Here is a 122,299-nt window from a genome sequence, read left to right on the forward strand (position 1 = left end):
GAAATATCTCAACAGCTATTAGATGAATCTCAATCAAAATGTTGGGACATTTTGAGGAACTTTTTCATTGTTAAGCTGACATCTGTGGTTTTGAAAGAAAAGCCTCAACAAACTGTGGAACGGATTGTAATGAAATGGTGTGTCTCACATTCATGTTCCCCTCAGGATGAATTGGAATAAACTTCCAATAAACTTCCCCTTCGACCCCATTCATTAGGTCAAAAAGCTAACCACCATACAGACATGAGAGTGGTATAAATCGTGTTGTATAACTCATCATTAGAAAGCTAATAAGCATATTTCCTAAAAATGGGGGGCTTTTGCAGGAAGATGTGTACATTGTAGTGTCAACACTGAACCACTTCAGGGTTGCGGTTATGTGTTTGAACCTCACCAGTAAGGCTCAGCATATTTTAAACATGTAGCAGTCTTTTAGTAGTGTCTTATTTTCATAGTTTTTGTCATCTATTTACTTCATTCCTATATTCTAAACATGTACAGTATACATGTAATATATACATGACCACTGTCATGGTGACTGTCACACAAAGGATTGATTCTCGTTTGGCTCATCCACACCACAGATGTACAACATGGATAAGAATGGCCACAAGGTGATAAATAGTTTGTGTTCTCCTTGTCTAAAGATTTAGCTGAGCTTTTTACACTGCATAATGTCAGCCTTGAGTGTCTTCTTTCTCTCTTCAAAGAGCTAACTCAACCTTTTTAGCTCTGCCATTAAAGAGTTTGGAGAGGCAGGGGAGAAATGGCGAAGGGGAAAGAGGAAGGATATTATAGCTATTTCACAAACTACTCCCTTTAAACGACAGCCTCCAGTGGCACTGTTGTTTTTCTCTGCTTAGACTTTCATATAGCCTCAAGGGATGAATTATACACCTAACAACACCCCTGTCTTTGCTGTCTCTCTCTCTTTTTATGCTGCACCCCTTGCTCGCTATGTTTATGTTTCTGTATGTTTGTCCCAAACTCTCTTCTGATGTCTATTTTTATCTCTCACACAATTATATTTTCTCTCTGTCTCTCTGGGACTTTTATCTTTTTCTCTATCTGTTGTTTGCATCAATCACATCTTTTCCATATCATCTACATGTCAACAGCCTCAGTTGTAACAACAAATTGAAGACTTGATGCCCATAATACATCAGACATATTTGGTAAGGAACTGTATTGCCTTTGTCATTTATAATTTTTTTTAATCAACTCTGTGAATAAGAGTTTGACACTTTGTGATGGATAAGCCAACACAAAGAACATATCCTATTACACACTCTCAACAGGTCAAACAGGTGGAGCAGGGGAAGGCACATACACACACATAAACTTGCAGACACTAACACACACACACACACTTGCGTGTACTAACACGCACACATCTCTTTGTTCTCGGATCGCAAAGACAGACAGGTGACGACCAATCACCTTGTCCTATGATGCCAGTGAGCCAATTAAACAGCTCGTTCACAAGGTTTAAATGGGTTTGAACAGAAACAACTAGACTGCAAAGAACCACACAGCAATACATGCAACACACACCTGTCAGAAAAGAGAGTGAGAGGTGGAAAAAGATGCAATGAGATGTGTAATAAAACATTTAAAAAATCAAAGAATCACTGTCAAATTAACTGTTACCGTAGACTTTTTAACATACATTAATTGTTTAAGAAATAAGAAGATACTCATACCGACTGTATTGTTTGTCCTGTGGACATTACTAGCATTTGCACTTTGAATGTCTTCTAAGGTCCCCTTGAATCACTAAACTTCTATTATATTTGTTGTATGCAAATGTTCTTACATTAATATATAATAAAAAGCATACAGTATGTGCACTATATGAAACCATACATTGTCAGAAATCTGTTCAGATCTATAAATTCCAGCAGCTTCAATCCAAAGTTGAATTTAAACATAAGGAATAATGCAAGTCCCATCTCCACATCTCTGTCTGTCTGTGTGTGCTTATACTGCACAGCTATAACCTGTCCAGGCATAAGTGAATCTACAGCGCTCCCTAGTGAACACAGTCATATTAAACTCAAGTACTCATCCAGGTTTAAGAATAACACATTACTGTAAGTCCCTGCTACTCATTCAGGGTTAAAACCATGATAATTATGCGTTTAGTTTGCTTCTGTGTTTGTTTTTCTGTTCCCTTCCCCTCATTTCTCCTAGGAGAAGTCAAAGGTCCAGTCCAGCCACAGCAATGGTCGCCAGAATACCCCAAGGAACGAGTGAATGTATTCAAACGTTTATCTGAAACTAATTTTCAGCTCAAGATCCACCAGTGTGTATTCCATGGAGAGAAACCAGTGTGGGAAAAGTTTCCATCTGTCAGGTATTTTCAAAACGCACACGGGCAGGAATAAAGGAGAAAATACATATTGGTGTGTGACGTGTAAGAAAAGTTATGTTCAATAAAAGCAAAAGTGTAAAACTACCAAGTTCAGCCAGCCCAATCACAACCAACTCCTCATATATTGGTTTGAAGACAAATGTAAGCAGAGGTGAAAAAGGAATAAAAAAGAAGCAGACTAAGACTGGAGGAGAAACTGCTTTTGTTTAGACAGAAAATAAGAAATAGCTGTAGCTGTTTCGTAGCAATGTGACTGCTGTCAAGTGGTAGAGCAGAGGACATTTTGACATGTCACAGCAGGAAAGGCACAGGTATAAATAACCAAATTAATGATTCAGCTGTTTCACTTTCATAGTCCTGATATTCTGTATACTGGCTCATTGTCACAATGTTATGGTTTACTTGAATAGAGCACAGCCATCGTTAATTGTATTAGTGACACCTGGGCTTTTTCTACCATGACCAGTCAAAGTGCCTGCTGTGAATAAAGCCTATAATGACATGTTTGTAGTATTTACAGGAGGTACGATTATGAGATTATGATTTTATTTTATTTTTTGCAACAATCTAAACATCTTAAATAATGTGTTGCTATTTACTCAGTGGGGATACTGTGGCATCTAAACATGAGTTAATTAAGTTGTACCTTAACTTTTCAGAGTAAAACAAATAATGGAAAGTCACATATAATTGAAAATGATTTTGTCCTGCAGCACTGTGATGTAGTAGATGGTAAAAGGTCTACATATCTGAAAGCTAAAACATTTTTTATTAAGTTTTGATTAAAATATAATTCAATAAAATGGTTCACAGCAAAGATGTTGGATGCAGTAGCACAGGTTAAAACGGTGGCAGGGATTCGCTCCAGTCCATAACTTGGTCCCACAGTGTCTTCCCCCCTCACTGTGAGTTATTCCTTAATGTATTTATTTATTTTTAATATAATAATACTGGGCGACGGAAACAAACATAGCGGCTTGAAATGTACAAACTGCGCACTTTCAGATTAATCTTGTATCCGGAACCTTCGAAGGCGGACGAGTTTATCAGGAGGACTCTCGCGGTCAAAGATGGCAGACGTACCAGATAATGCTCCTGAACGTGAGTTTTTAAACTTACTATTGGACATTTACGCCCTGCATAATTTACTGTAGCTGCTTCACAATGTGGCTTTTTATAATGTTGTCTTTACTGTGAGGAAATGGCGTGCTTTTGACGTGTCAAATGCTAATAGTAACGTTATCTCTGTCACTGCGACTATGAAACTCTCTTATTGTTGGTAATAATAAACTTGTATTTTCCTGTTAGTTTTCCAGTTTTTTCATATACCAGCAGGATATCAGTTACAATATACCCACCGTGATGTGTAATGCTGGACCCTGTTGGTTAAAACCGATCAGAAATAGCTTGTTGACTCAGTAATTATTCCAATACAGTCATTTATAATGTCAGCGGATTCATGTCATTGCATAAATTGGTTTTTCGTAAATAAAACAATATTAGACGAGGCTATTTAAACATTACTGAATATATTTGTGTCATGAACTTCCACATGATAGTCCCAGCAATTTAGCTGAGTCATAGTGACGCAATCGTCTCATGTTGTTTTGTTATGGTAATAAACGAGTCTGTGAACCTCACCTAAACCCCTAAACTACCATTTTACTTTAATTATCCCCTTTAAACAGCTTTATCGTTTTCAAAATCAACCCATGCATCTCTATATTGAACACATATAGAGATTAAAATATTCAAACTCAAGACTCCATGTTTTGTAATGCTGCACAACTTCATCACATGGAAATATTGTGGCATCTCCACTAAAATCTAATTTAATGTCAAAGTTATGTTGCACAGTAGGACTTGGAAATATATCGATATTATATCAATATTGTGATATGAGATTAGTTACTGTCTTAGATTTTGGATATCGTAGTATTGTGATAAGTGTTGTCTTTTCCATGTTTTAAAGGCTGTATTACAGTGAAGTGAAGTGCCAAACTGCTCTGGCTTACCCACTTAGTCATATCCACATTACTGATGATTATGTATCAAAAATCTTGAGTGAATATTTTGTGAAAGAACTAATAGTGGCAATATCGATATTGAGGTATTTGATAAAAAATGTTGCGATATTTCAGTAGTGTTAAAGCCCAAGCACAGAAAGTGTATTGGGTTCTGATCTATTTATGATACTCCGATAAAGCCAACACACATTGATTGTTGGATTCATGTCCCTGATAAACAGTGTGTTGACACCCATGTTCAATCCTTTCAGACTGCCCAGGAACGCAGAGTGAGCAAGCGGGGAAGACTTCGTCATGCCAGGGCTGTCCCAACCAGAAAATTTGTGCTTCTGGAGCCACCAAGGCCCCTGACCCAGGTAAGTCTGTTATCACATCATGACATCATGACATTATGATAATTTGATATATACTGTACCAAATTGGCTTGACAAAAACCCATTTCCCATTCACATCCTCTATCTGTCTCCTCTCCAGCCATAGCAGAGATAGGAGAGAAGCTGTCGATAGTCAAACACAAGATCCTCGTGTTGTCTGGAAAAGGGGGAGTGGGCAAGAGTACATTCAGCGCTCACCTGGCCCATGCCCTGGCAAGTGATGGCACAAAGGAGGTAATGTTTTGCAAACCACAGAGCCATCAGCTGGTTGTTCAACTAACAGAACAATTAAGGCTACTAAACCATTTGTTTTAACTCAGAATTACACATATTACTGCAGGAGTCATATTTTTATTTAATGTCAAAAAGAGAAGTACTGCATGACAGAAGCGGCAGTTTAAACCACTCGTGTTTTAATCTTGAGCCCCTTTCATACCTGTAGTCTATCCCTGAAATGTTCATAAACATTTCCTGCCTGGGTTCATGTGTGAATGGGAGAAGGAATCGCTGTTAAGGGAAATCTTTATTGCCAATTTCCCACCTCAAGATATCGTAACATTTTAGGGAAATGGCCGGTATGACTGTATTGTGAATGAAATCAGTAACATGCAGGAACAAGTATGTAAAGGGTTACATCCATCTGACAAAAGACATGTGGAACGTGTGATCACCTTATCATAACTAATAAGAAATACAAGTTTCTTTTGTTTACAAACAAGCTACTTTTTACATCAGTGGCTGGAAACTGGACATATTTAGAAATAAGAGTCCTCACAGAGTCCACACAGAGCAATTGGCAACCATAAGTGTTGCATGAACGCCATCTGCTGGACTCTCATCTGCCCTATCTACTCTGGCATTGCCATTGCATGTGTAAATTGTGAAAAGGCCCAAGATGGAAATGTAGCTGCATGTGTGAATAGTGAAAATCACTAGCGGTGCCTGAAAGGTTATCTCGGTAATTTAATAATAATAATAATAATAATAATAATACGTTTATTTATTTCTCCATAGGGACAATGTACATCATTAAACATTGAGATTTGACATGTGAGACTGCAGCAATGCAAAATCCTGTACACAGGTCTTATTGTGGTTGTGATTGATTATAGTGGATGACAGTGGTAGATATATGGACATTAGGGTTTAAAGTGCTGTAGTGCTGATTTCCAGGTGCTGTCAGTTACATAGTAAAGTGCATGATGAAAAAGGTACAGAAACAGAAAAGAACTATGTGTGAAAGAGGCTTAAACCTTTGCTTTGTCCCCTACAAATCACCTAAAGGCCACTAGAGGTCATCATATCTGAAGTTTCACTTCAACCTGCTATACTGCTGTCAGTCGCCTCAGGATATAAGTCACAGATTTTTTATTTTAGGGGCAAAATGTTTCACAATATATGATTTACATTTGATACAAATGTATTTTTTGTGATCTTCAATAGTGCAACTACACAATGCAAATTGGTAAAATATTCAATGTAGTCTATAATATTGTAACATACATGATTGCCAAACTGATGGTTTCTTCTGTATCCTCTATGTTTAGGTTGCCCTGCTGGATGTGGATATCTGCGGCCCGTCCATTCCTAGGATCATGGGCTTGGAAGGCGAACAAGTAAGAATGTTAAGAAATGTTAACAGAAATACACAAACATACTTTAATGTAGAGACCTCGTATCATTTGACCAGAAACACAGACGGCTGAGCAGGTTAGTAATCTGTTTTCTTGTGCCCAGGTTCACCAGAGTGGCTCTGGCTGGTCTCCTGTGGTGAGTTAGTTCAAACCATGCTGCTTTTTAAAAGAATGTTTATTTCTTTGAGGAAATCTCATATATTGTAAATTAAAAATCGTGTATGTATGTGTGTGTGTGTGTGTTCCAGTATGTGGAAGACAACCTTGCTGTCATGTCCATTGGCTTCCTGCTTGGTAGCCTTGATGATGCTGTGATCTGGAGGGGACCCAAGAAAAATGGTATGTTTGTGTGTGTGTGTGTGTGTGTGTGTGTGTGTGTGTGTGTGTGTGTGTGTGTGTGTGTGTGTGTGTGTGTGTGTGTGTGTGTGTGTGTGTGTGTGTGTGTGTGTGTGTGTGTGTGTGTGTGTGTGTGTAGGTAGGTATATACAGTATATAAAATTAACTTGTTTACTTGTGTGGATTTTTTGTCCAATCAGGAATGATCAAGCAGTTTTTGAGGGATGTTGACTGGGGGGAACTGGACTACCTCATCGTGGACACGCCCCCTGGCACGTCTGACGAGCACCTGTCAATTGTCCAGTACCTAAGCTCCACTCATGTCGATGGAGCTGTCATCCTCACCACACCACAGGTACACAGACGCACAAACATACATTCAACAGTTATATACTTAACATTAAAAACATTTACACCACCTTTACTGCTATACGTTTCAGCTCTACTGATGTGTGAACGGGAGAAGGAATCGATATTCAGGGAAATATTTACCGCCAATTTCCCACCTCAAGCCATAGTAACATATCAGGGAAAGGGCCAGTAAGGCTACGTTGTGAATGAAATCAGTAACAATGCGGGCAGTTGCTTTGACTCCTGGATGTTAACCAGGAACAAGGACGTGAAGAGGATGTATAAACTGAGAAATGAGAAGAGAGGAGAGAGAGAGAGAGAGAAGGAGAGAGAGAGAGAGAGTTTGAGAGAACCAGCAAGCAAGAGAGTGCAGCTGTGTTCAAGTGAGATCGAGAGTGAATGAACAGACGAGTGGTGGTAGTGAGAAAGCTGCTGATTCAGATTAATAAAACATTGTTTTCTGATTGTGTCACAGCAGTTGCATGATAACATACAAACCTCCAATTAACCCTGCAGCCTGAAAAATACGGCTGTGAAGGGAATTTCCAACCTTAGATACTGGTTATGTATCAGAAGTCTGTGTCTACTTTCACTTCAGCTATTTTGACCGTTCATACTTCAGTGAATTAAATCCTACATTTCTCAGAACCCTGGCACTAACCTGGGGTCGTTGGATTCAGCTGGTGATTTTCTATGTGACTAGTGACTAATAATCACAGTGAGAGTTGCAGCCACACAAGATATAAACTGACAGAAAATGAGAACACACCCTTTAGTCAAATTGTCACATTGTTGCAGCTGCATTTTATATAGGTCTGCTCGGTGCTGCTCTTCATGTGAGAATTGCTGTCTCTGCCTCTTTGTGACACAGTGGTAAATTGAGAGATGTCCTGCACTGCTATAATGGCACTTTTAAAGCCAAAAACATTTAGCGAATATCTAAAGAATTGCCAGTAAAAATCAGGTTTTGTTGTCAGTCACCAAGAATTAAGTAGAAAGAGCGATCACAAATGCAGTTGTGTCTTATGTGAGGTGGGATCTAATTTTATCGGAGGTGGAAACCCCCCCCCCTACACTACCAATGTGACTGTCACCATTCCTTCTGCACCCACGTTTCACCCACAGTTAACTGCAGTATGCCACCATCTGTTTGAGGGGGCTGGTGAAAAAGTAATTCATGGGAAGTACCAAGGCCTGTTGAGAGAAAGCGAGCCCATCAAATTAACACGCTGCATTTTCAACACTTTATCACTAAGTGCATATATCTCAGGATGCACTAAAGTATTTTTTAAATATCTTGACCAAAGGGTTTTATTAGCATTAACGTCACCACACCACCATTACCACACGTTGATCATGTAGCCACAAATTCAGTGAGTTTTGTGTGATACAAGAAGTTCATAATTCAGGTGAAATAATGACAATAAAGTAAATGTGAGCCATAATCATGGAGCTGGGGTTTCCCTCTCTCTTTTTTTGCCACACACACACACACACACACACACACACACACACACACACACACACACACACACACACACACACACACACACACACTAACTGTCCTACTATCGGGTGTTGGTTTTGTTTGTAGAAGCCAACATTATCAGTGGCTAGAAATCTTGTGTTTCTCTCTGGGTTCTCCAACTTCCTCACACATACAAACACCAAAAAACACACAGGTTAGCTTAACTTGACTATAAATTGTCTGTAGGTGTAGCTGTGAATGCCAATGGTTGTCTGTCTCTGTACTATTTGTTAGCCCTGTGATGACTTGTCCAACCTGTTACCCGCCTCTCGCCCACTGTCAGCTGTGATTGATTCCAGCTTCCCCACGACCCTGTAGAGAATAAGGTTGGATAAGAGCTTAAACTAAAGAAGTTTCCACAAAGGCTTTTTTTAATGAATATACTAATAGTGCATTATATTAGATTGTATTGTGTTGTCACTACACAGTGTCAAAATTTTGTTTACTGTACACGTACTAAGCGACAGAGCAACTTCCTGGTGCTTATTTTAGACCTGGACTTGTGAGGTCAGACAGCAGTAGATTCACTTCCTCATTTTCTCAGCTCTCACTTAACCAAAATTAACTACACAAAATGTGGAAATTACCTAGAACTTAGAAGCCAGTTGATTAATGTCAAATGCCAGGCTCTTGTTATTTTTGAGTTTTTCCACACACATACAGGGGCTGCTCAGTTTATCCATGCTACCTGCTTTGCTCAAGAGAAACATGATCGTAGTTGACGGGAAAGGGTTAACGATGTACACAAATCCTTTCTCTTTTACTCACTTCTTCTATGGCTCCTTCTGTCCACCCTTTTCTCTTGCTTTGCCTTTCTCTTTCCGTCTTTCTGTTTCTCACTCTCCCTCACTTTCTCTTTCTAGGAGGTGTCTTTGCAAGACGTGCGAAAAGAGATCCGATTCTGTCAGAAGGTCAAGCTGCCCATCATCGGAGTGGTGGAAAACATGAGTGGCTTCGTCTGTCCTAAATGCAAGGTTACTGGCATATACAACATACACAGTGATGCAAACTGTCTTCAGACTCTCACATACTGTACAAACACACTCAAACACAGTGCCCACTAGGCTGATTTTCAAACAGGTAAAAATGACAGCATAAATAAACTGAGAGTACACATTTCAGTTAGTTAGCTTCTCTTTTAAAAGCTGCAGGAAGCAAAAAAAGTAGAGTGCAGGTGCTGTAATACAAAATGAAAGTGTGTCTAACCTCAAAATCACACAAACCACACAAACATATACAAGTACAGCAAACAAACAGTGGTTTGAGTCAGCCGGCAACAGCGTAGACAGAAACGACAGACACACAAATGTCACAGCAGAACTAACACAGTTGTTAAGAAGCTCTGAAGCTGGCCTGCTCTCTACCATCACCTTTAATCTTAATCTTATATTTTTAATTTCTGGTGCTATAGAGATGTTTAAAAGTGTTTCCCTTGCGCTCTAAATTAGGCCAAGCCACACACCAAAATGAGGACCCATACAGCTCAATATATGTAAATACACATCAACCAAAATGCGTGTCTTCAATATTTTTGCCCCTTAAAGTTGTATCCTTGGTGGGAGGCATCTAGCTCAGCCTCCTTCATACATACAAATCAAATAGTAGATATTGGTGATTCAAATGTAAATAAATATCACTAAATTATAGTAGTTCACATTACAGGTCTGCACAGGTCTTATTTTCCAATCCAAAACTGTTCCTGAGGTGATTCTGATCACTCAGTACTCAGTAGTAAAAGTAATCAATCTCTCCTGTTCTAAGCCATATTCTCCTGTGTGTATGTACTTGTTTCCATGTAGAATGTATGCATGTAGCACCTCAGAATAACCTATATGTATGGTCAACCACATACCACTGAAAGTGCTACTAGCTTTAATGTGAAGTTACTGTATGTGTTGCGGAGTGTAGCAACCAAGAAAAGTAAACACAAAAATCATCATAGAAAACGAGGTTATATAAAAATTAAAGCACGGGGACGGAAACTGTAACGAAATGTATTGACACTTTCGTCAACGAATAAAAACGAGACGAAAGTGTTTGCCAGAGACTAGATCCAATCAGAAGGTAGAGGCGTGTTAGCAAAAAGGCGGGACAACTTCAATCAGAACTAATTGCTTTCACGGACAGGAGGTGAACCACACATTTATCTACCCCTGTGAATACGGTGCAACTGTCACTAGCAGCCATGCAATGGGTGCTTCTCAATTCTCCTAAATTGTATCTACGTTTCCCTCACTTGCAGAGAAAAGGAGATGAGGAGGTATGATTTTAGAGAAATTAGACAACCTTTCCTACAAAGAATCATGTGACGCGACGTTTCTGATGATGGATCATCTGATCAGCTGTCAGTCCACTTTGACAGCTGTAGCGACTTTTGACAAAAAATAAACTTTTGACAGAGTTTGTGTCTCCACACGTTCACTGTGCTGATACTAATAAAGTTAGTTATAACCGACAGAGCAGCAGTGTTTTCTCTCTGCAGCCTGTTATATTATATTATATCTGTTTAACAAACACTTACACATTGATAACAACCTGCATTGTGTACCATGTGCTGCTCAGAGACATATGAACCATTCCTGCTGGCGGAATGTGTTTGTTATTTATTCATTATTTGCATCTGTAGATGAAGAAGCAAATATAACAGTCCAATAATTCATTATTTAAAAAAGTTAAAGTTTCAAAAGGTCCAAACAGAAGAATCACCAACTGCTGAATGCAGTTAGAGTTTTATTCGTCGACAAACAAATCCTCGGAATCAAAACAACACAGACAGCGTGTATGCAGAAATGATACAAAGAAACATTTCAGTCATTTTATACTGATAATTGTCTGGCCATCGTGGGAAGTGAAATCCCCCTTGCCCTTGTAAATTTCAACCAATCGGATTCTTTCAAAACAACTTTTCTTGGCATTAATCTCATAATGGTCTTTTCATTCAAAACTCCAGTCGCAGGTGCATGGAGTTTTTTCAGAGCGTGGCCTTGAATCTTCAGAGTGTCATACAGGGGTTACTTCAGTTTAGTTTCTTCTATACAGGAGACACTCTCAATTACAATACTGTTTCATAACTTTTGTCACTGCATTCTTTTTCCTTTTTATAAAAAATAATAATAAAAGTGTAATACATTTATACACATATAATTCAGGGTATGTTTATCAAATCATTGAAGTGCTTATTCATTCAGTAAGTGCAGAATCACACACATCTCCTCTTGTACCATAAGGCCTTCATTCTTGATTATCCTTAGCAAATAGTAGCCAATAAAATACACAAATAACAAATGCATCAGTGTTCATTATCAATTATTGTTATCCAAATTTTACACCGCATAGGCTATTCATTGATATTCTGATGGTAAATGAATTATTTAATAACCCTGAATATGACCAGGGTGTTTTTGTTAAATAATAATAATACAAATAAGTATTTATTAGGTTGAATGTCACTTTAACTTTGATGACACATTATGTAAAACATGAATGTGTTTAAAATGTGTCTCTGACAGACAGACTCTTATTTTCATTTTATCCATAACAACATAGGCAAATATCCGTCCATAATAACAGCTAAATATAGGACTCATTTCATCTAGTAGTAATAATGACCTCAGAAATTCAAGACAAACTGTAAAAAAAAAATGCATTACCCATTACATTTTATTATATTTAAGTCGACTAAATTTATTGTAGATTTAGTCGACTATAACCCAATGATATTTAGTCGACTGATACTAGACTAAAACTAAAACAATGCAGATGACTAAATTATGACTAAAGCTAAGTGACATTTTAGTCACAAGACTATGACAATTTGCTGTCAAAATTAACACTGCTGTGCAAGATAATGTTGGCAGATAGTGTAGCTTCCTTAACTGTTTCATTACATTCATTACAGTGATGATAGAAATGAAAAATAAAAAGAACAGTTTGGTGTAATCGTTCATAAGATTGTGTCAATCAAATGCCAATGTTAGCTGTATTTCTCATTGTAGATGATTACATCATATCTATTGTTCCTCGTTGTACTTAAGTCACCTAAACAGAAAGGAAAGCCTGGTTATAACAGATCTGTCTAAAGGGTGTAGAGGTGTGTGTTTCAGGTGATTTAATGTATGAAATGAAAGGCTTTCATATGACATTGTAGGAGTGATACAAATTCAACAACGCTGACCATATGTTATTATTGATATTTGAAAATGCATGCATAATTCATTTAGCTTTGTCCCTCTCTCTTTCAGAACACGTCACAGATCTTCCCTCCCACCAGTGGGGGTGCTGAGCAAATGTGTGCCGATCTAAACCTCCCTCTGCTAGGCAAGGTCCCTCTAGACCCTAGGATAGCACGAAGCTGCGACGAGGGCAAATCTTTCCTCAACGAAGTACCAGATTCTCCTGCTGCTGAGGTTTACCAGAGAATTGTACAGAGTGAGTGTTCACAGGAACAACCCCTGTTTTCATCATTGTGCCAATCCTAGCATCATCTTCTGAAATTTGTTACGTGATTGAGTAAGGAAGTTAAACACATACGTAGACATATTCTGGCTTCCAGCGAATTTTATTATTTTTGATGACTAGATGACTTGCCCAATGGCCCAATTCCTGATTAAATACAATGAAAGAAGAAGTGATCATTTACAAACAGGAAGTAGTCGATTAAAGCGGAAGAAGAGTTGTATCGAAATTCAATAACTACCTACAGCTTAAGAATAAAGTTGATGAATCAAATGTGGTTTGGATCACATATAGTTCACTCAGTGCAGTTAGTGAATAAAAACACAACAAATACATATAACAGTCCGTAATAACAAACACATTTGTATCTGTTCTTGAAAACCTTAATCAAGATAATCAAAGCTACCACTCTCCCTGACACTGGTGAACATCCAGGAAATGGACCTGGGTGTTCACCTGAACAATAAACTGGACTAGACAGACAACACTACTGCACTTTTAAGAAAGGCCAGAGCATACTCTACCTACTGAGGAGACGGAGGTCTTTTGGAGTAAAAAGGAGGTGGGAGAAAGGAGAATGATAGCTAAGTTGTCAATGGAGAATGACTCCCACCCCATGCAGAACACTCTGACCGCACTGGAGAGCTACTTCAGTGACAGACTAGTTTACCCAAAGTGTGTGAAGGAGTGATATCGCGAGTCCTTTCCTTCCTGCAATTGTCAGCACTGCTCCCAGTAGACCACATATACCAACGAATTATCAATTGACAAACTGCACTGTTAACGTACACTACTGTGCAATATCAATATTTCAGGTGTATTTTTCACTTGAACTGTGCAATATCAATATCCCACTCGTAAATATTAACATTTTTATATATTACTCTTGTTCCCAATTTTTGAATTCCTCTGTTAAATTGTTCCTATTTTTAATAGTCATTATAGTCCCCTATTGTTTATATTGCTTGTTTACTCACGTATTGTTTTTATTGATGCTTCTTTCTATTTTTGCTATCCACTTTGCGGTTATAAGGCTGTAAATTTCCCTATCATAGGTCTAACAAAGGATTATCTTAGGTTGTCCTCACCCTCACATACCTCTCCTCTCTCCACCACCAGGTATCCAGGACTACTGTTCCAACCATGTGACAGAGGAGCAGAGCACCACCTGAGCACACTCTAATGATGGCCATATTGGACCAGAACACTGAGACAGATCACATGGGTGTGGTAGAAATGACTCATTTCTGATAAGAAATTACAGAGGAAATCCCAAAACATTAGTGGTACAATGGTAACCAAAGGCTGCCAGGACTATCTCAAAAACATTATATAATCCATGACTGGCAGCAGCTGGCATAACTTTTGATTAACTAGTCTTCTTACTGTCAACAAATCCCAAGACCAAAACCAAAAATGTTTTAGTAGATCTCTAAATACGTATTCTATTTTCTCTACTCTGTTTGTGGCAATCAGCCCAAATTCCACTGATTTCTACTGAAGATATACATTTTGAGTCGCAAATATACAGCATTCTTTATTTAAGTAAATGCTAAATAATGTTATACAACAGCTGGGCATTGTAATTTTTAGCAATCATTACTCAAACAGGAGTAAATAGTGCATTTGTAGGGTACTATTTTCCACTGCACATCTAACACACATTTATCACTTAACTGAGTATTTACAGCAGCAGTGCAAACTATGTGGAACTGAGTCAAAAAAACAACTCCCTGCTTGTTGTTATAAAGGGCCATGCATTCCAGTGCAACACTAATGGATTTCAATGGCACAGGAATAATCTGTATCAGATTTGAGTATTCTTTGTTTGTTAGATCAGTTCATTTTGTGGTTATCTCATGGGATTTGGTGACTATATAATATATAAATAGGCTTACACTTTAATAATAAAATAAACATAGGGACCTTGGCAGAATCAGACTCCAAATTAAATGAAGACATGTAGTTTATTTTCTCTTTCTTTCTTCAGAATAGAACTGTTCTAGACTTTCTGTTGCAATCCAACATAAAGTCCTACGTCCTAGATACAGGATACCATCTCACCTGCATGGCATGAAGTTTCAGATACTCATTTGATTTTCCTTTCTTGGTAATTGTAGTCATTCCATCCTTTAAATGAGGAAAATCCTGTCAGGGGACCTTCTCAGTCATCTAAAAGGTTTGCTTTGTCAGCATATGTTTAGTTTTGGAATGCAGATAACAGATCAGAGAAATGCACACTATGCATTTATAGGTCAAAGAGGTTGCTCATTTCATAACATCTGCAGTCACTGGTGATATTTTGCAAGGTTTTTTTTAAAAATGGCAGTTTTCACACACCAAAACAAAATGTACCAAATTTGGCTCATAGGTGGGTTTCATTTTCTTTAATGACCAAATGTAAAGTTCAGCTGTAGTTACACCTTGAGTGACACAGTTGTTCATGAATTGAAAACCTCAGTTAAAAGCTCTTTAACCTGTAGAGGTTGATTTCCTGCTGTCAATTATTCATTTCTATTATTGAACTACTGATTTGTTATAAATAAGTGTTTTGGACAGATCTTGTGTGTGATGTAATTTCAATGACTGATTTTTAAAATAAATTATCAAACATGAGGTAGTTGTCAAGTTTTTTTAGCCACTATAGCAGTGTGGCTCTATGAAGGAAAATGATGGTCAGTTAGTCCACTACTTTCGTCCAGACTGAAATATCTAGACATGTATGCCCAGGATGAATTCAACTTTGGCAATCCTTTGAAGGATATGGCATTAGTATGTTTTGATCCATCTCCAAAGGCTTATAACAGCGATCAGATTCTCAGTGTTCGGAGAGTTGCTCCTTTTACGACACAAAGCACTGTGGATGCACAGGAACGTGGTTCTGTTCATAGTGCTTTTCTAGTTACTGGCTACATATCACAACCTATTGACTTTTTTTCTCAAAGATGCAGTGGCGCCTGCCTTACATGGAACTACTCTGTGGAGACTGAAAAGGTGATCACTGTCTTTTCTAAACAAACTGTGATCTTTGGGGGTAACCAGTGCAACGGTATGGCTTATTGATGTGTTTTTAATATTTTTTGGGCAACTGAGGTCCACAGTAAAGAAAAATGCAATCTATCAGGCTTTGCATACTGACATTATACTTAGTAGTTAGTAGGATGAGCTAACTTTCGGTTTGGATCTGGACAAAAGATTTGTTGACAGTAAGAACAAAGCAGAAAATCATTAATGTTATCCTTTCACTTCATTCAAATACCTGCAACACAATTGACACTCCTATCAACCTCCATTGTGCTTTCTTTTTTGTGCTAAGTACCGAATGTTGGCATGCTAAACTAAGGTGACTAAACATTGACATATTTACGTAATTTTGAATATGTTAGCATAATGATGAAGTTAGCATTTAGTTCAAAGCACAGTTCAGCATCACAGAGCTGTTAACATGCCTTAATGGTCTGCTAAATAATCTTCAGATTCGTCTAGCCAACACCCACACCCAAAGTACAGTATGTTGCCAGCATTATTCATAGAAAATAATAAGGATTTCTATGTGGACAGTTTTTGAAAGTCTTGCCTTCAGTGTTTGTGTATACGTGTGTATGTCTGTGTCCTCATTTGAACTTGATGGTAAACATGGCTGTAGTTCCTCCAGTGTTCACTGAAAAAGACATGTGAAACTGAATATGCATCCTGCTAACAGACAAACAACCACATAGCCACATAGACATTAGGCATTCTCACAAGTTATACGGCAAGACCCACCTAGTTCTAAGGTTTTATTTTATGTTATTGTTGGTTGCAATCTGCTGGGTTTGAAAAAGTATGACTTCAAGCTCTAAAATGTTGGAAATATAATGGAAATTAAGTCTGTTCAAAACAATATAATTGCAAATATACAGCAAGGTAATTACTTAGAATGTAAGCCAATCATTTTGATGAATGAAAACGTGAAGATAAAAGTGACCATATATCTACCATATAGTTGTTGTAGTTAGGAAACCTTACACATTATACAATTTTCTTACCAAATACTAACTGCAGTACACTGTGTTTAGTGTCGGAAATTATTCAATTATTTCATTTAAGAGTTGAAAGTAGTTTTGTCCGTCGTCCATTAAAATAAAATTAAGACTATTGCTTCAGTTTGCCCTCCCATCATCATCTAACTTTAATAGATAACATGCACTGACTGTGTGGTGCAAAGGTTTGGCAAGAGTCATGGTTAATGGGAATGTCAGCAAGGCAAGCATGAAAAAAAAACATCTTAAACCATTGTTTGTTTGAAACCAGTTCCAGATCTGAAAATAGGCAGTAGACTAATGTGTCCCTTTCAGTGATGAAACTTGTAACAACTTGATTAAAGAGTGTACTGTACTTTATATCCTTGTTAATTTATATGTGAATAATTGTGTTTGTGATTGCAAACTAGTGAATTTTTTTTTTAAACCATAACTGACTCAACATGGAATGGGGAAGGGCATTTTTCTCGTTTAGGGAAATGAACAATTATTTTCAATGTGTTTTATAGCAAATGGAAAAGTCCCTAAAAGAGTGAGATAATGATTTGTCAAACTGGATTTTATGAGACAGCAGTGAGACTCTTAGTGATGACATTGCCTAGACAACTAACACAAGGCCTATTAGAAATGGAGTCATGGGAAATGTATAAATGTATACAGCTATATACACTATTTAATTGTTGTAAAAGTGTGTGGTGTGATTCTGCACTCAAGATACAAGACTCAAGACAAAAAGCAGTGATGAAATACCATTAGAAAATGTTATTGAGAATTACTAATGTAGTGATTTCTTTAGGAGGATCATACTGATTGCATTTTTGGGAACTTCACTTCCTAATAATATGTAATCTCTTCCTCACACCAAAAAGTTGAAACAACTCCTAGAACAGACCTCCCCTTCAACCACACAAACGCCTCCCTCCATGAGGAAGAACACATATTTATCTCTGTCCCTTTAAATATAATCAATATAGATGTATGTCTTGCCCTAAATCAATGTCCACGGAGCAGAAGTTGTCATCATGGCCCAGTTCGAGGAGGTTCTTGGCGGAGTGCGGCTGGCTCTGACCTGGGCCTCTCTTGCTGAGATCAAGGCTATGCTGGAGGGTTTAGTGGAGGAGCAGATCATCTCAGAGGCCTACAGAAAAAGCTTAAGTCTTCACCGATTTATTGAGGGGATTGCACCTGAGACCATTCACAGCCAATCAACATGTAAAGCTGGATCTGACAAGCTGGAAATTCATTCTCAAGAATCCACCGCTCACTGGCAACAAGATCAATGGGGTCAGGTGAGGAAATACGGGTTATCAACGTCAAGAGAATCTGCCATCACTATCCACGACCAGTTGAGATCAGAGGATGAACATAACAGTACATGGTCCAAGCCAAACCTTCATCCACTCTATGGTTCTGTGAGCCAAGGACATAACCCTAAACTGATACAGGAGTTGAGCCATTGGATGTCATCAAGAGGGCCAGTGATGGACGAACACTACACCAGTCACAGGATTGTACGTGTAAGTGATAATGAAAGAGTAGATGAGTCGAATTCGGAGGATGAGAAGGAGTGGTTGGAGCAGGTAGAGGAGGCAGCCAGGCGAATAGCAGTGCCTCTGTGGCAGCACTGGGACCGAGGAGAGAGAATGTTACTCCCCCTACTCCCATGTGTGACTGCTGTATGTTCAGCAAGTGCAAAAAGAGCGAGTGATGCACCATGTCCTGTTTCTGATATGGAAGATCAAACAGAGCTTGCAGTCGCCTGCCAGATGCTAGACTTGTATACTGACAGTATGGAGGTCAAGATTACAAACACAAGCTTGACATTGGATACAGAGGGAGCCACCTACTCATTAAAAGGCCACTGTTTCTCAATGTATGACAATGTAGCGGCAACTGAATTGAACACGGATCATTTCAATATTTGTGAAACAACTGACACAGCATTAAATGCATCACCTGTTGAGGCCCGTGCAGCAGACGAATATGAAAATGAGGATAAGGAGAGGTTGGATTCACACTGGGGTAAGTTGAGAACGCTATCACAACTGTGTCTGCCATTTTCCTTTTCTTGATTTTCAACCAAAAGTAAAGGATGAAAGTCATCTCTGTCACCTGCCAATATTTTGTGCCTTACAAGTGCCTTACAAGTCGAGTCAGACAGTCTCTTATTCAGTTAATACCAGGACAGGGTTTGGCTATTAGTGTGTGTCCTACTTTCACTTTCATTTTGAGTTATTTCCAAAACATTAGCCATGCAAAGAATTTTAGGCGATGCTTATACCTGCCCTGTCTCCAAATAGTTTGGATAGTTTCTTCCCAAAGCTACAGTCTATTATTTCTTACAACACACTAATTAACCTTAATTACTCAGAGAAGGGCTTGGTTTCCTCTCTGTTAGGAGGATACAGTCCAAAATATAAACTTTCAAATAAATATTGATGTCCGTCTCACTTCTCGGCCAGTCTGCTCTGCTAGACTCTTTTAAAGCTTGTGAAATCTTAACTCAGAGTTTGCATTGCAAAGTTAAACTGAACATTAAAAATACAATGTATCCTCTAGTGTGGGAAACCTGCTATCAGTGTACATAACACAAAGTTTGGAGACAAGAAAGGAATGCTTGGTTAAAAAAATAGTTTGTTTCTGTCAAGATAACTGTGATAGCGCTCACATACAAGGGCAGAGTGTTACATCTGCACATATATCAGCACACGTTATTGTGATCTCTGTAACCACGCAATAGTGTCTTTGTTTATTAGTTGAAGTTTTATCTAAGATTTGTTGCATGTATTCCCCCGCAGGTCAGATAATGTTTTTCCTGCCTAAAAATGACAGCAATCTTAACAGTTTTGTTCTAATGAATAAAAAAAAAAAATCGGAATCCTTCAATCAGCTATAAAAACAAATGTGATAACTCTTTCCTGCCTTTGCTCACCCTATACAGGTTTCCTTAACGCACGCATGCAAAGGTAACACATTTCCCAGAATTGACTGAGCGTGTGTGTGTGTGCCCGTATGCCCGTATGTGTGTTTTCAAGTGTTTAATCACCAGCGGAAGTGGCACTGGAACTGGTTTAAAGTATGTGTTTGTGTGTGTGTACAACATGTACACACACACATTGTTTTGAAGTGTTGAATCACCAGTTAATTGTGGTTGGCTTGTCAAAAGGAACAAAAGCAGTGTGTCCAGTTGGTTAAACACTGATTTTTGGGTCTTTGGTTAAGGTTAGGCTTAGAGAAATAGGTCAGGGTTAGAGTTAGGCAGGTAGTGGTTATGGTTAGAGCACTGTTGTCCAAACCTGCTCCTAACACACCTCATTCTAATAATGTGGCCGCGATCCAGCAGCCACAATAATCGTTATCAAGCAGCTGAAGCTTGTCAACAGGCTTGATAACGAGTTCATTAGAATCAAGTGCGTTAGAGTGGGGAGATACCTAAAACAGCAGTAGCTCTTCAGGAGCAGGGTTGGAGACCACTGGGTTAGAGTATGTCTCCTGGAAATGAATGTAAGTCTATGTAATGTTCCCAAAAGTTTGTGTGAGTGTATTCATCTGATTTGCACTCATGAGCAGGTAAAGCAGGTACTTTCCACCATACCAAGTCACCACATTTACATGTCCACACTAAGCCTGTGGTGTATAGTGTTATGAGTTCACAGAGGGAGAAAATGGCTATTACAATTCAAGCAATGCAAGTATTATAACTTCTCATCATTTCAAAGTTAAAAATAGAGAACATTGACCAACAAGCATTAGTCCGTCAGTGTGGAAATACTTTTCACTGATACCTAAAAAGATCTTTATGTAACTCATAAGTAGTTGTAACATAATAACTGTACATCATATGAAAAGCATAAAGTAAATCAAGTAAATGATGGAATAAAAAAAAAAAAAGAACTAACATCATTAAATTATTGAGAGTAAAATAATAACTGATCCCTCAACAAAGAAGACTTTTGCGTCATGAGGTGGCTGTCTAGTCCCATCATGCTGCCTATGAGTACAGAAGGCAGCTTCAACACAGTAATTGCTTTTGGTTGCCCCCTGAGACTGGTCTCAACCTCAGCTATAAGAGACATGTGTTGGCTACATCTGCTACACTTCTTTAGAAATCCATGCAAATGTTAACAGTGGGTTAAAAGGAAATTACTAGCATGGAATACACAGAGAAGTCATAACAAGACAGGTGCGAGGGCTCTTTGCTGCAGTTTAAACTCTAGCAGCTGCATTCTGTATCTAAGATTGACAAGAAGTGTGACATATGTTAAATGTGCTCTCTCCTATCAGTAACTAGCCTAGAACTCATGTGTGTTATCTTGCCTTACCTGCAGAGAGTTAGTGAGTAATTACTGATGTTCATTTAAGGTTCTATGATGATTTAAAAATGTTTTTTCGATTATGTAATTAGTAAATGAAGACCAAAACTGAAACTGCAATGCAGCCTATTCAGAAACGAACTGCCACACCAAATCTCTCTGATCTGGTATTCTATTGTACCAAATTTGGCAAAGTGAAAGTAAACATCAGTTTATTCTCAGAGCTGGTTGCGCAGTAGTATAAGGTGGTAGTTGATGAAACTTACCGTGGCTTGAAGTTTATCACACGGGAAATATGCAGCAGGAGTCCAACCGACCAACTGGAGACAGAGAACATCATCCAGGGGGGCCCTTAACAGGTAAATGTTACCCCGGTGCTCATAGAGCGTTTATCCAAACTGCGCAGTCCAAGGCAACAAAAAAGTCCGGGATTTTCCCTTCATCTCAATTGGTTTGATGTAAATATATATATATATATATGTGTGTATGTGTGTGTGTGTGTGTGTGTGTGTGTGTGTGTTTATAAATGATTTTAAATTGTGTTATAGAAGTATATAGTGATAGAAGTTTTATCTATGCTTGATGTTTTATTTTATTTTTTGTTAAAAATGATATTTGCGTCAGGTTGACATTTGTCGCCCTTCAAATAACCGTAATCCATCCTTAAAAAATACTATCTGTTGGAAAGGATTATTTGCTTTTATTAACCGTTATGTTTTGTATGAATTTAGCTCCAGAATTTCAGCCATGCCAGAGTGTAAACTCCATTACGCATGTTAAGGGTCTTACAGTGGTGCGTGCGAACCCCCCATCGTCACTATCATTTTTTTTTTTTTTGCGTGAATACCTGAGATGAGAGGTTGTTGTTGGGGGAAGATGAAATTAACACAAAGTATTTTTGGGGAATTTTAGAGAACTAAATGAAAGTGATTGTTCTGAATCAGTGCGTGCCTTGCCAACAATACATGAAAACATGAACGTGCAGCGTGGGTGTGGGTGTGTGCTGGACTGTATGAGCGCATGTAGCAGAAACAATGAATGTTACTGTCTTAATTGAGACTGAGCAATATATATATAGTCTTTGCTCTCTTGCTTCGTTGTTTGTTTGTTTGTTTTTTCACCTTGCTCATATGTTCCATTACATGTGTCAAGTGTGTTTGCCCATTTTGATTTAGTGCCAGAGCAAAGTAGGTTGCTGAAGTCGACTAGTTCCTCATAGTTTAAGTCTGTAAATAAGCAGCAAGTGTCCCACACTGACATTTCTTGAAATAAAGTGTTTGCACTTGAGGAAGCCTTATGGGCAGGTGCATCTGATCATAAATGCTCTGTAAGGGGGTTTTCTCTTAATTGTTAAAATAGCATGAGCAACTGGTTTATTATCTAAAACTATACAGTAAGATGTGCTCCGGGTATCAGGAAACCATGTCTTTGGTAGTGTAAAAGTACACATTCAAATTTTATAGGTCCATAATTGCAGAGAGTCTGATGGGTTGTATTTGTTTTGTGGTTTGTGGTAGGAGTTCAGCCTCACTTCATATAGTATGAGAGCAGGAATCATTTCCATTGTTTGTACTTGCACAAACCAGATAGCTGCAGATATGTGCACAGAAGTGTTTGTGATCTTTTGGTTGTAGCAACTGGCATTTTAAAGGTTAGAAGGTCAATGGATCCCATGAAGAGTTTGGTGGTATGGTTTTTTTTGGACATTTTCATCCCCCAACTGAAAGAGAAGTTGGTGGACGATTCAGTTTGTTGCCATCTGTCACCACAAGATGCCATTAAATCCTACACACTGCACCTTTAAGACAGTCTCTTGTTTCTGAGTGCAATATTGTGCAAAAATAAGTCTAGACAGTATTGCCACATTTCTGAAGCATTTAAAATTAAAAAAAAGGTTCAGGACCAGCTGGCATTTGTGGATGCATATTATGTAATTGTTTAGGATAGCTAAAAACAAAAGTTATATTCCAAAAATATGTAAATTATCCCATGTGGTCACTTCAGTTGTTCTTTTTATCCAATTCCAATTTTTCTTCTACGTGCTGGTTTTACAGTCTGAAAGCGACAGACAGAAAAATCTTGAATAGTACTGTGAAGTTCTGTTGAAAGGTTATTGGAGTTAAACAAAGGGATCTTAGTTATTTTTGTGTCTAACAAATTGTGAGGAAATCCATGAGCATAGTGAACCTACGTAAGCAGGTGAATTCTTATTAGGATATCTTATCGAGTATCAGCACCCACCTCCTTTTAACATCAATCAGTCTTTTATTCCTGTTTTATCTTGCTGCCCAACCTTTTTGTTTCTAAATTCTTGTGCTTTTACAACCTAATTACTTTCTTCATCTTTTAGATTGTTGTTTAGATATTGATAGTTACTTATTAATGTTTTTTTTCACACAGTTAAGTTTGTCTTAATTTTATAGCCATTCATTGTTTTTAAAAGTTGTATTGAATTGGACTGAATTGAAAAACAGAGGAACTGTCTACCTGCCAGTAAAGTTGTTGTTTTGTTCACCTGCCAACAGCCCAGATGAACTGGTTCATCAGACAATTTTGTGTTTTATTATACCCAGTAAGTCACTAAGATGGCAAGGCTTGTTGGTTAGCAGGGCAGTGTCACCCTGGTTGCACTAAAGGAAGGGTGTGTATCAGGATGCACTCAAACATCGTCATAACAAGGAAAGCCATGTGTCCTAAGGGGGCTCTAACAGAAACCAAAACTGTCTTTTTAGTTTTGTCATAGTGACTTGTTTTGATGTTGAACAATTACACAGTATTGTTTCTGTTTAGAGAGCTGGACTGTTACCTAGTGTGCACAAGGTGAAAAGCAACACTGCGCATTGTAGCTTTCAATACAACAAGCAACTACAAACACACTAGCATGAGGTGAATGTGTTAATCAATGACTCACAATGCGTTGAGGAATGCTTCATGGGCTGTGTTAGATTGGCTTTAAAAGAGTAGTCTTCTGATTCAGGATTTTACTCAAAACATTGTCGGACTCATTAAGGACAATTTGAAAAAAAAAGAAAACGATCAAAATCAATGCAGCAGAACCAGAAAATTCTTCTTTCTTTCAAAAACAATGGCCACTACATTACTGCCAATGAAGCTCAATTGATGTCATTTGGTGTTTTATGCTGGTAGCAGCTAGTGTAAACCACCCCACCAGATTTGTATTTTTATTTTCAAACTTATATTTAGCCCCAACTCATAGCGTTGCCAAAAGTGGCATCGCTGGAAACAAATCATCAGACTTTGGACAACTCCCTGTCAAGCAAAAAAAAGCTTTATATAACCTTTGCCGAAGATGCAATTGTACTCCACAGGACCTGTTAGCCGACTATGATGTGTATAATTGATGAAGTGCACCTTTAATTTAAATTCACGGAGAGAAGGAAGATAGAGATACCCAAAACAATAGCCCAGTTAAAATACCAAGTATAAAAAGTAACTGTTACATAATGTAAACCAGTTTTGGATGAGTATCAGTTCATGATGTAAATTGCATTCCATAAAAGCTTCTGTCTGCTTCTTTCATCCAGTGTATTGCAGTGTATGAACTGAATTGTCTGTATTGGGTGTGATGCATAGTTCTTTGTCCTTCTTCCTTCCTTCCTAGCTCTCGCTCTGTGTCAGTGCTGAATTTTGTTAATCAAATTTGGTCACATTGGATTATGGCATGCTTGTCTTTGAATTTCAGTTTCAAACAGATCAGCATTACAGACAGACAGACAGACACACACACACACATACACACACAGTTGACAGTTGAAGTTGTGGTTTTACTGTAGGCCGTTATTGGTAAAGACACTATTTTTTTCATTCGCCATGGGTGCAAAGTACAATACAGCTGGCATTAATTTTGATGACATTTTCTGTCCATCCCTCTTTTAAGCAGCACTCGTGCAAATGTGTTGCTTTTTTGGTGTTACATTGTAGTAAATGTAATATCTAGGTTTTGGGCTGTTGGATTGACATTGACATTTCATCAAGTCACCTTGGGCTCTAGGATATTGTGATGGACATTTTTCATTGTTACATTGTTCATTGTACATAAAGCTATAATGTGATGTTCTATCATAGATAGAGCAGAGAGTTACACTTGCTACACAAGAGCCACCGACTCTTAACAACAACCCATAGCTAATATCAATCAAACAGCCTTCTGGGCATACAAGAGCCAGCCATTCACAGAAACACGCACGCACACACACACACAGAGTGACTAAACATAAGCGTAAGAAACTAAATTGTAGACTTAAGATATTAATTGACCTAACTTTCCTTTTCATTCCTTCTGTGTGTTTGTGCTAGATACCAAGATGCAGGAAGAGGAACAGAATCTGCCTCCCTATTCTGACTTGGAAGATCTACAAGGTTAATATTGCCAAAATGTCTTACAGGTTCCTTAACTGTATTATGTACTTATTGTGCAACTAATTAACTCACTTAACTGCATGAACGGCATGAAATTCAAACTGAAACATTACAAAATGCAAAATCATTGTTTTTAATGAATGCAGTACCTTTTGTCATTTGCCTATGCCCATTATGTCTTTGTTTCTAGCACATGACATGAGGTTTATTTACATTTACAATTACTTCTCACAATATCATTATCCCTTTACATATATTTGAGAACAATGACAACAATGTTGTTTTAAATGAGAGTCAGCTATGAGAATGCATGTAGGTGTCGGTATCTTCATTTTTTTCTTTTATTAATGACTTGAATCATTAATTGACCTATCTTCCTTTTGTATTCCCTCTGTGTGTGTATATGTGTTTGTGCTAGTTACCGAGATGCATGAAGTGGAACAGGACCTGCCTCCCGATCCTAACTTTGGAGATCTACCAGGTTAATATTGGCAAATTTTTAACAGGTTCCTGAACCGATTAACTGACTAAATTCCATAATGACATCATACCATCATGCATAATATTCAGTATGTTTGGTTGAGGTAGAGGTGAAAGCTAGAATCTCTCCAGACTGAGGTGAAAGGTGCTTCATGGGAAAACAGTTGAAAATGTTGTGTCTAATAATTCTCATTACTTGTTTTACATTTAGATTTATCTGAATTCCTCAATGATGATTACCTGCGAAAGTTTATGGGTAAGTTGCAACTAAACCTTGTTTGAATTTTGACACACACATTCTCACTCAATTCTCTCTCACACACACACACACACACACACACACACACACACACACACACACACACACACACACACACACACACACACACACACACACACACACACACACATATTCAAGTATAAACCCAACACCCTCTATGCATTTTCTAACCTAGAACAGGAAGACACAGAAATCCTCTTTGGTGATCCATGGTTGAATGGTGTGGACGTCAACAACAACAACAACAACTGTAAGATCACTTCTACTTTTTTTTCCTTTTTTTGTGTGACCTGTAACATCAGCTAAATCAGTTCAGGGAAAGTTGAGTTTAATAACAGTCAAATTAGATCCTCAAAAGATCTTGAAGATACTGGAATGAACTTTGAAATCCCTATATTTCAGGCACTAGATTTAGATAGATAGATAGATAGATAGATAGATAGATAGATAGATAGATAGATAGATAGATAGATAGATAGATAGATAGATAGATAGATAGATAGATAGATAGATAGATAGATAGATAGATAGATAGACAAACTATATATATAGCACATTTGCTTGAGTATAATTGCACAGCAGTAGACTGTATAAACTTGTATAGTCCATGGAACCCTCCATTTCAAGTGTGCGAGTGTGTGAGTGTGTGTGTGCGTGCGTGTGTGTGTGTGTGGGTGGGGGGATTACTAGGTGTTCAACAATGAGGTGCTGCAAAACCTCTTCCCAGAGACCAGCAGGGAGAACAGTCCATGGTGGGGGTGGGAGGGGTCTCTGATGATGTTGTGAGCTCCTTCACATTTAGATTTACCTTCTGTATCTTCACATCTAGCCAAAAGCAACACATGAACTCATGTCTATTAAATTGAAGACCAATGCTCTGCTTGGGGTTCTGGAACCCCACAACCCTCTCCAGCAATGGATTTTGATATGATTTATAATGGTGATTGGTGGTGACACTGCTTTTTTGCAGCACTACTTGGTTTAACAGGGTGGTACATCGAGCTGAGGTCCAATTCACTCCAACATGAGTCAATTCACCTTGTAGCATATATGTACATAACTTTGTTGTAAAACTTTTTGGCAAGACCATGCAAAATGAAGGGTTATGGCTCTGGCACCATTCTACATTTTGGGTTTCAAAGAATTAATGAGGAACTAAGACCAATGCCAACAAAACACAAGGGTTGAGAAACATTTTCTTGGTTCACAGTGACAGTCATTGGCTTGCCATAACTTTCAGTTCTGTATTGAGATGCTTGAGAAAAATAATAATTCTGGTTAATCTGACTGCTTGCTTGCTGCCTCACTGAATCTTTTACTTCCTCATTGATGCGTTTCAGGTGATATTATCACAACAACAGCATTACCCAGCGCAGAGAGCCACCAGCAGGAACAGCAGCACAATGTAACAAGCAAAACAAATCACAGGAGTAAAAGACCAAGAGGTAGAGAAGCAGCTTTTAACTAGAACCCACTGACTGCAGCTCAGTGTCATATGTATACTGTCTAACTGCCCTAATAATCCCTTTGACATATAAATTCAATTTTGAAATTGCATGAACTAACACATCGGCTTTACTTGTGTGTGTAGATTCAAATTTTGGATATATATTTTTCCTCACCAGCTCCCCGGTCACAACCTTGCACTGAAGGCAACATGCCAACCAGAGCTAAAAGGCAACGAGCAGCAGGTGAACCAAACTGTTTACCAAACTGTTCATTTGGTTTTCTGTCTGTTAAGTATTAACAATATTTTGGCGTTTGATATGGCAATAATTGCTTTATTACTTTTCATTTTTATAGTCCATCACATAATGTCAGTACAGAGTCCAGTGATAGGCATAACTCAAGAATAACTAATTGCAAAAGAACAGAGAATTTATATGACAGGAGTGCTTTCTCCTTCAGTTTCACAATGATAAATCCTTTTCTACATGTGTTGTAAATAGACAGAGCTACAAACTGTTCAAAATGCCATAGCTGCTAATCACATCACCACTTTTCAGAAATCCGTATACTGTGTTCAGATAAGCCATTGGTTTTAATTCAAAGCATTGTTATGAAAAATCATTTAGCAGGCTTGCTTGAAACGTGTGATTCATCAAGTTTGCGTTCATGTTTGCATAATTGGTGAAGCGGCGCAGACTTTTCAAATCAATCAGTAAACTTGTACTTCACCACTATGCAATGGTAAAAATGCATGACTTTATATTTACTGTAATGGATTAAACATCTTTAGAAGGTTTCAAGATATGAGTAGAGGCAAATGGTTGCCTGGAACAGTAGGAAAAATGCATTAAACATTTAAAACTATACAGCATGCATTGCATTAAGATACAATGCAAAAAATGCAAGGTAATAAAAATAATAATAAAAAACACAGTAAAAGAAAAATCTCTATACTGTAGGAAGGTGGTTCCCGAGGACCGATCATCTCCTTTTGATTGGTCCTCTTCCATCCCCCTACCATACACACATGTAGTCTTTCTTTAGTAAAATAACACATTCATACTGCATGCAAATAACAATCAGTTGTAATCTTTGTTGTTCAACTCTTGCAGGTCGAGCAAAGACTAAAAAGGCACAGACTGAGCCAGCTGTCACTCAGGGTAAGTTTTCATCATTCCTGCTCTAAATTGTTGGAATTCTTTATGCATTAGGACAGTTTTTTTGTTTTTTTAAATGAGCTATTTCAGGGGCTAGGCTAATCGGTGTAACTCAGGTTATATGGCTACAATTTGGACAGGTTTGTTAAATAGTATAATCAATGCAGATGTAACTTTAAGGGTAATGTATTAAACAGACTGCAGACAAACAGCCTGAGCACTATGTAAATCACAGTTTACTCTGTAAGATAAGATATATTAAGAAAATTTCAGATAAGTTAAAGTTAAAGCTAAGTTAAGTTAAGTTAAGTTAAGTTAAGTTAAGTTAAGTTAAGTTAAGTTAAGTTAAGTTAAGTTAAGTTAAGTTAAGATCAGATAAGAATGGGTTAGGGTTAGGGTTAGGGTTAGGGTTAGGGCAGTACACTGTGATGTAAGAACAACTGTAAAAACAACAAATATATTCGTTCATCGATTGCACAGGCCCATCTACACCATCATCTCATAAAAATGCACACATATTACAACAAATACTGTGATGAACAATAAGAAGAAGAGTACAGCTACGGCTTATGCACATTGCAGTCTATGTGGTGTTGAGGGCTTTAATAGACAGAGGAACAAAGGAATATTTAAAAAATGTGCTTGCATAAGGAAATTTATATTACTAAATACTATATATAGTATATTAGTAAGTGTCATTTTGCATATAAGGCTAATCACATGGGGCTGCAATAGTAACAGTAGACTCATGGGTGAAAGGCATGCTAGTTTACAATGCTTGACTTGGTTCTTTCATGTCAATGAAATGTGGATAAAAAAACAGGAAGTTTAATTTGTATGTCAAGAAGTGACATTGATGAAGCAAAAGAAGAAACCTCACTTCACCCAACTTCCTCTTGTTCAGTTTAAGATAACAAATTTTGTTCTCAGTATGATGCAAAATCTTGTTGTTTAGGCAAAGATGTTGATATTTACTTGCATTACAAGTGAAATCAGCTATCTACTGTTGATCACTGAGCACCTAGTTAAATGTTTTGTTCAAGGAGGACCCAACAATAACTGTTAATAACTTGGTGTACAGTTTGTAGTTTATTGGCTAATTTTGCAAAACAACCCTTTAACTGTTTTTACTTGAAATCTTGGATGGCTGTGTCTTTGTGATTGCCAGTACAAAAGCCTCAGTCTTAACATAAAATATTAGATTCCCTTATTATTTCTTGGGAAACTGAACTATTAGTTTGTTTCCTTTCTGCAACCCCCATCTCAGATACGGTCAAGATTAACAAAACCTGTTTAAAGAGAATGATAAGAATGTTGTCCCTGGTTGTTTTACAGGTAGTGACATGGGATCAGAGCCAATTCCAGCAGAGACAGCAGGCCTCTCCACATCTCCACCGAGAATCCTTCAATTCCATTCTCCCATCCAGTTTATCACCATCCCAGACACCCCAGGATATCAGGTTGTTCAGACACTGAGTCTCTCTCCTCCGGTTATTCTTCCACTCCCAAATACAGCTGCTGCACCCACATACATATTTGGTGAGTTTAAGCATTCATATGCATTCTTTTTCATAAGCACAGTTATCCGTTTTTGGGTACACCTATTCAATTTAGTGCAGTCTTATGCAATCCCCGATAATATGTCCTGTTTGTGGAGCTTATAGTGTTCTGATTTTGCTGACATTGTGTCAGAGAGATGTGTAGAGGAAATGAAGACTAGGATTATTTTATTCATGTAGAGCATAATTTAACTAACTAGGCCGGAGACACTAAAAAACTTTTTTCTTAATATAATTAGCCTAAAAAAAGATTAAAGATATTTATTCACTCTATTGCCCTGGACTGAGACTTCAGGGTCCAGCATACTCAGGCAAGCATTTTCAGTTACCCTGGCTAATTACATTCCTACTTGAATTTTAGACCGTTCTCACACAAAAAAAGACAGGATAGGCTGAAAATTCAACCATCAAAAACAAGCTATAGTTACATTTACAAATTGTCAAAATCTTGGACATAGCTGCAGGAGACCGTTGTTTGCTTCCCGCTTCCAAGTGCGAGTGTCACATTTTCAACTACAAGTCGGGACACTTCGATTGTTGTGGTGTTCACTGTTGCCATGATGACGAAGGCTGAATAACTTTAAGGAAGTAACTTTAACCCACGCCATCATTCTTTAAGACTAAGCAGCAGGCTCATGCGCCAAAACCTAACCAGATCTTAACCACAGCTCTGTCACACGATTAAACATCATTATTTTTTTACAATTACTGCTGATAAAAGCAGCATATTAGAAAAAACTCCTATGGATTGTTTTGGAAATGCTCCTATGAATTAGTCTGGAGTGCGGGGTAGTTTTATTATGATGATGGGTTACACTTTGTCTGTACACCCGCCCATACATTCCTGAAAAGAGACGTAATCAGGACATTTAAGTAAAAACAATTGTCAGTGGATTGTGGATATGTAGGGGCTCAAAGCATTTGGGTTGCTATCCATTTTTCACCCACATTGTGAACTCCCTTCTGTTTATCTTTTTAATTACATTTTTAAGGATTTTATCCCTTGAATTTGTGTTTTATTGTTTTAAATGTATGTGTAATTGCTTGTACCATGTAAAGCCCTTAGTGAAGTCTTATACACAGTAAATTACTTGTCATGTCTTGGGTTGCTCCCTCATCATGTCTTTTAATTGCATATATAATATATCTCTATTTCTAATACAGTGCCTGCTCCCTCACCACCCCGCAACCTCCAAGTGCCACCCCTCTCCCCTGGTGAGTAAAACTCAAAAAAAGTTGTTAAGTTAATGTGTGACAACTTCTACCAAGATCTTACAGTGACAGTGTTGTGTGGGTTACATAGTTAAATAGTTCCCTATTTACAGGTTGTTGTTGTTTTTTTTTTAAGTGTTCTCATTTTGATTCTCCTTTTTTAGTGGACGGTGCAGTAGCACCAGTTCAAATGAGTTCATCCCCACCTGGATCTTTGTCAGATACTGCTAGCAAAGCTATGTCTCCCCTTTGTGCTTCACCACTCTCCCCCAGTAATGGTGAGTATCTGTGTCATACATCTCTCTCCTTGTGGGTAAGTTACCCAGTACATTTACTTCCATGTTAAAAATATCATGACTTGTTGCATTTCAGAGACATCCCCCTGTAAAGAATCACCTGTTCCTCAGTCTCCCACCGTCCTTGACATTCCACGTAAGTTTCCACGTCTTTGAGTCCTTTCTTTTGCTTTGATCTAAAAATTCCTGAAGCTGCAAATGTTGTGTGGTAGAGCAGCTTGGTATTCAGTTGTCTTTCATCTCCAGAGAGTGTCAAGGACTACATTCAGAAGGCCAAAGTCCACATGAGTCAAGCCTGTCAGGATATGGAGGCAGGTTTGAACCTGACATCTCATTACGTAGATGTGGAAGTGATCCAGAGAGAGATTCTTCGTTCTGGAAAAAACACAAACAAATGCCTGGACAAAGAATTAGTCATCATGGGAGACACAGACCGACAAAAAAGCTTGTTGGGGCAGAGTCAGGTAAGAATTTCACTTTCACTGGACAGCTTACAGCAATCATTGTCAAACTATGTGCTTACATAACTGATAACATGAAACCATGCAGCTGAGTATTTTCATTTAGTTATATGTAAGTGTATGTTTAACTGTGTCTTCATAGATCTTTGAGAGCTCAAATGGAGACAAACCCAAACGCTACATATTGCTATTCAGCAATGCAGGCATGGGAAAAACCACCCTGATCAAGAAGCTGTGTCTTGACTGGTCCAGAGACTGCATCCCTCAGTTTGACTTTGTCTTCTTATTGGATGGCAAAGCACTCACCATAACAGAGCCGACCTATAGCCTTCAAACCCTCCTGCTCAACCTCTCCTCCTTTGCCCCTTCCTGTATTGACTCCCAAGCAGTGTATGCTCAAATCCTCGCAGCTCCTAAGCGTGTGCTCATCATTTTTGATGGGTTTGAACAATTGCGGGACTATGAAATTCTACTCCAGACTCAAGAAAAAGATTTATTCTCATCATTGCAGAAAGACAGTAAAGCGCAGACATACACAGTGAGACAGCTATACGCAGCCATCCTTCAGAGGGCCCTCCTACAGGGCAGCACGCTATTGCTCTCTACCCGACCAAGAGGCACTGCCAGCCAGCTACTGCGGCGGGCGGACAGCCTTTTGGAGATGAGTGGTTTCACCCCCACGTATGTCGAGAGTTATTTGTCAAAGTACTTTACTGATCCTGCCCTCAGGGCATCTGCTTTGGACTGCTTACAAAACTCCAGCTATCTACATCTCCTCTGCTGGAACCCTGGGCTATGTCGGCTGGTGTGCTTGGTTTTAGAGCAGTCCAAAAGTTCAGGGACTCTACCGAGAACTTTAACTGGGCTCTGCCATCAAGTGCTTCGCCTAAAAATGGAAAGGGACTGTAGTAACACAAACTCACAGGCTGAGGCTCAAGCACAAATATCCATTCAATGTGTAGAAGAAACCCAGACACATGTCTCTAGTAGCACTGATGTGAAGAGAAGATCCAAAAATACTCAGAGAAAGTCCCGAACACAGGTGCACACTCGTTCTCGAACCCAAAGAGCAAGGAGGGCAAAAGCAAAGGAGAAAGAGGCAGATGATTTGGAGGCAGAGGAGATGAAGAGTGGTGGAGGTGAAATACAGAGCACAGAGGACAAAGAGTTGCTGTCCCAGGTGAGCTCTTTGGCCTGGGATGGGGTCAAAGCCAACTCTTCTGTCATTCCCGCAGGACGGACCATATCCGCCAAACTCAAGGCTTTTGGCCTCAAGACAGGGCTATTCCTCTCTCACCACCTGAGGACGACACAGTTTTACTTAAGTGGTGAGACGGATGGAGCAGAAAGAAAGGACGGAAAAGAAATAGAAGGAGGAAGGAAAGGAGAAAGAAGGGTGAACCGAGGAAGCACAGATGTGGAAAACAGTGAAAACATACTTCTGTGGGCCAACCCCTTCCTTCAGAGTTACCTGGCAGGGGTCCATCTGTCTCTGTCAAGGTAAAAATATGTAGTTTTTTGATTCACAACATTTTTGAAGTCACAGGTTTTTATTGACAAACTAGACTGAAGACCTGGTTGAATAAACATTTAGTCTGGCACAGATCCAAAATGTTGCTTGTTAGATTAAAATGAAAGAACATATCCCCTTTAACTCCTACTGTCAGCCTCTTTTCTCTTCCACTTTGACGGCACTACCCTGTCTGAATTTCCCTGAACCTATTTCGCTTGTTTCCCACAGAACTGTATCAGACCGTTCCTTCCTACAGACCCTCCCTTTCCAGTCAGGCCCAAAGGGGCGTCGGCGACCCCAAAGAGAGGAGCTGGAGCTAACATTGAGATTTGCAGTTGGTCTCCTCTTTCACAATCGGACAGAGCTGCAGAGGCTTCACTTGTACACAGAGACAACCTTCAGAGACATGGTGGTCAGCAAGCAGGGTTTAGTAACCAAACACATTGAGGAACTTTCCCATGTTGACATGAGCCCCGCACAGATTCTGGAGGCATGTCACTATGTTTATGAGGCAAGTTTCACACATGATAACAATAGCAGAGACAGTGGTGGCACACGATTGGCCACTCACCTGGCAGCGAACCTTCCAGAGGTCCTGACATTCCACGGAGTTTCACTCAGCCCACTGGACACGTTCGCTGTGCAGAAGATTCTTGAAAGGGGTGGAACTGAAGGTAGAAGTTTCTGTTTGGATCTCGAGGACTCTGGGATACAGATCTCTGGACTCAGGGCCCTGGTGGGGCTCAGCGACATCAACACATACAGGTACAGTCCATATCTCCAGAAACTGCTTGGTATCATGTGATTATTTGCTAAACTGTAAATGTCGAATTTTAGCTTGGCAGCCCAATATCAGGCCTTGTGAGACTAAATCTTTGAGTATCTTCTAGGGCGTGCATTGCCGATGTCATCACCCTATGGGGAGAACTAAAGCAGAGTGGTGAAGAGGTGCTCCTACAACAGGTGGTCTCCAAGTTCAAGATCCACCCTCTGAAAGCCACGCAGGTCTGTCACATAGATCACCTGGCCAAGCTGGTGAACATACATGTGAACAGGAGACTGTCAGACAGGTAATGCACCACACATGGACGCAAACACATAGATACACATGGATATACTTTGCAACATATAGGCTAAAGTACATGTTGTTGTGTTCTCCGGTAGCTCCAGCCAATCAGATTCCATCCTGGCAGAAGGAGTGCCAGCAGTCAAAGAGCTACACAAGCTGGAGTTTGCGTGAGTAACTCATTTTGACATTGTGCCATTTCATGTTTGAACGGGATAATTATGAAGATGTCAATGATGGCAATGGTGTCTTTTGCTCTAGGCTTGGTCCAGAGAGTGGCCCCCTGGCTCTTCCCAAGCTGTGGGAGCTCCTGCCAGGTTTAAATAACCTGCAGCACTTAGAGTAAATAATACTTTTTGTTTTTCCTCAGTGCATCAGTCTCTCTGTGTGTTTCTAGTTTCTCACACTTGTGCTCTCTTTCTCTCTCCTTCAGTTTAGAGAAGAGCAAGATCGACGACAAAGGAGCTGAGAAGTTGGCAGAAGCTTTAGTCTCCCTCTGCTCTCTTGAGATACTCAAGTGAGTATGACATCTGAACTCCTCTGTTACCTTGTTTTAAGTGTGCTCCCAAGCTGGACTGGATAAAAAAAGACCAAATTTCACAATGTCATTAAGTTATGTCATCTTGTAACCACGAATAACTGTACACAATGTAGCAATCCATCTGGTAAATGTAGAGATATTGCACAGGACAAGTGAAAACCCTGCTAGTGGTGCTAGGTGAAATTTCACTTTCACCAAAGTCATTTTAAGTCACGCTCTTGTTACCATGAAAATCTTTGTAAATTTCACACCAATCTATTCAATAGCCGTAAAGATATTTCGGTCTGGGCCAAAAATGTTGACCGATGGAGTGGTATTTCTATTGCTCAAGCTTACATGGGTGAAGAGCAAAATATTTAGAATTTCCAGTACAATTTTTTTTATCATTTAATCATTCGACTGGAAATTTTGTTTTTTTTAAATGGGTGCTTTAGCTGCTGAGGGGAAGTATGTGCACTTTATAATGCTTATTTAAACATCTGTTAGGGAAGTGGAGACAATAGAGACTAAAAACATATGCATTTTTTTGTACTTCTTGTGTTTTTACCTGTGACCTCTTTTTTGGCTTACAGTCTGTCACAGAATTGTATAGGGGACGAGGGGGTGAAGAAACTCACAGCCACACTGAGGGATCTACCCAAAATGCACCATTTAAGGTATTTATTATAAAAACACTCACATCCCCACACCCAAACCACATACTGGTTCGAACTATAATTGCACTTCCCTCTCCCTTTGTTTTTTACAGTCTCTACAGTAATGTGATTTCTGATGAAGGGGCAGAGAGTTTGGCTGCTGCCCTCCCTCACATGGCATCTCTCACTGAGCTAGAGTAAGATTACATCTCACATTTTCATCTACTGAGTGTTAGTAGATACCACAGTGCTACACTTAAGAGAAATGTTAAGTCTAAATTTGTATGTTTTGTTCTGTTTGACAGCGTGGCGTATAACAAGTTGACAGATGTTGGTGCACAAAGCCTGGGAGCCAGTCTAAGAAACTGTAAAAGAATCAAGATTTTGAGGTAAGAAAATCCCAACCACATGTTACTTAATAATATCTCTTCATCTTTATCCAAATGGTTTTTTTTTTCTCATCTCAGGTTGTGGAACCAGTGTATTCCATACGGAGTATTTGAGAGACTTCAGCAGCAGGACCAGAGGATCGCTTGGCATTAGACTGTTGTAAAATGTTTATACCACAAGGCTGTGAACTTGTGTGTTTACACTACACAATAGGTACAGCAACTACATTCCCTAGAGCATTTATGCTTAAGAGACTGTGACAGTAACAAACACAGAGCAGGAGAGAGGAGAGAGCACTAAAACAAACAAACCAAACATAGATGATTACTTGCTGCTTTATTCAACCATTCAAATCTTTCTGGATTCATTCTATTATTCCATTCTTTGCTGAAGGAAATAATAATCTCTCCATTTCAAACTCAGAAAGCACATTTGCACTATGATTTTTATATTTTAGGCTTGAATTGTAGATTTTTTTTCTGTGATTTTGTTTACTGAAGGGCCTGTTTTTTTGTTTGTTTGTTTGTTTGTTTGTTTTGTATGGAAAAAAGTGCATTTTTACTTGCTGTAAATCCTACATTGTTTTGCAATCATCTGCATCTTTTGTATACATAAAATGTTTCATATTGTCACTAGTCATTTTTCTGTCTTGTGTTTCCACTAACCATTTCACATGTTTACTGAATTCATCCGGTTATTTAAACTTCTTTTCACTTCCTTCAAAACAAGTTTCTGTTCTCCATTTAGATGCAAACTGACCTTTACCATTGTGATAGTGTGCGTAGGTGATTGATAACTAGTGGCTCAAAGCCATATTTAACTTCGTATCACGGACTGATAGACATGGCATACTTTTGATGTCATGGTCAAATAGAGGGAAAAAACAAAACTGTACTGATAACATGAATTTTTACCGTAAAGGTTAAATTAAAAGAAAGAAAGGACACATTGTAGGAGGAAATGTGTCAAAATACAAGCAGCAGTTTATCTGTAGATTATCACTGAAGGAATTCAATCAAATCTTCATTTCATGCACTTCACTTGATTCTATTTTTCTGTGTGTGAATGTGTGATGTTACTGGTGTTACCAACTTTTTAAACCTTTTCTCAGTCAAGGATCAACAGATTGCTATTGTTTTAACAACAGGAAACATCAGGTAATGTCAGTTATTAATTTCAGACATTTTACTGAGTATATTTATATTATACTCTGTAGAATTAAACAAATCTGAGCACCAGAAGTCCTCTGTCTGATCTGCTGGGGATTTCCTTTATCGAGCAATAGTAACATTTAAGCCTTCCAATAAGCTGATGTTCTCTGGTGCACTGGTGCCCTCTTGTGGACACATTGTAGCATGACACAATGGTTACAGAGCACATAGTAAACAATCAGAGATGACCAGCATGCTCATCTACTTCAAAATAATATATACACGATTGTATTAAAAATGACAGTTACAGTGACAGGTAAGAGACAAAAAGCTGACATTCGCTCAAAGTTTATTAAATACACATTGGAAAATAAAACTCTGTTACGTTCCATAGCTTATAATAGCATGTGCATGTCTGCGAAGAAGCAGATGTGGAGGGATGAAACAAGCGCTCCAATGAACCAAGATGCTGTGAGCAGAGAGCTGATCAGGACTTGACCAGCAGTGTGGCATAACAGCCAGGGAAAATGGCACAAACACTCTTTTCACCCCCATCTAACACCAGTGATTAATGAACAAGTTTCGTACATAACCGAAAGGACAAAAGAGAACGAAAGGATCCTCCCTGTCTAACCGCTTTACTTGATTTCCCAACACAGGGAGTGACTTTTATAGTTAGATTACCCAACTCACAAAACTAATATCGACCTTTAGTCAAAAATCAGCCTGTTAATGTCATCCACCCCCAGCATGATGGCATTTCATTATACACTATGTCGAATATATCATCCACACTGGAAGACTTTACTCTGATATTGATTATATGACCTTTTGAACAGATTCCATACAAACATGTTTTACAATATTTCATGAATATTAGTATCCTGAGCTTTAATGTCCTGTGGTCTACATGCTGATTCTGAGGAATTTCCATTATGCCAAAAATAAAATTCTTATGGACAAGCTGATCCAAATATTTTAGATGTCAGCACTAAATATTGCTTACTTGTGCCCTCACTCCCCCCACCCTACACCTTAAAAATCAGTGTTCACTAATCTCCATTGGTTGAACTCTGAAATCTCTGAAAATCTATTTGAAATGCCCTGTTAAATCTGCTCCAACCTAACTGCATTATCATTCTTTTTTCTTTTTTTTTTTAAAATACCTGTTCTTGAGTTGCAGAATGGCTTTCTTTTTTTGAATTCATGATACAATGTGGCTGTGGACAACTTCTCTGGCTATATTTAGTGTAACATTTGAGCTGAGTGTTGTTCAAAATGACACCTGTACAGTCTGAACTGACAACAGCAGAGCCATCTTGGTGAAAGGTTGTCTGGAAGAGTACCGTTCAAAACACTGACAAGCAATGAAATTCTGGACTTAGACTCATTTCAAGTGTGAAACATGTACGTACAAATGTTCTGAAATGGTTTTAGTCTCTGCTGCTGACCACAACCACATTGCCATGATTATTAAGCACAATTTGTTAGTAGACAGGTCTTGGTTCTTTTGTATTGCCTTAATGAGTAGTAGCCTCCAAAATGAAAAAAAAAGTTAATTAGCTGGGCTGTAAAGACTCTTACAGTATGTACAGTACTTTCAAGGCATAGAAATATTCATTAAATCTCTTCCCTTTATAAAAATCACTGACACTGGGCAGTTTTCTTCCACTCATGCTAAACCAAACCTAGCAGATGGATAAAACATTTACCTGATTCTGTGTGTGTGATCTCATTTGTTTCACTATTCATTTCACTGCTTCATTTCTTGAATGTAGTTAATTATTGCTTCTAAGAATACAGATTTCATGGACTGAACTCTGAATTCACAACATAGGTATCAAAAGAGAGTACAATAAAACAGAAATCTCACACCAAAACTGGATTTTTAAATGACAAACAACCAATAACATGCATTGAAACTCATCCATGTATCTAACATACATTTGTAACATTGTAAAAAAAAATTGAAAAAACACGTACGCCAGAGAGGATGAAAAAATGTATATCTGAAGCACTTGTTTTGAGGTTCAAACATTTGGCCGGCTCTTGTCACAGCTTTCATTACTAATCTATTATTGTTAACTTTGTAGTGTAATGTTTACATATGATCCCAATAACTAATGTGATCAAGATCAACAAAAGACATTCTGGATCAAATAAATAACTCTTCCAGGATACTTACATACTTAAGAGTGTGGTAAGTGTAGTATGGTGTTGCTGATTTTTAAGAGGGCCAAAAACGTTTAGTGCTCCCTTATATCGTAGTTGCACAGCCTGTGTCCAGTGTCAGTGTAATGTCTAGCCAGTGTGCCCAGAATTTTTAACTGTGCTCCTGAGAGTGCGTACAGCCCTGAAGCAGATATACTGTTTGGACGATCTCAAAGACAAATTTGAAATTAGATCACGAGGATGAGTGAGCCTGCTAAGCAGCATTGCATTCTGAAAACTTAAAAGGACAAATGGTTGAAACAAGTTGTTTTGTGAGTGAAGTTTTCAGCAGACATAATACTTTTGCCTGTGATAATGAGATTTCACACATTGTGACTAAAGTGGCAAGTTTGATTCCTTCTGCAGTCTGCTGCCAGATTTTGCACAATCTGGATGATTGTTCACTGTCACGTCCATCTTATTCCTTTTCACCTCATACTGCAGGATGCTGTATCTGAACTGGCTGCAATGCAGATGACCGGAACTCCACAATGCCAGTAACATTCATTTTTCATCCACAGGGAACAGCCGTCTCTCTTAACTTGAAACACACTGTACTTCCTTTTTTATCTTTCACTGGGTCCAAAGTGAAGGGAACAGATGCAAGTGTTACAGTAACTCCCCCTGGTGTCCGACCAGTGTCAGTCGCTATTAAAATGGCACCAGACTGACTGCTGATCTAGAGCAGAGTGCTCTTCCCATGGGACAATCGCTGACCATATGGCCATCAGTACTGAATCTCTTCCTCAGGCTATCTTCTTTTGAGCCGAGACAACCTAAGGACAAGTGACACATAAGTGTTACAGTCGATAATCAATGTAACATTTCTTAAAACTTACAGTCTTCAATAGGTTTAAAAACAGTGTAAAAAGACATTAAGGTTTGTGGATGAAACAAAGAAACTTTATTCTGTGCTCTGCTTACTTTTTAACTGATATGTCTGTGTGAAAGAAAGGCAGCAGCATCATCCACTTTGATGGTTCTTCATCCCACATCACTGACAAGAGTGTGTTTGAACTGGCCCAATCTGCCCCGGACCTCTGCATCATCAGCACCACCATCACCCTAAATCTCCTTTGCTTCTTTTTTCAAGGACGGCCTCGTCACTCAAGATACCCCTCAAACACATCTAACTCCGTGTCCGTGTCGTAGGGGGCAGAGGCCGGGTCGGACAGCACCCCGAGGTCCACCAACGCCTGGTCCATGTCCTCAGGCAGAAACACTATCCCCACATTCAGGACGATGTACTCCATCAGAAAGGCATAGTAGAGGATCAGGACGTTCACAAAGAACAGGCCCAGATAAAACATATATGGGAGCTTGTCCAAAAGCGATTCGACCGAATCTAGCTGGGCATAAATTGGGTTTGTCATAGAAAAGAAAGCCACGGTGTAGGGTCTTGTGTTTGTGCAGAGGCCAGGATGAGGCGAACTGAAGTTTGGGCTAGAAATGTGTCTGGGGTGACGGGGATGGGGTTGGGGCAACCATTTCGGCTCGTCCCGAACTGCAACAGTGACTGAGAGGCAGCTGATAAGTACTGTTTTATCTATAGTATCTGTAAGGTCCAGAGGAAGACGACAGGAAAAAAGGCAGACGTAAGGGTTTAACGTTCATAGCTAAAATAAACGTTAAAAATACCCGATGAATAGTATCAAAATATGTTGTTAGCAAGCTCGACACATTCTTGACATTGGCTCTCTGGGTCTGCGGTATTCACGCCATGCTAGTAGGCTACGGCTAAAAACAGTAGCATGTAATACTAGTAAAACTGAACACAAACATGTCTACGAGTATGTCGAGTTTCCCTATTTACACTTTCGTACCGGAACACTCACAGACACACGCTTCTGCCTTTTTCAAGAGGTACACGTCGTTTCCAACATTTTTTGCCATCTGCAACAAAACACACCACAGACCACAAAGCGACGTCCGGAGCCTCGGAAGCTGATTGGCTGGCAGCTTTGCAGGCTCCTGCTGTGATTGGTCTTTCAGAGGTGTCAATCAGCATAGCGAGCACCTCGCGAGGTCGCATGTTACCACCGTCACTTCCAGCACAGGAAGTAAGCCTTGTAGTTTTTTTCTCGACTCGCTCTCGTAGTGATTCTACGAGCCTCTGTAGCGAAATAAAATTCAACTCCCACACAACCCGCGCACTACTGCTGTTACGTAATGACCTCTCATCGCCGCTATCGCCACCTATCACCTTCTGTTTGCTAAGTAGCTATCTGCAAGGGAAAGTGGGTGTAAATGGATAGATGCGGACACCGACGCTAGCGAAAAATAACTCGCCCGTCAAAGAATTAGCCCCCTTAAAACCACAACCATGTTCGGCCGTTCACGGAGCTGGGTTGGAGGACAGGGGAGAACGAAAAATATCCACTCCTTGGACCATTTGAAGTGAGTAGCTAGCGTTTACATGCTAACATTAGCTGGTTGAAAACGACTGTCAGCGTTATTATCAGCTAAGTTAATAACAGCTAAAATAACAGCAGCGAACTGGTTGTAGCTGTCGAGATGTTGAGTCAGGCGATAACACCATCTATGGACGCTGTGACGTTCCTATTAAATTAGGTGAGGAAGATGGACATGTGAAGTAGCTTGTAATTGTTAGATTTAAAGGGAAAATTCACATTAAAACATAATTGGTACTGTACTGTTCTAATGTTTGTGGATAATAAAGTCAGTGTCTGCCAGCGAACATGTACAACTCCCCATAGCAGCTAGAAATCAGAGCATCAAGTCTTACAGGCCCTGCACATTAACACAGGTGTTTTTTGGCAGTCTGGGCACCTGCACAGGGTAAAGTTTGGGGCTGTCTGTGCTGAAAATGAACGTTCTTGAGGTCACAATAGTCCATGTACCAATGCGAAGGGCAAATTAACAGCAGAGTGAGGGAGATGTCTCAAACTCAGTCTGAACACACCCAGAGATTTGTCATTACTTGTAGTTCACTGCAATCCTCCTTTCACACGTCTTCCCTCTGTTATTTTCTGTCCTCCAGGTATATGTACCATGTCTTGACCAAAAACACAACAGTCACAGACCACAACCGAAACCTACTGGTGGAGACCATCCGCTCCATCACAGAGATCCTCATCTGGGGGGACCAGAATGACAGCTCTGTGTTTGAGTAAGTCCCATTCAACGTCTTTTACGCCACCCGCCTGGCCTGTAACTACAAATACCAAGATTTGACTGCTGCATGGAAATCAGAGTGACATCTTTGCATGTACTTTTTTAATGTGCGCTAGGTATACAACATGTTTTAGAACACCACATTCATGAACTTGAACATGCATGAAATAGCACACTTGTAAACTAATGAACTGTGCATTTACAATGAGCGCACCGATGGTAAACTTTAACTAAGATATCATTTTCTACAACAGTTATTGCTAACAACTATGCAGCCATGCTGCCCCTCTCCCTGACATAAAAAAAAATCAAAACCAAGCAAAACTGCTCAAAGCAGTAACATTGATTTGAGAATACTTAAACATACTTTTGTGGAAAAGTACATATTTGTATGAAGAGTCTGAGTTGATTATTTTTGCAAGTAAAAGTATTCTGGGAAAGTAAATGTTTCATTATAAGCCCTCATCGGTTGAACCAAAAGAAAAACAACAAAATGTTCAGTTGAGCATCGCTTATTGTGCAATAATAGACAATTGTTTGTTTGTTTGTGTGAGAGAGAGAATGAAGTTGTAAAAACTTTTTTTTTTTTTTTAATCAGAAGCATCTCAGGTCTGCAATTAGTGGTGCATGTCATCCCCTCTTTCTTTTTCGACTTCTCTACCTATGACTTGAGACAGGAAATGTCTAAGGGTTAAACTCTGTAGAGCAGAAAAGCCACAGAGATGTTGAAAGACTACTTGGTGCTATCAGGAAGCCCTCAGAATAAACCTGACATGACATGACCAGGAAAAACATTCAGTCCTATATTTTTAGGATAGTAGATTGTAGTTTTTTTTTAAGAGAATGGTTGGAGAATGTTGCCATTTTATTTCAGTGAGAATTAAACTGAGCTGCCGTATTATCAGGACATTATGATCATGAGCTTTACCTAGAATACGCCAGTGTGAGGTCCAATGAACAATGGCAATATATTGGGGAAGTTAAAGGTAGACATTCTTATAAATATAAACAGTAGTAGTACTAGAATTAAATTCATCAAGTCATGATGAATTTAATCATAATAGCATCACAATGCAATTCTCTTCTTGTTCCTTATAAGGACTTGACTACTTTGTCATATACACAGTGATGAGCATTTTTCCTCTCTTCTTTTACAGTGTAATTAGCAGTGTGTGAGTAAAGGATGTCTGCATCATCTTCATAAGAGAAACCTTTTGTAAGAGGATGTTTTTGGCTTGTTGCATTTAATTAGATGGTGACTGTGTGAAGACGCAGACAGGAAACATAGTGAGGCAAAGAGAAAGGTGGCTGTGGTTATATGCTATTTCTCTCAACCACTGCTAAACATGATGACTCAAAAGCAAAACATTCTTAATTTTGTTGATTGTCTGACAAGATCAAGTCATGAGGAATTTAATCCTATATGTGTTTATATATGTACACATCTGTATGTGTTCAGCTTCTTTCTTGAGAAGAACATGTTCGCCTTCTTCCTGAACATCCTACGTCAGAAGTCCGGGCGCTACGTGTGTGTCCAGCTCCTCCAGACCCTCAATATCCTGTTTGAGAACATCAGCCATGAAACCTCTCTCTGTAAGTATTTGAGTTCACACTGATTAACCAAATAATAGAAACACCTGTGTGATGGAATGCATTGCAACAAAAATAACCCCACAGTAAATATTCAATTACTGATTATGTTCTGTGTTTTCTAGAGAGCTTTAGTTGTTGCAATATAATGCAATCTAGAAATGCAACCAATTATTGTTTTTATTGTTGTATAATCTGTTTGTTTGGTTTTTTTTAAATACTTTGTGTTGATTTTAGGTTGCATTAGTGCTGAGACAAATGTGTAGAATAATGTTTAAAATAATGGAAGAAGCTCAAAGTATTTAACACAGCATTGTTATAATGAATTGTTCTAAAATGCAAAGTGTGTACTTGTGTTTATACACCGTTTGATGCATTTTAAAAGCTAAACAATGCACAGCATATTGCATTGCCTTTTCTTTGTTGAATTATACAATGCGAAGCAGCCAGCTGCATTTGTTGTTGTTGCTATGCAACCACTGACTCAGTGGACAATTTAGTGTTGAGTGTGAGCTCATTTCTTATATAAAGTAAGTAACATTATAGCATCAAACGTAATTTTGCAATCAAAAGCAAATGGTGCTTATGATATTGTGTCAGCAGGAATGATTAGTATCCTTAATGTTCCCTGTGTGCAAAAACCTGCCTCACTGTTGATCTGATGACAGCTTCTCTTCTCTTCTGTCCTCTTCTCTTCTCTTCTCTTCTCTTCTCTTCTCTTCTCTTCTCTTCTCTTCTCTTCTCTTCTCAGATTACCTCTTGTCGAACAACCATGTGAACTCCATCATCGTCCACAAGTTTGACTTCTCGGACGAGGAGATTATGGCTTACTACATCTCCTTCCTCAAGACCCTGTCACTGAAACTCAACAATCACACAGTGCACTTCTTCTACAATGAGGTGAGGACACAGGAAGGTGGCGTCAGGGAGGTTAAAGGGAAGAAAGAGGGATGGAAAAATGCCGAAAGTCAGCAACTCTTATTGACACATATATGACAGTTGAAGAGGAAGGAACGGAGAGACTTTAGGCTGTTCTATAGATGAGAGATGGATAATGAAGGGATCTGAGATGGAAAAGTTTAGTAAAACCAACAAGTCAGACTGAGAGAGAGTAATGACAACTTGATGTTCATTGTTGATATTTTACTGTGGTCAGAAAATTCCTGTATGTAAATAATGTTTTTTTTACAGACAGTTATTTAAAAGAAATCCAGAAGCGCATTTTTCACTTGCATTTTGTGCATGTTTTTGTATTTATCAAGTTACTATTATCCAGAGGCGGTAGTAAGTTACACGTTCAAGTCACAATCAGGTCTTAGTTTTAGCGCTGTTCTATTCTTACTATCATCATCAACAACATAATCCTGTTATCCAGAATGTATTATTTTTGGATTAGCCCCTTTAAAGATAGCTGCCTGCTGTTTTTGCCTCTGCTGGTCTGCCATGTACTATCAGGTTGCCAGGCTTGCGTTCATTGCATTTGAAATCACCCAATCATGTTTCAGAAACAAAATGTAACTTCTCAATATCTACAAAATTCAAATATCTAATAAAAAAAAAAAATCATGTCCTTTTCAGGTGACGAATACTTAGTCAAAGTCATGTTGATTCTTTAATCAGTGTTAGTGTCAAGTCCTCATATTTGTGACTCAAGTCAAGACATGTGACTCGAGTCCCACGCCTCTGCGATTCACCAATCTTCCACCGCTGATTTCCCCTGTCAAAACATCAACTTCCTGTGTAGATAAGTCAGTTTAGCAGCCCCTGTCCACATGTCATCTTTCTCCACACTACTTTAACTGACACATACCAGACAGCATCACTTTCATTTACAACGATGCTGATTATTTCACTGAAATTGAGTTTCAAACCTTTTCCTGTGTGTGTGTGTGACTGAGTGTGTGTGAGATTTACTGGATGGTAACGCTGAAGTATACCAAAACATTTGAATAATGTCTGATGATGCCATTACTCCCTCGCTGTTTCAGCAATATCTGTAGTCCTTCTATTGGCCTGTGTGTGTTGGGGAAAGTTATTGGTGTACTGTCAATGGTAGCTTTACCCCTGAAGCCAAAACCAGACCCCATGTGTAGTTCTGACAGTGGTACTAAATGTGCTTAAATAGCTTTTAGATTTATTTTGTTTAGACTTCATTTTTACTTTAATTTATATTAATTATCAACAATAAAAAATAGAAACTGGCTATAGAGTTGCAAGCAGTTTAGCTGACATTTGTTCAGTGTGATGGCAAATCTGATTAAAAACATAAAATAACTACATAATTACCTTTTTCTTTCTTAATTTACAATAGCAGCATTTACTGTAAAAGCCGTATTTATAATTCATCCTTCACTTTATTTATTATAACTAATTTATTATTTTTATTGCTCTATAGCTTATTCTCCTCTAGAGGGTGCTATTGGATAGATGCTCTCCATGGCTTCTTCCGTTCCTGTCAGATCTACACAAGTCCCATTTTTAAGACCAGAGGAAATGCTCTCGGTTTGGGTTTGGTGTCAGGGTCACATCTCTTCATTCACTGTGACCGCTGGCTGATAGTTTGAAGTCTCACCTTCAGCTGTGATTGGCTGAAGGTGGCAGTGAATGAGAAATGGTTTGGTAGAGGATCAGGCACTGGCACAGAGAGAGATGATTGTAAGATGCAGAGCTGCCAGTTAGTCAGAGGCAAATGTATTAAGTGTAGCATACTGTTATGTTGCTACATGCTCATAAAGTATGGTAAGATTGTCAGCAGGAGAAGTCCCCGTATTCCAGCCTTTAATCAACTGTAATGAGTTCATTAGATGATTCATATTTTTTATCCAAAAATTATATTATTATAATTTTTTTTACATGCTTTATGTTTCATGGGTCAGGAACACCCACATCAAAAGTTGACAGTTTGCTCTTAGTTTTATATGTATCTTTATATATATATTAATAATATAATATATATATTATAAAATCTCAAATGTATTGACTGAAGTCTAAGACTCAAATTCAGAAATTCAGTGTGAAATCAGTAAGATATTAGTTGCTTCACAAGGTTACTCTTGTGCTAGTCGTTTCTATTGTTATTATTAGTAGTAGTAGTAGTAGTATTTTTGTCTCTTTAGTATTGTTTACACTAACTTTCTAACATCTCAAAAGTACTTTTAGCTTTTAACCTTTTTTTGTTTTTAACCTGCATTTCTAAAAGCAATGCCCAGACTGGCATTTGAACTTTTACACAGTTACACAGGGGAACTAAATACCAGTATGCTTCCCATTCAGCCCTGACTCATCAAAATGTGTTACTGCCCAGTCTTTTCATCTCCACAAGCTTCTCTTTCTCTCTCTCTCTCTGTGGTCATTTATGGCCTGAGCGTGGCGGTGCCATACAGTGCCTTGCTCACCGGCACCCCTCTCTGTCTCCCACACACAGCACACTAATGACTTTGCCCTGTACACCGAGGCCATTAAGTTTTTCAACCACCCTGAAAGCATGGTCCGCATCGCAGTCCGCACCATCACACTCAACGTCTACAAAGGTGAGTGCCAGGAACACGCATGCGCCCATGCTAACCATGCACACGTGCGCGCGCACACACACACACACACACACGGGATGCTGGGACTGCTGGGACTGCCTATCGCCTTTCTTTGTACTCCCTCCCTCTTCTCGCTGCTGCTGCTTCTGGTGCATGAGCATGACTAACAGGTAACGCTTTGACAAACACACATAAAGTGGGGGGTTACACATGGGGCTGTTTTACCTCATCTCATAATAGAAAACATGAGAGGCATTTCCTATTTACTTAAAAAAGGGGTAGAAAGTAATAAAGCTATCTCTGCTGCACCAGTCTATTTATCATTAGGTTACTCTTGATCTTTTTTACAGTAACACCGTCTTAAGCGAGATAAACGCCTCTTCTAATCATAACCCAACAACAGGTCCGCAGCACAAAATGCCTGAGACTTCAGAATTAAGTAATTTGCCAGATCTTTACAGATGAAAGTCAACCTCTAACAGTCATCTGAAATGGCAGAATCATATTTTCATCTTATTTACATACTGCACGATCTGGTTTTAACCTCTGGGAACTCTAATGTGTGTTATCTTGTTCAAACAAGCCATTTGAGGAATGATTTGTTAGTTTGAAGACAAACGAAAGGTTTTATTACCTGATGTCAAATCACTTTTTTTTCTTGTATACATTTGTCCTTGTCTCAGTAACGTGCTATTGTTATAACCTTTTATCCTTACATCTGTTTGTATTGCAACAATCCAGTTGTGATGTCATGAGAATATCAAGTCAGCCACAGATGTGCACGTGATAATTAAACTGCATACAAATCAGCAGATAATATTTTGTTGGATTTTTTTTTTAACCTGAGTACTTGAGTAGGCAGTAAACAGGGTTAATGTTCAAATTGTTAACTTGATTTAAACTATGCAGTATTGAGATGTAAAATCATCCACAACCACAAAGCTCATCACAACTTCACTGATCTCACATGCGCATATTTACTAACTGTAAAGGAACTAGATATTCAGCAAGTCCACGCTACCCCAGCATTCAAAGGTGTTCCCTCCTTTACCCACATATATATCTACTGTGCATCAGTTCTGCAGGTTTGTCAAGATATTCCTCCTGTGAGTGCAGCAGCAGTAGTCTGTAAACATCAGGACTTTTATAACAGCTGCGTTGCTTTCTGCACTGTGCCGCGTCAGCCTTTGCTTCACCTTCCTGCCGTTTCTCTGGGCTCCTCTGGGGGTCGCAGCTGGTTGCTTTTCACTACAGGGTGCATTGTGAGCAGGGTTTGGCTTTTTTCTCCACGCGTCATGCTTCTCTTCACTATACATACAGTCGCTTCAACATATCAATACGGCTTTGTGTCTGTACCTGTGCGTCTTGTCCTGCACGCGACACTTTGCACTGTAATACGCTTTCTCACTTCATCCACTCCCAACAGAGACGTCATTACAGTTCACACTACAGACTTTTAACAATTATGAAGTAACCTGATGGTGTAGGAAACGTATCATTGCTAGGCTATCATGAGCTATGTTATAGTAAGGAATCTGTTAAAGAGGGAGCATCAACTATAACCGATGGATGGTATAGTAGTCTCAAGTAGCCTCAAAGAACATCTACACTTACCGGCCACTTCATTAGGTACACCTGTGCAGTCTAATGCAATCCAAAACAACAGTTCTACCATAAATTGTACTTTTACAAAGCTTATACATTATCAGCTTTCTTGACATTGTCAGAAAGGTGATAATTCTGTTTGTGTATTATTGAAGTTGTGGTGGGCCGTGGTGGTATAAAAGGGTGCATTATATTTAAAAATCTATTTTGCCCCCCTAACGTATGTTAATGGGGTGGACAAAATATTAGATGCACTGTTCAATGTAATGTACCCCAGTAGGTGTACCTAATGAAGTTGCCAGTGAGTGCATGTCTTGATGTGCAGGCTATTCCACCATGCAAAATAATCATTGCATTGTGAATTTATAAAGTGAAATATGTGGTGTATTGTTACAAGAAAGTGCAAAACTCTTTAAATCCTTTTAACATTTGTCGTGTAAAGCTTTAAAATAATAAAATGTTTCTGCTTAATTGAATTAAAACAGTAAAAGTATTGCAACACTGAAAATGGCAACACTATGTTTGCTGATACCTTTTTTTTTTTTTTCTCTAAAATTGTAATGTTCATCATGTTATTGGTTGATGCTTCCAGGGATTCCTTAGGACATGCACTGCAAGAAATGACAACCTGGAAAAGGATTTAATTCAGCATCCAGACTAATTAAGCTTGTGTCTAGATATTTTAGTCCAATTATGTAACTGCACCAGCATTTTCCCTGTTTGGTAAATTAATGAAATCATCTTGAAGAAGTTGCTTGTTTTAAGTTTTCTCTTTTTGGCATGTTACATATTAAAAAGCAATGCAAAATACTGTAATATGTTTCATATGTTTAAGTAACACAAACTCCTTTGCCAGGTGTGATATTGTTGCAGTTTATTTGTTTAAAAAAGCTGCGGGGTCCCTCCCACCCTCCACCCCTCCACAGCCGCCCCTTTATTCACATTAACCCTGTGTTTGTTTCCCCCTCTCCCCTTCCTCCTCTTCAACAACCACTCCTCCTCCTCTTCCTCTCCTTGTCTCTCTCCTCCTCTCCCTCCTTCCTCTGCGTGCCCCATCTGCCTAACTCCAGTTTCATGTAAGTTGGTTCCATTCATTCAGTCTTTTTCTGAGGGCTGGGTATCCTTGAAACATGTTTTGTTGTGGTTTTCACACAGCACATCAATACAGATATAATTCAAGTGTTGAATCGGCCCATAAGCTAAATTCAGTGTTTTTTTCTGATTCATCTGATGGAAATTTAAAATAATTTCCAATGTTGGCCTCAAATGAATTCTTACTACACATCACATGCCAGCTTTTGCTGATACCCAGCCCTGTTTCTTCCTTATGGTATATTTGTTATAAATGTATTGGTATGAATATCCTTGCAATTCTTGTTCTTGTAAACCATTCTGTATCACCCACCAACATACATGCAGAAAAAACCTGCATGCCTTTAAAAAATATGTTCTTGGGTTAGTTATTCCAGAGACTTTTATTTCAGCTGAGCTCCATGTTTGCTGTTATTTTGCGGACGGATTTGTTAGTGTTGGTCACTGTGGTTATTTAGTCAGTATCTCCTTCTGCATTACTTCTCAGTTAATCCACCTATGGACTGAGCTGGAATGACACTGTGACTCTTAGAGGCAACTTGTGATTTGTGTATTTGATGTATGCTGTTATGTAATTCATTAAAGGGGACCTATTATGCTCATTTACAACTCTATATATTTATTCATGGACTCTAGAGTAGCTTTCATGATTCACAATTCAAAAAACTCCTTATTTATCTTATACTGTCCCTTTATGCAGGCCCTCATTTCAGTCTCTCTCTCTGAGCAGGCAGTTTTATCTCTAGCCCACTCTTTTCTGATTTCTAAATTGAAGTACATATTTATTGTAAAGAATTAACAGGAAATGTAAGGTGTTCCTCACTTAATAAGTGTAGCTTTATTAGCTGTGCTGAAAACCAGTCAACACAACAAGATATGTAGATATTTAGAGCTATTTGTTCAGTGGCTCAGTTAGAAATAACGGTAGAAGCAGAAACATGACTCAGCGTGACTATCCCCAAAACCATGGAAAAGTATCACAATGTGGTGAACTTCCATGCTATCCGTGGAGCAGATGATTACATAAAGAAATCCATCACCTTATGTCAGCTAGGGCTGAAAGTGGCAAAAGCTGTTGGAAACTGAGCGTTTAGAGCGGTCAGAAGCCAGTGCCTTTTGCTCACAGGGATTACTTCTACGTACATTTACCTCATTGTTTGACACTTGGGCCACGTTTAATATGAACATCCCACACTGTAACATTATATATATGACTGAAAATAAGGAAAAGCATAATATGTCCCCTTTGATTTGATTAGGCTGCTATTTCGTTACTTGTCTCAGTTTGACCCACCTTGGATTGGCATTGTAAAATAACTATCTGCTCTAATATGCATTCAGCCTAGTACAGGAGAAAATGTTACTACACCAGGATTGTTCACACTTCATATTAGTTAAACTCTCAGTCACAGAACAGAAGATGACTAAATTGTCTCTCGGATGTTTCTGGTGATTGTCCAAACCTTCTGCTTTTCCCTGAAGTGGGCTGTGTGTTAAACTGAAGTCGCCTCTCAATCTAAGCAAATTAGACAAATCATTTCCTCTGTTTTCTTTTCCACTGCTGTCCATGCAGTGTGCATTGAAGAAACATGGGTTATTATCTTTAAATGGCCAAGTCATTGTTTTAACCAATGTTTTTCTCCTGTTTTGGAGTTTATTCAATTTAAAACTGAATTGGCTTTTATCCCGATCCCACTCTAATAGTTATCCCCTTCTACCAATTCATGTGTGTAATTTTGATTCACGTGGTTGGTTAATTTCCCTAATTTCTTTCTTAATTTAAATAATTCTAATTGTGTTTTCCTGTTCACATTTAATTGTCACATTCTGGTAATTCTCTGGGATCACAAGGTGTTTGTACATATGAATGCGTGTGTGCTTGTGTGCAGCCGTGTTAACTTCCTGACTCTGCTCTCTCCAGTGGACAACCAGCACATGCTGCACTACATCCGAGATAAGACAGCAGTGCCATATTTCAGCAACTTGGTCTGGTTTATTGGCAGCCATGTCATCGAACTGGACAAGTGTGTGCAGACAGATGAAGAGTAAGTGCCATCTGTCTTTACCATGTCATTCTCACTGTGACCTCAAGGGGTCAGGCCTGTCCTTGGTTTGTAACCAGGCACTCACTAGATGACGTGTTTATGCAAGGACATGACGCTTTGTATATAATGCATTATATTATCATTTTCCTGGTATTTGGTTATTTTTTTGGTAAACTGCAGACATTTTAGCTTGAAGACTTCCTTCTCTCTCTCTCTCTCTCTCCCTCTCTCTCTCTCTCTCTCTCTCTCTCTCTCTCTCTCTTTCTCTCTTTCTCTCTCTCTCTCTCTCTGCTTTATCTCAGGCATAAGAACAGAGGGAAGTTAAGTGACCTGGTGGCGGAGCACCTTGACCACCTTCACTACCTGAACGACATCCTCATCATCAACTGTGAATTCCTTAACGACGTGTTGACCGACCACCTCCTCAACCGCCTGTTCCTTCCCCTCTACGTCTACTCTTTGGTCATCCCTGAAACCGTACGTTACCTTAGCTTACAGGGATTTTAACAAGCTCATAGTGGAAATCCTGTGTGTGCTTCTTTTCATTCCTAATATGGCTGCAACTAAAGCTCATTTTCTTTATTGATTAATCTGTGGATTATTGTCTGGATTAATTGTTTGGTTTCAGTGAAAGGTCTGAAAATGATGATCACCGTTTCCCAGTGCCCAAGATACAATCTAAAATGTCTTATTTTGTCCCCAACCTAAAGATATCCAGTTTACTATCACAGAGGATTAAAGAAACCAGAAAATATTCTCATTTAAGAAGATGGAACCAGAGATTTTTTTGCAGTTTTTCAAGTTAATCAAAACAATGAATTGATTATCAAAATAGTTGGTAGTTAAATTTCTGTCGATCGACTGATAAATCGACTAATCATTGCAATTCTAATTCCTGATATATGCTTGAAACTTTTAATGTCATAAAATATCAGATGCAAATTGCAAATGCACACACAGATACATATTTTTTACTCAGATGACGTGTTAAATGTCATATCAGTGAAACTGTATGCATAATTGTATCTCTGTTTTTTGTGATTTCATTTCACTTATAAAACTTTTTTGGGCTATTTAGGGCTGCAACTAATTACTTTCATTATGAATTTATTGGTTTAGTATTTTTGCAATTAATTGATGAATTGTATAGTCTATAGCAGGGGTCGGCAACCTTAGGCACGCGTGCCACGGTTGGCACGTTGCAGCATAGTCATTGGCACACTGGCAAATGCAGTATCCTCTCGGCAGCATTTAAAATCACCTGTTAACCATGGCACCTGCACCTGCGTGGCCTGTCTTCTTTAGTTTGACTGACAGTGCGCCCTCCCACCCACATTTCCCACAGAGCTGCGGGCCGCTGTCCTACCTATCTGAACCGAGGCCCTTGGTGTCGGTCCGGGGGCGGGGGTGCGATGCGATCGGTCTAATAAGTGACGACACTTTGCTCTCACACGCGCTGCATTTATATTCACACAAACACGCACAGTCACTCTCTAGCGTGCACTCTTGCTCACCCTAACCCTCGCTCACAAATAATGGAAAAATATATTTAAAATGTTCTTCCATGTGGCCTATATGGATGTTTTTGTATTTTGTATCATAATTTCACTTAAGGTTTTAACTTATTGTTGATTATGGCACACTCATTAACAAGAAAATTAAAACTGGCACTCTGTGTCAAAAAGGTTGCCTACCCCTGGTCTATAGAATGTCAGGAAATAGTGAAAAATGTCATCAAAATTCAAGATTCAATTTTCTTCTTTTGTTCAACCGACATTCCCAAACACAGTTATCTAATGGTTTCAGCACTATGCCTAGTCTCTCTCCAGTTTTATCTCATAAATGAGTGATTTTTTAATACTGTATATACTACTAGTATATGTATGACTTTTAGTGGTATTTTATGTCTTTCAGTCTGAAGAGCGAAAGATCAACCCTCAGGTGTCCCTCTACCTGCTGTCCCAAGTGAGAAATGAACACGAACACACACACACACACACATATATATTTTATCATGGGTTACCATATATTCATAAAGCCCTCTTCTTTCCTAGCACTGAGGCTCTTCATTGTAAGAAATATAAAGATTTCCTTGTACCACTCAGTGGAAGGCTTGTCTTGAAACAGTATGCATTTTCTTGCTAAGAAGGCACATAGTGAAAATATAATTCATTCTGCCTGTTTATCATTGAGTTGATCACATAGTAAAAGTTTTAAAGGTTAACGTAGAAGAAAAGCTGCAAGAGTAAAATATCTACCAGCTACTTCGGAACATTTTATGTCCTGATCTGACTCAGAAGGGCGGATTTGCTTTGTGTGTTGTTTTTAGAACATTTTTGTCATTCCGTTACTATGCAGCTTTTTTCTTTAGTCTTAATTAGTAAGTTTTACAGCCTCTTCTTTTTTATTCTGCACAACCTTAAAGCACAGTAACAACTAAATACTGCTGCATATAGGGAGGCATTCATATCCATGGTGATACTGCATGAGGGTCATAGGTTAGTGCACAGGACAGCGTTTTCTGGTAGACGGGACTTTGTTCACCTCACATTTTTTTACGATTCCTATTTTAAAACTTTGTTGTGTGTGTTATTCTGATTACTTGTTTTTGTACATGCCAGGTGTTTCTCATCATCCATTATAAGCCACTGGTCAACTCCCTGGCTGAAGTTATTCTCAATGGGGACCTATCTGTCTTCACCCTGCCGACAGACATGCACAGCACGCACAAGAACACGGTAACACACTCACACACACACACAGGTTTACACACTCTCCACACCACACACTACATATATAACAGACACGCTGCAGTCACATGAAACATGATTTAAAAACCACCATTTGAGACATATACACACATATACACACTGGGAGCACAGCACACAAGCACACCTACACAGGCAACTGCATGGATACATGCGTGTACACACACACACACACACACACACACACACACACACACACACACACAGAGACAGAGACAGAGACAGAGACAGAGTGGAGTTCCAGAAGTGAGTGTGGGTGGTTATGAGATTGCGGGGTCATGGTTTTTCTCCATGATTCACCCACATCAAGGCAGCAATATGCAAATGACCTACACTTTTGTTTTTTCTTTCCATTTTTCAAACATACTCTCCCTTATTTCCGTCTTTTCTCAGTTCGGGTCCTTGGATTCTTTTTTCATCTCAGCTTTCTATTGTCTTTCTTTGATGGTTTCTCTTTATTTATATCTGTATCTTCACGTTATTCCCCTCTCCTCTTTGTCTTTTCTTTCTGTCTCCCCCTTCTCTCTCCCTTATCTTCCCCAACTGATTCCCCTCTACACTCATATTCGAATATTTTCTTCTTTTCCTGTGGTTCGGTTTCTCTTCCTTCATCACCCCTCCCCCTCTTAATTTTTTGACCATCTGTAAAGTCAGGTGGGTGTGCTGAAGTAGTGAGCATTTCTGAGAACCCTTGTGGTAATTCTCTGTGCTGTGTGTATATGTGTGTGTGTGTGTGTGTGTGTGTGTGTGTGTGTGTGTGTGTGTGTGTGTGTGTGTGTGTGTGTGTGTGTGTGTGTGTGTGTGTGTGTGTGTGTGTGTGTGTGTGTGTGTGCGTGTATGCTAGAGCTGTGGCTGTTGTAGGAAGCAACCTACCTTTTCAGTGAATGTGAGTTGAGGCATGATGTCTTAACAATGTTGGTCTACCACAACAGAAGGCAGCCAGACCCAAACTATTACCTTCCAGCTATTCATTCAGCAATGCTTTTCTCTGCCGCTGCATTTTACAGGCTTTAAAAGTTCCACATGTACCAGATTTAATCATAAATGTCAAATTAACTTTGTAGTTTTTAAAAAGATTAGAGAAGTATAGGATGTGTATATATAGAGTCTAAAAGCTACTGAAATAGTTTTTATTTCAGGATTTTCTGTCAAAGAAACTAAACTGGAGATGGTTTCATGTAATGCGGTTCTCTAAACTGCTAATCTTGCTCATTTTCTGTATGTTTGTGTATTTTTGTCACTTTATTTGTGTTCACTTTACTTGCAATGGGATCTTTGATGCTTGCTTCTCTAAAAGGCACAACAACATTTAAACATAACTTCACTTGAATGATTCTTTTTCTCTGTTTAGGAGTCAAGTAAGGTCTTGTTATACTGAATGGAGGATAGGTTACTATTCTAGATGTATTAATTTACTGCATTTAACCTGAAGCCAGGTGTGTGTCTTTGTGTTCATGTTTATTGCTTGCATGTGCTCATACCTGCATTCACATGCATGTTAATTCTGCAGGCACATATGACACACATGGCAATTTCTGATGATGCATGTTAGATAATAAGAAGTTATCCAGTATTCATAGATCTGTTTTTATTTTTTTTTAATTAATGTTTAATTGAGTAATGATCATGACCACCACATCAGCTAGAACTGCTTGTGTGTTATGTTATTGTTTGACTTTTTGTAGATGAAAACCAGACAGACGCAGCATGGCCTCTGTTTCAGCACAGGTGGTCAAATGGCACTTCCTGTTTGTCTGTGATGTGGCAGGAAATTAGGTCACATGATGGAACACTGACAGAGATGGCTCACCTAACCCAGATCTCTTTCCTGGAAGAAGTGTTGTTTTTTTCTCTCTCTCTCTTCTCTCTCTCTCTCTCTCTCGTACATGTGTTTGCTTGCAAGTGCACCAGTTAGATACACAATGTCAACATCTGTATGCATGTGCAATACACATGCAGCTGCTTTAGTTGTGTGCACTTCCAAGTATATCTTTGACTTGCAAAAGGTGCCCTATTTCGATTTGCTGCCAGATGTTTGTGTCTGTGTGTGTGTGTCTGTGTGTGTGTGTGTGTGCCGTGCGTGCGTGCGTGCGTGCATGTGCGTGTGTGTGTGTGTGTTCACGCACGCAGGGGTTTGCCTGTGCGTTTATGTAGATTGTCTTGCATGCTCCCTGACCTCCATTAATTTCTCAGCATCGGCTCAGAGTGTGAGTGGTTTACCAGAACATAGTCGGCTAACAGGTGCAACACACTCTCACACACTCACACACACACACACACACTCTCACATACACACACACACACACACACAGTTTGTGGTTTATCTCTGAAAGCGTACACATTGTGTTTTTGGCAGCAACTACAATACAATCCTGAGTACTCAGACGTACCCAGCGATACAGAGAGATGGTCCAGATATCAGTGTTTTTATACATGCTGCTTTTTCAAGTTTAAAGACGTTTATTGTCACTGCAGTTATTCAAGTACAATCATGTGAAATACTTTGGACAAGAGGCCCCATTGCAGCAAAAACATTAAATAAAGAGATATATATTTATATAGAAAGACCGAATTTAAACTATATAGAAAGTTATTATACAGACAGCATTTATCGAATAAAGGATTGAAAAGCCACAAAAAGGTTGCTTAAGCAACCATTGGTCTGCTTGCTGCAGAAAGGCTTTCAACTTTATTTTGCTATGGGGTAAAAACAGGATGAAATACAAACCATTAAAGGCATTTTAAGCTTTGACAAACACTCTCCTGTATTGTCATGTTATTTACAAATCTACTAAGAAGTACTTCCCTACAAAGTTGGAGTTTAAATGGATGAGTAATTTTAATGTTTATTACTTACAAAACCACCTCTACATCTGTTCATGTAATCCTGTCGAGCTTAAGTTTTCAAGTTCCTTTCATGTGAACATGGTGGATAGCCAAAGAGGATGAGATCCAGTGATGGAGAAGAGAGGGGCAAGGCAGGAGAGGAATTAGGTTAATTAAAAAAGAAAGCGATTTTGCATTTGCAGTCATTAACCAGTAAATTGCCAGACAAAGCCAACTTTTGGTTTTGATTCATGGGAGGCACAGCTCTTTCCAGCAAGTGCAAATGCTGAGAAACTGCAACTGAGGCTCTTCTTGGCACACATTTGAATAAGGAGGCTGTCCCTACAGCCTCTGTACTCCAGGTGTGTATGTGTGTATCTATATACCTATATGTTCAGGTGCGTATGCGTTTGTGCTCGGTGGTTTGTGTTAGCATAAGAAGTCAAGTGAAATAGGGCTGCCTAGTTTCAGTGTGACATATCTGAACCTCTTCCTTTTTGTCTTCTGTAACAAACGTAATGCTTTTTATACAGAAGAAACCACAGATGACTTTATTTTGCAGCACCACTAGACTTTATATATTTTGATTTCCAATAGCTTCTCTCACTGGGGTCCACAGGAAAACAAATAATTACAGCTGTTTAATGTAAATGTATGAATCAGTCTTGTTAGTAGTTAAGCACAGTGACAAATGCATCCATGCACATTCACACTGATTAAATAGGTCATTAGAATTAATTAATTAAGCTGGCATGATTGTCCTTTTGGTTATTACATTACAATATGCAATCTTCCACTAGTGTGACAGTTATGTGTAGCCATCCTGAGGAGAGCCATTCAGTCAAATGCATTTTTAATATGATCTCACAGATATCGTGTGTTTTATGTAGAGTAGTGAAGTTTTACAGTGACTGAATACTGATTGCACTGCTGGTCTTCCAACCACTCCAAAGTGCTAAATAATGTATGCTACCGTTCATCCATTCACACACTGATGGTAGAGGCAACTATGCATTGTGTCAACCTGCTCATCAAGAGTTCTAATGCCCATTCACACACACTCACACACCAACGACAATGCTTTCGGGAGCAATTTAGGGTTCGATATCTTGCCCAAGCACAGTTGGACTTGCGGACTGGAGGAGCCATGGATCAAACCGCTGATCTTCTGATTAGTGGACGACTCGCTCTACCTCCTGAGCTACAACCGCCGATTCAGTTTTCAGAAAGGAACTGAATCAAACTCAAAACGGCCACTGTCCTCTACACTTAATCTAAAGACCAAATCATACCATGCAACATTTATTCTGCATGCTGCTTTGAAACAAAAAACTTCAATCTTGTAACTTGTAACTTTAATCTTAGATTGCTAGCTAAAATGAACGAATTAAGTGTTGTCATCCACAGTTTCATTCCTTGTTGTTTTGGTAACTGCAATTTTGACCCTCTACAATCTTCCTCTTTTTTCTTCTTTAAGTTTTATGTAGTCTTGTACTATTTGTGCTCATCTTGCAGTCAATTTGATGATTTTACCCTTAAGCCTAGTTCCCATAAATGTTTAAGTACAAGAATAACCAATAATTATTCAGTTTATTATCAGAATTTGTGGTTGTACTATTATTGCCATAAATACTCTGTTTTACTGTAAGTCAGTGTTCAAATCTTATCAATTACCAGCTGTTTCCTCTGCTCTCTCGGTGTGTGTGTGTGTGTGTGTGTGTGTGTGTGTGTGTGTGTGTGTGTGTGTGTGTGTGTGTGTGTGTGTGTGTGTGTGTGTGTGTGTGTGTGTGTGTGTGTGTGTGTGTGTGTGTGTGTGTGTGTGTGTGTGTGTGTGTGTGTGTGTGTGTGTGTGTGTGTGGTCATTTTCTCTTCTATTTTGATAAAGTCTACAAGGGGAAGTGGCTTCTGTGTTTTAACTGAATCTGATAACATGATAGTGCATGAAGGATTTACTGTAAGGCAATGTCTCTGTGTGTGTATGTGTGGTTTTGTGCTTGTGTAGTATATCGTTTGTATGTGTGTTCTCATGTGTGTCATTTTTCTGCATGCATGTCTAACCGTAAAGGGTTGCAGTGATATTGCTTTCTGGAAACGGTTTCTGGTCTATGATCTCAATATCTGACATTTGCTCCTTTTCTCTCCTTCTCGACAGTTTTTGTATTTTTTGTATCTAGCACATCTTGGGAGGTGTCACCACTCATTTATTTGAACCAAAACCATCATGCACATAAGGGGAACACTTATGATCACCTGAAAACACTGTCATACCAAAGAGATGATAAAATATTTATTATTTGATCCTCATTTCAAGGCATGTGATGTTTTTCCCCCTCTATACTTTTCAAACCCCCGCAGGCCAGTGCGGGAGGCGTGCGTCGGTTCACTAAGCCCCTAGAGTCCCTAGAACGCTCTCTGGAGCTGTCCCGCCACCGCGGCCGCAAGAGAACCCAGAAGAGGCCAAACTACAAGAACCTGGGCGAGGAAGAGGATGACGAAAGAGCTGGTGGAGGGGGAGGAGGCGGCAGCGGAGGAGGAGAGGAGGGCTGGGACGACGACGGCAGGGGAGGAGAGGGAGGCCGAGAGAGGGAGAAGGGAAAAGGTACAGAGGGAGTAGGAGGAGGAGGAGGTGGGAGTTCTAAGGGAAGCAGAGCGAGTGGTGAGACGGCGGAAGGTGAGTGTGTGTCTCATTGGACACAGCAGTACAGGACTGTGTTTGTGAGTGTCTCTTTAGTCCCATCAGTCAGATACAGTCTCCCATCATAATTCACCCTGGTTACCCAACAGCCACCTCAGCAGCAGCAGCCCTCGTCTCCAAACAGAAAACAGTTACACTGACTTTTTAAAAGAGAGAATAACTGAAAGATTTTACAACTTAATTTGTATTAACATCACATGTTTAACTGTGACTGTGCTTTGCTTTTTTGCTGTTTCTTAAATTATTTAAAATCTGGGCCCTTAATTCAGTGTGAACATGATTCTTGCAGTTCATTGCCAAATTGAGATTAGACAATGCAACCTCTTCAGATTTTAAGAATAAAAAAGGAAGTGTGAGGAAAAACAACAAAATTTAGAAAAATGCTTCAGTGTTTAAGTCGAGCCTTAAAAAAAAAAGAAAGCAGAACAAATGGCAAAGGCAAAAACAAAGTCAATTTGATTGAAATATTCCTCTTTGGCTAGTTTTGAGATGAGGCCTCCTTCTTTTTTGCTGCTTCCCCTGTCTGTTACCTTTTTAATTTCCCCATGGATAACATGGCTACCACTGATCACATGTCCTACACAATGTCCATGGCAGTTGACTGTCCATTTCCACGGTGACAAACCATCCATCCTGTGCTCCTCACCTCTCCGCCTGTCTCTCACTCTTGCTCTGTGTGCATGTGTGTGTTCGTTAGTATCGGAGTGTGTACATGTTCAGTAAAAAGCGACCATTTCACTCATCTGAAATGATTCCTTCTTCACTATGACCGAAGATAATCTTTTTGCAGGGCTACACAGTCTTCAACGACTGATGTTTTTTGAAGGCCCAAATGCACAAAACTACTTTTGACAGCATGATTTTGAACGCAAGTAAGACCGTGGGCTGCAGGGGAACAAATAGTTTCACAATGAGGCATGTACCATGGGTGGAAAAAGGACACCTACCCTTGTCAAGAATTGATAAGAAAAGTTCTAATAAAGAAGTAGGATTGACAGTAATTTCTAACTTGATGGAAACTCTTTTGCTTTTGAACAAAATTTGTATCTGTTAATTGAACAAGACACCGATAGCACAATGTCTTTCATTTGGACCAGTGAAGGAGGAGAAGGAATCACTTCAGGCTGTAAATTCACAGTCACTGGTGAAAATAGCCCCTTTATTATAAAAAAAACCCAAAACAAAATACATTCACATTTATGAGCATTTCTACAGGTAAATACAAAGCATGTATGTGTGCACACAGAGATTGAGATGGTGGTGATGGAGAAGTGTAAGGTGTCAGAGCTGACGGAGCAGAACATCACTGATGAGGAGAAGACTGCAGCAGCCACCCGCACACACACGCAGAGGAGCAGGTACATGTTATATCTGAACACATTGAACCATTAGATTGGTCTTGAAGTGGAAAGAATTAATAAAAGGAAAGAAGTTTTTGTGGCTGATGTTATCTTCTATCTCTCTCTGCAGACCGTTCTTAGACATGGTGTACAGTGCCCTGGACTGCACCACTGATGACTACCATGCTCTGTTTGTCCTGTGCCTGCTCTATGCTGTCTCTCACAGCAAAGGTTGGCCTTTCTGTTCATTTATACACACATTTATATATATATGCACACACATGCTCATTCTAAATAGCTTATGAATGACATTAACTGTGCTGCATATGTACAATAAAGCAGCAGGACAATGGACAGTTACTTGGCCTCTTGAAGCCACATTGGAGGTTTCATAAAAACACAGTTCACAGGACTTGACTGACAAAAGAGAACTGAATACATATGATTCATTTCTGTGAAATTCTGTCCCTTAAATCTGAACAACCATGGCTAAGATAATTGTAGCATTTTGGCTAGCTAGTTTTATTATATTATCGAGTTGTCACTGTTTTATTGTAAAAAAAATATGAACCTGATTATAACATTTCTAGTTCAGGTTAGCAGTAATGAATGAAATATACAGTAGTAGTGTGTTATACTTTTGTATGAATGAACACGTTCTATTTTTGTCTCATACTACTAATATAAACCCTATTTGAGGTTATATCAATTTTGAACAAACATACAACATTATTGTATTCATTTTTATGTCACAGCATCTGCATACAGGCTTTTCCCTACAGCTTTTTGTCTCTCTGTAGGTATAAACTGTGATCTTCTTGAGCGGCTGCAGCTGCCAGTCCCAGAGCAGGAGAGGAGCTCCTACAGTTTGGTGCTGGCAGAGAGATTGATCAGAGTTATGAGTCAGGCAGCACAGCCAGGTAACACGCACACACACACAGATTTCTTTTTTTGGTATGTCTTGCATTAACATGTTTTGCATTACCTCCCGATATTTTGCTGTCAATGGCAAAATGTTTTATGTTCTCTTACAATAAACTTTGTGTGAAGATGTTATCAAACATGTAGCTCAAAAACCATATTTACAGTTTGTGTCATGGACATATTTTTCATTGTATTTTGACATTCATATTGTACACATTATGTTTGCTTTGTTTATGGAACTATTTATTGTGATTACTTATTCATACGTTTCTCTTTATATATATGTGTAGATGGTAAAGTGCGTCTAGCTACCCTGGAGCTGACTTGCCTTTTATTAAAGCAGTCTGTGCTGTCTGGAAACCACTGTATAATCAAAGATGTCCACCTGGCCTGCCTGGAGGTACAGTACACATACACAAACGCATGCTACTCTAACACATACATATCTGTATAAGGGTCAGTGACAAATGAGGATTGGCAAGATGAGAAATTCAAAAATGTCTTAAAAATACTTTAAAAGCATGCATCAGGCTTATATTTTGTGTTTTTGTTGGTTTTTATGTCATTTGAAATGACATTTGCAACAATTTGTTTTTACCTAAAGTAAGACTGAGTGCTCCTGAAGATGTCCCATGGTGTAACCACAAAAGAATGATAACTATAAAACATTTTAATCACCTACGTACATTGTATTTAAGTGCATTTATAAAAAAGTATTCCTTCATTTCAATTTAAATGCGTTTTGTCAATATTGAGCAGAACAACAATTGTTTCTAAATAAGTTGAGGTCAATGATGTAAAATGTGTTAAAAACCATTTTGTTGCGTTGCAAAAGTGGATTATATTTATTCCACATTTATTTTCCTGTACGTAATCAGATTTTTATGCAAAAATACTGCTTATACCAACTGGACACTGGGTTGCATCAATGGATATAACCAGTATTTTCATATAAATCTGATACACCATATTCCTTCTATAGTCAAACACGATTGTTAGTTGAAGAAATTCACACTGAAAATCAAATATGACAGTTAACGAGGTTCACTGAACACATGTTATTTCAGTTTAGAAAAAGGAACATCTGACAACAAGAAATGATTAGGATATTATATTTTAAATCCAGTCAAGAAACAATAATTGTAATCTCATTTAATAAATGAACTCACTTCTTCAAGTGTAAATTGTGCTGGGGGAAAAAAAATGTAATTTCATCATAAAATTTTACTCATGAAGAAAAAAAAATTACCTTACAACAACAACAACAACTCATAAGTCAACTCATAACTTGTCTTCTATTTTGAATACAGTTGATACAAATGTAATCTGACAATAAGAATTTTGGATAACGTATCGTTAAAAGATGTGTGTGGACAGAGAGAGAGAGGAACTGGTTCCAGTCCTCCGTCAAGAGTTCAGAGGTTCTGACTCAGAGATGATGTTATTATATTATAAAGTGGTCAGGTGGTTCAGAGATGATGTTATTATATTATAAAGAGGTCAGGTGAAGACATTCTTCCCACCCAGCTGTTTCATGCAGCAGAATTCAGACATGCTTGTTTTCCTTGTTAGAAGAAGGCATCAAATGGGGGAAAATGTATTTTATTTATTTAGTTTGATTGTTTTAGTTTTGTTTATATTAGTAATGAAATAGCAGAACATTTCTCATTTAAATGAATTATTGGAAAGCTACTGTACATGTTCAAAAGTAGGTTTTTAATAACATGGCTTTTGTCTCAATATTTGAAATGTAGTTCTTAAAGTAAATATTCAGTAAGTAAATATTCATTTTAATTCATTCTTATGAATTAACAATGTTTTTCTAGGTTTACACCATTGGATATCTAAACTGAGCAAGCCTGACCAAGTCCAAAAAAACGTCAGTTTATGAGTAATTGTTAAGAGCTTCTAACCTCAGGCAGCAGTTATGATCATCAGGGGTCCTTCTCTGTAAAACCACTTCCTGTTATATGGCCTTCTTCACAATTTAAACAAAATGGCCTTTTATACTACAAGACGCTTCACATGGTTCACTTGACTTGACGTGATTCCCAAATTATATGTAATATTTAGAACAATTGTATTCCATTAACCTTTACTTAATATGAAATAGTGATAATATAAGATCATGCCAAACTAGTTGATGTGGTGTTTTATTGAGAATTTGAGCATTTTTAAGCAAGTGTAATTTTTGGTTAAAGTTTTGATTGTTACACCACTGGACATGTTTGCCATAATCCTCTGATATATTCTCTCAAAATGGATTAAAAGCAGAAATTTTATACCCCTTTAAATTTGACTAAACCAAATGGAAACAAAAAAAGTAGCGTCATGTCATTGACCCATCAACATATCACACACAGACTCAATAGCTCCTCATTAAAAGACACATATATAGATTTCACTAGTCAGAGGTTCAGAGCAGGCAAGACAAATGATTTCATTCTTGAGCCATTCATACTTGTCCTACTTCCATTAAACTCATATAGCACTTCCTCAAAATCCATAGCTGCACAGTTTCTCAATGAGTACTACCTTGTGGTTATGACCTCAGACATATTTTCAGCAGATGTTGACTGATTTCAAAATGATGATAAGTCAGACCTTAATGTTCTTCTTCTCCACCACTCTGCCCAAACCTCAAATCTCACCACACTAAATGTCTTCGTTGTCATTTACTTATTTGGCTTTCATGTACTTATTTGGCCTCCCTTCTCCTTCCAAGCAATTTCTTCCTCAACCTTCTGGGAATTTTTTTATTTCCTCTTCCATCACTTTAGGGTAATCCTTTCTGCCCTTTGTTTTTACACTCCCCCTTTCTCACAGCTACAGGATTTACGAGAAGAAGTTGTGGTGCTGCTTGTCTGATTTATTATTTTTTTAAGTTTATGGGGAAATTATTGACTATATTATAAAAGTGAACTGAAACCTGGTCATGGTTATTTTACCACTATTTGTCCTAACAGGTTTTACTTAATGTTGGTATCAACCATGAACATCATTGGAAGTTTCTGCTTGAGGGATTTCCCTACTCTGACACAGTTTAACATTAATTACTAGCCCATTTAAACTAGGGAAATGTACCTTTGGCTGTAATGGTTAAGTTGAGAACTTTATTATTAGTTTTTTGTTTAGTTCCTTTTTTTTTTTTTTTTGACGCGATACCCTTTCCTACTTTGAAAAAAGTCTTTGCCCTGCTTTGGAAAAAATTGCTGACTAGACATGTTACTAATCTCACAGACAGGAAAACAGGCGGGCATTCCCAGCGTTAGTGTATTCAGTGTTAATCACACACCACTTCACATTGTTCTAAGGTTACCATGTCTAAAGCAACTGTCTTTCTACTGTAAACAGTGGCACATCCTGTTACTATCCTTAGCTCTCTGATACTTGGTGTGAATGGACAAAGCATGGAGGCACTTAGTGCTGTTTCACTAGAAGTTGCTCATGTAGTATGACTCCATCCTTTTTTCGGTAACAGCAGTTCCTCCGAGTTTGCCTCTGAAAAGTCATCTAGTGTTACGCACAGCATTTGAGTGTGATTCACTCCACATTTTACAATGATATAAATTATATTTATATATATTGTCAGAGTTGTTTTGTTATAATTAAGCCCTACATTTGCTGTAACTTTTCTTTAAAAATCCAATGCAAATTAATTGTATTGTTTTGCTTTTTCCCAATGCTGTAAATGGTGGTTATGTGTAAAAACTGCAAGTCAAAAGGAAATAAATGTTGTTTAAATAGATCATCATAATGTGTTTTACAATCTAGATGAGTAAAACCTGTTTTTCTAAATTATCTCAAACTGGTGGTCCACTAAAAAAACATAATATACAACTTAAGACTCAAATGCATTTTAAAATAAAATGGCCTAGAAAATGTAGTAAGATCAAACAATGCAGGGATTGATTGATTTTGCATCAGTTCAACTGATTGTATGTGATTTTATAACGCAGTTACTTGATTTTGTGCCCTACCTGTTCATTGGAAGAGGATATGGATTTTTTTACCTCTGTGCATGTATAACAATATTGGAAGTTCCGACTGGATTTGCCATGATTTCGCAATTTTGATATCATGTCACGTTTGTGTTTGCAGGGTGCCAGAGAAGAAAGTCTACATTTACTGCGGAGATTCTATAAGGTGAGCAAATGCACCAACAGACACTTAAACAGGTTAAAGTACTGAAAGCTTTGAGAAAATTAACAAGTTATTAACACATGGACAAGCAGACTGATATTTTCTAACATCTAATTCTATAGATGTAAAATATTTCAATTTCCACTGTTTCCAACTGCAGTAGCACAATAGGATTTAATTTGCCAGTCGTACCATGATAACTGTTTGCTGTTCTGATCCTTGTTTGCTGTACAGAAGCAAAGTCAGTAGTTTGTTATGAAGGTATTATTGGTGCAAAAGGTTTGAGCACCTGTAACAGTGGAATTTGTAGTTGTGTACAGTGATTGTGTATGTGTATCAGTACATTGGAGGTCACATACTATGAGTTGTGTACTTGTAGATATTTTCTCTCCACAAATACAACACAACACTTACACATTCACAAATTCTTAATTACAGATGCACAAATCCTATTTTACAAGTCACAGATTAAAAAACTGACAGGGTCACATTTTTGTTCCTATTGTTGTAGTATATTTGGTGCAAAACATATTTGTGTACCTGTATCAAACAATGTGAAGAAGCAAATCTGAATGTGAACTTGTGCAATAAATGTTCAATGTATGTAAAATAATTTCTCACGAAAATATTTGTGTTCTTTAAAAACACAAATCGATAAGTACAACTGCTCGAATCTTCCCCACGAGTCACAGATTCTGTTTCCTTCAACTACAAATCACAAATCGCGCCTCCACTGAGATATGTGGTGCAGAACTATCTGTGCATTCAGTCTATGGAGCAAAAGGCGGGTGCTGATCTGAGATCGACTCGAATGTGTTAGTGTTGTGTTGTATTTGTGGAGAGAGAAAAAATCTACAAGTACCTCAAATGTACTGATACACATACACAATCACAATCAGTTACAGGTACTCAAACCTTTTGCACCAATAATACCTTCATAGTTTGTCTTCAGTTAAATCAGAACAAAGAGGCAGACGGGCAGACTGCCACTCTGGTGTTACAAGCAGTTCTTAACCAGTGTTATTATTATTATTATTATTATTATTATACCTTGTTAAGTCTGTTCAAACCTTGAAACCCCCTGCAGATAAGATTTTATTGGTGTGGGCGTGTCTGTTTGCGTGTTCATGTGCATGCAGCTGTGTGTGCATGTATCCACTGACTATAACTGGAGTCATTTCTTTGAAGGTGTAATAGGTAAAACTGAAAGTGTTCCCGTATATACTGTACAATGTTGTGTGACCTTACACACAAAGGCTAGATGCTCTTCAGTGCAGTTTTCTGTTTCTCTTTGACTATCTTTAGATATCAGCTTTAGAATCAGTCACAGAGGCCAAGAGAGGCAGAAAAAAGTTTCTTTACAGCATTCGGGAGAATATCGATGCAAAAGATATGCTGTTAGTTTGATTATTGCTCAGAGGTGGTTCTGTGAGCCAGTTTACATAAAAGCCTCAGGTGATTTTTAAATCCTGACTCAACAAATGGTTCCTCTCAAATATCTACACAACACAAAAATACACATTAGGTCATGGTCACAGTGGAACAATGAAACAGTATAGCTGCTTTCTTCAGGACACGGAAGAAGCAGAAGCTGAACAATGAATCTTTTCTAAATTTAATGTTTAATTAAAGTGTATTTGTATCGATGAGTAATAGCATTGGCTATTTATATTAGATAATAGCTTAAGTGCTTCATATTATATATGTCATAGCTAATTTAATAGTTTCTTATCAGTACATATCTACTCAGCATCACATTCATCAATTAAAAAAAACTTGAATCCTTTGACAAACATGCTAATTTATTTATTTATTATAGCATTACATTTGACCATGATCAGCATTACATTGAATTTGTTGGCATTATATTTTATCTGAAATATTAATTTCTATAACTTCTAGCTATGGTACTTTTCCATTTACACTTGAATAGCAAGTGGAATATTCCAGCCTAGATGTGCAGTATGACAGTGGTGAGATGGACAAGATGAACTAGAGTATATTTATAGGGTAAACAGTCACTAGCTCAGATGCTTAGATGCTCAACCATGCATGTCCAAACTACTTGTGTTATCTGTCCAGCCTGTCCTGTTTTTTTTAGTACACGCCATTATGTTGTTGATGGTAGATCAAACAATGAAGAATTCCTCTCCAACCCCACCTTTCGTTTTTATGGATGATTGTAGTGGAGCATACAGCACAGATACTGTCAGTTTCATGTTTACGAAATACTCCTGATAAGAAACAGTCCTTGTTAAGCAAGTTGCCGGTCTATTGCGTGCAACTGTAGAGGAATGCAGTGACATAGGGCGTCTGACACAGTGCAGAAATATGACCACACATTGAACATGCTTTTTCCCCTGAAGAGAGTACTACTCATGTAAAGGTGCTGTGAGAGTGTGTCTACCTTCACACACTGATTCAGAGTCTTCATGTACAGGCTTGTGCAGACAGATGAGTCACCTGATGAATATATGATATACCAGTGGCTATGACAAAGCATATAAACAAGGAAAGCATAAAAGAGGGAATCTGAACAAATTATCATCTCTGCAGGATACCAAAGTAGCTTGTTAAGTATTGTCAGAGTTTCAATCAAGAAAGAATGTATAGATGTGTGCAATAAACATCCTTCTTTCTACTTGCATGATAACTAAAATGTGCAAATAATTCAGTGTGTATAGTTTTTATGTGGAGCTTATTTCTGCTTTCATGCATACACAGATCTTATTGTGTGAATGTATCTGTTCTGTGGACAGATATGCTTTAAGCATAGTTGTCCGTTAGTTACCTTATTACAACTTACACTTATTTGTAATTGGCTTCCACTTTTGTTATATCATCGCAGGGTGAGGAGATCTTTTCTGGACATGTTTGAAGATGAATACAGGAGCATGACGGTAAGTTGGCATTCCTTTCATATTCAGTTTGTTTTTGCTTCCTCCTTGAAAAATGATTCACCAGAGCTCATAAATACAAACTTGATATTATGGGCTTGTCTGTACTAATGCAAATGTTTGCGTGATGCAGAGTAAACCGCTCAATGTTGAGTATCTAATGATGGATGCTTCAATACTGCTGCCACCCACCGGCACCCCGCTGACGGGCATCGACTTTGTCAAGAGGCTGCCTTGTGGAGACGTGGAGAAGACACGCAGGGTGAGTCCATTCACAACAGGTTGTTAGATCCCTTTGAAAATTAGGTCTTGTAGTGAAAATAAGAGAGGTCCTTTTTATCTTTGGGGCAAAAAAAATTACCAATTAGAATTCCTTTTCACTTATGACAAATACTAGTTGACATTTACACATTGTAATTGCTGACATTTTCTATAATTGTAAGCTTAAGGTATGAGGCGTGGGAATCAGTGCAATCAGTGGTGTATTTGATGCATGGGTGGTGTGTGTTGACGAAACAAGCTCCTACAGACATTTTCAGTAATTACACAATAAAACTCATAGCAGGTGGACCTCACATTATATACTTTTGGTTTCGTGTTCTTTCAAAAACCCTGCTAATGACACCATATGACAAATGACACCAGACTGGAAGCACTCAGATGAAAGATAAAATGTATAAGTCTGATTTTGACAGTAATATAACTGCTGTATGATTGATATCTCACCCGTTGTTTTCTACAGTAATTGGGTTTATTTGCAGTACATTCATTGATTTGTTGTAACTCTCAGTTACAGATTGGAAGGGTGAATTAACGTGTGTGTGTGTGTCCTCCTCCCTCTCCTCACAGGCAATCCGCGTGTTCTTCATGTTGCGGTCATTATCGCTCCAGCTGCAGGGAGAACCTGAGACACAGCTGCCTCTGACCAGACCTGAGGACCTAATCAAGACTGATGATGTCTTAGACCTCAGTAAGACACACACACACACACACACACACACACACACACACACACACACACACACACACACACACACACACACACACACGTAATGTTATGACCTAGCTCAAGTGGCCACAACAAAAGTGAGACACACCATGTCAAAGTTTAACAAACATTTTCATTTAATCAAATCAAACCAAATCAAAGGTGGTGAAAGCTTAAAGTATGAGATGTGGAAGTCAGTAGGATCAGTGATGTATAGGTGGTGTTGGTGTTGGAAGGTGCATGAAAGCAAAAAAACTAAAGCAGCAATTATATCAAACCAATGAGTATCTGGAGGGGAGAAGAGAGAGATGCAAACAGCAGCAACAGCAACAAGCAAGAGAAACAAGCTGCTAACTGCAGTCAGGCTTTATCACCTGGGGAACACTGGCATCTGATGAACCCAGTTGGGCCAATTAGCCACCTGTGGAGCAGAACAGACAGACCAGTGAATAAACAGCAAAGCCAAGATGACAGAGATCATCTCTCACACACACAGAGAGAGAGAGAGAGAGAGAGAGAGAGAGAGAGAGAGAGAGAGAGAGAGAGAGAGAGAGAGAGAGAGAGAGAGAGAGAGAGAGAGAGAGAGAGAGAGAGAGAGAGAGAGAGAGAGAGAGAGAGAGAGAGAGAGAGAGAGAGAGAGAGAGAGAGAGAGAGAGAGAGAGAGAGTATTTTTATCATAAAAGCTTCTTCAGCTCTCAAAATCCAACTACAGGCTACAAGAAAGCTAATATGCATTTTTATACTGGGAGATAGAGTTGAACTTCAGGGTGCACAAGGACAATATAAAAGTCAAAATACAGTCTAATAAGAGCATTAAAAGTATAACCTAAGAAAGAAATACAGGCACTGCTTAACTACCATAACAACAGAAGAACGTCAACTCTTTCTACTGTAAAGTATCAGACTCACATTTGTAATTCTCTCACACACTTTCACTCACACATACTCTCACACTCTCTGGGAAAGAGTGCAGTTTTAATGATACCCAATCATGCACATGCAAACATTGACAACCACAGCAACACCGAGACGAGCGCACGGTCACACTCACTCTCAAGCATCTATGCACAGTTTCCCACACACTGAGATAACCTTGATACTCCTCTTTTACCGACACAGGTGTATAGATGATGTTTTGGAAACTCACACGTGGTTACTACAGAGTAATGTAAAAAGGAGCAATTATCTTGTCCTTGTACTGTCACAACCTCACAACACTTATCTGTAACATGAAGGAAGGCTGCAAATCTGCTACCTATAACTGGAAATTAGTAGAAATGTTTAAAGCCTCGCTCCAGCCTGTGTTACTTCCTGTTTTAACGGTTAATGTTCTTTCTCAAACAGAGAGTGGGGGTGTGGTTAATAGGATGTAAACCGTTACCATGGTGACCAGATTTCACTTCCAACACACTAGTGATGTGTGTCAGAATGGTGGTTATATTATTGCCTAACGTGTCCACTTACTACAGCATTAGTTATATAGACATGGTTACATGTCAGTAACAGAGATATGGCTTCTCTATTGATGGATCAACTATCCTAAACACTTACATCTTTTACTACTTTTTTTATTTTATAGTAAATGCACTATATGTAAATATAATGAATGCAAAAGTAAATCTTCCCCCTCAGTGGCCAGGCCCAATTCTACCATGCTGCAAAAGCATGCATTGCAACCTTGGTTTAATATTTTGCAACCTCTTTGGAAATTTGAGTAATAAATACCAAGTGCAGAAGTGCAAAGACCGTGAGTGTCTCCATGCACACCTGCTCAGCGACAGCTCAACAAACGGAAAGCTTTTCTGCAGGAAATGTCTGGATCACATGTACACATTACATATATGTGGTGATAACTGATTTTTCATGTATTAGTTACTATAATCACAATAGAAACAAAAAGTCATGAAGTTGATTTGGTAAAACTGTTTATATGATTATTTTGGAGTAACACTATTTCAGCATTAATTCTAATGTATTTTACCTCATACTAGGTCACATAGTTTAGTCATTAATATCACACAACAAGGTTTGCATCGCAATGTCTTTCAAGGACAACACATGAGACACTACTTTTGCATCAAGAAAGTTGGAAAAGAGGCTGATGAGCCCTTCTAACCAGAAGTCTTCTTCATAAAAAGCAGAATATCGAGTTATAATTGACCAGTCTCATGTGTGTAGAGGTATGTGTGGTTAATCCGTAGCAGCCTGGATTTGTTTTCAGGTGATTAAATGAAGGTAAACACAGTAACACACCACTTCTCAGAATCTGCCTTACACAACATACAGTATCTGTCCTGCTGCCTGTAGATGCTGCAGGGATTTAATGAACTGAAAGAGAAACTTGTCATACAATATAAACTGCTGTGGACAGCAGGTACTGTAAGAATCACCCACATTCATTTATAGATCAGTGCAGACTGATTTACTGACCTTCCTGCTCTCACCACATTAAACGCTATTTTCTGTGCTGATTTTGGTTTTGGAGTGTTCAATTGAACAAAATTATATTTGAAGTATTAATCTGTTGTTGCATCAAGTATTTAGTTTGAAACGCAGGTGCTTGATACTGTATCAGTAGCCTGTGTGACATTCACAAAAACAAAGGGATTTATTGAGGATGATTTATGACTGCAGCATCGTACTATAGCCATACACCATCATTCAATTTTAGCAACAGCCTAATTTTTTACATTTTGAGCATAACATTAAGTTATTTGTCAAAAAATATTTGGCAAACAGTGTGGCTAATCAACATTAATGTCTTTAAATTGCCAAAATACAGTGGAGGGCACCTTTAGGTGTATCTATCTAAAAGGTAACGATAAAAGAATAGATGTAAAGGATGCATAGATGATTCTCCACAGTCTGCATAGTGAAAGCAGCAGCAGCAGCTTTAGTGCTCTTTGTCTGCACAGGATGCGTTTAGGTACAATATTAAGTTAAAGTCACTTGTGTTTTTGCAAGCACTCAGAGCCTAACATACAATCACTGTAGTTATGCACCTAACATTGACTTGAAGTATAAAACTATCCCTCAGCTTGCAGGTAAGCATGTAAACAGTGACTGAAACGAGCTGATGCGCAGCCTGTGTATACAACTGTATTGATTAGAATAGAATGTGTGTGAAAAATTCGAGCTACTCAAAAACAGACAAATTGGCTGTTTCAATCTTTCAGTTTTACTTGAGAACCACTACATAAGCTCTGGTTTCAAAGTTAAGAATATTCAGGAATTTAACACTTAACATGACATTAAGCAGGCTGAGGTGGAGAAGTAGGAAATGTTTTTGACCTGCTTCTGTCATGTTATTATTCATGTTTCCTTTATCTTCTTATCTGTAGGGGAATCTATGCCTACATATTTTAGATTGTTTTCTTGGAAGTGAGTGTTATGGTACTGCCCTCTTAGAATAATCATCATCAAACAGTGAGATGCATTTTTCATGGAATAGAGGAAGGATGTAGAAAACACTTAAATGTGCTGCTATAGTAAGTTTCACTCAGTTCCACTTTGTTATTGCTAAGAAAGAATCAGCCACACTGTTTTCTGTTTACTTTCTACATGTCTGGAATTAAGTTACAGTTATTAGTAAATCACAAGTCCAAAGACATGTAGATAAAAGTAACTGGTGACTCTAAATTGCACATACTGTAGGTGTAGATGTGAGTATGAATGGTCTATGTATACATGTCAGCCCTATGATAGAGTTGTTCAGGATGTACTCATGTCAGATGAGATGGGTACATAGGCGAGGTGAGCATAGGCAGGTATAGATAAAAGATGGATGTATCCATTTGGTTGACATGTTTGACACATTTATACAGTATTACTGTTATAGTATTGTTTGTTATCGCTTTGTACAACTATAACTTTAATACTATAATTGAATTAAATTGTCTTTATTGTCATTGCATTGAGGTCAATACAACAAAATTTAAAACGGCTCCATCCTCGGTCGTCACTCACACACACATCTCAGATCAGATTCAGCTTTATTTATCCCCGAGGGGCAATTCAGTTTCTACAAGCCCAACCTCACATAAACAAACAGTAATCAACAACATTTGTTTATACACAACAATATCAGAGGAGGCAATAAATGACCAGCGGGGAAATAAAATACAATACTACACAATATTATACTAATACAGCTGAATAAAGAACAGCTGAATAAAGTGCTTGAGAATATTGCACAAAAGTGTTGCTCTGAATAGAGTAAAGTGCAAAGTGCAAGTACGAAGTGAAGTGCCAAGGTTTTTTGCACATAAAATATACATAAATAACATATAAATATATATATATGTATATGTACACATATAAGAGCCCTAAAGGTTAGTGCAAAGGACTGTGCCAGGCTCATACTTAAATAAAAGGAATAGATAACATATATACACATATAGATACATACACCCATACCCATGCACACATACATACATAAAACTCATCATTTAAAGTGCATAGATGGTATATAAAGTGCATTTAGCGATTGCACACAGTTTCCTGGCACAGAAACAGGTCATGAGGCTAATTGGGTGGTGGGGGTGGGGGCAGTGGGATAGGGGCAGAGAGTTCAGTTCCTGAACAGCTGAGGGGTAAAAACTGTTTCTCAGTCTTGTGGTGCGGCACTTCAGGGCCCTGTACCGCCTAGGGTAGTAATGTGACGATATTATAGGAGGGGTGAGTGTTGTCGCTGATGATCCTGCAAGCATTGCTGTAACAGCGTGACTTGTAGATGTCTTTTGGGGGGGCAGGGGGAGTCCAATTATTTTTTGTGCCGTCAACCGCTCTCTGGAGGGTTGTCCTGTCTGCCTCTGAACAGTTCCCAAACCCTGCCAGAATAGAGTAAGTAAGTACGCTCTCTATTGAGCAGTGATAAAAAAAAGTCTTCAGCAGACTGGCAGAGATGTGGTTCTTCCTCAGTGTCCTGAGGAAGTGCAGTCTTTGCTGGGCCTTCTTTACTGCAGCTGTGGTGTTAATGTTCTATTTTATGTCATTGCTGATGTGGGTCCCCAGAAACTTAAAGCTGTTCACCTGCTCCTACGCCGGATCTCCTATCCTGAGTGGCAGGTGCACATCCCGTCTTCGTCTGAAGTCCAGGAGCTCCTTTGTCTTTTTGATGTTTAAGGACAAGACCTGTCAGTCTGTTGATTTCATCCCTGTAAGCGGTTTCATCACCGTTTGAGATGAGACCCACGACAGTTGTATCATCTGCAAACTTGATGATCTTGTTAGTGGAGTGAATCGGTGTGCAGTCGCAGGTGTAGAGGGAGTATAGAGCAGGGCTGAGCATACATCCTTGCGGTGCTCCTGTGCTAAGTGTCAGGGCAGGGGAGGTATGTGGACCAAGTCTAACCGTTTGTGGGCGGAACCTTGGTCAAGAAGTCTTTAATCCACAGGCACAGGTGTTTGTGGAGACCCAGGTCCTGCAGCTTCTGGACTAGTATCCGTGGGATAATCGTATTAAATGCGGAGCTAAAATCCACAAACAGCAGCCTCACATATGCCCCTTCCTGCTCTAGGTTGGATATTGCAGTGTGGAGCACAGTGTTTAAGGCGTCCTCTGTGGATCTGTTCGCCCTGTAGGCGTATTGGTGCTGGTCCAAGGTGGGAGAGAGAGTTGTCTTCATGTGCCCCAGTACCAGTCTCTCGAAGCACTTTGAGACAGTTGGAGTTAGGGCCACTGGTCTGTAATCATTGAGGGAGCCGATGTTGGATTGCTTGGGCACAGGGATGATGGTAGCAGATTTAAGACAGGCCAGGACAGTAGCATGCACCAGGGAGAGATTGAAGATGTCAGTTAGAACCTCTGCGAGCTGGTGAGAACACTCCTTGAGAACCCTGCCTGGGATCCCATCAGGGCTTGCTGCTTTCTTGGCATTCACAGATCTCAGAACACGTTCAACCTCGTGTGTCTGCAGGGTGAACATGCGATCTTCTGCGGCCGGCCTGGGTGTGTCGGCGTAGTCAGATCCTGTCTCAAACCGGGCGAAGAAGTGGTTCAGTTCTTCAGCCAAAGATGCGTCTCTGCTGCTCTTGAAGTTGGTTATGTGCTGGATACCCTGCCATACCCTTGCTGAGTCCCTGGTGGTGAAGTGACCCTCAATCTGCTCTCTATAGGCAACCTTAGCTGTTTTTAGACCCCTCTTGAGGTTATGTCTGGCCAGGCTGTACTGCTCTCTATGTCCAGACCTGTAGGCTGCATCACGTTCCATAAGGAGGAGCTGGACCTCTTTTGTCATCCATGGCTTCCTGTTTGGGAAAACACGGATCTGAACTAAAATAATCCAAGTTATACACACGTACAAACACATCCCTGGCCTGAAAAACTTTCACTTGTTACAGGCTCCCAAATTTAAGAATTTGTTTCTTAGTCTTTCATTTCTTTCAGATGCTTAGTTGTACAAATGTGTTATTTTTAACTGTTAGCTGACATTTGAAATGAGACATAGACATGACACCATAGAAGTTTTAAGTCTCACCACAAATTCCCCATAGCCAATAGTATCTCATAACTATTGAGTATAGTAACTATATTAGGTGTATCTTAATCATAGAAAGTAATGTTTTCTTTTCCTCTTTTACACTGTTTTTTCACCATTTCTATTCTTATGTCATCCTCTTCCCATATCGATCAGTAGCATGACTGGGTGTGAGGATAAAAATATAAGAAAACCACGTAAAATGTTATGTGTTTTTGTTAAAAAAAAAAAAAAATTACCTACATGAGTTTCTTTGTGATTTAAGATGGTGGCCGTACCAATAAATTCATTTACTAGAATTATAACCGAAGAAAGACTTCTTTGTAAATTCCACGGGGGTTGTTTACTTAGCAGTGATGACTGTACGATTTCTACCAATCTTTTACAAAAGTGGCCAAATGAATGAATTAACGTCATGACACAGCAGGGTACCTTCGGATACTGAAATGACATCTGCAGATGTGTCATAGCTGTGTTGTCATAGGTTGGTTTCTGTTTGACTATACAGTATTTTTAAAATGTTTGTCTTCAGACTGCATGAAAGACCTATAATTAGTTCATGTCAACAACTTACTTTAACTCTACCTTTTAACTCTTGAAAAATGTTTCATTTTTGTGCCGATGTTTTTTATGTAGCTCTGCTTCCATACATTTTATTTTCCTAAACCCAGAAAATAGAAACTCGCATTTTTCCTCATGATTTCATAATTCCTCTCTTTAGGGAAGAAACACCTTCTTCCCTAAAGATATCTCAAAAAAGTAAATCGACAAATAGATGGAAACATGCCTATTGAAACCAAATGTCACCCTCCAGCTTCACTTTCAATTCTAATTCAGTGGTTGAAACTATTATTGTCCATGATTCTAAATGCCAGTCGAAACAGTGTTTCGCAGATCTACATAGATAATGACAGCCTTTGAGAGTTGCCAGATCATGCTTGACAGTCATTGTCTTTAACTTGAAACATTAATTTTAGGTTTCTGATTATCTCCCTTACATTTAACTCTAAAAACTTCCTTTTTCTCACTCTTCTGTGGTTTGGGTTTTTATCTGATGTCTTCGACCATTTATTTTAATCCAGGTCATTGACCAAAAAGACGTTTTTGAGTAATTGTCGGAACAGGGAGGGTTTTTCCTCATGGGTTGGAAGGTTTAACCCTTCATCCTTCCACCCACAAACTCCTCTCTGTGACCATTTGGCTGCCACCGCCTCCATTTCACCACATCCTTTGGTAACTGTTCAATCACAGAACATTTGACAATGTTTGAACATTGTGTCACTTGAGTACTATTAGTCCTGTGGTTAGTAGATTGCCTTACACAAAGAAAGTCATGTTTGAATACCATCAGTGGGAAATTTGCCGTAAGTATGCTTGAGCAAGGCAACATTTGTGCAACTCAAAGTAACATTCAAGGAAACTCACTCCCGCTGACATGTCCAAGGGGGGAGTTCTGTGCAAGATGTCTATTGGTATGATTTATCACATAATAAAACTCCGGACATGAGCACTCTGTTGGACTTTTTCCAGGAACTTGAAAAGAACAGGACGTTTTTTCAAAAGTTCAGTTATGTAGTTAATGACAAAGCTTTCTTTTCATTTTATTTCAAATGAATAGGTGTGATCAGTTGACCTTTGAGGATGAAATTCTCAGGAAATATGGGACTTGGAGTCATGTGTTGTGGTTTTTTTTCTTACACAAGTGAATACAGCTGCTCCATTGCATTGTCTTCAGTAATATGTGCTTTCTTGGACAGGCAGTGTTAAATACAGACATACAGATAGTGAAATCGGGCAACTTTTATCACTGTTATCTGGTGCGTTTTACTGAACAGTATCTGTCTCACTGGCATTTTGGTTGTAGTAGAAAAGGGAGGCATAGGGTGTCTTACTAAGATCACCCTCTAACCCAGAAAAACGTAATAAAAGCACCTGAAACTGAATCTTTCATAGAAAGGTGTTTCCCTGCTTTATCGTCTGTCTGGTTGAAAGTTATTTCAAAACAAAGTCAGCGGTTGAAACCATTGCAGGTATCCCAGAAGCTAATGGATCGAGTCAACTTGTCCGTCATTAAATTTCTCACATTTCCAGGCCTTGTTTGACCTGGCTAGTTGACCTACCCACGACTTCTTTAGAAGTTATGTACAAGTCGGGAGTGGGAGGGTTTTTTCCCAGCTGGTCTGGGTACTCTTAAACTTCCCCGAATTTTTTTGACCATTTGGCTGATAGCATCACTCTGCTACCATAGTAAATTGGGGACTACCTCCGCAGCTGCAGGTACTTTTCTGTGCTCACTGTTTCAGTGGGTAAAGTCAATTTCCTAGTAACCCCAATTGATAGGTCATATAACCAGAAGGTCACATGTGTGATTTACTCTACAAGTAAGCAAGTGTGCATGAACAGCTTTATGACATCAAACACCAAAAACCATTAAGAAGAAAGTGTGAAAGTGTAGAATAGTGGTCCTCCACATCAAGCATACTACTACTTCTATAGGGGCTTCTTAAACAAAGAAACTCAAGTCAAAAATTGATTAGTCAATACTTTAGAATATAAATCAATGAACCAAAAAGCATACTGTAAATACTCACAAGAGGATGAGATATGTGAGACTGTGCAAGTGAAAGAGAAATCAATTGGGGAATTTGTATATCAGTCTGGTCTTAGTATTTTATATTTAGAGCCAGGCAAGTAAGGTGATATTCAAATGAAAACCAGTGTAGTCAAATGAGGTCATCGTCAGTTCCTCACTTCATGTTTGCTTCCTAGTACTGTAGGTTTTCGTGGTAAACGGAAGTGACGATGCTCAGATGTGGGCGTATCATTTCTGCATCATGCTCCCAGACATGTGGGAGAATAGCATTTTCTCTGTCCTTTTAAGTGCGTAGCAGCCTGTCTGTTTTTACTAACTGCATATCGGACTGATGTCTCTGTATGCGCTAAGTAATGTACATTAGTGCATAAAGTCAACAGTAGTTCAACAGTAAAACACACAATTACTCTTCATTAAAAGCACTTCATAACTAAAATCTTTGGTAAACAAATTGCATAAAGTTGAATCACTGTATGGTTTGAATTAATTTATAACATAAAAGAAAAGTAGGCTACAGTGTGCTAATTTAATATGGTTTTGCATTAGTAATAACATATGTTCCAGTCACATAAAACTTTGTCAGTCATAGTCTTTCCTGAAGCAAAACAAAAGAGTGGTGGTTATTCCATGTCTGCAATTAGGGCTGGGCAATATATCGATATTCTATCAATATTGTGATATGAGTCTAGATATCATCTTAGTCATTCCTTCAATATTGTCTCCATATCAATATCAACATATTCAGTCAAAAATATTGTGTGTTTTGTCCATATCTCCCAGCCCTAATGTTAGTAATATATGCTTCACTAATTATTTCACAGCACATTTTACAGTGTACATGTCTATCATGGAGCTTTTGAAGACTAAAATGTCTTTTGAAAATGTGATGGTCACAGTCTGCTTAGTTCTATCATTTTAGCCACATTAGCAGCATGGCTTTTGGGAAGGTGATGTTGGTCTGTATGTTAGTTGGTTGGTCTACACTGAAATGTCTCAACAAGTCTTGAGTAGATTTCTATAAAGTTTTGTATAGACACTCATGGTGTCCAGTGGATAAATCCTAATGACAGTGATGCCCCCCTGACTTTTTATCTTGGGCCACCATGGTTTTTAGTGAAATTATTAATAACTTGTAGTCTTGATATTTGGTACACACATTCATATCTCCCATACGGTGAACCATAATAACTTTAGTGATCCTCTGTCTTTAAATTTAGCATCATCGTCAAGTCAAACCATATCCAGTAATTAGTTGTATAGTACAAATACCAACAAAAACTAATGGCCTCAGCAGTGCTTTGTGTTTAGTGCCAATTAGCAAATGTTATCAAGCTATCACACTAAACTAACATGGTGAACCTGGTAAACATCATAACTGCTAAACATTAGTTTGTTAGCATTGTCATTATGAACATGTTAGCATGCTGACTTTAGCATTTAGCTAAACACACCATCATGGTAAGGTTTAGATTTTATGGTGCAACCTCACAGAGCTGTTAGTGCAGGAAAGGCAAAGTGCTTCTGTGCCCCACCCCCCCACCCCCCGACTGGCCTGGCGCTACAGAAACTAATTGCACCTGCTTACTGGATACCACTAACTGACTATTTAAACCATAAACAAGTAAATTCTCAGTCCTGGTATCTTTACTCTCTCTTTACCATCATGTTTATCTTTCTTCCTTCTTTTCAGATAACAGTGACCTAATAGCTTGTATGGTAGTCAGTAAAGATGGCGGCCAGGCCCAAAGGTTCCTCGCTGTGGATGTCTACCAGATGAGTCTGGTCGAACCAGAAACCAAACGTCTCGGATGGGGTGTAGTCAAGTTTGCTGGCCTATTGCAAGTAAGAGACCAGTTGTGTATGTGTGTATGTTTGTCTGTGTGTGGGTCTTCATGTTGGGGCGCCCCACATCATTTTCACTAAAGAAATGCTGGAAATATTTAGAGCACATAGAGTAACACATATTACTGTTGTCAATGGGTATTTGACTATTTGACTATTAGCTTGTAGAGTGATACTGTGTATTCTGCGTTGTCACCGTAACCTCAGGAATTTCTGACATTTGTTGTAGTGATACTGATATTGCAACAGTGTTATTACAAAATGCTTCCCATGTGTATTTAGTGTATATAACTTTTCTTTCTTTCTGTTATCTGATGTTTTTGGGTGTGAATTTGTGATTGTAACTAAGCTAACAGTCATGTCCCATTTATTTTTCTGTCAACACACTTCCATCCATTTGGGTTTTTTTCTGTCCCTCCTTTGCGTTTGTTTTTTCTTGTTTTTGTTCGTCATTATCTTCACCCTGACACTTCCACTTTGTCTATTTTCCTCTTTGTTGACCCTGTTTTCATCTATCTCATGCTGTTTAAACACTGGACCACTCTCTCCCTCTCTTTTATTCCCTTCCTCCCTCCTTCTGGAAACAGGACATGCAGGTGTCCGGTGTTGAAGACGACAGCAGAGCGTTGAACATCGTCATCCATAAGCCCAGCTCCAATCCCCACGCCAAGCCCCTGCCCATCCTGCAGGCCAACTTCATCTTCGCCGACCACATCCGCTGCATCATCGCCAAGCAGAGGCTGGCCAAAGGTCGCATCCAGGCCCGGCGCATGAAGATGCAGAGGATCGCAGGTGTGTAAACAGGAAGCGCTTCAAGCCTTCTGCTTTCACTCATATAATCAAAATGATCCCTCCTTGAGCTTTGAGTAAAAGTAACTCACGAGTTTAAATGTGTAAAATACCAAGCATATTTTATCATCCACAGGCCAACACGGCTGTGTGCATTCACACTGAATACTAATTAAGACAGTTTATACTCTACTATCAAATTCTGGTTTGTTTTCCCCCGTGGTGGGATTCATTTGGGCAGGTGTGAACTCAGTAATCACACTCAGGTGCAGACCAAAACACACGCACCAAGACACTTTAGAGGAGGTGGTCTTGGTCCCGTTTCAAACAAACTTTGGGGTGGTTCGTTTGTCGTGGGATAGTAATCCGACCTCAATCTGACCCAACTACCAGGTGTACTCAGAAAGTTAGTGCGAGGCGGCTCTCGTAGCCAGATGGGATTTGCATTGCGGGATGGGGATGAGCAAATTTACTGGCCACATAATAAATCAAAGCTCAAATCTGGACAAGAACAATGTAGTACTTTTGTATTTGGAAAGTAGACCTCCAAGTAGACCTTGTATTTACATTCTTGCTCCTGCACCAGATACTTCTGACCAATGAGGGAAGAGAGCTCTCTCATGTGGCTTGTGGTGCTGCATTATTGCTCGCTTTGACTTTCCCCTATGTCAAAAGAAACCGAACCAAGGGGAAAACACACCAGATTTACCAGCTCATCAGCTGTTTTGGACCAGAGCAAAGGAAGTCTGAAAATGTTCTAAGAATTATTGTTCTAAAACAATAAATAATGATGGATCAGTTTCTTGTACTTCCCCTTCTGATGGCGAGATTCTTTAGAATTGCTTGCAAAAGTAATAACAGATATATTAAAACTTGCCAACACATCACGGTCAATGAGGATGTGAACCCTGCTAAAATAGTCACTGAAGTCACATCTGTTGCCTCTGTGTGCAGCTCTGTTGGACCTGCCTGTGCAGCCCAGTGCGACGGAGGTGTTGGGTTTCGGTCAGACAACCAACGCTTCACCCAGCGGCCTGCCTTTCCGATTCTACGAGCAGTCAAGACGGGCCCCCAACGACCCCACTGCAAACAGATCAGTCTTTGCCTCCGTGGATAAAGTACCAGGTAGCACACAGATAAGCAGGGTCCAGTCTCTACACACATGCTTCAGACTATACACTTTTCATTTCAGGGAGGCAGAAACTCCACTCTCCTCCTTTTGTTCTTCTTTTTTGTAGACTTTTTTAAAGTTTTAAATATATTTTCTCATCGGAGGCTTTAGAATAAGGAGCAAACAAAACACACACAGACACTGTTGTAGGAATTAGAAAGCCTTTAATCTAGAATCTGAGTGAGCATCATAAAATAAAATAAAAACATCATAAAACACTGTCAGAAAACAAGGTCCATGTTGTATAAACACTGAATCAATTACTGCAAACAGAAATAATAGATATAATAATATAGATAATATATAATATAATAATAGATAAGAAATAATATAAAACCTTTCCTTTTAAGTCTTAGAGAAAACTTTTCAGAAAGTTGCCCTGACCTTAAAACCAACATGACGATGTTATCTGAGCAGTGGAAATGGGTTTACGATTTGATCTTTAGTGTAGAAGTGTAACCGTAATTCAAGACTTGCTGCTGATTAGAGGCTTTGTGTTGACATGGCACTCCAGAGGATACAGCAGTAACTCTATCTATTTCCTTTCATATTCAAAACCTATCCTGTAGTTTTACTGTCACCTTATCAGTTCCAGCTTAATCCGTTTTACAGGTTTAAATGGCCTGCTGCAGTCCCTGAATAGCTCTCTTTGTTCGTTTCAGCAAGGAAACCTACTTCTGTAATGGAAATGACTTTAAAATGTGAAGCTCCTAAAATCCAGGCTTTTTCAGTGAGGATGTCAGGGTCAGGAATGGTCCTGAAACAGTGATGGAGCTTCCCTACAGTTAACACATGCGTTTGTGTGTGTGTGTTTGTGTGTGTCTATGTTCATGTGCGCCGTCCCCCAGGTTTTGCGGTGGCTCACTGTGTGTCGCAGCACAGTCCCTCTCCCCTCTCCTCCCCCTCGCCTCCCTCCAGTGGGAGTGGGAGCACAGGAAGATGTGACTCTGTTACTGCAAGCACTATATCAGCTCAGAGCCCCACAGGTAGCACACACACACACACACACAAGCACACACATTACCTGCATACAGAAGCACAACAACTCATTATATCTGCCCTATACAGTACATATGTTCCCTTATACACGGCAAGAGTACAAGGTGTGACTGTGGTACAGCTACACTACACATACACATACACACCGCAAAAAACACTATATAGTTTACAGTTGTGTTGAGTTCCAGGTATATACTGTAAGAAGTACAGACACTATGACAGGATTATATAGGTGTCTACTATACGTACTGTACATACTCTACTGTAGTGTTTGTTGTGTGAAAATACGAATAGTTCCACTCTAGCCTTCAGAGTACCTGTTAAACTGGTTACAGAGCTAGGCGATATCTCAGGGGACTCCCACTGTAGAAGACAAAGACAAAGGTCGATTCACAATCAGCTTTGTTTGGAACAGTAAGTTTCACTATAACTGAGCTGAATTCATCTGAACTGAGTTACAGAGCAGGTAAAAGTTACACCCACTGGAATCATAGTTTTAGGAAGGTGACTACAGTGCTGATTGTGTTGGTTCCTTATGTTATCAGGTGTCAAACTGATTGAAACCTTCCTTTTTACATCATAATAAACATATAGTATCTCATTAAATGTTTCTTATCAGCCGTCCTTAGATTGTAAGTCACATACCTGCTAAGAAAGCTCTAAGGGCGTGCTCTCATTCAAGTGTTGCTTCTGTTAGGGCTATTTTTCCCCCACAGTATTGAGTGAATGGGTGTAAACAAAGGAGTGCTTCATACACTGGCTCATACCTGAATGGCTTCAGTAATGGATCTATCGACTGGAACATCCTTGTATGCATGATCTTCATGGTGATAGCTCGTCACAAACAACTTATAATTCTAAATCTTATAATTGCAAATTGTCCATCGAGCATTTCCACTAATAAGAGCAGATCAAACCAGTGTTTTCAAATCCACTGATTTCTGTGATGACAGATGATCAGATGACACTGATCATTGTAAAACAGTTCTGTTGTTTTTTCTGTACTGCACCCTCACTCTTACTATGTGAGTATGTTTACATATTAGCTGACTGTAATACATAGTTAAAGCTGTAGCTGCGCAAACTATAGTTACTGCTGGTGCTGCTTTTTATGTGTGATACAAATACAGTGTAATCACCCTGTACCTCTTAATTCTGCTTTAAATGACACACCTGAAACAATCTTAACCTTTTTCTAAGGGATCTGCTCATTCTTTTACGCTATGAACAGAAGGCAACGATTTAAAAGGAGATTCTCGGTGAACACGCTGTGCTTTTTTAGTGAGTCAGCAGTTTGTCTGTGTCTGTCTAAATGTGTGTGTAGCACTTGAGTACCCACATAGATAGATGGTTCTCCTGTTTGTTATAAATCCTGTTTACAAATCCGGGTTTTAGTGTTTCCACTGGTTATAGAGTTTTGTGTTTCTTTTAGTCGTACATAAACATTACATTAGGACCTCAGTGAGAATCCTTCAAAATATGTCTTAAACTTCCTTCACTCTTTCCTCTGCTCTCCCTTAGATGATGGCACATTTTTGGAGCACACCCCTCCCTCCTCCTCAGGTGGAGAAGGCGAAGGAGGAGGAGGGGAAGTAACGCTGGTCTCCTCCGCTTTCTCGACCCCAGCTCCAGCTCAGGCTCTGGCCCCAAGCCTCACCCCGGCCTCCCAGCCCACCATCTCCCTCCTCACCGACAGCGATGGCGATGCCCTCAGTGTGGAGTCGCTCACGCTGCTGCCCCCTTCCGACTCGCCGCACCTGCACCCCTGCACCAGCCACATTCCTGCAACCCTTCAGAGACCGGACGCCGCCATCCCTGAAGAGGAAGAGGACAACGATGAGGAGAAAGAAGTTAGGAAAGAAGAAGAAAGGGCAGGGGAAGAGCTAAAAGAGGAGGAGGTGTCTCCGACAGATAAGACGGAGACAGACGCGACGCTAAAAGAGGAAACCACAACGACGGAGTTGGTCACACCCACTGAGGAGGCACCAGAAGAATCAGAGGGAGGTGAGGCGGCAGAGGATAAAGAGTCTGTAGATAAGGACACTCCTCTGGGGCAACATAGAGACCTGTCCTCTGCCGCACTGCTGAAAGAAAGAGACGACTCAACAGCTACAGAGTCTGTAGAGAAAACAGAAGATACAGAGATACACACTGAAACACCAGAATCACCTGAGCTGGACTAAAATTCATTGCCCATGCACTTAAACTCATCTCTCACACACACATATACATGCAGAGGACAGTGAAGTAGCGGTAGTTAAAACTATCCAGCTTGGCTGCGGTATATTTTCGGTATATGTTGCGACCTGTTGGTAGTGCGTGATGTGTGAATAGTCTAAGAGGCTTCTGGAGGCATTCTCAACATTTGTGTTTGCACATGAAGAAAGACCCTTTTTACTCACAGAGGAAGAGACAGACAGACGGTGCAACTCATGGAAAGCTCAAAGCGCGTCTGGGTTCCCGTGCACTGGAGTGCGTGTGTATGCAAGTGATTTTTAGCACGCGCGTGTGTCAAGGCGCGCAACCAGCAACATTTTTTTTACTCATTCTGATTGATGGTTTGTCAGCTCAGAGACACACACACACGCACGCACGCTCCACATACTGCTGCTGCTGTTGTGAGGTTTTAAAAGATCTGTTCTATTTTTATGTCTTATGTTCACATAACAGTTCACCACTGCTGTTTTGTGGTGGTGGTCACTACTATGCTAAACACACTCTCATGCTGTCTCTCTCACACACACGCACACACACACACAGAGAAAGTAAGCTGCACTAGCCTTTTAACTGCTGCATGTCAGACCTGTTTGCAGTTACTGCCACATAGAACTGCCATTGGTTAGGCATGTGTGTATGGTTGTGTTTTCAGGGTGTGTGTTCTGGATTCAATTTAGTTCTTATTGTTCCACATGTAAAGTAATGATCCATTCATTTCCCATTTACTAATCAGTGTCTGTTTTTTTTTTTATGTATTAAATGATCTTGAGCCAGGAGGGAGCACACTCTAAAACATTCATTTGATGTTAACGTGATGTTTTGCCTCCTACCCACCAGTATTTCTGGCCATCTTGTTCTCCTGTAAGTAAACATTTGGATGGATGAATGATGAGTAAAAGAAGCTTTTCAGATCGCAATCACAGCCAGAACATAGTTGGTTACCATCGTTTTTAATGTTGATCTCTTGGGCTGACAGTTTAGGACGGGGTTGTTTGAGTGCAGCATATCAATGCATTTTATTTTTTAAGATATGCAACAGGAATCAACAAACTTTGACCTCAGCGGATTTTACATTAGATCACTTACTCCCTTCCTGAATCCATGAATCAAAGCCTGCAGTGATAAGATAATGCATAGCAGTTGAGTGAGTAGTAATAGTAGGTCAGTCCACACATTTATTCATTCATTCTATACAGTGAGAATTTCAGCTTGTGGTAATGCAGTGTACCACCGGTTAAAAAAAACGTAAGTATTTCGGATCGTTTCATATGTTAAGAAAATAGATTAAAAAGTAATTTCCTTGATTAAATGAGTCTTGTAGAGCGATACAGTTTAATAGAGATAAGTGATGTTAGACGTGTCAACTTCAGAGCTGCAAGAATCCGTTTGAAGTAACATTTGTGTCTTTAGGTCTGCACATCGCAACAACAACACTGGGTTGAATGTATCTGCCGGTTGCCCTTCAGACACTGACCTGAGCTCAGTTTTATTCTCTATGTACGTGATGGAAGGGATCTTCCATCTGTGTGACTCAGATTTTTCCTGGAAAAATGACAGCAGCAGAGGTTCCCAGAGTTGCTTCCAAGGCTTGATGTAATGTTTTTAGATAGATAAATACTCTCAATGCTCTTATAACCTTTTGATCCCCCCGCCCCACACAAAAAAAAAAAAACACAACGAGCTGTTCTGACGTCAGCGTCTGGGGCTAAACCTCCTCCTTTAATCAGCTGAATAAAGCTTTACTACTGCAATAATCCTAAGAGCTAATCAGTGAGGGGAGAGATGAATGTAATGGGCAACTTCTCTCTCCAACAGCTGTGGTAATTGAGCGTCATGAACGGAGTCTGTGTATTTTCATCCTTGACTCACAACTTGATTTGTAATTCTTAGGAACAAAGCACACTCATTGATTATTCAGAACATCCTTTTTCCCTCTTATTTACTTGCTCCTTATTCTTTTGTATGCCTCTGTGTTCTAGCTCACTGTCTCATTTCCTGTGCCATTATTATCTCAAGTCTTAATGCTCGATCATTCTTATTTTTAACTCTGTACAGTCGAGTTTGTTAAGGAGAAATTCAGAGCAATACTCTTTTCTTTCTTTATCTTTTCTTCTTTTTTTTGAGTCTGTCTCTTAGTGTTTCAATCTTTCCACTGTAAATAGCAGCAGAATGATAGTGATGAAGAGGCTTGGTGCGTTTGTAGAGAAGCTAGAGACTGTTTGGAGGAACACGCCGCCCCTGTTGTCTCCCAACAGGCCGGTGTGTTGCCTCTGACCTGCAAATTCTGCCCGAACATGCCATGCCAAGCTTCCATTATTATGTCTCTGATTGTAGTGTGTGTGTGTGTGTGTGTGTGTATGTAATATGTTTGTATGCTCTGTAAATGCTTTTGGCTTTTAAAACATGTAATTATTGTTAATGAACTGAAACAGAGAATTAAATAAAGACTGCAATAAATTATTCTACTTAACAACAGGGAGGCCTGCGCACCAGCATTGTTATTGTGTTTTGCTGACAAAAGATGAGGCTGTGCTCAATCTCTTGTCTTCATTCTCTCGTGTAAAATCCTGACCTACAGTGAGGAAGCTTGGGGTGAACAAAACACCCACACGGTGAACTTCAAACTGCAGCTTTAAGTTCCATCTAACATTACCGTGAAGGAAGAACGTCTGGCTTCCTACACTGCGGCGCTACAACTCTGTTTCAGCCTGTGTTTGAAAGTGTTTGTTTTTGTTCATGTGTAAAAGTGATGAACATAATGTCACTGAGCTGAATTCATAGTTGTGTGTGTATGTATATGGCGGAAGACTGAGAGCATGACGTTGCCTTTACACTTTCTACCTTTGCGTTGTCTTCCTGTGGCTGTTGCAGGAGCCCTCAGTCACCTTGCGGTCTGTACGTGTTGCTTTTATCGCGGTTCCTCTCTTCAGGGAAGTCTGTGTGTGTGTGCGCAATCATGTGAATGGGTTCCTGGTACTGCAACGATACTGAAATGCTTTTGTGTGTGTGTTATTTCTTTGTACCAAACCACACTCGCAGCATTACATTGAAGTTTTGACTGTAGAGATCTTAGACAGATTTGATGATTTGGGTGTGCAGGAGATGTGCTGTTCAAGTCTACACGCCCTTGAGTCTGCTAAGATCGCTGGTGAAGATTTTAAAGGACAGTTTCACAACTTTTCAAGTCTCTGTTGAAACCTTTCTTATATACAGTCTATGGTTGAAACAACAGACAGGTGCCCAAATGAACATTGAAATATGTTTTTCATGCCACAATCATTCCCCCTGTCCATACTGGCCATTAGAAGATCCCCTCATAATGTATTTAAAATGTAAGTAATGTGGGTCCAATTCACAAGCCTTGTTCTGTAAAAAATAAAAACACATTTTTATTTATCTGACGCTCACATGACGCTTCAGCTAACCAATTCAGACAAAATTTCGAGGGAGCTCTGGGACAGGGCCCGAAAACATACCCATCTTTCAAGGAATGGTTTATCACTCACATGTCTGCACACTAAATATGAAGCTAAAACCACCAGCTGCCTTGTTTAGCTCAGCATTAAGACTGGAAACAGGGAAACAACAAGCCTGGTATTATCCAAAGATAATGTCAGCCTAATAGCACCTCTAGAGATCACTGATTAACACATCATACCTTTTGTCTACTCTGTTCAACATCCTGAGTTAGAAATGACAACCTACAGTTACTTTCTAGAGTGTTCTTGTCAACATGATGTGGTCAGATAACCATCAAAGATCCCAGGAAATGTACGCGTCCGTCCGAGAAACAGCCCAGCAGTAATCCCTCGTAAAAGCCACCATGTGATCCGTCAAATGATGGCTTTAGCTTCATATTTACTTTACAAACATAAGAGTGGTATCAGTCTTTTCATCCAACCTCACCAAGTAAGCAAATCATTTTATGTTTAAATTTAATCACACATCAACACATGAAATTTCTTCAGCAATTGGGCCTTTTTGGATAAATCTGTGAATCTTATCCACTGTTCAACGTTTCTATAAAACAGCCTGCAAATCACTCATGCCATAAATTCTGAGATGTCTTATTAACAAGAATTACATTTGATAGAAAAAGAAATCCTTTGGAAGAGCCCAAAGATTTAAAAGAAACTGGTGACTAATGGTAGTGTCATTGAGGAACTGTGTTTCAACATTTCTCAATGAGAATCTGTTTACAAGAAACTCAGGAATCAGTGTTTAGTCCCAGCAGCCCCAAGCACGAGCAACCAGCCAGGCTGCCAGATAGTTGCAGGATAAACACCCTGTTTTGAGATCTATTTCATTGGAAAACTGGAGTACAATACCAAAAAACAGATCTATGTCTTCATAGCAAGTGCAAAGGTCTTTTTTTTTCTCAGCCGTGATGTGTTCAACTTTGCCAAGGAGGCGTCAGTTTACAATTTATTTCTGTACAACGCTGTGTGTGTGTGTGTGTGTTTAAAGGACAAAAAATTCCAAGTGGAGGATTCTACAGAAATCAGCTGATAAGCACAGTCATAGAATACCTCACTTCACCTTTCACTTCTCAAAATAGTCGGGAATGTCCTGAAAACTGAGAAGCTCTGAATGAAACTATCACATATGATTCATTCCTCACCATCCCCCAGCCCCAAAAGATCACAAACACACTTGTGTTTAAATCTCTAATCTCAGTTTCTAGGTAAAGCTAAATGAAAAAAGACTTGATAACACACACGCCTCTTAAAATTAAGATATTACAACCATCTCTTATATATCACTGACTCATGTTCCATTGAGTGTCTTTTCGTGTGTGTGTGTGTTTGTTCCACCCCTGCTACCTCTTCCTCAAGTTGAGATAATTACATCTTCACACTAGTTAGGCTTTACTTGAATCAGCCTGTGAGTTTTTTATATGGTATGACTCACCTTTTTGTGTGTGTGTGTGTGTGTGTGTGTGTGTGTGTGTGTGTGTGTGTGTGTGTGTGTGTGTGTGTGTGTGTGTGTGTGTGTGTGTGTGTGTGTGTGTGTGTGTGTGTGTGTGTGTGTGTGTGTGGCTACATTTGTCTAGACCCAAGAGAATAAAAAGAAATCCCCAGCAAGATTGCAAGTCTTATAATAAGGTTTGGTTTTAATGTGGGAGTTCTGATCAAGTAGGCCTATGAGCAAAGCGTTGGAGGTCAGATTAGAAATTAAAAGTATACTACACTGTTGTGCAAAAGCAATACTTTCACAAATGTCATAAATCTGCTAAATTAAGACAAAACCATTCTGCCCTCTAAAGATAATGTCATTTGGAGTCTCAGCTCATCTTGTTTGCATCTACTTCCCACACATAATGTTATACATGCTATCAATATCCAGTTAGATGTGAAGATATCTAATATTTTAAAGCTGAATAGAAGCCTGGGTAGTTTAGCTTAGCATGGCTCTGTCTGAAGGTGCCAAAAACCGCCATTAATTAATACATAACAACTAGGCCTAGTGTAAACTAGCAGAGAACAATTAACTTACTGTTCAAGTTAAATATTGCTTATGCGCTGGGCTAGCTAGCTAATTGACTAATTAACAAACATACAAGCTTATTTCTACATTTTGTGTGTTTTATGAATTCAGCTTTGTGGTAAGCTAAGCTAACTCACTGCACATGGTAGCTTTAGTTACACTGACCATACACATATAAGAGTGGTAACTACTGGTGTTTTATTTGAACTGGGAAGTCAGAATTTTTTAGTTCACAGTCAGACATTTCAACCGGGACACAATATGAAGTTGGATATCCGACGCCACTAAATCCAAATCCAAGATGGCTGCTCCATGTATCATCAGTGTGAAAGCTGTAGTAATACATTGTTTATTAGCACTTCTGTCTTGTGTCTCTTTGTTATACACAAAATACTGTCCAACCTCTATCTGTGGACATATTGCTACAGTGTTTGTAAGAATTAACTACAGTGTAATGTGTTGTTACCAACTGGTATTGCTAACAATCACTAACATTGGACACAACGTTTTTATGACTTGTACTGGAACGCAGTCAACTTGGGTATGACGTTATTCCCTGTTCTAACTTTCGAGGTAACTGAAATGTAGCATAACTCTCAGCAGTAAACAAGTGAGGGGTTTTCCCAAAATGCCAAAGTATTCCTTTAATTAATGCAGACTCTCCAAATAGAAAAGCAACAGTGAGATTTTAGATTATATAAAGTTACATTTTTGTAACAGTATTCCTCCTGTGAATAATGACAGCAATACAGTGAAAACACAATGACCTATGTTTAGTTTGGACACTGCCAAAGTCTGGGAATGAACAGAAGAAAACCCCCACTGTTATTCTTGAAAACACAGTGGAAACACCTCACCATTATTTTTGGGTAGTCTGATACTACTCAGAAGCTGAATCCTCTACATTTTAGAATGGAAATTAAAAAATAACCTTTAAATGTACTTAGGAGCTGAACTCTTTAACTGTGAATCAGACAAGAAGGGAGTCTCATTAATGAATGCCACAACAACTCAGCTTGGTTGAATGCAATGGCTGTGTCTAAGAATGCGTAAGTTATGTAAGGCCACAGTTTAATCACTATCATTAGTGTTTGATATTCCAGTTCTCATGGATTTCAACTTATCTTTTGTCCAATGTGGAAGTCTGTTCCTCAAACAAACAAATTCTCCTATGAGTCATACTCTGTAACAGTCTTGCCACACCCAATACACAAAGGTGATAATTCTGTCAATGTTCATTCCACTCTGTTAAGTTATATATTTGTTCTTAATATGTGCTACATACAAAAAGTACATTATTCAGAATTAAAATTAAATCCATACTGTAAATCTTACCCTGACCTTTATCAAACATGTCTCTGCCTAACCACTAACCCCAAAAATGTCCCACTTCCTCCTGAGGAAAATTTTAACGTGCACTGGGTCCTCACTAGGTTCTAAGTACTTGTGTGCACAGACACTCACATACACATACACACACACGCACAATCACACACATCAGTATGTGTCACCTCTGCTCTGTTTCTGGTAAATATGTGTGTCTAAGCGTAACAGTCCATTTACTACAAAGTAACCCCACCCACCTGTCACTTTACCCTACAGAGATGAATCACTGTGGTGACGATACTGTACACTACGTAGTCACACTTCCTGTCTGTCCTATTGTCTATACAGACAATGCACACAGACTATGTGATTGATCAATTATGAGGGTGTGTGTGTGTGTGTGTGTGTGTGTGTGTGTGTGTGTGTCCCTCCCTCCCTCTCTCTCTATCCACACCTACAAACTCCTACTACTCCTGCAGGTGTCAAAATTTGCTGAACAAGCATACCATTCACTAATGACACAATCAAAAAAGTTAAAACAAAGTTAGAGTAGTTTAAATACTTTAATAAAATATAATAAACATAATACAAAAAAGAACATAGTACTCGGCTCATTCAGTATTGATTTACATATTCAGAGAGGTGAGACCTCTCCATACAGTACATCTTGATACCACAACACATGACTCCAATACCATCTGATCTGCAAGCAAAACATGTCAAGTGGTATCTGAGCCATCAGTGCTGGCAGACATTCGTGAGTGATGTAAACATTCAAAGGCATTAGAGTATTGCAATCTGCTACAAATATAAATCAAGTCCTACAGGTGATGGTTTCAATTGTACTCTCTACCACACCTCCATATTTTTAAGAGACCGTTGTGTTTTGAAAAGTCCACTCTGTAGGAAATGTCAGTGTCCTTTTGCAGCCCATCATTAAATATTTAAGGCCCTCTGGAGGTCGCAAACGGGCAACAACAAAATCTGCAGTTTCCAGGAAAGCAGTCACAGTGGACTCCACCAGTTCCTGTGTCTTTTTAATATCTCCACTGTCTCTGTAGTTTTCTCTTAATGCAGCATTTTCCATCGGTTTTTGCTTGTTCGAGGCCAAAAGGTGCTCTGCCTGTATGCAAGTTGAGTCTGGAGAGGTAACATATAGTGAAATGTCACAAATGAACTCCGTCCACCTGGAGACTGACTGTGCTTGACCGTGCAGATAAAGTCTTTTATGAAACATTTTGCAGTCTTTCAGCACAAAGTAGAAAGATGATGTTGTCTGTAACCCTGGCGAAGCACTCTTAACTTCCACCTCATGATGGACAGGCCTTACTGAGCGCTTCTGACAGCTACGTTGTAAATACTGCATCATTGTAATTAATAATAATACTGCCAAAATACCATATGGCAAGGTCATAACTTGTAAGGGAATTCCGACAGAAAGTCTTTGACAACATGGGTGAGTGGCAACTCTGACACCTGGCTTGCTCCACCGCACATTTCCATAATGCGCTTCCTGCACAGCTCCTGCAGGGTTGGCTCCCATTTCCTGTATGGGATGCTCAGGCTCTTCTTGGGAGAGCTGACGTAATGCTCCAAGAGGGCAAAGAGTGTTGGGAAGGTGCGCTCGTTGCCCGCCAGTGAGAACTTCTGCCGCTTGTAGTCGATGCGTACGCTGACCGGTCCACTCTTAGCGTGGTAGGACAACGTGAAGAACACGTCTTTCTGTCTGCTGTCCCGGATTAGAAAGCTGCCCAGTGGAGCGTCCCGCAGCATGCGGTGTGCGTCCTCCACTCCCAGAGGGCCCCAGTAGAAGCCGCTGCGCTCGAGCTTGGATGCTGTGTCTGTGATTATCTTGCAGTCCTCCTTGCAGCTGAAGGTCCGGAAGTGGGTCAGATACACAGAGGGGACAGATCTCTGGTTTGGATCTGGAACGGCCCGACGCTGAAGCTGCTCAGACTCTGTGCGGTGTGGCCCCAGGGCGAGCTCGTGCCTCTGCAGCGATGATGATAGTGATGATGAGGAGGAGGACGAGGAAGAGGAGGATGAAGAGGAGGACGAAGAGGAGGATGATGAGCTTGACACGAGGGTCTTGTCGTGGCCTTCCACTGTGCTGTCGGCTACCATCCTACAGGGGAGAGAGGCCCCAAACCCTCTCCCATCTCTGACCACCACACTGACATTCTGGAAGAGACAAGACGAGAAAGAGTTATTATCATAACCATAACCATTCATTAATTACTATTAATCAAAGCAACTTGCATCATTTTTACAACAGCTTGGTCTAAGTAAAGTCAGGTAAGAGTTAAGTCTTCCTCCCTAGTAGCTTAACACACAGCTTTAAAACCAAGACTCAGATAAAGACCATGTAAGGTCTTGTTGCTCGAAATGAAGAGTGCGTGCAGTATTGAGTGTCAGTCTGTATGCGTAATTAAGCAACTTTGTCTGAGTACAGGTTAGAAATTCATTTTAGTTTCCATAGAGTGGTACTAAGTTTGATATGACTGGAATGCGGTTTGGCTGATGTCAGCCACAGCCAGATTACTGTACACTCACTGCATGCAAACACACACACACATACACACACGAACAGAGTTTCTGATGCTTATCTGGGTAGCTTTTTATCACTTGTTTCTTAGTGACTGTGATCAAACATTATGGGGCTTACGTCAGATAATGAATAGAATTAAAATAGCTATACATTGTGAGCTGAAAGTAGTTTTGGTTTTACATGACTTTTTCAGGACATTTAAATGATTTGAAACACTAAACCGTAACATCCCTCTCTTATAGTGACCCCCTGAGGTTGGACTGAACCTGTTGGATTGTCTTTGGGTTTTTTTTTACAAGTTACATAGGACATTTCTGTGTATGTATATATATATATATACAGACATGTCCTGTTTAACTTGTAACAGAGTTCGCAGCCTGTTGGTATTATCAACTGGCTGCTTCTCTGTTTGATTCACCCCTTATCTAAAGATTGTGCTAGAAGTTTCTCAAAAGTCGTGTTATAGTCCAGGAAAAGGTTATCAATAATTAACTGGATGATGACTTGCGTTGCACTTGGGGGATTTTTTATTATTATTTCAATGCCAGGCAATCAGAATCACATGTCCAAACCATGTCAATAGATAAAAAATGACATTCTGATTATAACTCAGTTTGTTTATGTATCACTTCTAGACGAAGCTCCTCTGTTTCTATTCCAAGCTGTTACCAGCTGGACACTCAGAAAACCTTGAATTATTTCATTACTTTACTTGAATTGCAAAAAACAGCCATAGCTATTCAATACTATAACAGTACAGCAGAAAAGTCTTACCGTTTCGCTCTGACAACGGCGGCTGTTTAAAGCTCAATTTCTCTGTAAATCCCAAAGTGCGTAAACTGCGATGACAGCGGTAAATATCCTGCAAGCAATCCGTGTCGCAGCGCTGGGTAGATTGGGTAGAACGAGGCTTGAGGGGCTCGATGGATACAACAACGTCGACCTGCTTGCTTGGCTGTGATTTCTACCCGTCTAAATCAATCTATCATGTGTGGCGCTTTGTCACATTTTCCAAGGTTTTATATAGTCTAAGCTCCGCCCTATAGCTACTCTTTACAGTCAGCCTAACTCCAGTGAAGAACTGAAAGTGAAACTAAACTTGGTTCGTTTCTGCCTCTCTCTCAGTTTATTTGAACTCGCGTTGTATTTAGAGAATTTCTCGAAAACCACAAAACCCACATGACAGCGTTTACAGAAAACACAGGCTGATCCGAGTAATGGCAGCTTGTAAGAGATGCTCTTGCTGTAGCGTTGTTAGTGATGTTTTTTAAAGTTTTGACGTTACGTTGACGTGTCATGTTTGCTAGTAGATGAAGTATTTTACTAAATGGTACAGTTTTATTCAAGATAGTATTAAACATGAAAAAACATCAGACATCCTAAAGAGCACAAGATGGACTCAGTTATGACCTTGTATATTATTACATGTCGGTATCATTTGCCAGCAGATTTTGCACGAAGATTAAAGTCCATTAACCTTTGATCACTCAGGTAAAATGTATTCTCTTTTCCAGTATAGGTGGATGTGTCCAAACAGTCATATAGAAGTTTCTGTTACACAGCAGCCATTTATGATATCATGTCACATTAACAGGAAAAACTCTTTTCCCCCCCCCCCATCCACAGTAAATATTGAAGGGGGAAGGCAGCTGTGAATAATAATCACAGGGGAGCACAAGTGAAATCAAGTCCATGCTTGTTGCACTTCTTCATTTGCTGTTAAAAGTAGACACTGTAGGGGAAAAAAAGGTTTCATCCAGCCCTCACATTTGAGGTGATTCATCTTAGTGATGCTGGTATTGTGACATCTTAACAGTCATTTCGCTATTTTGACTTTCAAAAGTTTATTTCAACTAAGCCACATCAAGCTGTTTCCTCCGTGAATCCCATTTTTTTAGTATATAGTGTGTGGTATCAGTGACATCATGAAAGATCAGAACTTTGTTGACTACTCAATGCGGATTGGGCAGTGAGTCTCTTAGGCCGGTTATTATATCTGGAATCAGAACCAAAATAACATTGTATATTGTTGAAAACTTTTCACATCTCATTTCAACTCAATGTTTTTCAATCATAAGTAAAACTATGTTGACTGATGATGCAAATCTGAAAATCCCATATAATCATATCTAATCTATTAAAGTCCCCTGGCTTGTTATGGTTGCATTTGGATACTGGCTGCAGACATCCTGCATCTCTACTTACAGTGTTGCAGTACTACGTTTTGTCTTTGGATTGCACATTACTCAACCAGTGATTCATGCCAAAAGAGACACGTATTTGGCAAGCAGCACAAACTTAATGCACCCTAAGTCTTAATGAATCTGCATATGTTGACATCACCTCATGGCATCACAATTAGAAGACCCTTTTTTGAGAGAAAAAAAAAATTAAGAAATGAAAGTTAAGAGCTGTCTCCTCCTTGCAAGTCTGAATAATATCACATTACAAGTAAATATATATCATAGTTTTAGGGAAAGGCAGATGGATCAGCAATCCCCCACCATCCCACCAACACCACAACCCTTCCCCCACCTTCACATGTTGTCAGGTTAGAAAAGAGCGGGTCTGTTAAACAGAAAGTTAAGGAAAGATCTGAGGTCAGCTGCCACAGGCTTAAAGAGGCGGAGACAGGCAGGCAGAAGAATGATAGCTAAGAAAAGGCATGTGAGGTAATAGTGTCAGTGTATAAACTAGTCTGACTCAACTTGTGGTCAGATTAGCCTGCTGGTTCCATTGTGTATATCTAATCATGCTAATGAAGACCACCACCTCATTTACCACTCATCGTCTCCACCATTGTGATTGTTGAAGTGTGTTTGTTCCTCCCTCATTGCAGAAACAAGACAAGAGTTCATTTTGTATCCCATCCCCCAGCTTGAAAACCATTAGTGTGAGCCTCTATTGTTGTGTGCATGTCCTGGTTGCATTCATTCAGTTTTATCATTACTTACTTTTGAGACTCATATCAATGCTTATCACGTTATAAATAAATCCTTCATGTGTAGCGTTGTGTATTTTGTGGGTGGCTTGGCTAATAAACACTGATACCTGACAGCCTGATCCAAGTCAAGACAGAGAGATAGAGAGGCAGACAGGGAGAGTGAGGTCAGTGGGTTTGAGGATCATGCTTAAATAAAAACATGCTAAATGTAACAGTGGGTGTGTGTGCTACTGCAGTCTCTGCTTCTGCTGCATGACTGTCGTACTGTGCGTGCATTGCAGATTGTTGGAATTGTAAATCATCATCTCATACTATACAGTACGTTGTGTAATGGTCTGCTCATGTGTTCATGTGTTTTGTGTATACTTGCGTGCAGTCGATGTTTAACTGTTCCGTGAGTTTCATTTCTGTGAAATAGGGAGGGAGAGAGAAGACTGAAACATAGCCAGCTTAATAGTGTGGCTATTTTGTTTAATGCAGATCCTTGCCGAGTAACTGGTGTGTATTTATGATTGCAGCGGTTAAGATGACAAACACGCTAGAAAATAAATTCAACATATGCATTCAAATGGAAAAAGTATGAAATGAAAGCTAACATGTATGTTGCACTTAAAATGATCTGGGATTAGTTTTATTCATTGATAAGTGTTTGTTGTTGTAGACACATGAAAATGTCTTTGCTTGCATGAGATCATGGAGTGTTGATGCATGACAGATGCAGAGCAGGGGAAATCCTTTTTTTTATAGTCTTGTTAAGATAGACCCTATGAGCTTTGTTGTTGTCTGCCATTTATTCCCTAGAACATCCTTAGGCATGACTGCTATTTATAATTAGCAGATCACAACATCAACATGTCACAGCACTATGATTCTGTGGTTGTTCAGAGGTTCTCATTACCTTCAAATTCAACTATGTATACCTGCAATTTCCAGCAACATGTCACACCTGGTAGAAGACGACTTGTGTGTCTTCGTGTATGGTTTTGTGAGTGCAATCAAATCGAAACTTTTCCAAACCTGAGGTGTTCATGAAGGCTCCATGTCTGACTCTACAAAGAAGAAATCTGCACATCCTTAGCTTCAACATACTTCAAATCTATTTCCTTTTAATGTTGTTTAGCAGTGAGAAAAGGTAACAATGATGGGACATTGTGTGTTTACATTATACACCTATCCTTGGATATTTGCTCAGTTCACGTTGTAGCTTCAGCTTCCTGACAGCATCCTTAGTGGGCTTCTTCTTCACTTCTGGTAGGTGTAGGAGTCACGGACAGTGCCGCGTTGGGTGTGGCTGCATTGACTATAATTCAAAAATTACGTATGCAGTTTAGAATCTAGTTTGAACTCTTTCAGCACCCACTCTTCATCCTTTGTTTGCTCTTTACTCTTTTCTTTTCCTTGCTTCCTCACGGAGATTGTCTTCATTTTAATTTATTGTTTCACAATTTAAACATTTCAAAACCTTTGTCACGGGTTTAATATTATGTGTTACATACTATACTGTGAGTACAACACCACCTCCCCCTACTTCAAGTCAACTGGCCCTATGTCAAGTCAACTCCCCTACATGCAGTCATTGGGCATTGCTCCATAGCAGAATGTAGTTTCAATATGATGGCAAGGTGAAAATGATAAGAAAAACATAACGTTTTATTGCTGTTTTGTAGTCTTTACTTTCACTTTCTTCAAATGTAAATTCTGTGATAAGAACTGCTGATAATAAGGTGTGAATGGCAGCTTCGGGGAATGGATAGCTGTTATCTTACAGTAAACACTACACTGTAACATTAACTGCCTTTTTTACAGCACATGTAAATGTTAAGGCAGTGTATCCTAAAGTGCCCTGGTGCAGCAAACCAGCAACTACACTATGTTAAAAAAAAAAGAAGTGATTTTAACATCTCCACTCTCGGTGTGTTTTGGCTTGGTAACGACGGAGACTGAAAATAAAACCACAAAGAAGAAAAAGTACCATGAAATAAGAATGAACATGTTAATTAAATTGGTTTAAAATAAAAGGGTAAGCTGCATTAAAATGACATCAAAACAATACTAAGAACGTTTTTTCCAAGACAGTATGACATGTTGCAACTGGTAAACTCTCAAGCAAACATTTATTGCATTGTGGAAGTTGTTTACTTGGTTTAGGTCAGGTGTTTATTGCTGCTGCTCATTTACTCTGGAAACGCTTTCCTGACCTGCAGCATAAACATTTGAATATCACAGTAGGATTAGTCAGATAGCTCTGAGGAGACATGGAAGTTTTCTTTTGTCGTTCCTCTAAATGTTACTATCTGTAACAGTTGGTCACAAGAAAGATAATCAGCGCTATGGGCCAATCCAGTAAATTTGATTGTACTTCCTGCATTCATCTGTAATAACATAAATGAGCCAGGATGAAAGTAGAAGTTGAGTTTAAGAGGAAATGAGAAGCTGAATTTCAGTGAATCTTAACTAATTATGGTAAGAAGATTCAACTGGGGCATTAATAGATTACTACATTACTACTTAATACTACTTTCTAATTCACAAAGCAGATACATAAACTTGCATAATCTAGATAGTGAGTGGCCTGTGCACTATAGGCAATTCTTCTAAATGTGAAAGTAAAAAGACTTCCATGAATTCCTGGTACTTATGGGAATCAGCTTTAGTGGTTCAAAACTCAGCAAGAGCCCATAAAATCCCCATGGCCTGTTTCCAGTTCTTTCCATGTTCAACAAGTTCATGTGATAAGGCCATAAAAATGCTTATTAATTGTCGAAGGAAAAAACTCCTGCTCATATTGTTTTACCCGTAGACACCTCCTCAGACTATGGTGCTTTTTGCAATGTTTGAGTTATAAATAACTGCCAGAGTATCTTGTTTCTACTCCACTAGGATTTCTTGCTTTTTCCACACACGCAGAATGGATGCTTTTAAAGTATGGTCTAGTGTACGTTCTGTATTGCATACAGACAAACAAACTTATGTTTGTAAAAAAATAACTAAAGCACTAAAATTCCCTTCCCTAATTTCTTCATCCTGCTGCATATTTCTGCAACTGAACGGTCTTTGTTTCCTGTGCACTAACAGAACAATGACATGTCATTGTTTATAGTATAGACTCTCTGATTCATTGCCCTGCTTAAGAGCCCAGCTTCAGGGCTATCACTTGGAGCCATGGAGTCCGTGGCTTCTCCCAAAGCATCAAGTCACTGAAGAATTTTTACAGTCTGTGTAAAGGAAAATGAGAGATTTCTTTTTAAACACATTTAACATGTTAGGAAATAATAGCTGAAAACATGTGAAACTGTGAACTATTTAGTACTGAACTGTGGCATTGGAAAGTTAAACTGTTTTTCAACATTTCTATGTTCAGGATTCTTTGGATGGGCCTGAAATAGTGGCTCAATTACAAATACGGGTTGCTAGCATGACCCATCTCTCCACTAAACACTAGAGCACACATAGTTACTATTTTTACAGGTGGTATTTTACAAACGTTAATTGGAGACAACTAGGAAATGGAACCAAACTCCATTGACAAAAATGACAATTTAACATAACAATGATTAGTGATGATAGTTTGCTTGTTAACAATTCATTTAAGTTACATTTTTACTGAAACAAGTCCAAATTTACCAACAATGTGCTGAATTAAACAGTGGCTCCAAGCATTACTTTATTTATTAAAATATCAGCCATGTTGCTTGACTTACCTACAAGCAGGGCCTTTTTTAAAGTGTATATTTTTTACATGGGAGTTGGTATGAGAGTTGTTAATTCAGAAACTCTTCAGTTCGGCCATGCTTTCAGCCCCTTCAGCGCACACACCCCCAATGAGAAAACTGCTTATTTTTACACACTTTTGAAATTAAATTGTATATGCTTGTTGACTTTTTCAATCATTCAATTTTGACTGGGTGGTTAATTACACATTTTTCTGCATTGTGACAAACTCAAAACACATATTATTGTCTTTCAAGGACTTGAACTGAAATTCTTGGCATGACTCCTGCTGTAAGTATACAAAGGTCATCTAGAAAGTGAAACAACTCAGTAATAAAGACACAGTAAGTGAAACAATGGGTTTACTTGAAATGCCAAGATAACTTTGAATAACCAGTCTGACTGCTGTACTGGTAAAAGTCTAATAGAGTGTTTCATATCATGATGTTAACTTCTGATAAATACTCTGGAGAACCTCACAGGCACTGTGTGAACACCAATGGATGAGTCCTTTTTGCTGTTTGTCTCCTAAAACCAGTGGTGAAAGAAGGTGTTCAGAACCCTCATATATATATAAAAGAACCAATACCATACTCTAAATATACTTTTAGTAGAAGCCCGACCCTGGACACTAGTTTTTTTTTCAGGTACAACCATAATCCTGTAATTAAAGTAATCAAAATAATAACATACACTACAATTACCCTAATAAGGTACAAGTACCTCTAAATTGTAAGTTCAGTTCTTACACAAATGTACTTTTCCACTTTTCAGCACTGCCTAAAATATACAGGAAAAATGAGGTGACACATCCTTTTGAAAACCATCAGCTCAAGCTTACTGACTGAGTGGGTACATGTATGATGAAATGCACGATAGACTACATACGTGACTCATTGACAGATCATATGTTTGACAATGTTTCACACTGGAGTCACACTGTCTGTACTCGGAGTCTTTGCTCACTATGCAAAAATACTACCTTTATGAGTATGTGTCAAAACGATACTGAATGTAATCTCTTCTTAACTACTTAATTATAGTTTTATAGTTTATATTAAAATAGATAATATTCAGCTTTATTGTTATTGGACAGAGTACAAACACTGAGATAACAACATTTATTATATTTATTGTAATTAAGGGCTTTAGGTGAAAATGGTAACGCTGAGGAAGTAATGAAATAGAAAAAAGCAAACTAATGATAACCTCTGAGCATTATCTTCATGATTTTAATTAATGATAAAATGGCAACTTGAGATCTGTGGTTGTCACTGTGGGATCCAGTCATGTCTGTGGATTTGACCTAAAAAGCGGCTGAGTTTTCCTTGATTTCCTTAAGCCCATCTGGCCTGGATTGTTCAAACCAAAAAGAGCACTAAAAAAAAGAAAAGAAAAAAAAACAAAACACAAAGGGCTGTGCAGGTGCGGGCTTGTTGCTTCAAGTACTGTTGACAAAGTGAAACGTGATCCAGTGAGCCCCTATTGAACAATAGTTGCATTATTATCAAATGCCAATACTGCCAACAGGTTTTTGTTGAGAGAATTTTAAAACTCTAAAGAAAAGATAACAGTAACAATAACTTTATCTTCTCAGTCCAGGTTTGAAGATTATTCCAAGTGGCTCCAAATTGTGTTGTATTACTACTGTATTATCAAACTGGTGTTCAGCCAGCCAAGGATCACGTCATCTCTTCCTCCAACACACTTTAGTCCGTCTCTCTCTGCAGAGTGCTATTCTAGCTGCTGGCAATCTTTCCAAAACGTGCTTGTGGTTTAACAGCAAACTGTTGCAAACATACAATAACCATTTACTGTAAAATCAGTCGTTTTTATCAGGAAACTTTGTAAAAGAAATGGCAGTTGTCAGAATGAAACTGAAATGAAACTACTTAAGCAATTCCAGGATTAAAGGTCTTCATTATGTTGAGATGAGGATACAGGTCTTTAGAAGTTGCTGTTTCCTGTCACCCCTCCACTTTCTGGGTAAATAGGTTACAGTTTAAGTAAGGGCCAGGTGGAGGGAGGAGGACGAGGAGAAGAGAACATGTTGTTGTCTGAAGCAGTCATGTAATAAGTGTTAACATGCAATCCCACAAACACATGTAATAACAGCAGTTGACAGACAACGAGTTGAATATGCACACACTCATATACACACACACACACGCACACGCACACGAACACACACATACAGAGATAATGCATATCAATACTTTATGGTATGATAAGTGTGTGTGCAGGCGCCAGATGTACTTGGTCTTTGTCCATGTTAGTAGCTGATATGAAACGCTCTGTTTTCTGGGAACACGAAACTGAAAGTTATGTTGCCAACTCAGTCTCTGGCCACATGGCAACAGATGATGCAACATGCGCTGTAAAATACCTGATTGGCTCTTGTTTCTCCATGCTTCCTTCAAAGAAATTAGAAAAATGGAACCTTACATTTTAGGCAAGTTTATAAATGAGCATTTATGGGATATACAAAAGTGAATTTCGGGTATTTCTTTAAAACATATACAGGAGACCAACACGAGAATTAATTATTTTAAAAAGCATGTGATAGTGTGATGTCAGTAGAGCTGCAATGATTAGTCAATGATCAGGAAATTAATCAGAAAATGAACTGCCTCATTTATGAGGCATAAATGCCAAATAAATGAGTCGGGTCCAGCTTCTTAAATGTGAATATTTGCAGTTTTTGTCCCATCATCCATGACAATTTATTAAATATATTGACATTTAATAACACCATCACAGAGTGTTACTTGGAAAAACAAGAGCACTGAATGTGTGACCATGTCCTGTGTCACAATTTTTAAGCATTTCATAGACTCTGGATGATTAATCAAGACAATTATATGCAGATTAATCGATAATGAAAATAACCGTTAATTGCAGCCTGTTCATTTCTTCTGCTACAGTGGTGTTGATTTTGATTGTGCCAAAAGACAGTCAGCTGTCATCTGTCAACTGCCAGTCACGATAGTCATCTGATAAAATAGTGAACGTGTTTGTGTCACATACCAGCACGTGTCCACACCACTGAGTGCTGTCATCGTACAGCTTCTCAACTAACGGCGGTTTATTTCCAGCCTCGTATTCATTATCAGCCTTGCCCTTATCACCACTGCTTATGAAAAGGCACATTTCCAATGTCAATCAGTACATCTGATTCTGATGAAAAACAGATTAAACACATTCAATATCATTCAGCATCTGTAAAAGGACAGGTCTGTGACCAAGCTGCCTACTCACTGTGGTCTGCTAAGATTAGTTGCCAGCTTGTTGTTGTTGTTTTGGGGCTTTCTTTTTCTTCTGTTCTGCACACAATCTATGACCATTTTCTTAAAAAGTGACACACTTATGGGAAGGCAGGGTCACACTGAGGTGTCAATGCCAACATCACCAGACATTTCAACTCACGCAATGCATAAAACATTTGATCCTAACATGCATAGCATAGTATATTTTGGTATGTTCCAATGTCAAGTGCTGACTGATGAGGAAAGAGAAACCAAAAGAAACAGCCAAATGACACTGACCTGAAAGTTCAGGCTTTTGTTTGTTCAGATTTCCACAAAGATTCACTTTAAGATATCTTTGCTGTCGTCATCAGCTTTGCTGTCATCGTTGTCGTGACATCCTGCTCATTCAAAGCAGCAAAGATGAGCACACACATATAAGCCTAGTTTAGTTTATGTGATTATAAAATGATAATTTTATGCTGCTGAAGAGCTGGAGATGTGAAATATTGCTCACTGTTACGTAAATGTCAACAGTCTGTCTCCCTCTGGATTTACTCTGGACCTCCTCCTTTGACTGTTATGCAAGTCAGTTAAATCCGTAGTGATCACACATAACATTTTTTCTGTGAAACTCAAAGAAACAAAAGTAAGTTAGATTTTCCTGTACTTTTGACATACTTTTTGTTTGATAAACTTGCACTCTGTGGAGGTAGATGTGTTTACAGAAGGGGAGTAAAACCAAAAGCTCTTGTAAATTAAACTCAACAAGTGCTGAGTGGTCTGTGTCACACATTATAACCTTTGAGAGGGGTTAAAAAAAAAAAAACCCTGAACACCTTCCCTTTAGTCTTCACGTTTTCTAAAGAAAACATTTCACAAATATGTCAACTTTTTAAAAAGAAATTGTGCAGCTGATTCACATGTTCTTCTGTTTTATATGATAAAGTGTAATTGTTAACGTTTTTGTCCATTTACAAATAGTGCACTTATTTTTAAACATATGTATAAATATAGATTTGTGAAGAAAATTTGATATAGAAACTTATTATGAGGGGATACTCACAAGGGTCACAATATGAACAGTATTTAAGATTCAGACTTTGGTTTTCAAGTCAAGCACATGCATGCCATGCTCAAAATAACCAATCTCAGCTTGGCGAGAGATAAGGTACACTGTGGACAGGTCACCAGTCGATCACAGGGCTAACACATACACAGAGACAGACAATCACACAGACAATGTGACACTCACAGTCACACCTGCAGGCAATTTACAGTCACCAATTAACCTAACCTGTGTGTTTTTGGTCTGTGGGAGGAAGCCGGAGTACCTAGATAGAACCCACGCAGACAAGGAGAGAATATGGATCTCCACACGCTGTCCATACTACTACTTAGAATTGTCTCATACCACAACTACAACTGTTATTACCACCACTATTAATACTTGTATTTTATTTATTTTATTTTATGGGACCATGTACAGAGTTACCTTTAAGTTCATTTTCATGTGCAGTCCCTAATTCTCAAACTTCAGTCATTACTGCTAATCTACTACTACTATAGTTATTATTACTACTCTGCAGCTGCCTATATTGCCACTTCTATGTTTACTACATTATAACAATAGCATGTTATATTATGCCACAAGTCCGGGTGTGATTGACCCTGGTTGGGCTTCCTGGGTCAGATAGATGCATACAGTGACCTACACAGTGGACTCTTGACGGCCTGCTACTGATACTATAATTACTACTAATACTGCATTAGACATTTCCTCTATGATCACTGCCTTCATAGTATTACTACTACCACTACAGTTGCTGCTAGACACTCCTAATACTATTTTACTCTACATACTATTCTATTTTAATTCTATAATTACAGTACTTCTAAGTCATTTTTAGTTTTTTTTTTTTTTATCATAATGACTGAAGTTACTTTTATAACTCTCCAGTGTACACTGCAGCATCTCGGCTCAACACTTAGGACTTACAAGAATACACACACATACACACAGCTACATGGTTTACGGTAAATAGCCCGAATCATTATTTTAGTCTTTCCACTAAACAGTCTCAAATGTATGTCAAGCATATACCCAAACACACAAAACACCAACATACTCAAACACACACACCAACACCACAGCTCTGTGGTCGTCCCTCTTTCACACTCATTCCAGTTTATAAGACATGTGACCTCCAGTTAACTTGGTAGTATTAGATGATTGATATTATTAGCCAAGTAATCTAAAAGATTATGCCTGTGTGTGTGTGTGTGTGTGTGTGTGTGTGTGTGTGTGTGTGTGTGTGTGTGTGTGTGTGTGTGTGTGTGTGTGTGTGTGTGTGTGTGTGTGTGTGTGTGTGTGTGTGTGTGTGTGTGAGATAGAAATACTTCATTACAGACTGTAAAGTAAAACTATTATTAAAATAGTGTCAGATCTGACACCTACGTATTGTTTTATTATTTTAACCCTCTTTATATTTTCACCTGATCTCATGCGATAAACACAGTGTCCATACCGAAAACTGTTTTGATGTCATTGTGGCTTTTTTTAAATTTTTTTTTTACACCTTTTACTTTTAAAGAAATTAAATGATGAAACAAAAGTGATGTCAGCATCATGCTGGTAGCATTTAAGAAAAACAGGAATAAGCTGTTACTGTTACTAAAACAATGACTGTTTGTGGTGGTTAAGTATTTACTGCCCATGTCTGTCTGTACTGTATGCTGTGTGTGTGTGTGTGTGTGTGTGTGTGTGTGTGTGTGTGTGTGTGTGTGTGTGTGTGTGTGTGTGTGTGTGTGTGTGTGTGTGCGCGCACTTAGTTATGGTGTGTGCGAAGCCATAAAAAAAAGGAAATGGCACTTCTCTGTAATAATTTAGCATTTCAAAAGAAGAGGATCTATGTAAAGCATTTACAGTAAGTACGCACTTACGCGCGGACAGAAACTTTGATTTGAAATTGAACATTTTAACTCCAAAGAAGTTTCACTTGTGTTTTGTTATCAGGTTTGGCAGTCAAGCCTGTAATTACTGCCAGTTCTTCACAATCAAAGACAGTGTGGCGACAGACACGTCACAGATCAATAGGCCTAGATGGCGCGTTGGCATGAGGGTACTGTAGACACCATGATGCAGGCTCCAATTAGAAAAATGTTATGTAAAAGTAAACTGTATTTATTTGCATGCATTTTACAGGGACTGGGCTGTGTCTGTTCATCACTGAGCACATTAATGTGATGCATCCTCAGACTTGCACACTGAAAATCTTCATATGGGGGGCGCTGTCATCCAAGGTGGAAACATTTCTTGTAAGTTCATCCATGCCATTGCCTTACATTATTTTTGAGGCCCTACTTTTAAAGAGGGATGATTTCTAACGTACCCTACATGTAAAAAGTAAAGTTGGTGTAATGGCCGTGCTGTGATTAAAAGACTTATGACTTTGTGAAGCTAGCCGCTAACTGACATCTTAATACTGGAACCAACCTCAAGCTCTTTTTCTCATGAAAGTGTCAGTTTATACATTTAAACACAGATCTTTCTTTCTTTTTTTTCATAGGATCATAGGGACACCTAATGGCAATATATGTTCAAATGTAGAAAAAGGAGCTCTAAGCACAACTTATTTTAAATTCACGACGATAGTTTAGTCAAGAAAAATCCCAAAAACTGGTGTGTTCATTTTGCTCAAAAAGAAAAATTGTTGGAAGGTTACTTACATTATTAACGAGACATCAGAAAAGTGGCGTTTGTTCCATTATACATACACTGAACAAAAATATAAACGCAACACTTTAGTTTTTGCTCCCATTTTTCATGAGCTGAACTCAAAGACCCTAGGGTTAGGGTTAGGGTTAGGCAAATGGTGGTCACACCAGATACTGACTGGTTTTCTGACCCCCCCAGACCCCTTCAATAAAGCAAAACTGCACATTTCAGAGTGGCCTTTTTTTTGTGGCCAGCCTATGGCACACCTGTGCAATATTCATGCTGTCTAATCAGCATCTTGATATGCCACACCTGTGAGGTGGGATGGATTATGATTAAGTCAAGCATTACATTGAAGAAAATACCATAACGATTTCATAGAACTCTTAATTCGGTCAAACTGGTCTCACTTGTGTGCTCCACCCTGACATATAAAGAGAGATTTTCCTGTGCTCAGGTACAAGGATAAGAACAAATAAGAACATATTATATTGCATTAATGTTAAATAACATAAAATAATTCATGAAAATAAATACATTTCTCCTACTTAAATGTGTCTGGCTCTTATTTGGTGATGGGAACAAAAAGTAGATCGGGGTATTTTTTTATTGTGAAATATGAGACTTGGTGTGCACATACCAGACTAGCGTCTGTCTACTTCCTTGGTACTCTCATTAAACCAAATGCTTGGAACCTCCTATCTGTCAAATTCCCTTAAAAACTGCGTAAGTGTACCAAAGAGAACTAGTGTTTTAAAGGCAAAGCGTGGTCACACCAGATATTATTAGGCATTATTCTTTTAAAGCATCCTCACTTTATTTTTAGTGCATGAAACATCTTGCACCGATCTTTATGATTCATATTTTGTATTGCACGAAATAAAATTAACCATGTGCAGAATGGTCCATAATATAACGAGACACTCCATATTAAGTGCAACATTGAGCTTCATGCAGTTTAGGCCTGTTGTTGATGATTTGGATTGGTGACAATAATTGAAACAACCCTAGTAATTAAAAAGATCTGTCACAGGATAAACAAGTTCTTGCCAGGTGTCTCTCCTCCATTTGTACAGTGCAACAAGTCTATTTGAGCAGAGAAAAAAAATACACCTTAAACACACAGTGAATGTATTCACCACAGTACAGGCCACCAACCAATTGACTGAAAGCACTTGAAAGAAAAAAAAAACATCCCTCTTCTTCTCTTTCGTCACATGGTCCCCCACACAACACATAAGTAAACAAGCGTTGGAAATTATCTGGACTGTCACAGAGTCACAGGACAGGATCTTTCAATTGGCCTGAATTTTTTATCATTCCCTTTTATTAATTACATTTCCTTCATCTACTATCTGGCATTGAATAGTTTTTGTTAATAGTGTCTTGGGAATGGCCAGTATTAAATCTGCTCCACCTGAGCTGCACAATAGCTGTCACCAGGTTATTCATCTGTAGTCACGTGTGTGCTGTACACGGATGTCTCCTTAAAGCCCATTCGTCCAGTGGGAGTGGTGCCTGTTCCCATCCAACACAGTGGAGGAAATAAATGAATGAATACAACTAATTACTATAATAACCATTTATATTGACACTCCCGGTCATTAGGGTAGAGCTACTAAAATCTGGAAAGTATCAAATGATTTTGTTTGTGTTGCTTAAAAAGAGCACTTACTGGGTTTAGGCTGTTGAAAAACAGGCCCGGTCAGCAAATTAAAGTGTTATCAGAACTACTCCCATCCAAACACAAGAAAGAGAGGGCATTTTTTCCTATTCCTAATAGATATTTATGCCATCATGAGCCTAATCTAAGGGGGTTGAGACTGTGGGATAAACTGTTTACATTTTTAAAAAAAAAGTAATATTAGACTCCTGTATTTTGTGGATTGACGATAATTAAAACTGTGAATGTGGAAAACAGATTTTCTGTGGAGATACATTAACCCTCAAACCAATTTTGTGTTAGTAAATCCCATTTGAAGTAACCATTAATCACATGGACCAAGACTGAAAGATAAAAGCAGTCTTTATTGTTAATAAGCATGTTTTCTTGATTAAATTAACAGTCACTGTCCTTGTAAATAACTACTCTGGCAGTGTATAGCTAAGCTTTCTGTCTGCATAAAGTATGCTGTGCTTTCCCTTAGTGCAGATTTATCAGCGTGCACTTATATTAACAAATATGTAGCTCTGTGTCCCTCTAGTGGTTGGCAAGTAAGACTATCGAGGTGATGTCTGTGTTAACTCTCTTTAGCTTGATCGTTTTAACTATAACACACAGTAAAGAAATACTTAAAATAAATGAATAGGCCTTTTGAATAACTTGACAGGACAAGTTTTATAACATCTAGATTAGTAAGGGCTGCTATGAACTGTAAAGAAACACAACAGGCTATAAGAGAAGATGAGGTAGGACAGGATTTAACAGAAGGTGCACAGTAGAGTGTGAGAACAAGAATATAGGAGAAGAGATGCTGATTCACAACAAAAGTGGGAGAAGGTACAAAAAGCTTCACTATCTGGGAAATTAGGGGAGGCAAGGGAAGACAAGAAGGCTGCATATTAAGAAACTACATCTTGTAGCCACTAGAGTGCACCATCTGGTTATTTTCCCTACTCTCTCGCTTTGAGAGGTTGATAAAGACTGTGAGAATGAAGCAGAGAAAGACAGGACAAGAGAGAGAGAGAGAGAGAGAGAGAGAGAGAGAGAGAGAGAGAGAGAGAGAGAGAGATAGAGAGAGAGAGAGAGAGAGAGAGAGGTCATAATAAGGTGTTGTGTGGGTGTGTTTTTCTAGATTTCTAGAGAGATGGAGATTGCCACCAGGCTGGAGGTAGAAAGTCTATCACTATATTCTCCCTCTGCTCTTGCTTCATTTCCCTACATCTCTCTCTCTCTCTCTCTCTCTCTCTCTCTCTCTCTCTCTCTCTCTCTCTCTCTCTCTCTCTCTCTCTCTCTCTCTCTCTCTCTCTCTCTCTCCCAGTGGATCCAATCTTTCATATATTTATAGTAGTACTGTACACAGTGTAATGAGTCCTCTTTTTTCCTTGGTTCCTCATCACTTATTTGATGTTCAAGAATCAAGGATTCATCAGTGTACCAATTATTATTATGTTAAATATTATTAACTGAGATATTATTGAGTGGGCAGAGGACAAAATGGAAATTTGCTCTCCTTTACATTCATTTCTATAAAAAAGCAAAATAAGAAGCTCATGTTAACACATTGTCGTTCTGTATACTGAAATACCTGTTATAATGTGAAACCCCTGGCAAATTCAGATCTGTAATCTATTTACAGATATGCTGACACATATATACATCTTGGCAGCTGGGAAGCCAGTGAGGGATTGCCCTTGGCCTTGTCACTGTTCTAGTGACTCCTACCTGGTGGCTGGGTTTGGGGGAGAAAATGTGAAATTCTAAGTTTTCTCCAGGTGAAGCTTATCCTGGACAGGTAAAACAAAGTAGCTGGCACAAGTCCATGTGCATCAGAGAAGAAATGTTGTTTACTCTCTCCCCAGGCCAACAGTGGGAGTATAAGCAGCAGCAACAACCACAGTGTGAGAGGAATTAGTTGTTCTAATGTGGGAGAAAAAGGGAAAGCATGAAGAAAATACAATAATAAAGGTCAGATGTCCTCCAGCAAAATACTGACTTGTGTGCATCTAGCCTTACCAGGTTTGTCAATACACTTGCGCTGATACATCAGGGTGTACACACGTTCGCAAAGAGCCTGACAATCAATTGTTTAACTTTATTTTGCATCTAAAATTACATACTTTGTGTGCATTTTAAACTTTTGGCTTGTCAGTCTCCACTTCATTTCTGTTCCTTACAAAAATAATGACTATGTGATTTCAATGCCTGCATGCATATTTGTTTTTTATATTGTTTTTGTGGATAAAATACAGTGGCCCTGAGTTGCAAGACACAACAACATTTCAAGAAACACAACAAGGTGGTTGAAGCAGCTGTGACTAAGGAGGTAGAGAAGAATGTCAACTAATCAGAGTTCTGTTTGTTCGATCCCGGACTCCTCCTGTCAACATGTTGAAGTGTCCTTGGGCAAGATACTGAACCCAAAATTGCTTCTGATGGTTGTGCCTGCACCTTGTATAGTAGCTTGCTGCTATCAGTGTGTGAATGGGTAAGCACTTGTGATCTGATGACCAGTAGACCATGTCACAAATCATGAGGGGGGTTGGGCAGAGAGTCCAGCCCAACCTGAGTTGTCACATGATAGCATCTATAATACTGATATATAGCCCAGAGAACAGGTATGTCTTCAGCTTTCTACACAAAAGGGTAACTATGTAATCATTCTGTATCAAAGTGCAACATAATGTAGTGCTACAATGTTAGGTCTATGCTCCTCAGTAAACAAAAGAATAGCTATAGGACTGTGAAGTACACTTAACACAGTTTTGATGTTACTGTGTACAGTATGACAGTGCTGTATGTAAAAAGGGACCTAACTAATAAAATCATATTCTTGAATTTTCTGCGGAACTGCCAGACGACCTCCATAGGGTGGAAGACATAGTCTGTTCACCTATGAACAGGAACTGGCCATTATCAATAGTGCTGGCAAACAACACCACCCGCCTACATCAACTATGAGGGCGAATCCTTGCACATCACATAACATTCCACAATATCTACCATGTCAGTATATCAACACTCAGCCACATCTTGGCTTACCATGGAGAACTTGTACAGGGCTTCAATTGAGGAACACATTAGAGTCAAAGATCTTCACTATGACAATTTGCAATTGTCGCTGTACTGCATTGTGATACAGTAATGGCAGTATATTGTGTCCTATTTGCACTGCATACAGACAAAGCAGTATGTGACCAAGGCAGTTGTCCCCAATCTGGGTGGTGGGTGCTATGGGGGCACTTGCCTTGCCTGTAGCTTGTAGTTTTGACTAAATGTGTGTGAGCCAACCTCATATCCATCCATACTTGTGAGAAAATGTAGACATTGTAGTCCTGTGTTTTTAATTACACTATATTCACAGTAGAATATAGTAGACTATGATTTAGCTGCACAGCCTCATGAGTTCATTTTCACTGATGAAGTCTGGCTAAACCCAGGTGTCAGGGCAGAAACGTTACAGGACAAAAGACTGTTGTGAATGTCCCTGGGCAGCTTGGGGGTAAATATCACTTTGTTTTTTTTAGTTAGTTAGTTAGTTTTTTATATGAATGTGTGCGTATAGAAACATATATATTGTGTGTGTGTGGATTGTTGTATCATCTTGTTTGTATGTTTTATCTTACCTATGTAAAGTACTTGATTACGTGGTATAAGGATGACTGGAACATAGTACTAGTTTCTTTGGCAGGTACCAGTAAACCAATGTGGAAGTGCCTTATACCGGCATTATTTCAAATTGCCAGCAGGGGGCAAATCCATTGGTGTCAAAACATAAGTCTATATCATAGACTGTATATAGGTTTATATAGAGACTGTATGGAAGTCCTTGAAAATGACCTAATACTTCTCACTTTAAAGCGATGGTTCGTCGTAATTTCGACCTAGCGTCATATGCACCATGACGTCTATCTAACCACCCGCTCCGCTTTTTTCCCCCATATTGTCACAAACTGGTGGGGTTAGAGCCATCAGCCGAAAGGCTTAGTACAGGCGCTAACGGACCCACCAGAGTATCTCGTAAATTACCCCACTAATAATGCCTGGATTGTTATCAAACTTCTACAGTGGTACAAATAGGGTCTTTACTCATAAATCGATGCATTGGAAAGTTTGTAAGTACATCAGGAGTTTATTAAAATAACCACTTACCTGATGGCTTTTACTCTGTGGTTAAATAGGTGTCATGGTGCATATGACGCTAGGTCGAAATTACGCCGAACCATCGCTTTAAGCAGTTTCCTTATGAGTTCATGGTTTCAATCACCAGTTTCAAGTCTTCTTTAATACAGCGTGATGTCCATTTTGTAAATTTCGGTTTCATTTAGAGTAAAATAAACGATAAAGCCGAGTATGCTTTAGTGCGTGGATATGTTGTGATTGACAAGTGGCTACTATGGCGACAATGTTGATTACGTAACATAAACTTCACATAGTGCAGAAGTAGCTGCCACAGTGTGTATGTTCTGTCCAACAGAGAATAAAGAATTCTGGGAAAAAAAAGATAAGATAAAATAACAAACACATGGCTAGAGTCAATTCCGGTTGAGCATTCACACAGTAAAGATGTAATTTTATTTTGAAGGAGTATAACGGAAGTGAGTATATGTAGATGTGAACCAAATTACGTGTGATCAGAAAAGTGAAGTAATAAATGTGTGGGCCAGTGTGGCCGTCCTGTTCAAGCAGCGTAGCCTCTGTGTTTTAATTTTTATAACCTATTAAAGTATAACGCTCGGTTACACAAGTATCTCCTTATTGTTAAACACAACTGAAAAGTAGAATAAAACACCCTTTTTCCGAGTTTTTTTTCTGACAGATTTGTGAGTTTATTTCTGGCAAATTTGTGAGTTTTTTTCCTCGAAATATTACTCCACGTCAGTCTTTTTTACATATATGGCCCTAATACGCCGTCAAAATACGGTGTTGTCAGCTTGTGAAAGTTAATTGTAACACTTGGTTGCCCAAACAGTCTTGTTCAGCGTTCTGGTAAGTATGTTTTGTTTTTAATGGTTTTAGGTCTGTTTTATTTGCTAGCGAAAATTATCATTATCATTATCACAGTTATCGCAGCCTTTGTAAATGCACTGTGCTGAGCATAGACTGTATACAAGAGGTGCTGAGTCTGACCAAGCTAACAACTAGTGCTAGGCTAAGCTCCACCCTCTCGTCTAAATATGGTCACTTCTGGCTCCAAAAATCAAGGCGATGATGGTTCAAGCTTCAAAACGGCAGTCCGCCATATTGTCCACAAACCGTGTCGTCACGGTGGCGTGACGGTGACCATATTTTTTAAAAAGTCTATGGCAGGTGTGTTTACATGCTGTTCAATGTGCTGCAGCTGACCAGCTACTAGCCTGCTAACTGACGTTAGCATGCACCTTTCCCCTTTGAACATGGGCAGACAGGCAACAAAAAGCAGCCCGGGATCTGTTCATTTGTATTACTTGTGTTGGGCTAATATCTAACATGATGAAACTAATTTTCCTTCCTTCCTTCCCATGTTTGTGTGTACGGTAAGCAAACATTCAAAGAATAAATGTTACCCGATTTTATCAGAATTATGATCAAGAATTAGTTGTGTTCAATCAGTAAGACCACATAAGTGCCAAAAACATATCTATGCATTTAAACTCTAAAGGTAAGTGGCAATGGCTGGTAGAAGTAGTCCAACAACTTGATTAAATGATGTATTGTGCACTAGTTTACTTCACAGTCAAACAATAACATTCAATAGTGCATGCTCCTCTAATAAGATCTGTGTAGGCTGTAACACCTCTCTTGTTTATCTTTCTTTAGAAATAGCAACATTTGAAGGGCTAATTTCAAAACACTATACAATATGTCTATATGAAGTTCATCAGTCATTATAAATAACAAATCATAAAGATGTTGTGTAAGCAAAGGCCTCATAGTGACCCATGATTTAGACAACAAGGAAGGTGTGGTTTACTTAAATTGATATTTCATAGTACATCAGAGATCTTTTTTCAAATGTAGTCTTTTTGAATGGATTGCCGTAAAATCTGGCACAGATATTTATAATGCCTAGAGGAGGTATCAGAACAGCTTTGATGGTCCTCAGACCTTTTCTCTAGTGATGTTCATATGTATGGTGTTAGCTGAATTATCTTGATAACTACATGATGACTGGCCATGAAATCTGGTACACACATTCATTGCCTTCTCTGGATGAATTGTAATAACTTATTTGATTCCTAACCTTTCATCTAGTGTCATCATCAGGTCAAATTTATCCAAAACTGTAACCAACTACCACAACCAACAACCAACTACAACCTAATATCTGCAAAACTAGTCAAATTTCTTTCTATCAGGTTCAACTGCACTTTAGTGCTAAGTTTAGTGCTAATTAGCAGATTCTAGCACGCTAAATTTGACTTTAGTTTGATTTTTAAAAGATCAAACATTTTCTTAATATCTCATTATTAGGCAATCCAGCATCATTATCCTATCAAAGAAAAATGGTGTTTCTGATGAAGTGACTTAACCTGAAATATACAACGCCTGCACTCTCTGTTACGCAAGACTTCCACCGTTGGAGCTATGCTTGGTGTGTGTTCATGTGTGTGCATGTTTGGGGGTGTGTATGCATGTGTGTGACCAGCCCTTATGTTGTGCCTTGTTTGACATGAAACAGGCCGAGATTTTAATCTTGTTTGCATATTCAGAGCTGACCTGTTTGTGCTGCTCAGAGGGAGTAAACATGATTTCTGGCAGTTTCCTTGACCTCATTAGTAATGAAGCCATCACCCACACAAATTAATCTCAAACTTGTGTTTTAAAAAACCACAACTGTCATTATTGTGAGCCATAATTTACAGAACTACTACAGTGACTTTGAAATCACAAAAGACTAATAATTATTACCTTGAAATTTGGCTGCAGGCTGCAATATAAATGTCAAGTCTTTGTCATGACCGTTCATTTTCAAAACACACAAAAATTGCCAGAACTGTACTGTATGCCATCCAATCCAGTATTTTAATCAGATGGTAGGTGAAAATTCTAATTAGTAAAATATACGTAATATATACGTATGCACAGTTTTCAAAAAAGTTATTTCCAAATCCTTAATATCAGTGTTTCTTGCTGGAAAAGTTGATCATTTCACTGTAAAGAGTCCATGCTGCCTGTGTGTGGTGTCAAACAGAAACACAACACCAACTTGCTCTACCTTCACACACACTGCCAAAGAGAGAGAAGGAGAAGTGCATTTATGCAAATACAGTGTAAAAGCAGAAGAATGGTTGCTCTGTGGTTTCAGATCAATTTAATTTGAGCCGTATTTAACCACTCTTAAAGTAAAGTAAGAGAGACGGGGGGATAGACACAGAGCAAAGACATAGAAGGGGGAGATGGAGTGGGCGGGCGAGACAGGAAGGACTAGAGACTAGTTAAGTCATAAGGGATGTACAAAAATGTAGTTGAAGGTCTACGTTAGCTGGCAGTATCACTTGTTGTCTTGGAGATTAAAATATCAACAGCCATAATTTCCAGTGGGAAACATGCTGATTGCTAAATGAATAAATACATTTATTAATAGAATATTAAATAGCCTAACATTGTGTGACTTAAAAGATATGTTGCCAAGACAACTTAGATATAAACTTATATTATGCAAAAGTTAGGTTTTGCTCCCGCTGTTAAGACAATGAAAGATTAACTGAGTGTTTTGGTCATGGGACTGCGAGTGGCATGACAGCTTTGGCTGGACAGCAGTTAACCTGACTCTGAAAAGTCCCAGGGTTTCCTCTCAGGTAACGTTACATCCATTATTGGCACAGAGAAATAAACAGATCAGCCCAGAGCAAAACACTTAAATAACATGTAACTGATTAGTAGGAGGTTGTTTTTTTTTTACCCTGCCCCGGTAAAGATGGGAGAAATGTGTGAACGTGAGAAATGTGTGAACGTGAAAGACGAAGGTGACTGAGTAAAGCTATTTGTTGTTGTAGTTGTTGTCTATAGCTGGATTTCTGGAGTCTTAACGTACTGGCTGTCAAAAAACAATTGTAGTGTAAATTCTGGTTGAGTTACATAAGTAAGGTAGTTGTGCCTGTAAGTGTGGGTTTGCAGCTTGATTGTCTGTCGTTAAACAAATCTGTGTGTGTGTGTGTTCATTATGAATGACATGAAAGTTAAAAAAAATGAAACAACTGGGTGAAAACAAGTGATTAAAACTCAATGTGCCGAGTTGAGTGTGTGTGTATGTGTAAGTGTATGTGTGTGTCAGAGTGTGTTGTGTGCTGTTGTCAGTGGATGACGACAGAAACAACAGGTTTATATAACAACTCCCTCCCTCTACCGAAGAAAACGATGAGAAAGAGAAGGACTGATGGATTGGAGAGGAATGATGCTCAGAGACAGAGAAAGGCAGAACATGGTGTAATGAGACAGAATGCATGACAGAAAGGAACAGATACTGTGAAAACTGTTTTTAGATAACAGGAGACAGAGACAGAACGGAGAGATAAATCCCCACAACAACACATTTATTTTACATTATCACACATCCTATAAAAGTAAAAATGTCTGTTAACTGACATCCAGGACAGTTTTTGTATGAACTCTTTTTAGGTGAATTATTAGAGAACTTTCACCCTTCTCACATCACTGTTTTGGTTTTTCATTGCAGGGAAAGCACAGGTGTAATGAATTACGTTAACAATGACTTCCATTTAGATGTGGCAATATGCTATTATTAATGTAAGTAGTTGCATCTGTGCAGTCAAGCTGCCAATATGATAAAGATCTGCTTGTATCCTGTTAACTTTGATGTTCCTGACTCCGCTAATGCCACCATCATATTTGTGGACTTGAGTGAATATCTCATAACCTCTTTGGTGCTTTCTGAAACTTGGTACAGATATTCCCCACAGGATGACTCCTATTGTTATCCTACACTATCATCACATCAAGATTTTAATTTAATACTTTGGTCAGTTATTTACAAAACTGATGACATTCCCCTCACCTGCAGCCTACCACTGTGTTTGTGCTGATTAGCAAATGTTAGTATGTAAAACACTATGGTGAGATGTTGAACCTGATAACATTATACCTGCTAAAGATCAGCAGGTTACCGTTGTTAGCATGTGGAAGTTAGCCTTATAATTATCCACGGACAAATGGAAATGTGTGATGCACCTCCAACAGATTTTTTAGTTATTTTGGTGATAATACCAGAGACATACCTGCTCTCATCCACATCATATCGGTCAAGCTGGCTTGCCCGCACAGACTCTCGCCCTAGTTCAACAGCCCAGGGGAGTAGTTACATCAGATCCTGTGTATTGATGAAATTGAAAGAGATCAGTGGCGTATGAGCAAAATGATGAGTCACTGTGTCACCATCTATACATACACATGGGCCCGTTCAGGTATTCGTAGGGCATGCTTACGTCACTACCAGTCTCTTGATGCCTGTTACCATTGCAAATTAAGCTGTTCGTATCATTTTACAGTCTGCCGGCCTTTCGAGACAGACGATTATGTAAATGTTGCAGGTATGTAAGCGGTTGTATGAATGAATAAGCGAGGTAATGGGGACCAGAAAGGGTATAAATTAAAATTTAACTGGTAGCTAAATCCATGGTAAACCTCGTATTGATGAGGCCAGGGTGAACTGCACCCACTGTTATCTGTCCTGCAGCTAAATCAATCTCATCTAGGTCATTCACTGCCAGCTGACTGCCACTGTGTGTGTGTGTGTGTGTGTGTGTGTGTGTGTGTGTGTGTGTGTGTGTGTGTGTGTGTGTGTGTGTGTGAGTGTG

General features: G+C 39.0%; 5 protein-coding genes across 6 annotated transcripts; 3 read left to right on the forward strand and 2 right to left on the reverse strand.

Annotated features, from left to right (window-relative positions):
* Positions 1–3,415: 3,415 nt before the first annotated feature.
* On the forward strand, positions 3,416–15,695 carry nubp1 (nucleotide binding protein 1 (MinD homolog, E. coli)). Its single transcript, XM_062439585.1, has 10 exons — positions 3,416–3,475; positions 4,653–4,757; positions 4,876–5,009; positions 6,323–6,391; positions 6,513–6,545; positions 6,658–6,748; positions 6,946–7,100; positions 9,488–9,598; positions 12,866–13,052; positions 14,199–15,695. The coding sequence occupies exons 1-10, from the start codon at positions 3,445–3,447 to the stop codon at positions 14,249–14,251; spliced, it is 969 nt and encodes a 322-aa protein (XP_062295569.1). The 5' UTR covers positions 3,416–3,444; the 3' UTR covers positions 14,252–15,695.
* A 2,428-nt stretch (positions 15,696–18,123) lies between these two features.
* On the forward strand, positions 18,124–37,433 carry ciita (class II, major histocompatibility complex, transactivator). Its single transcript, XM_062439326.1, has 23 exons — positions 18,124–19,123; positions 25,732–25,794; positions 26,213–26,275; positions 26,486–26,530; positions 26,730–26,804; positions 27,895–27,999; positions 28,180–28,245; positions 29,116–29,163; positions 30,496–30,699; positions 31,884–31,934; positions 32,096–32,209; positions 32,304–32,363; positions 32,474–32,691; positions 32,831–34,188; positions 34,430–34,966; positions 35,092–35,271; positions 35,366–35,437; positions 35,529–35,609; positions 35,701–35,784; positions 36,381–36,464; positions 36,557–36,640; positions 36,749–36,832; positions 36,911–37,433. The coding sequence occupies exons 1-23, from the start codon at positions 18,124–18,126 to the stop codon at positions 36,984–36,986; spliced, it is 4,752 nt and encodes a 1,583-aa protein (XP_062295310.1). The 3' UTR covers positions 36,987–37,433.
* A 1,614-nt stretch (positions 37,434–39,047) lies between these two features.
* dexi (Dexi homolog (mouse)) lies at positions 39,048–42,170 on the reverse strand. 2 transcript variants are annotated; one of them, XM_062439586.1, is made up of 2 exons: positions 41,120–42,170; positions 39,048–40,971 (listed from the first exon to the last, which is right to left on the reverse strand). In XM_062439586.1, the coding sequence occupies exon 1, from the start codon at positions 41,566–41,568 to the stop codon at positions 41,299–41,301; it is 270 nt and encodes an 89-aa protein (XP_062295570.1). In that variant the 5' UTR covers positions 41,569–42,170; the 3' UTR covers positions 39,048–40,971; positions 41,120–41,298. The 2 variants fall into 2 exon arrangements, with proteins under 2 accessions (XP_062295570.1, XP_062295571.1); XM_062439587.1 differs by having other exon boundaries at positions 41,099–42,170.
* Positions 42,171–42,297: 127 nt separating this feature from the next.
* clec16a (C-type lectin domain containing 16A) lies at positions 42,298–90,315 on the forward strand. The gene is made up of 25 exons (XM_062439588.1): positions 42,298–42,592; positions 43,197–43,325; positions 44,790–44,923; positions 45,672–45,820; positions 48,345–48,450; positions 51,126–51,131; positions 53,069–53,192; positions 53,495–53,669; positions 55,107–55,157; positions 55,814–55,930; positions 61,142–61,457; positions 62,728–62,839; positions 62,952–63,052; positions 63,622–63,741; positions 64,036–64,145; positions 67,847–67,891; positions 69,898–69,905; positions 70,746–70,788; positions 70,919–71,047; positions 71,635–71,755; positions 82,536–82,687; positions 83,275–83,479; positions 84,431–84,601; positions 85,496–85,633; positions 87,168–90,315. Exons 1-25 carry the CDS (start codon positions 42,519–42,521, stop codon positions 87,827–87,829), a joined length of 3,498 nt encoding a protein of 1,165 aa, XP_062295572.1. The 5' UTR covers positions 42,298–42,518; the 3' UTR covers positions 87,830–90,315.
* A 4,910-nt stretch (positions 90,316–95,225) lies between these two features.
* Positions 95,226–98,161, reverse strand: socs1a (suppressor of cytokine signaling 1a). Its single transcript, XM_062438954.1, has 2 exons — positions 97,999–98,161; positions 95,226–96,857 (listed from the first exon to the last, which is right to left on the reverse strand). Exon 2 carries the CDS (start codon positions 96,798–96,800, stop codon positions 96,087–96,089), a length of 714 nt encoding a protein of 237 aa, XP_062294938.1. The 5' UTR covers positions 96,801–96,857; positions 97,999–98,161; the 3' UTR covers positions 95,226–96,086.
* Positions 98,162–122,299: the final 24,138 nt, after the last annotated feature.

This window comes from Scomber scombrus, chromosome 18 (assembly GCF_963691925.1).
Source record: "Scomber scombrus chromosome 18, fScoSco1.1, whole genome shotgun sequence".
In the NCBI taxonomy this organism is placed as follows: domain Eukaryota; kingdom Metazoa; phylum Chordata; class Actinopteri; order Scombriformes; family Scombridae; genus Scomber; species Scomber scombrus.

What these genes read in the sequence shown, in the direction of transcription:
- nubp1 (XM_062439585.1), top strand. Translation starts at nt 3,445, where the DNA reads ATGGCAGACGTACCAGATAATGCTCCTGAAC. An exon ending in CAAGTGATGGCACAAAGGAG is followed by an intron (nt 5,010 to 6,322) that starts GTAATGTTTTGC and finishes CTCTATGTTTAG; the next exon opens with GTTGCCCTGCTGGATGTGGA. An exon ending in GAGGGGACCCAAGAAAAATG is followed by an intron (nt 6,749 to 6,945) that starts GTATGTTTGTGT and finishes TTGTCCAATCAG; the next exon opens with GAATGATCAAGCAGTTTTTG.
- clec16a (XM_062439588.1), top strand. Translation starts at nt 42,519, where the DNA reads ATGTTCGGCCGTTCACGGAGCTGGGTTGGAGGACAGGGGAGAACGAAA. An exon ending in CACTCCTTGGACCATTTGAA is followed by an intron (nt 42,593 to 43,196) that starts GTGAGTAGCTAG and finishes TCTGTCCTCCAG; the next exon opens with GTATATGTACCATGTCTTGA. An exon ending in ACACACACGCAGAGGAGCAG is followed by an intron (nt 62,840 to 62,951) that starts GTACATGTTATA and finishes CTCTCTCTGCAG; the next exon opens with ACCGTTCTTAGACATGGTGT.
- socs1a (XM_062438954.1), bottom strand. Translation starts at nt 96,800, where the DNA reads ATGGTAGCCGACAGCACAGTGGAAGGCCACGACAAGACCCTCGTGTCA.
- dexi (XM_062439586.1), bottom strand. Translation starts at nt 41,568, where the DNA reads ATGACAAACCCAATTTATGCCCAGCTAGATTCGGTCGAATCGCTTTTG.
- ciita (XM_062439326.1), top strand. Translation starts at nt 18,124, where the DNA reads ATGGCCCAGTTCGAGGAGGTTCTTGGCGGAGTGCGGCTGGCTCTGACC. An exon ending in TGACTTGGAAGATCTACAAG is followed by an intron (nt 25,795 to 26,212) that starts GTTAATATTGCC and finishes TGTTTGTGCTAG; the next exon opens with TTACCGAGATGCATGAAGTG. An exon ending in AGTGCCACCCCTCTCCCCTG is followed by an intron (nt 31,935 to 32,095) that starts GTGAGTAAAACT and finishes CTCCTTTTTTAG; the next exon opens with TGGACGGTGCAGTAGCACCA.